This window comes from Rutilus rutilus, assembly GCF_951802725.1.
Source record: "Rutilus rutilus genome assembly, chromosome: 1".
Taxonomy (NCBI): domain Eukaryota; kingdom Metazoa; phylum Chordata; class Actinopteri; order Cypriniformes; family Leuciscidae; genus Rutilus; species Rutilus rutilus.
In genome coordinates, this window is record NC_140209.1 from 36355447 (window position 1) to 36478092 (window position 122646).

The 122646-nt window shown below is 37.7% G+C and overlaps 6 protein-coding genes across 9 annotated transcripts; 2 read left to right on the forward strand and 4 right to left on the reverse strand.

Annotated features, from left to right (window-relative positions):
- Positions 1-1428: 1428 nt before the first annotated feature.
- grifin (galectin-related inter-fiber protein) lies at positions 1429-6243 on the forward strand. The gene is made up of 4 exons (XM_084384666.1): positions 1429-1472; positions 3313-3392; positions 5245-5407; positions 5514-6243. The coding sequence occupies exons 1-4, from the start codon at positions 1461-1463 to the stop codon at positions 5676-5678; spliced, it is 420 nt and encodes a 139-aa protein (XP_084240792.1). The 5' UTR covers positions 1429-1460; the 3' UTR covers positions 5679-6243.
- A 4516-nt stretch (positions 6244-10759) lies between these two features.
- Positions 10760-12065, forward strand: LOC311276810 (QRFP-like peptide receptor; the record flags this gene model as incomplete). The annotated part of the gene is made up of 1 exon (XM_084386738.1): positions 10760-12065. The coding sequence occupies exon 1, from the start codon at positions 10776-10778 to the stop codon at positions 12063-12065; it is 1290 nt and encodes a 429-aa protein (XP_084242864.1). The 5' UTR covers positions 10760-10775.
- Positions 12066-30077: 18012 nt separating this feature from the next.
- Positions 30078-34599, reverse strand: chst12a (carbohydrate (chondroitin 4) sulfotransferase 12a). Of its 4 annotated transcripts, none has more exons than XM_084407820.1 (4): positions 34553-34599; positions 33963-34166; positions 32407-32493; positions 30078-32257 (listed from the first exon to the last, which is right to left on the reverse strand). In XM_084407820.1, the coding sequence occupies exon 4, from the start codon at positions 32201-32203 to the stop codon at positions 31130-31132; it is 1074 nt and encodes a 357-aa protein (XP_084263946.1). In that variant the 5' UTR covers positions 32204-32257; positions 32407-32493; positions 33963-34166; positions 34553-34599; the 3' UTR covers positions 30078-31129. The 4 variants fall into 4 exon arrangements, with proteins under 4 accessions (XP_084263946.1, XP_084263945.1, XP_084263947.1 ...); XM_084407819.1 differs by adding an exon at positions 33518-33623 and having other exon boundaries at positions 30078-32493; XM_084407821.1 differs by lacking the exon at positions 34553-34599 and adding an exon at positions 33518-33623.
- A 1390-nt stretch (positions 34600-35989) lies between these two features.
- Positions 35990-46892, reverse strand: eif3ba (eukaryotic translation initiation factor 3, subunit Ba). Its single transcript, XM_084409620.1, has 20 exons — positions 46752-46892; positions 46388-46664; positions 45813-46005; positions 45427-45546; positions 43722-43779; positions 43461-43589; positions 43176-43333; positions 42732-42863; positions 42567-42633; positions 42433-42479; positions 41663-41873; positions 41503-41575; positions 41294-41416; positions 41121-41199; positions 40895-41033; positions 40235-40360; positions 40066-40143; positions 39856-39964; positions 36527-36639; positions 35990-36447 (listed from the first exon to the last, which is right to left on the reverse strand). The coding sequence occupies exons 2-19, from the start codon at positions 46488-46490 to the stop codon at positions 36539-36541; spliced, it is 2046 nt and encodes a 681-aa protein (XP_084265746.1). The 5' UTR covers positions 46491-46664; positions 46752-46892; the 3' UTR covers positions 35990-36447; positions 36527-36538.
- Positions 46893-50149: 3257 nt separating this feature from the next.
- On the reverse strand, positions 50150-86426 carry gna12a (guanine nucleotide binding protein (G protein) alpha 12a). Its single transcript, XM_084412245.1, has 5 exons — positions 85655-86426; positions 83939-85576; positions 74556-74771; positions 53643-53693; positions 50150-52918 (listed from the first exon to the last, which is right to left on the reverse strand). The coding sequence occupies exons 2-5, from the start codon at positions 84257-84259 to the stop codon at positions 52349-52351; spliced, it is 1158 nt and encodes a 385-aa protein (XP_084268371.1). The 5' UTR covers positions 84260-85576; positions 85655-86426; the 3' UTR covers positions 50150-52348.
- A 5466-nt stretch (positions 86427-91892) lies between these two features.
- On the reverse strand, positions 91893-121366 carry card11 (caspase recruitment domain family, member 11). The gene is made up of 24 exons (XM_084408696.1): positions 121208-121366; positions 107948-108163; positions 105989-106126; positions 105352-105677; positions 105034-105213; positions 104775-104921; positions 102015-102140; positions 101724-101918; positions 101410-101559; positions 101263-101314; positions 101017-101123; positions 100812-100915; positions 100551-100603; positions 100316-100451; positions 99936-100134; positions 99723-99849; positions 99275-99515; positions 99018-99102; positions 96693-96788; positions 96464-96584; positions 95924-96106; positions 94781-94905; positions 93693-93808; positions 91893-93544 (listed from the first exon to the last, which is right to left on the reverse strand). Exons 2-24 carry the CDS (start codon positions 108147-108149, stop codon positions 93340-93342), a joined length of 3414 nt encoding a protein of 1137 aa, XP_084264822.1. The 5' UTR covers positions 108150-108163; positions 121208-121366; the 3' UTR covers positions 91893-93339.
- Positions 121367-122646: the final 1280 nt, after the last annotated feature.

Sequence of the window (122646 nt, forward strand, 5' to 3'; positions counted from 1 at the left end):
CTGTTTAATTACTACACTATTGTATCTAAGTGGGAATGCATCTGTCTGTCTGTCTGGCTGTCTAAGTAAATATTAATAACTTTTTTCACAAGACACACACTTAATTTCTAAATTCCTACAAGCGTAAAGCTGACTTCACCAGAGAGTGTTTAATATGTCACTACAGCACCGGCATTAGAAGCGACACATTTTGTCACAATGCTTTGTGATAGTTCAATGTAGTTGATAGTTCATATTAGCATTCTGTTTAGACCCGCACCCAGTTACAAGCCATTTGTTGTCACTGTGTGTCTGGGCTCGAGTTACCCGAGAGGCACCTCACAGCCTCATATGAGATGTAATCTAGCAGGACGGAGCCCCTGGCGTGCATGGAGATGACAGTACTGTGATCAGAATATGCTGCTGTGTCCTTCTCTTTTATCTCAGAGGTATAGGGGATGCCTGGCCAACTGATGAGAACTGCAGAGGAGCCAGGGGCCATGTATGTAAACACACACACACTGAACTATACAAGTTATATATGATCTGGCTGAGAGTAGACTGTACTTCTGGACATTCTCCAGTCTCCAAAGGCCATAGTAATAAGAGTCCGCTTAGAAGATCTGCCAGAGTTTTTCACTTGCTTTAACATTGCACAAAAACCGTGAAATTTTATTTATGAATCCTAGTATCGTTCTGGCCTAGGCGGTATTGAAATTCAGAGTATTTTGCAGCTGTAAGCAGGGACATACACTCGGCCCTGATGAGCTTTAGTGAGCCATTGTGACTAAAGGCAGACAGGAAATTCCTGAGGGCTGGCAGATTTGATAGGCTATAAAGCCAAACAGACACCCACATGGATAGTTATTTAATCCCCAGGATCAGCAGCCAATCGTCTACCGTTACAAAAAAAAAAAAACACTTGAAAAAAGTCACATGGCACCTTTCGCTCATTGCTGATGTCAACAATTCCTCTGCGCCAGCTCCTACGGGAGTTCCGAACGGCTGAAATACGGTCATCAAAATCACATTATCTTCCCCCGGATAATGTATACACTCCACTGGCTGAAAAACAAATCCCGTGATTCATTTCAATAGTGATGTTTTGTGTTTCATAATGAGCGATGGATCATTAACCACATCATTATTTCCATATACGATATCCATTATATCTGCAATCGTGTTTATGCAACTGGTGAAGTACCTGAAATTCTCAGCCGGTGATTTTGACCTAATGTTATTTATTTCTGGCTGTCTGTCCCGAGCCTCCCATGTGGCCAAAGGCAAATCTATTGTATTGCATTGTATTTCTACACTTATTTTTTTTTCTATGCATGAACCTGCCACAAACAAAAGCTTATTTTGCAGCCTTTATCCTGCTAAGCTCACCCTCACGTGGTGTCCCACTCTCTTTAAATGACCCCTCACCGCCAAAACACATCCAGCTGGAAGCTGATCAATACACTGGCACTGCCGACAAGATGACATTACAGGTAAGCAAAACACCCTCCGCTAACATGCGAACAGAGTCCGCTCAAGTAATGCCAAGATTTTCAAGATTTACTGATGCTAAAATGCACTTAAGAATTTAAACAGAAAGGCGCTGATGTGATTACAGCAGTTTGTGGTCTGGCATTTTAAATTTTAATCACTTAAACCAGGAGCAGGTTTAGATGATAAATATTTGATTTAAAATGCACTTTCTTCTCCAATGAGATGAGAAGGTGACTCCTAACTCTTCTGCATAGCGCATTGCCCGCTCTCTCACTCTCGCTCTCTTTCTCTGCAAGCTAAACTAATGATGCTTTAATTATTTTCCATGTGGCTGCACTCAAAGTAATGGGGACATTAAAATAGGCTCAGTTTCGATCTAAAGAACAATCCATCACTACCTGTAAAATACCAGAAATCAGCTCATTTTCCTTTCTAAAGTCAATGAGAGGCTTTTAAAAATCAATGGCTTTTGGTGCAGCTCCAAATCTGCACTATTAACGCAAAAAGTTCACAGATACTGGTTGCTGCTTGCACGCTCATATATGCTGCATGACATCTCGCGCATATCTTTGCAACCAGTTATCGGAGCCTGACGCTCAGCGTTGATGTGTCGATTTTTGCAATTTCCCTTCGGTTACCCAAACACCCTGTGGCACCAAGCTCTTATGAACGTGGTTCATAATACAGATAACAGAGCATGTGGCACAGCACAGAAGCACATCTAAGTCTCAGATAAAACAGGTGCTGGCCAGTGGAGCTGAATTGATACTGCGGATGCAGGCGGCGTCTCATCTCTCTCCTCTCATGTTTTTCCAGTCATCACTGAGTTTATTCTCCGTCTACCTGATTTCTACCAGCTAGCCCAGTATCTTCATATTGCCCTGTTCATGTGTCATCTAAACTGCTTTGTTTTTGTTTATGCTATGGCTTGATACATTTAGCAATTTGTGAATTGGGATTTTGCTGACCTTACTGAGCAATTACTATTTTGCCTACCACTGCCAAAAAAAATTAAAAATCATTCAGCAGTAACGTGGGATCAGTTACTCAATCAGTTATCTGTGTGAAACACAACTGCTTGTTAGATTATTAATGTCACAGATAGCTTCAGGCCACAGAATATTGCTTTAACATCTTCATTTCTTTCTTAAATGGCAATAGCCGTGCAGTAAAACAGCGATTCCTGAATGGACGCCTGTCGTAATTGCACAATTGTAGCCCCTAGACTAGACCATGATAGGCTTATAAATCTGCTGATATTTGGTCATTCAGACATTATCAGCATCTCCTTCCACTTGGTCCAGTTCCTAAATTTACCAACAGCCTTGTCGATAGACAAAGGCTCAAATTTTATACATTTGGTACATATATATTTCATATGTTTAGAATACTTTGTTAAATATTTACTGTGGATGTAAACTGTTCACTGTAAGTACTGCATGTGTATTCTGCATAAATGTGTTCATTTAAATAGCTGTAAGTGAATTATATTTATCTATATCAGAGGTGTCCAATCCTGTTCCTCGAGGTCCACTGTCCTGCAGAGTTTAGCTCCAACCCCAATTAATCACACATGAACCAGCTAATCAAAGTTTTATAGGCATGCTAGAAACTTCCAGGCAAGTTGGAGCTAAACTGTGGCCCTCCAGGAGCAGGTTTCGACACCCCTGATCTATATATAGTCTTACAGTATACTGGAATTATATCAACCACCCTGCTCTCTAGTTATCAGTATCATCATAAACATCAGCCTTTGAAAAAACCCTAAATGGATTGACCCCCACTCTGTACTACTTAGTGAAATTGATTATGCTTGATATTTTGTATGTTTTTAATCAGTTTGAGGCGTCCTGTCCTAATGGACTATGTCCAGGATGGAGTGTTATCCTGAAAGGAGATACTCCAGCAGAGGCCACCAAGTAAGTCATCAGCCTCTGTAAAGCTCATTGCCAAATGGAAAAGGTGTTGTCTAAAGAAAACTTGTTCTAAAAAAGAAACTTAAGTGTTGTGCTAATGGAAAACCATGGATAATATTTGCTTCTTTTATCGCTCTTAAGAATTGACAATGAGATACAGAAGAGAGAATGCACAGGCCCATTCAAAACTTCTGTGAGATTGAAAATATCAGTTGCAATATTCTTGTTGGTAACACTTTACAATAAGTTTCATAATTTACCTACATTATTTAGCATGAACTAATAATGAACTGCACTTATACAGCATATATTAATCTTTGTTAATGTTAATTTCAACATTTACTAATAATTTATTAAAATCTTGTTAACAATGCACTGTGAACTAACATGAACAAACAATGAACAGCTTTATTTGTATTAACTAACATTAACAAATATTAACAAATACAATAATAAATGTATTGCTCGTTGTTAGAAGCTCTCAAATAACTCATATTAATTAATTACTTATTCATCATTTTGTTTATAAAGTATAACTGCAATGTAAACTATTTCATAATTGAAGAGTAGTACATAATAACTAGATTTAAAAGTTTGTTGACCAACTTTGATGTTGGCTTGAAAAAGCCTAGAAAAAGTGTAGTTTTAACAGCTTTAACCCTTAAACAGGCAAGAGTGGAAAATGATCAGCAAAAAAAAAAAAAAAAAAAAATTTCCTGTGACTTTTTATATCATCCGGACTTAAGTTAAACATATCCAAAGGAATTTTTTTAATATTTGATAGAATTTGGATTTTATGAGTATCTCTGTTGCCCTATTAGGGTATAAAAAAGCCAAAGTCATCAATATTTCTACGATTTATTTGATACAAAAAAAGATTAATATGCAAAATATATAATATTTTAGAAAAATCTAACCAAAGTCTTCAGGATTACTTTATAGGCTATAAAGCCCAAACAGACACCCACATGGATAGTTGTTTAATCCCCAGGATCAGCAGCCAATCGTTTACTGTTACAAAAAACGGTAATTAGTTGTATCAAAAATTTAATTATATGATGGATTAGGGATGGAGCTTAATGCTTTCAGCAGCGTAAAAATACAAGAAATGTGTATGCCTCAACTTTAGGTCACTTAAACATATCATACATGCAGTATATTTTGCATATTACATTTTTTTATATAGCCTATATATATATATATATATATATTTAAATTTCAACTATTCTAAAGTGCTACTTTTATAAAGAACACCGCTTTCTCACATAACGCAGTGAAACAGCCCCCCTGCACGAGAGAAAAATTGATTCTCGAGCCATCGATATTAATCAATTCAGCACCATCGCCACGGACAGCACCGGGTAACGTCGCACATAAGAAGGTATATCTTAAGCAGCTTCCTAAGGTATGGTTCGGGGAACACGCCTAGCAATGGTATACCTTTAGTTAAGTTATACCTTAAGAGTCTCCGTAGCGCGCTAAGAGACAACGTTATTGGGAAACGCAGCCCAGAAAGCCAACATAATAAAAATGTCAATACAATCATAGGAGACACGTGCATGTGGCATTTCATTTATGTGCATTTTTCTTGAGAATGCTGAACAGAACAGATTTATCAATCCAGATGCGCTTCAATTATTATTCCTTTTATAGAGACAACACAAGCGAAAATATAATCTGGGTCAAACTTGATTTTCTTCCACCATTTTGCGTTAAAATTCACTTGTAGGAAAGTGATGGAAAATAACTCAAACACAATTGCCTCATCTTAGCACAAGAAGCTGTCTCAGGTTCAGTATTGGCCAAAATGATTGGTTCATTATAGCGTATGGGTCTTTCTTTCTCTGTCCTCAAGGTTTGAGATCAATTTCCTTTGTGAACACGATGACAGAGTAGCCTTCCATTTCAACCCCCGCTTCACTGAGTCAGATATCATCTGCAATTCCTACATGGCCAACCACTGGGGGAAGGAGGAGAGGTGCAGCAACTTTCCCTTAGGATTAGAGGAGCCTTTCCAGGTGATAAAGCATCATAAGAAATGTTTTATTTTGAGTGATAATTATGAGTTTGAGTTTGATTATGAGTGAGTTATTTAATCATCATCAACTCCCTGTCTCTCAACAGATTGAAATATACTCTGACAATGATAACTTCCATGTTTTCATTGACGAAACCAAGGTGATGCAGTATAAACACCGTGTGGAAGAGCTGAAGACCATCACAAAAGTACAAGTGGTGAACGACGTCAATATCTCCTCTTTAGAGATCACCAAAAAACACTATTTCTGAGGGTGGGCAGTAAGGCCAAGCAGGCGATTCATTTGGAATGAGCCGTTTCTTTGTTTACAGTTGGTTATTGTTTTTTTGCATTTCTGTTTACACACCTTTCATGCATCTTGAGTTCATCTGCCTGTAAAGGTGTGATAATGGTATTGACATACCTTAGCTGAACTAGCCTACATATTCATATGAATCTGTGAATAAATGAGAGGCTTATAAAAGATGTATGAAAGACGTGTCTGGTCAGAGTGTTCTGGGTGACTTCCTGGTTTCATCAGTGTCCAAAAAAAAAAAAAAAAAGATTCTGGAGATCCATCTGGGCCAACTTATGAGAAAATGTCCTAAGAAATCAATACTAAAGATATGCTCACATTTCACTGAATAACAACACAAACATCTATAGTCTTGTTGTCTATTGTCTTTGCACGGAAGCATTTACGAATAGAAATATAAAATGATACATAGTACATACATTACAGTTAGTCAAACTGACATAAAACTCTTCAACCAGTTTTCAAAAAGAAATATTATGGATATGAATGAATATACTGTATGTAGAAACTGTACAAATGACAAATAAATCAAAATATAACTGATTACCTTTAGATTTTTTCTCTCTCTCTTTCAAGCTGCAGTCGCAGTTTTTCCTCTTTGTCGCCATCTCTGTTCGAAATCTGCAATAGCAGTTATTCGCAGAATTATCAACTTTACGTGCGTTGTGCCTCGGCATGGCACAGCGCGGATGAATCCAATGTTTTGAGGAGAATGTGCGGCTGTCAATCACCGCGCTGGTGGTGTGGATATTGTCATTCGCAATCACAGATTCTACTTTTTGGAAGTATGACCAACATAAGAATTTTCACCGGAAAATGTAATCTGAACAAGTAACATATCCACGTGTTCTGACCAATTAAGGGGAAAAAAGTACTGCAGTAAATCGCAACGATTAAATCTAACGATCGCTTATTATATCATGTCATACCGTGCAAATTATACTTTGTTCTCAAATTGTTAATGTTAACAACATCAGCATTGCGTGACTACATTTAATGCACTTCCGATATTTGTCCTTGTTTTCGCATGGGCCATTGCAGTCTCTTCGCGTTTTACAACGGGTGAATCTCCAGTTGTCACTTGTTGTCAACCTTTCTGGATCTGCCATCAAATTGATAAGTTTAATTATATCAAGTGCTGCGAGAAAAGGCTATAAATCTCCACCTCCAACATCCTCACACTCATAGCCTACTAGCCGAGACTCCTTCTTTATGTGTACAGATGTGATGTAATGACGCAAAGACATGCTCGAATTTCCCGCGGAAATCCACCAGTACCACTGGAATTAAATACATTATTACAAGCTTACCATTTTGAATCGAGCTGAGGCAAGCAGATAGTTTTGAACACCGGCTTGTTATGTACTTGCTCAAAAATTTATTTTGGGATCATTTTTAACCTAAAAAAGCTACGGACTGCAGCTTTAACAGAACTTCATATGACAAAATATATGTATTTTTATGCTTTACAGTTACGAATGTAGGATTGGTAATTAATTTGTTTGATCAAAAATACTGTAAAAAACTGTGATATTCTGAAATATTATGTCTAATGTGTAATGTGTGAATATGTATTAAAATTTAATTTATTGCATTCTTCATTCTTCAGTGTCACATGAACCTTCAGAAATCATTCTAATATGATGATTTGCTGCTCAAGAAACATTTCTTATTATGATCAGTTGAATATTTTGGGGAAACTGTAGTAAAAAAAATTTTTATTATTATTTTAGATTATTAAAGTCCAAAAGCATTTAAAGTATTTTGCAGCATTATAAAAGGTATAACATTTAACAATTTTTTTTAATCAGTGATAATGCACTGTGTTCCCATTTTTTGGCAGATACAGAATGTCAAAGGTTGCTGAGAGTGGCAGTCTGCCTTACAGCCACAGGCAGACTTAAAGGTATAGCGGAGGATTTTCCCGAATTTTAGAAAAGAACCGCCCTCTCCACTTTTTGAAAAAATGCACATGCGCAACACTCTACCTGCTCCCGAGAGGGAACGCCTATTAAACGTGTGCACGAGAGAGCATGCACGAGCCTAGTTCTCCTCGTGCACGCTCTGTTTACAAGTTGCTGTTGGCATGCCTCATACAAGCCTACTTTCCTTTACCTGTCGAGTAGAAACTTCGCGACTGAGGCATCAGTGGGAAGCCCAACCTGTGCTTTTAGCGCACGCCAGCATGTGAAATATTCTCCCAAAAACACTCTAGCTCAAAAACATTCATACAAGACAAAATGTCAAATGCCCTTCCGTGTTTTATTTACTTATTATACTGATCGATTGAGTGAGGACTCAAGACATGATCTGCAATGGAGAAGTAGCTTGTTGCGTTTGTGTAATAAATACTATGTGAACACATTGGAATTATCAAAAATGAACACACAAGGTTTTAGAACATTTTAGCGTGATACCTTTTAACAGGTCATAATTACTTTAGACAAATTGAGATGTTTACCGTGTCTGCGCGGTGCGTGACTTGTGCCAGGGCTAGCATCGCTAATCATAGCTTACATTAACTTTACCTGTCGAGTAGAAACTTCGCGACTGAGGCATCAGTGGGAAGCCCAACCTGTGTTTTTAGCGCACGCCAGCATGTGAAATATTCTCCCAAAAACACTCTGGTCTTGTTTCTTTCTTTAGAGGCGACTTTATTCTTGTCATACAATTCGTAGACACTTTTTCTCTTGCGACCCTCAGACGGTGAGAACGGGCGAGCTTCAATGAATGGCTGAAACCGTAGCTCACCACACATATACACCTGAAAGTGCGCATGCGCAGAAAGCGAAAACTACCTAGGGACGAGCATGTAAGACGGCCTTACGTAAACACCAGATCACCAGAATGATTGACAACTAGGAGGACCAATAGTCTTGATGATCCACCCGGAAAAAGAAAATCCTCCGCAATACCGTTAATATAGCTTGTATAAAGAGCTTTAACAAAGTACATCACATAATAAGGGCATCCCATTATATAATGCTGTTTATAACCTGAAAAGCCATTATAAGCTCATAATAGATTGTTTAATGGCAGAAAATATTTATGTAAAGTATACTTTCTTCAATAGATTTTAGCTAAATTTTAAGCTGTGCTGAAAAAAATGTAGGCCTACTTGAAAAAATAGTCCTACGTTCTGAGGCCCACACAGAAGAAAATGAATAGTTGAATAAAGTCGTTATTTTCGTTTTGTTTTTGCGCACAAAAAGTATTCTCGCCGCTTGATAAATTTATGCTGAGCCACTTGAACTATTTCTTTACTAACATTGTTTTTACTAACTTTCTGGGCTGGCAAGTTTCAATAATATAGAAGCCTATGGAGGAGTGAGCCAGCTCTCAGATTTAATCAAAAATATCTTAATTTGTGTTCCGAAGATGACACTTAAAACACTTAACTTATGACACTTAAACACTTAATTTGTGTTCCGAAGATGAACGAAAGTCTAATCGGGTTGGAACAACATGAGGGTGAGTAGCCTAATTACTGACAGAATTTTCATTTTTGGGTTACCTAACCCTTTAAGAACTGTCGTGGGTTGTTTTATGGACATTTTTTTCCACTCATGCTCATTAAGTTTGAACCATGGATCACACAAGTGTTGATCAATACGCACTCTGGACAACGCTATTGACTCCAGCTCCATTGATCAAATTGTTTGGTGTGCTTGTTTGTTTGTTTTTTAAAGCATTTTTGACCCATAGCTATCAGGTAAAGATGATGATTATTATTATTCACTTGAATTACACAGATGGCCATGTGATCTCATGGCGGCACCCATAATGTGGCGCCCTTTTCCGTGTAGAATAAACCAGATTTTTCGTTAAAAACAAATATTTTGTAGTGTCTACAAAATCTCTCATTCGGGTGCACACTATTTAATTGTATTTCTCAAAAGTATTGTTCCTTTCGTTATGTGTACAACTTTTAGGATCTTTAATTACGCAGCCTGTATGTGTGTGCGCGCGCGCGAGGAGAATGAGAAAACTGCTTCCATTACATCAATGACATGCATCGCCTCCGTCAGCAGAGAGTCGTGTGTGTGTGAGCCACATCCGCAGACACTCGTTTCTTCCCTTCAGATGGAGATGATAGTGAAACACACTGAACACACTAACACAGTCCGTCCTCTGACAGCACCTGCTACTGCACACACATCGGTATGTACTTGTATTTCTCTTGATGCGGTTTATTGAATTGTAGATTAAATAATTACTCTAATGCATGACAGAAGTAAATAAGGAGAAAGTGCACATGCGTAAAATATGTCAGTGGGAAATCGCTAATAGGTAGTACTTAAAAACAGCTGGATGTATTATGTTTAAGCAGCTAGTAAAGATAGATTTATTGCTGGTCCAGATCCTTAATTTCCGAGAGTTTGCGTAATTCACCGTTTAATCCTGAATGATTTTGAAGGAAAAAAATCAGCATGCAATGCTAAAAGACAGACTTATTATTGATACTATACCTGTGTTGAGTTTTTTTTTTTTTTTTCGAAGCACAATTACACAATGCTCGTTTTTTCTAGTTTTTTTGTTGTTGTTGTAAATACAGCTCAAAACTGTCTGAAATGAGAATAATTTTGCCAAATTATGTCCTTAAGCAATATCACACAATATCATACACTATTTATTCTGCTTAAGCAGCTGATTTATTGTAACAGCGACTTATTGTTTGCATAATTCACAATTTAATCTTGTATTACAAAAGAGAAGATTGAAAAGAAAATGAAATGAAAATATAATATTAAAAGAGAGAGTTATCTGTGTTATCTATCATTGATCAGGCAGTCGATTTTAAGGCTTACGGTTAAGTCAATGCAATTGCTCGGATTTCTTGTTTTCTTGTAATTTAATTTCCCTCCTAATGTGTGCCATGTTTCCGTAGAGGGCGGTTGGCTAAATGATGGATTTCATTACCTTAGTCGTTTGGGCTGAAGATGAAGATGCCTTAAGCTTTATTACTCGACTCTGGCATGCCTGAAGCAGCCTTTGGATTCCAACTACCGCATATCAAAACATTGCATATCTCCGGAAGGGAAACAAAAGGAATATGAATTTCACCGCAGGTTTGCTGAAAAAGGAGCATATGCTCTTAAACACCTTGCTGTCGTTGAATGTCTCTTTCCACGGTGCCGAGGACTTCATGAGCGATGTTTACCTCCACCAGAGTGGAGAGCTGGAGAGACTGCTTCTGCTGACGATCAAAGAGCCCACCACTATAGCTCTCACGGTGATGTATTCACTATCATTCGTGGTGGGATTCATTGGAAATCTAATGGCCATTCGAATGCTTACCTGCCAGAAGAGTAAGAGACTGCAGAGCATCAGTGCCACCCGGAATTTACTCGTGAACTTGGCAGTGTGTGATCTGATGGTGGTTTGCATCTGCATGCCCATCACCCTCGGCCACACCATTTACACCGCATGGGTGTACGGAGACATCCTGTGCCGGGCCGTTCCCTTCATCCAGGCCGTGTCCGTGTCGGCCAGCGTCCTCAGCCTGACCGTCATCAGCGTCAACCGATACTACAGCGTTCACAGCCCGCTGAATTCCCTCTCGTACTTCACCCAAAAGAAGATCTACATCACCATTGTGTGCGTGTGGGTCTTGTCCTCTGCCATTTGTGCGCCTTTGCTCTTCATGATCAAGCTGGACAAGATCCACTTGATCGACATCGCCGTGCCAATCTGCCGAGAGCTGTGGCCGCAGGCTAGACTCAAGCAGGTCTACAACGTGCTCCTTTTCGTAGCTCTCTACTGCATCCCTGTGACCTTTAACCTCATCATCAGCTTCCTGACGGGCCGGAAGCTCTGGAGGGCTTCTCAAAATTTCGCAGACTTCGATCCGCACAGCCTGGCCATACACGCCTCGCGTCTGAAGATGCGCAAGAAGATCGCCAAGGTGGTGGTCACTTTGGTCCTCCTGTTCGCCGGCTCCTGGCTCCCGCTTTACGTGGCAGACATCCTCATTGACCACGAGGTTCATCCTCCTCACTGGGTTCTGCAGACTCGGCCTTTCGCACAGTGGTTGGGCCTTACTAACTCCAGCCTCAATCCCATCTGTTATTGTTTCTTGGGCGATCTGTACCGTTCTGCCAGAGCAGTCAGGTCCAAGTATCATCAGAGGATGCTTTCTGTCTTTAGATCCTCCAGCTCTTCTAAACTGTCCAGTTTGCTCTCTCTCAAAATGCAGAAAACTGGCCGGCGACAAGGTGCCGTGAGCCAGGTGTCAGTAGAGACTCTTTCTGATTGGTGTTCCAACAACAGCCAGATGGTTTCTCCCCAAAGCCTCTCAGAGAAGATAATGTCTACAAGCAATCTCGAATTATCGAACTTGTAGTAAAGGCGCATGTTACCTGAAAGGACACAGAGCACTTAAAGGGATTGTTCACCCAAAAACATCTTATTTTGTGTTGCACAGAGGAAAGAAAGTCATACAGGTTTCGTAACGACATGAGGGTGAGTAAATAATGACAGAACTTTCATTTTTGGGTGGACTATCTCTTTAAGTATTGTTCATTTGTCTTGCGATACTGTCAAAAAGCATGTGATTCTAATGTAACGTAGCATAGTTCGTGTTCGTAACCACCCTCACGAAAAAGAAGTATACTTCAAGTTAATTTTATGAAGTATACTTAAATAATGTTCAAGTATATTTTTAAGTATACTTTACATAGTAAGTATACTAATATCAATGTGTACTTGTAGTAAACTTGTAAGTGTACTATTTCAATAGCCTACTGCTTGGGACTAAATTGGCCCACTTTTAGTATACAGGTGCAATATCATCAAAAAGTTGATTTATTTCAAGAATTCAACTTAAAGGAGAACTCCGGTCAATTTTAACATTGAGCTCAATCGATTATCGAGTTCACGCGCATAGGTTTAGTACCTATGATCACGCGCGTGAACTCGACAATCGACTACTGTGGACTTCGACCGAAAACAGGATGTAAATACAGGTATGTGCGCTGGCTGAATAAACATCATTTTTATTCATATCTTTCACATCTACTGCAGTCAGATTCACCCGCATTCACTCCGAAGGAATCACTCACATGACCTGTGCACTTGTAATGACACATCAAGGATGTTAAGAGGCTAAAAGCAGGTTTAAAACTTGCCCCATTGAAGTCAACAGGGTGCAAATTTTAAAAAGAGGATAACACGTTGTAGGCAACACCGATTTTTGTCGTTGTTCTCTGTACTGACAGCACTCCAAATGTACAAAAAAATTAGCTCAATGTTAAAATTGACCAGAGTTCTCCTTTAACAGGTGAAACTAATATATTATATAGACTCATTACATGCAAAGTGAGATATTTCTTTATTTGTTATCATTTTGATGATTATGGCTTACAGCTTATGAAACCCACGAAATCAAAATCCCAGAACATTAGAATATTACATGAAATCACACAGTAATTACACAGTGATACCATGGTCATTGAACCAGGTTTTGGTTATTTTGGCAGTGTGGGCAGGTGCAAATCCTGCTGGAAAATTAAGTCAGCATCTCCATAAAGCTTGTCTGCTGAAGGAAGCATGAAGTGCTCTGAAAATGTCCAGGTAGACGGCTGCGTTGAGTGGACAGCACAGTGGACCAACATAAGCTTAACATAAGTGGGTTTCATAAGCATCAAAATTATAACAAATAAAGGCTTGAAATATCTCACTTTGCATGTAATGAGTCTATATAATATATTAGTTTCACCTGTTAAGTTGAATTCTTGAAATAAATCAACTTTTTGATGATATTCTAATTTTAAGACCAGCACCTGTATGTATACATTTAAGTGTACTATAAGCGTAATAGTACTATTTTAATACAAGTAGTATTTTTTTTTAGTTTCTGAAAGTACACTGTAGTGTACTCTCTAGTTTAGTAGTTTATACTTGTAAGTTTTCTTTAAGTGAACTTAATATTATACTTATAGTTTACTATTTATATATTATTTTTGCACTTGCAGTATACTACTATGTTCAAATGTAGATATTATTTTTTTTACACTTGAAAAATACCTTTAACTGTACTTTAATTTGAAAAAAACATTTTATTAGCTTCATGCATCCTTTTTTAATCAACACTTGAATGTCGGCAACATTTTAAACAAAAAAGTTGAGAAAATCAAATAACCCCCTAACCCCCAAAGCTTCACAGTCGTTTTCTCTTCATGGGTTACGCTTTATTTCATTTGGTAACATTAAGCAGTTTTGATTTACACGCTGTTTAATGTTTGATGATCACGTTATTTATTACATTTGAGTGAGCAATCTTCCATCGCTTGTTTCAGCTTCTTCTTCTCCTGTGTTTTGATCCGGAGATTCTGTACTAGAAGATGTGTCATAGCGCCCCTTACCGTATACCAGTGAAAACATGGATAGCTGGAAAATTCAGTCAATGGTGGGGAAAAGTAGAATTAGAGTAAATTCCTATACACTACCAGTGGACTAGCCTACACAAAAATTCAGAATACGCAGAATTAGAAACATATCTGTTTTATATCAATATTCTAATCAATATTTTCAAACAATGTAAGTTTCATAAGACTGTGTATGAAAAAAAAAGTATATTTAATAGGCTACTCGATCAAAAGAGTTAACACAACTACAAGCCTAGTATACTTTGAATACTTAATCAAATCAAAAGATTGAATACAAGTACAGGCCAAATATACTTGGACTTTTCTCTCAGTATAAGTCAAGTACACTTAAGTGTAATTTTAAGTATATTTCTGAGAAGTACATAAAGCATATTTTTGAGAAGAATATAAAATGTAGACTGAAAGTATACTTATTTTTAATTTAAAAGAAGTATACTAATAGAACACTTGAAAACTTATTTTTCGTAAGGGCATCCACAGTTACATTGCATCATCACATTCATGGTGATACATACCATGTACTTCCTGTAAATAAAGAGCACTGTTTTGTATAGACATCACTGATTGTACATAAATTCTGAATTAAGGCCAAGACCAATGTTCGCATGCAAAAATGCAATAAAATAAGTGTGATAAACAATTTAATTTGAATGAACAGCTAGTCGAACATTCACATGCAGTTAATGTGCCAAATTTGTGTTCTAAACTCTTTTGACTCACATTTCGTCCAATTTAATTGCACATTATAGGCATTATAAGAAAAATAACACTAGGCAAGCAGCCAATACAACAATGATCAACACTCATTAAACTTTAGCTACTTGAAAACAAGTATGCATTGCACTGCAGAGACTGTTACATCGAGCTATGACTTGAGCAGACTCTTTTTCTAGGTGACACAGTGAATAGTATTAGGGATGTCCCGATACCACTTTTTCACTTCCGATACCGATACCGATGCCGCAGCTTTGGCTATTTGCCGATACCGATATCAATCCGATATTTTTATTTTATTCTTGAACTAATACTAATAATAATAAAATATAAATGGAAGCACTTTGCTCAATTAGCCACATAAAAACATCTCACTCAAATGGAGAACAAATACTTCTCCAGTATATAGTCCACAACAACAGCTGATAATGAAAGACTGCCACCCTTTATTCAAAAGACCTTGAGATATGTTTGGTAACCTGAATGAATTTAAAATTAATTTGCTATATTTCAGATCAATATATTTGTTTCCTTAAAATTTTAAGTAACTTTAACTTTACTCTCATCTGAATTATAAATAATTTATTTCTGTATAAAATAATACTACTTTTTAAAGAACACATTTGATTTTCTTTTTTATTCAATGTAGAATGTGTAACTTAAAAATAAACAGATTAGTGCTCTGTTTTAGGAAATGAAAACCAATGCAATGATGAATGTCCAAAAGATGAGATCATTTTTGCTTTTAAACAGCGTGTGTGTGTGTGTGTGTGTGTGTGTGTGTGTGTGTGTGTGTGTGTGTGTGTGTGTGTGTGTGTGTGTGTGTGTGTGTGTGTGTGTGTGTGTGTGTGTGTGTGTGTGTGTGTGTGATTTTGGTTGGGTGACAGTTACAGTTTGACAAAAGCACAATGTTGTGTTTTACACAAATATAAGTAGGCTAAACACTTTTTGCAGTTTTAATGATGTCCTGTATGAAAATGACGGAGTATGTTTTTATGTTTCGTTTCCACTGTTCGATCGCGCCCATGCCTCTCTCTCTCTGACACACACACAAACACACACTCCAGCATTGCAATCTTGACATTGTAGCCTGTTCATTTTGCTGCGTTCACACCAAGCGCGAATAGAGCGTCAAATTTGCGTCTATCGCGTCTAGTTCGATGCTTGAACAGTTTGAATCCATTCGCGCGTCCAAAGCGAATAGGACGCGCCGCGCGCGTATAATCATAAAGTGAGTGTTTGAAGGGATATAGACGCGCGTTCAGAGCTAAGGCGGGCTACAGATTAGGTGTCCCTAAAGAACCCGCATATGCGCGTATCTAACAGTAACGTTAGTTCCGTATTACATTAATTAATGTGCACGCGAGATTTATTTATTTTAAAATCCATGCACCGAAGGTACGTTCAGTACGAATACGTACCGTTCCACCCCTAATGGGTATCGGATAGCCTACATTTTTTTCTCCCCTCCGATATCCGATCTAGCATTTTGGGCCAGTATCGGCACGATACCGATGCCGTGGATCGGATCGGGACATCCCTAAATAGTATACAGAAAGGATCCAGATCTGGCGCTCATTCTTTGTAGCCTATATTTGGTGTGGTTTGATAAAAAAAAAAAAAAAAAAAAGCAAATACAAAAATCTGAATGGCTGTATGAGTGAAACTTCCTTTCTTCTCTGTGACAGACAGGTGTCAGAATTGGGAAGTTGTTCTGCGCTGCTTTCTACTTTTGTGTTAGCACCATCTACTGTCAGTCTGTCTGTGTTTTCATTTTTGTTTTACTCTTTGGAAATGTCGGATTTTTACAATTTTCTTCCCAAACATTTTTGTTGGTGTGAACAGGCCTTTACTAAAAAGCAGGACAGATGTATTTTAAATCATGGGTTTTCAAACTGGGGTCCGGGGCCCCACAAAGGCCATTAGGAGCTAAACAGAACATTTGTATGAGAAAAAAAAAAAACATAACCATTTTTTTTCAAAATGCATTAACCTCTCAGTTAACTAAATATATGAATTAAACATGTTTAACACAGTGATTTTAAACACATTCACCAAATTGAATATTCTTACTATTTCTATTACTATTTCATTATTCATTATCACAAAACAAATTTGCATTGTTTTGTGAAATATATATATTTTTCCAAGTGGCCATTACTCTTTCACTATGACCTACAAATATGTTAAAGAATAGTTTAGTATATTTGTGTCATTCTACACAGTTTCCCTTTGCCTCTGTTGCCTTTATCTTGGTTGTAAGGCAAAATAAGCTCATTTATAAAGCTGGGTTTAAAATTATATTTGTGTGATTGTGAAAACTGCTATTGCATTGAAAAGAAAACTGAATTAAAAGCTTATGCATCTAACTGAACTCTAATAGCAGTTAGAAAATTGTGAATTTTCCAGATATTTTAATCACTTGCTTTGGCTTTAGAACAAATACAATATAAAAGCCAATTATTGAATCATGTTTAATATTTTCTCATACAGTGTAAATGGGCATTTACGTATGAATATACACTGTCCTGCCAAAAAGGTTGCTTTTTGGATTTAAATAGGCAAATGCTTAAGAGTTTATGTCATTTGTCATCCTGGAATATGTTGTTTACATGGTTGTTTAAGAAATGAAAAGCTTCACACTCCATCAGTTAGGGTTAGAAGAACTGTTGCCAAACATAACATACTAGAAACATAATAATCACAGCAATAATGATCCAATCACAGACAAACATTTGCCTATTTAAATGTCACCATATTGGGGTCCTTGACTTCAAAATGTTTTGAAAACCCTGTTTTAAATTATGGTGGATAAAAAATGTAGTAAATGTACAGTGTATTACATCGATTTCTCATACTTTCTCTATAAACATATATTCGTGTGCATTTGCATTCATTCAAATTTGTCATTTTCATGGGCGCATAAAGGAAATGGTCAGAGAGAATGTATAGGTCCTAAATGCCTTGTAAAGATGCATAGCAATTTGATTTTAATTAAATGTACTGTGCTTGATTGTGAATAATCATTTGTACTGGCCTTTTTTAACGGAAGCCAACATGAATAGAATCAGAGATGGTTCACTAAGTTAAAATGCCCTCAGATCTTTTGATGGGAACAGGGAACAGACACACACACACACACACAGAAGAAGAGAATACAATGAATTAAACAACCTTCGCCTCTTCATTTCTGTTTCCATGAGACTTTGTGAGATTTACAAAAGCAAAAGATGGACTAAACAGAATTCCTAAAAATCTGAATGACAGTGGGAACACTACAATAACAAAAGAGTTTACATGAAGCCATATAGAGACTTTATATCCTCAATCAAGTAGCCTATAGCTATTCATAGTCATGAATCCCTGTCTCAGCAAGAGCTGCATCTTTGCCCTCCACAGACACTAGCATTGCCCTTCATATTCATGCTAATTCTGATGAGCAACTGTCACATCACTCAATCTGCAGAATAGGGCTTGATTAGCCTATAATACGCAATAATGGTAGTTCACTTTAGTAAGAACGAGCGACTGAGAGCAGATTTTGGAAGCTGATGAATAGTAATTTTGTTATATAATAATATAGATACAGACCGCAGCAGTTATTAACCCGAGCTCAGTGGCACGTCTTTCACAGGAACTGGGTGTTATAGAAAGTATAAGGAGCACTTTTTGGATGGAAAAAAAAACTACAACAACAACCCAGAATCAGTGAATATCTTGAAGATAGTATTATCCCTCTAGTCTAGATGCGCTGACATCAAATACATGTTTTATAATCTGACACATTCTGCATTTATATTTGCATTTCAAATAAAATTGTTGGTTTTAACTCAATTGAATATGACAAAATGCCTAGTTATTTTATTACAACTCAAACATAAAAACGTTGAATTTGCACACCAAATTCAAATTAAATTTTTTTTTTATTTTGTCATTCCATCTGAATATCACCATTTGTGAGATTTAGTCAGCCAAACCAATGGAAAATAGTGATCTATGACATTGAATTATGTTGAATATAAAAGTTTGTTGCGTCCATTTTTAAATGAGGGATTTGTTGACACATCATTGTTTTTAGATTTGTGGAATAACAGTTATAGTTTTTATTTTGAAGAAGAAAAAATACTTAACCTTTTATATTTATGAAATCGAAGAGACTTATTCTATTAAATAAATAGAATAGTTGATTTAGTATATTTTACATTATTGACTGAACCCATAGGGACCATCTTACCCCTCTTTTAATATTTGACATGTCATGCTATAACAACTTTTTTTGTTCTTTTTTTTTTTTTGAAAAAGTTGTTCAATTTCACTCACAATGAATTCTGAATTTTAGATTCTGGGTCACTAATGAAAGAAGAAAATGTGTGACAACATTGATCATGTGACTCTTCGTACAGATGGTCAGATGTTTTCTATTGAAGCTCAAGATTTTCTTTGGAGAATCTCAAATCATTCTGAAGAACATGATCCTCAGGTTTGATCCTCAAGTTTCTTCATTAATTAAAAGACAGACAAATCAAATACTGAGATATTCAGAAATGCCTCACTCAAAATGGATGGATGGATAGATAGATGGATATATGGATAGAGGCATGGCTCAAATGAAACTCAATCAGGCATTTCAAATTAATTATCTGCACCCATTATATCTAAGAACATTAAAGGGTCATTTCTGCTTCAAGTACAAATATATTTACTTGAAAAAAAAAATGCATGCATTGTGTTATTGTATAAATGTTCACAGAGTTGGGAGTAAACCGATGGTTTACTTTAGACAGTCTATTAAGTACCTTTGGAACTACATGTCAATTAGAGTATTAGTAGACTACTAGTAGTCAGCTTAATATCTGCTAACACTTTATTTTGATGCTCCACACTACTGACTATTATGTAACTTTGCAAGTTCATGTCAACTTATCTACTAACCTGAATCCTAACACCTTACCCTGACCCATACTAATACTCTAATGAGAGTTAATTGACAGGTAGTTGCAAAGTTAATTATAGTTAGAATGTCTAAATATAGTTAGAATAGTAGAATGTCTAAATTGGACCATCGAAATAAAGTGAAACCGATTTCTGAAATGTTTTTGAAAGGAGTCTCTAGTGCTCACCAAAGCTGCATTTATTTCTTCCGGACAACTTCGTTAGATATCAAGCCACAAACTCATCAAGATTCATCAAAATGTCATTGTTTTGAAGAAATAAAGTCAAGATCATGTTTGTAGATTGAATGGTGAAAAACCATAATACATTTTTCCAGGATTTTTTGATGAATAGAAAGTTCAAAAGAACAGCATTTATTTGAAATAGACATTTTTGTAACATTATAAATGTTTTTACTGTCAGTTTTGATTAATTTATTGTGTCCTTGATGAATTATAAGTATTCATTTATTTCAAAAAACAAACAAGAAAACATATTGACCTTTTGAAAGACAGTGGCTATTAAAACCAAAGGGTTTCAACCATCCAGTCTCCAGTGCTTTCAACCAACAAATGGGACAAAATGGCACAATTTGAATGCTTTTATCAAAGAAAAAAGCCCTTGGAAAGCTGTCAGTGGTAGTAATATCTCTAAAAGGCCTATACTTCAAACATAAAATGTTTTATGACATAAAAATATTATTCTGATGCTTTCAGATGTACTTCTACAAATGGCAGAAGAGTTTCAAGAATGTACTTTAGGTAAGATACATCAAGTGCTTACAAATGTATGAAACAAAGTGATGTCATGTCATGTCATGTCATCATGAAGGGAAAGACAGAAGAAGAGAGTATAATGGGTGTCTCTATAGTGCCTGCAACAATCAGTTCAATTCAGTGATATACCCAGTGATGGATTCTCTTCCTTCACGGTGCAAAAGTTACTTCTATGACTCATTTTAACCCTGGTGTGGTTCCACTTCCATTAACCCCAGCAAGGTGAGTCAGAGAATAAACACAGATGGTCACATATCTAACTCCATTTGCAACGTTCCCTTTAATACCATTTCCTAAGATAAATCCCAGAGACCTGTCAGCAGAGTAAGAGCACCTGCTACGATCTCATCGGCAGTGGATGAGTGCAGGTTGTTACACTTGTGCTGATCCACCATAATACACTTCCCTACAAGAATTCTCAAGGCCATCTAAGGTAAATATAATGCCATTCCACAGCATAGCCTAAGTCCAAATAACCAACATAGGGCCCATTAGTACACTTGTCGTGTTCCAAGTATGCAATTGCAGGACATGATACTCTATGCAAGTGGTTTAGAAACAAATCCATCAGTGGACAAATATGATACACAGCTAATTCAAATACTCAAGTTTCAAGTTTGATTTTATTTATATAGCACATTTGAAAACAGCAAACATGGCTGACCAAAGTGCTGAACAAAACACAAGATAAACCACACATTCATGACAGAAGCTCACAATGAATTAAATGATACACCATACTTTCTGAAAATGGAGCCCAGAGGAAGTAAATACAGGGAAAAAAGAATGGGTGCGAGAATTGAACTCTGCGGGCACTCCACGGGAGAGTTGAGCAGGCGAGGAAGAGAAATTACCCAGAGAAACTTCTATTCGTTAAATATGATCTAAACTAACTGAGGACAGTTCCCTGGATGCCCACAAAACATTCTAGTTGGGATAAGAGAATTTGATGATGAAAAGCCGAGGTTAGGTTTAACAGAGTCAGTCGCTAACAGTATATCGTTAAAAACCAACCTGATCTCACGGGAAAACGTACAAATTCTACGAGGTGGCTAATTCGTACGAATTCATACGACTTTCATACGACTCATTTTTGCAAAATCGTACATATTTTACGAATTGCCCAATTCGTATGAATTCATACGAATGACCTACCCCTGACCCCGCCCCTAAACCTACCCATCACGTGGGTTTAGACAAATCGTACAAATTCGTACGAGTGAGGTCGTACAAATTCGTACGAGTGAGGTCGTACAAATTCGTACGAATTAGCCAACTTTTTATCATTCGTACGAATTCGTACGAATTGGTCGTGAGATAGCCGACTCGGTGCTGTGCACAGGCTTAAAGCCAGACTGGAAAGTTTCAAAAACTTTATTTGAGCTAAGAAAAGACCGGAGTTGAATGAGAACAGTTTTCTCCAATGCTTTGGTAATAAAAGGAAGTGTTGAGAAAGGTTGAAAATTATTAAAATCCCTATCATCAAGTGAAGGTTTATTGAGAAGAGGTGTAACAGTAGCTTGTTTTAGGTTATAAGGGATAGTCCCTGAGCACAAGCATTTATTCAGAAAAGACACCAAACCTTATTTTATGTGTTAAATTCTGCTCAAAATCCTCCTGTAAATGTGATTTCAAATCCCTCAGTATCATCCCCCAGCAGATTTCATAGCTTTCTGAAAAGCACCAAAACAGTTTCTGAGCATTTCATAGGAGATTTGTAATGACAAATACTCAAGAAGCGGATCTCTAGAGCTCGTTTGCTTTGATCCATTAGTTGTGGCGCATCAACTTATGGCCACAAATTCTCTCATGATGTCAAAGGGAAGACCAGAGGGAATATAAATATAAGGATTGGAGGCTGCAGCATATAAAGATTGCTCTTTCGGTACTTCAGGATGCAGTCAGGTGATAGATGACTTCATCATCAGGATGAAGAGTTCACCTGAATCCACATCTAGAGTGATAAATCACAAGTAATGCCGTTTAAGTGCTATTGTCCTGTTTAAGTGCTATTGTCTCATCTTTATGATGACAGATAACTTAAACCTCTGCACAGTTACCAAGCAGGTTGTCATGTGACACAAATGGACTATGTGTAAAATCCATTTAGAGATCATGAGACCTTTAGGTCTTGACTTTTTTGGGGTCAATAACAAATCACAATGTCAACGATAAAAGGAAAAAATATTTTAAAAGTCTAGTTTGAAACGTGTCTAGGAAATATATATGTAATATTTGTATTCACGTTGGTATAAACTTTCATTCAATTTTCAAGAGAAGATTAAACTGAATGACTAAAAATATCATGTGGCGTAACCATCAAGTAAAAAGTCATATATTTTCCTTACACTTTTGAATAAATGCGAGTGTACACCTCATTATTTTTACAAATGTTTTAAAATATATTTTCCAAGGTAAACATTTTGTTAAAATATATATATGTTTAATAATATATTTAATAATACTAATATATATAAGATTATGCCAAACTTTCCAAAAATGTTCTTTTAGAGTAAATAATTAAATAAAAAATAATAATCATTATGATTCCAGGACATAACATCCAGGATTCAGGACATCCTGATATTTTTTACTTTACACCTCATAAACATATCAAAATTAATTTGATTTCAGAAGTGTGTGTGTGTGTGTGTGTGTGTGTGTGTGTGTGTGTGTGTGTGTGTGTGTGTGTGTGTGTGTGTGTGTGTGTACTCAAGGAATAATTGGCAATGGTCGGTTGAATTATTAGATACTAATTCACACCCGAAATGGTATTATGCATTATTATTTACACCTCGTGTGTGCAGTCGTTTAATTCAATGAACCAGAGTCCGTTATTCCGCTTCTACTACGGTTACAACACCTCATAGACATTGTTCAGATGTTATATTTCAAGACATTTGGCAGGTTTTTGTCCCTAAAATGTTCTTGTATGTAGGAGAGAAAGAGAGAGAGATTAGGCGTGTATGAATTACCTGCCTCTGAGTGTCTCTCAACAGTGTTCGGCAGCAGCGTCTCCACTAATAGCGAAACCTTAAGTTTATCTGCTTCAAGAACAGCGTCATTATTACCTCGCTAGTGAGAAATGTCTTGTAGCTTTTAAGTTTCTAAGCTATTTTACTGATAACAGATTTTGGTTCTTGTGCTGTTGTAGTCTGTAAATACCTTTGAAATAACAAATCATTTGGCAAGGGGATATGGAACTGTAATGCGTTTAATACCTGCCTGGATCTACTTTAATCGTGCATTTCCCTGAAAATAATTGCACACCTTAGGAGAATGTCGGTCAACCAATCAGATTCAAGCATTAGATGGACGGACGGACGGACGGACGGACGATAGATAGATAGATAGATAGACAGACAGACAGATAGATAGATAGATAGACAGATAGACAGATGACCTCTTTGCTGTAGACATGAATTCAGCATTTATTTTAGAAAGCTGTTGTACTGCAGGCCATCAGCCCAGCCTGGCATATTTTCAAAAACATGTTTACAGGACACTTATGTCCTGTGGAGACAGCAAAGTGTCAACAACTTCATCTCTACAATGCTATCACCTCCTCTGCAGAGGGGCAGAAGCTTTGACTTTAGTGACATGGCAGATGTGTGTTATGGCTTACTTTAACCCTCAGTCTGCAGTCATTTCGCCTCAGCTGTGATAGCATTCATTCAAGAGAGGAGAGAGAGGAGGAGTGCTGCATCTAAACATCTGCAATCATCTCCCTGGGTTATTTCCTGGGGACACGCCAGCTGGCCTTTCACAAAAAACAACTTACTAACAGCAAGGTCATTCTAACAGCACTATCACAGGCACCTTGAAGTAAGGAACACCCATAGATTTAGCTGGAAATCTTGCTTGCAATATTTCTCAGAATTAAAATGTATTCTTCTTAATTGACCATCAAATTTATTGGCATATACTTTTTACCTTGGACCGAAACCCCACATACATAAAAATCATATTTGCTGGCCTAATAAGTAATTTGATTACATGGTTGGCCAAATGCATTACTTTGCCACGCATGCGCAAGCTAAAGAAAGCACAAGTGAGCAGATAGAGGGTTGTACGGAAAGCTTTGGGCATGTTTTACGCAAATTACTAGCAGCAGGCACATGGTTCGAGAGAACGAGGGTTAAGATTAACCCCAAAAAATCGTGAAACGTGCCTGCAAGGAGAATAGTTCTTAGAAACACTTTTAAAACTTTTGATCTTTTCCTGCCCTTTAATACCACCTAAAATTAAACTTGCTGACACATTTGCCCTTTCAGCCAATCTAATTCGAATTCGATAAAAGGGTTAACACCACTGATTTCATTGCGAAGGAAAAACGTGATTGACCAGACTTTATGCCCTCGGTCCACGCGACCTATCGGCAGACCATTTTCATTAGCATTTCTCATTAGACTGCTGTTGAAAATGATCACAGTGACATGCACAGATACCACTGGACCAACAAAAGCTGTAAAGAGTGTCTACATTCATTAAAAACATTTATGTCTTGCTCAAAGACAAAAAGGGAGAGGCAGGAAATCAATTGGGAGTTCTGATTCAATTAATAAAGCACAAAATACCTGCATGTCATTTTGAAGTTTAACTAATTAAAAAGGCAATCACTTTGCAAAACCCTTGGCAGGATCTCATCTTCTATTCAACCTGAGAGGTTTGTTTGATATTGGTAGGACTGAAATAGCTCTAACTGGTCTCGGTCTCAGGATCATGGTGTACATTCGCATTTTTGCCATTTAAAATCTCAAATCATTTAATTATTTCCTATTTATTTTACATTTACATTTATTCATTTAGCTGACGCTTTTATCCAAAGCGACTTACAATTGCTATATATGTCAGAGGTCGCACGCCTCTGGAGCAACTAGGGGTTAAGTGTCTTGCTCAGGGACACATTGGTGTCTCACAGTGGATTCGAACCCGGGTCTCTCACACCAAAGGCATGTGTCTTATCCATTGCGCCACACCATATGCATCCTGAATAATTATTCATATTCCCCACAGGCCAACGCTGTTTCATAAATTCAGAAACAGAAATGGCTCTGGAGGCTTAATTAATAGGGTAAATATTGATTTTTAGATTATAAAATACTGAGTTTTTAGGTAACAGGCATTTTAATGTATCTTTTCGGTGTAGCCTGCGGATGAAAATTGTTAAAAGAGTCATGCTGCATTTTGCATTTATCTTTAGGGTCTATGCACTAAGATAAAACGTGGAAACAAATGCAAGCTACCCACCCTAGCTCTGCATACAAATCATCTTATTTTAGTACGCATTCGATTATGATTATAAAATGTGTCTTTGCTGACAGTTACATTAATGTGCCATTCTTAGTCTGCAAGTCCTTACACTACAATTACAAAACACACCAAATATGTGCTTACACCCCTTTGTGATCCTGAGTGGAATTTCTCATTTGTGAAGAGCCACAACTAGACCGATCAGTAGTAGGCTACTATAATTAATAACATCCCTTCCAATTTTCATTAAAGGTTTATGAGCATGCAATAAAAACTGATCATATTTCTGTTGGAATCAAGACTAACAAAAACCTGACTTGTGTTTCTTGTAGCCATGGGGTGACGTAAAGAAAAGAGCTCAGTCCATCTGTGTGGCCCTCATGACCACACTGTTCCACATACTGATGTTTCCCCAGACAGAGGAAGACATATTCTATGCTTCAGTACATTGGTAATACGTACCTACAGCACACACAGACACCTACACACACACAGACACCTACCAAAGTGAGTCCTAACAGCGTTAACTCCCCTTTTTTCTTCATAATAGCTGTATTATCCAACATGAAGACACTACATCGCCAGTTTTAATACCAGAGGTAGTGGTGAATCTTTCAAAAATTGGACACTGCGTTGATAACAAGACCAGTCAATCAGCTTATTACCATTATGCCTATGTAAGTTCCCATATGTCAACGGTCGCCAACATGGCCACCAGGAGGGATAATCAATGGCACGTGACAATAGCTAAAGAGGTGTAGCTTATATAGGCCTATTTAAAACCTTGAACTTGTATGCGGACTTACATTTTCAGGCAATCATTCCTAATAGTCCCACAGCCTGTTTTATTCAAGTAAGGTGATATAAATACTATTAGAGTGTGAGATTTTATCTTGATTCGACAATCCATTCCCGCGACCGGAGACGTGCTGGCTTCTGTGATTACTCCTCCGCGCTCCATAAGGTTGCTGTCGACCATGCAGTGAAATCGTGTACTTCTGTGCCATCTAGTGGTTATGAAGCTGTCAAAACGCCAATACTCTGTAGTAGGAATTTTGATGTATTTTTGTTAGGAATGCACAATCTACCAGCCTACTACATAAATAAATAAATATATATATGGCTGATACTGGATATTTAATTGCATATTTTATATTTACATTACCTCTGCATGCAGTCATCTTACACTCACAGTTAATATTTAAAATCACAAAAAAACACTGTTCAAATTAATTTTGAATGTAATCTTTAGAAAATATCAAAATGAATGTTTCATTCTGTACATTACAATATTGTGATGGCTAAATTCACTTGTAGCATTTAAATTGATAATTATAATATTTAGTATTTTATTTTATTTACATGCACTAAATTTTAACATGTCATTGTAGTAGAGAAATGTGGGATACAACAGACAGTTTATCAATATATACACTTATAGTTTGAATCAATCTGGCTGAACATCAGCAGAGCTCTTTCACTGAATAAACGTGGTTATTGTATTAATGAACAGCACTTCTGTAAAACAAATAAAGGGCAGATAACAGCTTTACAGTGTTTGCACCATGCACTGATCTTTATTGAATCTTTTTTTCTTTTGAAGCATTAAATAATATCATAATAAATAAAAGAGCAGCTATGTACATTGACCAACAGAGAAAAGCAAACCAATCCAAAATGTCAAGAAAACATTATTAGGCTAAGACCTGATTTAATGTAACAAATGTTTCCCTTTTGCACTCATCGTGATCTCCTGAAAAATATTTCATGCAACAAAGAAATTCCTATGACTGAAAAGTACATCAGATAAAAAAAACTAAAAAAAAAAACCTATTTTTCATTAATATTGGCATTAAAACAATCACTAAACAACACTTTTCTTTGTACAATGTGGCACCAACTGTGTATAAAACACAGGTCCTCATTTTAAAACAGAAATCAACAACATTGGCAACTGCACACGCGTTTCAAAAACGTTTCCTCATGTAACAGATCTTGTGATGTATGAAATAAGAACACGTGGAACTGATGAGACAAGTCGCAACAGCACCGCCAGAATTGTGGCTAAAAAGCTGATATTTTCCATGATGCAACACATATTCTAAGCACTACTAAATTTTTTGAAAAAGTAGGAGCTTTGATTGTTTTCACTGCAAGTCAGAGACTCGCTTACAAAAATACTTTGTGTAAACTTTTCTCCAAAGGCACTGCAACCAAATGGGCCCAACAGTGCAGCGATCCAGAACTGTGGCTTCCCCTGAAGGCTGGCTGAACTGGGGCGTCCCGTTGCCTTTGGCCCTTTCACGACAATCATGCTACACTTGTGCTCCACAGTATTAAATCCTACTCCTACTACAATACACGATCTCATCCCATCTCTCACTGCCTTTAAGGTTGGCTTTATACATGTGATCGGATGTGCAAAATGCGGCACGAAAACATGATGACCGAAAGTACAACAAACACTTTCTTAGTAAAGTAAATACTATTACAAATAATCATAATAAACCCTTAAATACTACTTTTGCACATGCCCACGTTCAAATTGCGACTAGTAGAGGAACTATAAACACAACTGACATCTGTGCATCAACTCTCTAAAGCAATTACACAGAATAACTCTTACGAGGTAAGAAATAAATACCCTGTGCCTTCACTTATATTCCTAGCAATATGCAAACAAGGCCTTTATTTTTCCAGAGCAAAAAACGAATATAGTTTGCTACAGTATTCTTGAGTGATGCATATTTATGAAGGACTGCAAGGCACACATGCTAACATCTATAGCATGCTGCAGATCAGACCCTGCTACACACTAGTAGAAGAAAAAGGATCAAAATAATGAAAGGCAAGACTTCCTTGACAAGAACAGGCCATAATCTGAATACGCCAGCTTCTGTTACAAAGAAATGTCTTCTGATGTCAGTTACTCCATTTACTTGCTTCACTGCAGAACACTGGCAATTTTGTACAATAAAAGACTGTGAACTGCTTTAAAATGGTTGAAACAATCCATGTGTGGAAACCATGGAAACAACGGACACATAAATGTGCCATCTTAAAGAAAAGCAAATAAACTGCTGTAAGAGCAGTAGATCCCTTTATGATTGTAAAAAATAAATGTGTAAAATGTTTGCTTGCATTTCAAAATGTTATCTAGCTTTTTTCCAAGGACAAATGTGCCTTCACTTTTCACATTTAATTGTAAAAGGTTACAAAAATATTCTAAAATACTCTAATATGTGCACTTGCTTAATGTACAATACTTTTTAATTTTTTTATTTCTTGTGATATTTTAGTTTGGTGGATGTTTATTAACTAATACATACAACTATACAACTACAAAACTGAGGGACAAATGTCTCTTGCTGGGATTACAACATCCATTCTGATCTACATCCATCCAAACTACAAGAAAAATACTGATGAGGTGACGAGTTTGTTTTTAAACCACTGTTCGGTATATTAAAAAATAACATTGTGCAGGCTTCACTGAGTAGGTAACCATCTAAATGTCTCTCCAAATTGTCGATGAGGTCCATATACAAATGCAAACAGTTACACATTTAGGGGGTTACTGGGAAATGGATTGAGGAAATGTAACCTGTGTGCAAGGAATGTATATTCACTACAGTATTACTTTCAATGCCCATAAGCTTCACAAAGACCTAAAGACTCTTTCACATGACTCGCATCAGCGTCCCCCCACAGCACTGAACCATATAGTGTGAAGCATCAAGCTACAGGGCAAATGCTAAACGCGCAAAGTTTGCTGTTTATCACTGATCTTTTCGAAGTGCAGCCAGTGACACAGTCAGCTATGCTTTTCATGCTTTTTCACCAGTCACAAACCCATTTATTAGTGACTATCGGGAGCTTTGACGTCAAAGGCTAGATCCAGGAAAAATATCCAAATCCCATTTCATTGTTTTTTAAAAAAATAATTAAGAAAAAAAAAACCAGGCACTGGTAAATCATTAAAAAACAATACTATAATACAACGGTAATATAACTATAATATAAAGTGATAAAACAAATTATACAATGAAATATTTGTGAAAACAAATACTTTTGTACAGACATGACATAGAAATAGATACTCTGGCCAAGAAGAAATCATTGGTGGTGGTTGAGGAGATTCCCCCTTCCATGTAAAGCGCTTTGAGTACCTAGAAAAGCGCTATATAAACGTAACAAATTATTATTATTATTATTATCATCATTCTCACAACTTAATTTATTGGCCTTAATTTATGGTCATGATTTAACAAATTGTCCCCTCGTTTTAGTTCAATTGTGTCCATGTTGTACTCTTATTTCCCTTGTTCTAGTTAAATCATGGCCACGTTAAACTAATTCGCTCCCTTTTTTAATTTATTTAACCTGTTAATTGTCACCCCCCTTTTTAGGGAGGATACTGAGCCGATTATTGCAGATGTGAAAGCACTTCAAAAAATGAAACTAAAGCTATAAAAGATTGCTCACTGTAAACCAAATGTACTGAACTAAAAAAAAAAAATGGATAACATAATTTGGACTCTAACCGTGCTAGCAAATCAAAGGCATGATGTGCCAAATCAAGTTGTGTTCCAGATTTTAAGTTGATATCACAAAAATTGAGCCCACTAAAAGGATTTAAATGGCCATTTCCACTGTAATGCAATTTCCGTTTTCAAAATTGTTTCCACTGGATGAATTGAGTGTGCAAGCTTTCGCATGATACATAATTTATGGTGGTAGCAAAGACACGTCTAGCAAGCCACAGTTGTTTGTTTTGCACATTCGTGATAGACCACAAATTATTCATTATCGTTTACTGTGGGTTCTGTCGGCAAATATAACCCCATAAAGCGAAAACAGCTGCGGAGGTGAACACGACAACTCCCATGGATCCACGCTCCGTCACAGCGTCATCGAGCTACGTCGTTGTTATTGTTTTGAATAAGCGACCTCTAGCAGTTGCAAACGTGCATACTCTGCCTTTAACAGGTTAAATCATGGCTAAGATTGGACTAAAACAAGGGAACGAATGTGGCCACATTGAACTAATTTGCACAACGCGGCCACAATATCTTGTTTTTGTTCCCGGCACGTAATGTGCATGGCTGAGTGGAGAAAGATGCTTTTTGAAAGCAGATGGTTCAATTAGAGTATCTACCTGCATGCGACCATGCGAACTAAACAAACATTGATCCTTTGGACGAGAGTCATGTGAAAGAGCCTTTATAAACAGCATAAAGTGAAAAAGCCGCGCATTAGGAACCAGGCATCAGGAGCTCCCATCACCGTGTTTATTGTGCTGTGAAAATATTTTCAGCACCCCAGTAAAGCTGACGATGAACATGTCACTCATGTAACAACTTCTCTGGTTTGGAATATCCAAACAGTTTAAAGTCGGCTTCATAGAGCCTGTACAGCTCTTTTCTGGACTCCAATGGTATGCTGGCGAACCAATCCTGCTCCCAACTGCTGACCGTACGGTTACGATGACTTTGCGGGAACTCGACGACATTGTCTACGCGGAGAATCCGCAACAAATGCTCAGCATCCTCATCCAAGGTCTCCAGCTTCCCCACGAAATCGTAATTTATCTGGCAGGGATGGCACAGACGGTAGATTTGTTTCCAGTGCTCGTTGAAAGGCATCTCTTTCTCAGTGTTAGGATCCAGTAAATACCGAACGAAATTTGAGAAAGACGGTCGAATCCCAGCGGCGAAAGCATCCACGACCGAGGCCGGAGGATCCGAGTAATTGCTGTATCTTTTCAGCATGATAACAGCGAATCTCTTGTAGAAGTCCTCGTTCTCTTGTTCGAATTTGTTGCGATAGGCAGAGATCAGTCGTACAAAAGGATCCCTGACAAACAGAAACTTGGTGTATTTCTTAAGCTTGATTTTCATGAGGTGCCGTGAGAACTTTCCATAGCGCTTCCAGAACTTGTTGAAGGTGAAGTGCAGGCTACTGTTGTGGATGAGCTCCTGAGGAACATCTAGGGGGTCTTGGTAGGGCACGCCGTCCAATAACAGGCTCTCGCTCAACACGATCATAATGCGCTTCCAGTTTGTGCAGGCCACCTTGGGAACGTAACAGTAAATGATTCCATGCCTGTCGTCCACAATGAGGTGATCCAACTCTTTATTGGGTATGTCATCAAAAGTCCTGTTCTTCCCAGGGAAGTCTAAAAAACTTCTGTTACTGCAGACATCTTGGATCAGCTGCTTTCTACTCTCTTGCTTCTGTTTTTTCTCAGGGTCAATTGGCGTCAGATGGATCTTCCATTCTCGTCTCGGGACAAATTTCTCATCCGACTTCTCAGAGGACTGATTGTGAGGGTCTCCAGGGGGCGGTTCTCCTCTCACCTGTTCCGTGGGGTCTGCGGTTCCTTCCAAGAACTGGTTGACAAAAGCATCTATGTCCATCAAGAACGAACTCTCTTTGTCTTCCTCTATTTTCTTTTCAGGGTCACGACGGGCCTGTGGAGAGAGGCGGGACGGATGGGGCCCGGAGATGGTTGTGTGCAGGTAAAAATTAGAGGCTCCCACATCATCCCAGTATATGATTATAAGAAGGATCATGAAGACGGCACACACGATCATAAAAATGCGGAACAGTCTCGATTTACCCATTTTGGTTGATTTTGACTGAGAGAGTGCCATTCTCATCTCAACTCCATTACACAATCCACAGCCCAGACCGCATACATCATACTCTGAAGTAGAGGAAAACAAATCAGAAAAGGGAAGTCAAGAGTGTGCAAACCACTTGGTTCAATGTTTTGCAATATTGCGACTTTCATTATGCAATAGAAAAGTAACATTTCATATTCTCTTTACATGACACAACATTTTAATTTCTTTCTGATTGACTGGTCGTGATTGAGTGTTGTGTGTGATCATCAGTCATTTAGTGTATTAACCATTTATGTACAGTCAGCAAATGTATGATGCATAGTGTTTAAAAAAAAAATCTGGTAGGATTTTTTTTATTGTTTAGTATATTTCAGCCTTAACCGGAAAAAAGTTACTTTTACAAATAATTCATAATATTGACCAGATGCTTGTCAGATCTTTTCTTACTGGATGCTTTAAGATAAACAATTTGATTTTCATATTTTGACACATGATCCTCATGTCCATTTATTCAGACGGCAGGCCAATTTTACTAATTAAATCCTGTCAGGGGTTGTTTGAGCATAATAACTGACTGACTGACTAAACATTATCCCTTACATAACACTGAGGGTGTTTTAGTTCAAACAGATTTATTTAATAAGTAATGTAATGTACTGTATCCTCCGTCAATGGTTTATTTTGGCACACTGGGGTCTCATATCACCCTGAAGGGGTTTACAGGCTTCTACATTCAACATTGATATGATTATTATCTTCCTTGTAGGGAGTGCGGAGACAGAATACGAACACAACTACATAGGAAACAGCAGTAATTAATGTTTTGTTGGAACAGAACCATTAAATTCCTCTGTAACATTTGTCGTGTGTGACAAAACATGAGGCTGATAACGCACAGTTATTGGCTCGTTTAGTGAATGGCGTCACAGCACAACACAAAATGATGTCGGCTACAAACAAATGTGCGTGCATAGTAGCTAGCGAGGCGTAATAATAATCACTCAAAAATGTTTACGAGCTACACATGTGGATTTTTAACATTTAAAATTTCGATGTATGAATTTCTTATTTAAATTCAGGCCAATTATTATTCGGAAAACTCACAGTTGAACAGCTATACATTTTCCATGCCCTCGCGTTCATTTCAAAGGCAAAGGCGACCCCTCACATTCAGCTGGACACAATGCAGCTCTTTGACACCCATCTCTCACTGTGGGAGGAAGCGGCAAACATTCGAGCTTATCCGTGAAAACTCCTCCTAAGATATTCATGTATACATACTTTCTACTAAGCAGCTGATTCCGGTTAAATTGGATGATACTGTGTCGATTGTTTTCTAAACTGACAACATGAAGATATGAATTCAAATCTAGAGCAAGTGCCTACACCACTTTTTTCCATAGGAAGTCATGAAGCTACTCATGCCTGGGGTTTTGTACATCGGCTGTGATTCGAGCACACGGAATTAAATGAGTACTATGTTTAGAATGATATGGTCGAAATTAATGTGTAACGTGTCGAAATGTGGCTGTAACGATAACGGTCTCACCTCATAACAGGAGTGTATATTTCTCGGCAGGCAGGCAGGCAGGCAGACGGCGTCAGCTGAGGAGGGATGTGCAGCGCGCGGGTTGTTGACACAGCAGCGCTTCTGTGCTCCGTACAAGATATCGCGAGATTTCTGACTGTGAACCTATGCTGTGAACGCAAGGTTCTTCTGCTGATACAGTTTTGTCAGCACAGCACTCTTTCGCTTTTGATATTTTATAGAGAAAAGACCACATAATGAAAGGTGTCAGAGAATGACGAGTATCACCTACAATACAATAATTTCTGGCAAAATGCAACAGTTGGAACGCTACCACAATAAAACTTTGGTGTTAAATTCTTATTAACATTTGCAACAATATGTTAATCATAGCAACATGGGACCACATAAAATCAAACGTGAAAACATTTAAAAGCCCAAGAAAGTGCCTTGAAACGTGTAGCATTATTCAATGGTTGCGTCCGAAATCACATAGGTAGGCTACTTATTTAAAAAAAAAAAATTACTTCACAACGGTGAAATTGATTGTGTGTTGTGTATGAATGTAATCTGGACTAGAATCGCCATGTTGTCATTATCATGTGACCTACCAGTCAGAGTTGCCTCGCTTCACTGCCATTCATAAATCCTCTCCCGTGGCCTCATGGGATAGTAAAGTGTCCATCATATGCACACTTCAGAATCTCGCCGGAAGAAGTAACAGTTAGGTTATCCAGGTATTTTTTTATTTTTTTTTACTCGTTAATGAATACTGTGAATTCGGACATACTTATGTGTCACATAATGTTTGTTTTTCGCCTAATTTATAGTAGGGAAGTATGCCATTCTGGATGCAGTCAATGTGATGAGTTTTAGCGTAATTTCCACTGAAACAGGGCAGGGCATACCGAATAGCTCCTCCCATTTTTGAAATATAGCCAATAGCTCAGCCAGAGTCGTTGAGCTCGGTAAAGCCGCAGTTTCCTCCCAATCTCTAGACATTTCCTCTCCATATCGCTTTAAAATATAGTATTCTGTGCAGAATTCAAATGGGGTCCAATACATTTTGTGATCCGCTCTGTGCTATCGTGTCTCTGGACCGGAGCAGTCTGTGTTTGTGCGACAGTAACGTAAAACCAGACTTAATTCGCCCCAATGGAAAGTATAATTTACACTGTCCGAATTGTTCCCTATCCACCATATAGTGCACTATGTGCCATTCACCATGTAGATAGTAAATGTGTGAACAAAATGACAGATTTTAGCCTCAGCTTCAGCATCTATTTATAGTGTAGAGGGGAGGACTTTATAGAGAGCATTTGATTGGACAGAAAATCTGGAGAAGCTGAATTGCAGAGTGATATCACAATTATTGATCCATATTGGCAGAAGTGAGGGACTGTAAGTTTTGAACGCTTTTATCTTCTAAATGTGAATTTTGTCATTGTTTAGGAGCATACTAGCTTATAGATAACAGTAAGGCCAACATATTCATACTAAAAGCCAAAAAAAAACCTTCAACTTTGATTTCATGGGGACTTATTTACTCACCCTCAAGTTGTTCCAAATCTATATGATTTATTTTCTATTGAACACAAAATATATTTGGAATAATATGGGAGTTGATGGACCCCACTGGCTTAAATACCACTTAATACTAATATAATAAATATTTTTCTAGTTATGCCTTCTCTAAAATATTTTATTAGGCAGAAACAGCTTTTTGTTATACATTTATACAGTATATATATTAGTAAGTGTATGCATGTATCTTTCCTCACAAAATATAAATTCAATTAAATGTTGAATTAAATTAAATGGGGGGGGGGGTACACACACTAAGGTTGAAAGACAACCTGAATGTCACATTATACAAATTTGATCATTATTTACTCCAACATTTCCTAAAATCCCAGATATTGTTTCTGCACAAAAACCTATTATTGTCTAAAATACACTATCAACTGAAGTTTAGTAAGGTAGAACTAGCAAAAGTTTCATCATGTGTTTTTGCTTCAAATTCAACAATAGAGAAAAACAACAAAGACTTAAATTTCAGTTCAACTTTATTCCCTTGTTGCACATTTAATATCAGGTAATCTGAATGGAGGAGGATATAGACCACTGTAGTGCCATTTTTGCACACTAGAGTACAAGTTTGCCTTTTGGAAAATCTTAGGAAACAAAAAGTCTTCCTTCGGTGAGCTGATGTAAAAACAGTTTATGGCATTTTGTGCCATGGTGACACCCTTTGATGAGGTAGACCAACCAAAGGCAGGAACAAGAACACGTTAGGATCAGATCCACCAAAAGCAGGCCTGGATGATGTTGGCAGGGCAGCTTCTCCCACAGCTGGATGATTTTGTTAAAAAGCAGCAGTCAACAGTGGCACCAAATTCTCCTTCTGCAGCGACCAGTATTAAAAGGCACTTGACTGATGATAACAAGGAATACTCTTATATGGGGATCCCTCAATTTGCCACTCTCCTCCACTAAAAAACGGATACTGAAAATAAGAAAACAATATAATTACGACTGTGCCAAGGTATTACAAAGACCATGCCAGAGTAATATTGCTGCAGTACCTGCTGTTGGAATTACAGATCTCCAATGGGAATAATTTCTTCATTGATGAAAAACTCAATGGTCTCTTCCTCATAATCATCGATGTTGCTGTCTAGCTCATCAGTGTCCACACCTAGAAAAGATTAGAAAATCCAGTGATGACTAGAATATAGTGTTTAACCCAAACTCAACCTCTAGGTAGGACTGTCACAATAATTACATGTTGACAATAATTATTCTGTTGACAATTAAATGTCATAACCATCACAGACTGAGTCTTGTTTCTGTCATATATTTTGGGTTCCTTGCCACTTGCTGTTTCCATTCACCTATTTTTATGCACATTTTGGGATATTGCATAAAATAAAAATGCTGGATGGAAGCGCATATATTCAAAAAATGTGCTTAAACTTAAGCTCAACTGAGGCGGTTCAATTTGTTATCTGATAAGACGACGTGCACATAAACTACAATGGAAACACATTTACAAAACAAATCCCTCTATGCACAACAAAAAAAAAACTGCCTCAACAGAGGATGTGATTGGATAACTGGACTAAACCACGAAGAAATATTATTGCACAGCATCTCAAATGTTGGTTTGATCATCCTGAAATGCCTGAGCTAGAGTCATCAGAATGATTTAGTTAATTCCCTCACAGAAGTGGCCAAACACCAGCATCCAAATGCAAGAGAACATGACAGGGTTTTTTGTATTTCATCTGCATGCTCTGACTTGCGTAGTCATTTATAATGGTGCACTGACACCAGGGCTGAACGATTTTGGAAAATAATTGCGCTTTTTTTTTTTACCAATATTGCGATTTAATATGCAGTAATTTAAGCTCTTTATCTTCTGTATAATTCAACAAAGACAATCAATAAATCTTTGTATAGTAGGGGTGGGAATCTTTAGTCACCTCATGATTCGAGCCGATTCTGGGAATCATGATCCAATTCCAGAACGATTCTTGATCTACATTTTTTTCTTATTAATGAATCTTATTAAAGGGTCATAAAACCCTAAACTAAATTTTCTGAGATTTTAACAGAGGTATGTGTGTTGAACACCATTGAAGACAATGTTAGCATCTGTTAGATTTAAAAGTAGGGGGAAAAAGGTTAAATTTGAGTTTTTTTCCACTATTTTCATCTTCTGGGTTTAAAATCTTCATCGTGTGCACGTCACAGTCTGTGAGGTGACAGAGCGCTGTAGTACTTTGATGACTCATTGGAGTCTCATAATTATTCATGACACCAGGTGGATCTTTCCAATGACAGACATGTCAAACTGTGATATCGCGTAGTAGATGAGAGAGGCAATCATGGGACGCAATTTTTCGTGTTGCAAAAGTTTCAGTACGTTGCATATCTTTCTCTGGCTGCCGGCGGTTGGTTGGCCATCAACCACGGACACATCTAAACTGTGTGTGTAGAAAGCATTTTCCAGTTCTCGAAGCAAGAGAGCTTTCTCGAAGCAACCTCCATCTTTATTATGGAGGTTCAGGGGGCGCGTAGATCTAGGCTATGTACGAAACGTTTATTTTTATTTTTTTAAGCGGAAAATTTATTATTTTCAAATATATGCATTTAAAGTGTGTATATAAACAAATATATATTTTATAATGACATTATAATTATACATGTACATTAATATGTTTTAAAAACAATTACAGTAGGCTAATATATGTAGCAGGGCATTCAGTTACTTTTGAAAGGCCAAAAATAAGGTGTCAGTGTATTTCATTAGACTTTAACTTTGCCAGCTATAAAAAAAAACCTAGCATTTCCTCATGTTTTTCCACTGATTTTTAGTGACAGTTGATATGCACGGGCCACTGGCGATGACAGTTACACCCCCCCCTGCCGTGTCGTGCCACACCCACTCTCCTCCCTTCTTCTCACAGCCATCCACGCCCAATTAAGTTGCATTTTTCAAAAAGATTGTGAGCTAGACTTGAGCTGAAAGAGGGGGGGCTTCATGACCCTTTAATAGAACTTAAAGAAAAAAATGACACTTTAATAATTAAATTAACAATTGCATGTAAATAATTGTAAATAGCCTATTTAAACTAGGTCTAACAAAACATAAAAAGCTAGTAAATAAAGAGGGAAAATAAAACATATTATAAGCAATAAACAAAGAGTGCTAGAGTATACCTGAACGTTTTCCTCTCAAGAGCAGTGAATGATATTTGTCTTTCTCGTCTTTACTGTTTTATTATTACCGATGATGAAGACATCATAGACTGCGGTAGAACCGATAAGCTGCATTCACACTAAAGTGCAGATCTCTTTTAAAATACAAGATGTGGTTTGTCCTGTCTGTTTGATCCCTTAAAGGGATAGTTCACCCAAAAATTAAAATTAGCCCATGATTTACTCACCCTGAAGCCATCCTAGGTGTATAACATTCTTCTTTCAGACGAATACAATTGGAGTTATATAAAACATTTCCTGGCTCTTCCAAGCCTTAAATTGGGAGTCAATGGGTATATGATTTTGGAAGCCCATCAAACCCTATCCATCCGAGATAAAAGTGCTAGAAACGGCTCTGCAGGGGTTAATAAAGGCCTTCTGAAGTGAAGCGATGCGTTCGTGTAAGAAAAATATCCATATTTAAAACTTTATCAACTAAAATAACTAGCTTCCGGCAGACGGCGGCACGCAAGTCGACCTACGCCAAAAAGAGTAACACTTGGCTGGGCAACCGCGTTCGTCATTACGTTGTGCGTCAAGTTCAAGTGTTACTCTTTTGGCGTAGGTCAACTTGCGTACGGCCGTCTGCCGGAAGCTAGTTACTTTAGTCAAAGTTTTAAATTTCGGATATTTTTCTTACACGATCGCTTCAATTGCGCGCATCAGCATTTGAAACTGAAAGCAGCCTTCTGTCAGTGAGTTTAACATTTTTAATATATAAGCCCACTGCATTCCAAACAACATAAATTATGCTTTCATTGAACATTTGTAAGGAAAATACCGGTGGGCGAGAACGCACACTGCAAGCATAACATCCGGCCGGTTCTCAGCGCATATACTGTGCAAAGAAGACTGCGAATGTCACTAATTCACTTCAGTTCAGCCTTTCCAAACTTTATGAAAGATTGTTTTACAGAAGGTTCCAGAGGTGTGTGTGAGGAATTGGAAGATAGCAGAAAACTGTTTTAAAAACTAAGTTCAGAATCATTGGAAAGAGAATCTTTTATCTTTAGCTTGTGCGCGTCTAAACAATCGAATATACACATACATTTTTTTTTAAAAAAAGTTATCCCTGTTAGCCCTGGCTCGACAGTGGAAAAGCGGCTAATAAAACTCAATGATGGACAGAGCTGTTCTCTGCATTAGTTACCTCCTCTAAGTTCAAGGCGGAGAGGTCTCTGCTCTTGGTAAATGTCCGCGGCTCTCTCACGGTATTTGCGATACTCATCCATCATGGCACGTCTCTTGTCCACCAGTTCCTGTAAAGCACAAGTCACTCATCTAAATTTGAGCACTGAACTTTGATCCACATGTAAATACTGTATGCATCCTAGAAAAAAATATAACATCAATCTCATACCTTTGATGCTTTAGACTGACTGAGACGATCTTTCTGCTCAAAGATCTTGGAGTACTTCTTCAAGTCCTTCTTAATGAGCTGTGGGTTTCAAAAGGCGAGGTGGGATTAGACTTCACACTGAAGGGAGTTGAGAGTAATGAAAGTGACCCTGCATCTGACCCCATCTCACCTTTATTTCCTCTTGACTCAGGAGAGAGGGAGGACGGGGCCTCCACAGCAGCTGGCAGAAGCGTTCCTTGTTGGTCTTCTGCAGAAGACGGCCCTGGAATGTCCACAGCCAGAAGGCGTTGTCCACCTAAATCAAAAACATTTTATACAAAAACCACCTGAGATGCATTCCCAATCCAATCCAAACACATTAAACAAAAATAATAAATATGTAAAAAATACATTTAAAAAAATCAATCTTTGGTACAAGAGTTTATATATACACTACCATTCAGTAAATTGTCGGTAAAATTTAAAAGAAAAATTAGTCTCTTACAGTCACCAAGGTTGCATTTATTTGATCAAATACAGTAAAAACAGAATTACTGTGAAATATTAGGATTAAAATAACTTTCCTATTTGAATATATTTTAAACTGTAATTTATTCCTGAGAGAAAAGCTGAATTTTCAGCAGTCATTACTCCAGTTTTCAGTGTCATATGATCTTTCAGAAATCAGTCTAATATACCGATCGATTTGCCGCTCAAAAAAACATTTATTATTAATGTTTAAACAGTTGTGCTGATTAATTGTTTTGTGGCCATTTTTTCAGTATTATTCGATTCGTTCTGACCGCTACTGTTATTTTAGCTATTTTTGTATTTAAATCAGTTAAATCACCTTGTGACTCCACCAGGAGACAGACGTCACAACATATCTTCCAGTGGGGTCCCATTCCACGTCTGAGGCCATGTAATGCTCTGCGATGTTCATCATGGTGCAGTCTGACGTGTCCACAAAAGCAAGAGCTCCATTCATGCTACAGGACGAAACGTGTAAAATTATACAAATGAACCACTCTAAAAATAAACGCATAGAAAAACCACACATTTGATTGAGTACAGACCTCCTCAACCCAGCCAAGACCAAAAACTGCCCCTGTGGACTCCAGAAGATGCTGTTTGCCTGTTGCTTGTCAAACATTTCTGAAACAATACATTTTGGGGTTAATATTTAGATCACGCACATATCTTAAAAACTACTTGTCAAGAGAAATGCGTTTACAATGTGAACACTCACTTATTAAGTCAATTTTGCCATTGTTCTTCACATGGTAGAAAGATACACTGATTCTGGGAGATTCACCATGTAGCACAGCAAACTTGCTGCCATTTGGTTCCCAAGCAAAAGCAATGATGCCCTCTGTAAGATGGGTAGAGAAATCAGAACCAAGAGTAGGGGTAAAAGACAGTGAGAAAGAAGAAACAGCAACATTATCTTTTCTTTACCTTTCATCTCCACCACATCCACAGGTACCTGCTTCTCTCTCATTCGGAAGATCTCAAAGTTGGTGACAACGCCCTGAAGTACAAAACGAATTGAGCAAATCCACGAAAAGGAAATGTTTAAGCTAAACCTGGTAGTATAAATTCAATACAGCTCTTATACCTGCGTTCCTTTGGGTGTTCGGTCAACCTTCACGCAGAGATAGTCTCCATTTTTCTGCCAGTGAAGTTTGCAATCCACAACATTAAACAAGTTGCGAACTCTGATCTCGTTCCTTGATGGAAGCTGCATGAGTGTCACCCTTGCTGGGATGTCCTTATCCTCAGGAACCCAGAATGCAATGATGTTATCACCAGGTGACCAGGAGAAATCCCTATGGACATTGCATTCATTTTACATTAAAATATATCTTTTAAAAAACACTCATCAAACAGATAAATAATTCAGTGTAATGAATAGTGATAGATTTGGCGCAAGCCATTTAAAATAATAAAACTTTTAAAGTTTAGGGATATTACTTCTTTTTTTTAAAGAAATTAATACTCTTATTCAGCAAGGATTCACGAAATTGATTAAAAGTGTCAGTAAAGATGTTTATAATACTACAAAAAAAATCTATTTAAAAAATGAAGTTTGTTTTTACTTTCTATTCATCAAAGAATCATTTCAACATTCAACATCAACATTTATAATATGAAATGTTTGTTGAGCAGCAAATCATCATATTAGAATGATTTATGAAGAATCACGTGACACTTAACACTGAAGTAATTGCTGTTTTTGCAATATTACTGTTTTGACTATTTTGATCAAATAATTGCAGACTTCGTGAGCTTACGAGATTCTTTCAAAAGCATTGAAAATTCTTACTTTCAACTCCAAACTTTTGACCGACAGTGTATTTATGTTCTCAATAGTTTTATTTTACTCACTTGATTCCATTTATCTTCAAACTCTTCTTGTCCAGAAGACCCATCGACTACAAAAGGAGAAAAGCTGATTTGTTAATTACACAAATAAAACCTGAGGATTTTCCAACCTTGCATCTCTGACACAAGATACTTACAGGAGTCTCATAGATGCTCAGTGTGTCCTGCGTCATTCGGGCAAAGAACTTCCCATCTGGACTCCACCTGAGCAGAACAAGTTTTAGATTAAGTAATAATATTCCAATTCGACTGTAATCGAATTAGTAACACGTGCCATGAAATTTAACTCAAACCACACTTACTTGAAAATTGGCCAGTGGGCAGAGCTTTCACAGTGAAAGCCTCTTTTCTTCTGTCCTGTGAGAACATCCCAGATTATAATCGCCTGCGGGTCATCTTTAGTGTCCATAAGAGGGCTGAACGTGACAACATATCTGCAAACACGAATTACATTAAAAATGTGTTTAACAGCATGAAAAAGAAAAGAATGTACCATGCATTGCTCAATAAAACATTGAAAAATGTTATGCTAGCTTAAAGACGCATTTAAACAAATGAATTAGTGATTGAACGACTCAACTGCCATTATTTGGCTACTCAGATTATCGCCATAAATTGAATCATGCAAGTGCGTTTTTAAATAGAGTAAGATCCGAAATCTCTATAAAATAAATATAGTAATAATAATCATCACCATCATCATTATATAACATAAGAGCCCATTTCAACACGGGAACATGGCATACCTCTCACAGGGAGAGAAATCAATGAGCTGGACCCCCTGATGACTGAACCTCTGGATCTGCTTGAACTTCTCACCACCCCACAGAGCGATGCCTCTCTGATGGAATGTGGCCAGGTAGGTGCCTTTTGGAGACCAGCGCACGTATGTCTCGGTCCAGCGCTACAAGCAAAATGTACAAAAAGATACTGAATACAGTATACATGGCCACATGGTTATATTTTAAAGATGAACGGGTGAACGCTCCTACAAAAAAAAAAAAAAAAAAAAGTTGCAACTTTTAACCCACCGCTCTCTCCTCCACTTCAATAGGCTCCTTGACATCATTAGCAAAAATGCCTGTTCTTTCACCAGAGTCATAGATTACGCTGTACTGATCACGACAGTCAGAATCCTCCAACCAGTGACGCAGATTTCCCTGAGACCAAAACACCAAATGTTAATCAAGAAGCATATCAGATTTAAAAGCATACAGGATAGCCAGGTCTGGAAGCATATCAGAAGTCTGGATTACACACAATCAGAAAAGTTCTTAAGAATAACTACTCACAAAATCTTTAAAGGGCTGCTTCTCAGGAGCTTCCCACTCATCACAGATTGACATGTACCTACAGAAACGAGAAATTTTAGATTAGTGTTTGTCAATATTTTGCATTCGCTGAAATTTGTTTTCTTTGGCCGATAAGTGTCAGAAGCAGGGCTTCTATCAGGAATTGGTGCTCCTCATTTGGGAGTCACACTTGTTCTCTTCGCGGTCAAAAGTGACCGGACACCTGAAAATGAAACTTCCTCCCTTCCCCAGTAAAATCAATGTAATATATTAAGTTCAATAATATTTTTTCTTTTGTATTTTGAGAGAATTTGATGGCACTTAATATTTATGCAATAATTATGGTCCATTTTTGCCATTGAAAATACATTTTTTCTTAATAATTTTTCAATTAATGCAATATTTCAGATTAATATAGAGACTAGGCCTTTTCAATCTAATTTTAAGGTGGATTAGCACAATCTGTTGAGAGAAAATAAAAGAAAACATGTCATTTGATGGTGTTACCACTAGATGCCTGTATAGCTCCCTATGGAGTGGCTTTTGAAACCTCTAGAGGTTTCTGGACAAAATTACTTTTAAGATGTGGATTTGAATGTATTTTTTAGAAGTTCTCAAATACTACTTTTTGTCAAGGTTTATAATAAAAAATAAAAAAAAATTTTTTATTATTATAGTGAAACCTGAATACAAATAAAGCATTTCATTACAAGTAACATTAAAATTCAATAAAAATTTTACAAAATAAACAGGAATGCTTCATCACAGCTTAATCCACCTGGATCTGATCTCATTTCAACCTCTTATTTCACTCTTGACTCATTTTTGCTGTATGGTAATAGCCCTACCAGTTCATTTGTGTACATAATTGTGTGTTGGTGTGTGTGGGTCTGTTTTGCACTTTTGATGTTTTAGAGAGTAACCCCTTCCTTGCTGTCCACTTTTGTACTGCATTGAAATCGCTGAATTATTGATTTTATTTTACATATTTGTTCTATTACAGTTCATTGGTGTGTGTGTGTGAGTGGGTGTGTCTGTTTTGCACTCCTGAGGTTTCAGAGTTTAACCCCTTCCTTGCTGTCCACTTTTGTACTGCATTGAAATCGCTGAATTATTGATTTTATTTTACATATTTGTTCTATTACAGTTCATTAGTGTGTGTGTGTGTGTGTGTGTGAGTGGGTGTGTCTGTTTTGCACTCCTGAGGTTTCAGAGTTTCACCCCTTCATTGATGTGCACTTCAACATTGTGGCCGATTGGTAGATTGTACTCAGAATTCTCAGTGTTCTCCGAATTTTTGTCGATTTCCCATTAATTTCCTATGGTCATCATTCTTCACCGAAGACCACAACTGAGACTATTTTTTTTATGACCACTTAACCTGGTTGAATCATCGTTGCGTTACAGGTTTGCATGTATACTGGGATGACAGGTTATATAATAAGCTGTTTTTTGTGAGTTATCTTATTGGTGTGCATGTAAATGTGCTGTTTATTATATGGGCGCACTGCAGTTTTGTTGTCTGCCGCTTTAAATGCTTGAATTTTAACGAGCAGGATGGATTCTGATTGGCTGTCAATGATTCATTGCTCATAAGCTGGAGAAAAAAAATCTTTTTGAAATTGTCTCCAACAGTGTCGTTCTTCTGTGCCGTTTGAGCTCTGCAACAAATCTCACAATATCAGCACAATTAAGGACAACATACTTATCAAAGTCTGTGAACAGATTGACACGGAAAGTGTGCTGCTTGTCCAGCTTGTAGCCATCGGCGTTCTTGACTGCTTCAAGAGCGTGACTTGGTGCAGAATACTCCAGGAAAATGTACCTGTGAAGATGAAGCGCATTGAAAATTAGAATTCAACGACTGACACAATCCCACCATGCTTTACCATATCAAGAATCATATTAGTCAGTATAAGCATAATAGGTTACAAAAGTACAGTATCCATCCATTTCGTTTATATAAACATATCCATTTTAAAACAGTAGGCCAAGCAGCAATAGACATATAGTATTCACCAAATGACAACGATATCATGGAGCGTTCCTACTTCCCATAGCACACCCATGCAAACCAATAGTTAAAGTTACCCCTTAGTCTTTCCGTCTGCGTCTGGATAGAATTCATTGGTGATTTTGCCGAACTTTGAGAAGATCTTGTGGATGACGTTCCTGAGTTTCTCCAGGCGTTCTGGTCCGACCTGAGGAACATTATCAACCACAATGACCGAGTCGATGCCGTCAGCCTCCAGAGGTTTATCCTTCAGAACATCCTCCAGCAGCTCTGCATACAGATAAATAAAGACCCCGTCAACATCTTAAACACACTGTATGGGTAAACAGACGTTAGCAGCACTACAATACACCTTCTGAAATCAGGCGCAAACAGCTGCTGACTCAATGCTGTGACACGCGCGTCTATTTCCCTAAAGCTGCTACGATGCTTTTGTCCTGCTCGCGCACATGCTGGACGTTAATAAGAGCGCTTTAACCCGAATAAAACGCGTTTATTCTTAAACAGGGCAGTGGTGCAGCATCAAATGTTGCTAAACAGTTAATCCGAAGGGTGTTCGTGTTAGTTCCGGGCCGACATTTTCAGCTTTAGGGTTTAGTGTGCGACTCGTAGGCTGTTAGCAGGCGGGCTAAATAGCGTAGGCCTCTCTTACCCTGATCACTGATGTCATCCACGAAATCCTCCGGATCGCTGAACGAAGGCTCTTCTCCGTCGTCATACTCCATTTCGGCCTCCATATTCTCCGTATCTCGCATTTAGAGATCGATTCCTGTCAGTCCGGGCTGGTGAGAAGTCGGTGGTAAATTTTTACTGCAGTAATCCAGAGATTTTTTCTCACTCGGCCATGTGCAAAGCAACCGGCGCCAACCACTGCGAGCGAGAGAAGGACCGTACCATGTGTGCGGAGAGCGGGTGAAGCCTCTTGGTGACTGTTTAGTATTCATGTACAACACAGATTTAGGAGGAAGATAACATTTCGAATTTATAACAGTAGTATGTGTCCTTATAATTCATACCTTCTGTTCAAATGTGCTAAATGTGTCGTTTTACTGTGAAATGTGGAATGCTTGACCCCTTTTTTGACAAACGTGGTATTTCCCTGTGCTTATCTCTCTGAACTTCCTGTTCATGTGACATGTACCTCCCGTCCGAATGGCGTGCTTCACTACTGTAGTATGCAATTGCAAAAGCTGTATGTCAAACTGAGACTTAATTTGCAAGCCCTGGTAATAGGATGTGCAGAGAGATAAGCAAAGGGAAAGACCACGTTTGGCATAAGGGGTCAATCAGTAAACATTTCATAGTAAAACGACACATTTAGCACATTTGAACAGCAGGTAAAAATTATGAGGACATATACTGCTGTACTGCAAGGGTGCATAAAAGGTTTGCTTGATGCATGTTACATTTCATAGTAAAATATACACATATACACGGTAAAGCCTAGTAATGATCTACAAATGAAACCCTTTAATCTTCGAGGAAACATTACAAGAGAGTAATTTTTCAAATACATCCTCAGGGCATGACAGCAATATACAATTTATGTCTACATGATTTCGTTCATTACCAAAACCTTAAGAAGCTATTTTATTTGGATGTTTTCCAGCTGATTACACTGATTGAAAATGACCTGTGGCAGTCCTAGAAGAAACACACCACACGGAAACTATTAAACACAATAGGGGATTGTTACGTAGTGAATAAGCACCGTGGAGTATAAAGATATGCTACTCTTTTCATCCAGTAAATGAACTGTGGACCTAAACCACAATTCAACATCTAATGAATTGTATTCACATCTGTGTGAACTAAGCTACTGTTCCATATAGGTATATTTTGGGGTGTAAAGACACACTTGTTTAAAAATTTCTGATACATAAATACTTTTTGGTAGAAGGAGGACAGAGCAAACTAACCTCCTCAAAAGGCCCTAATTAAGAACCTAATTTATTTTCGACAATGTTGGTTGTTAAAAGCTATTAATTCACAGTAAGGACCTGAACCAAATAAATCAACTACTTGTAACACTTCCTCTTTATACTGTTTTATAAAATGTTTTTGAAATTGTAATATGTAATTTATGCCTGTGATGCAAAGCTGTATTTTCAGCATCATTACTCCAGTCTTCAGTGTCACATGATCCTTCAGAAATCATTCTAATATGATGATTTGAAACATTTATCATTATTATCAATGTTGAAAACAGTTGTGCTGCTTAATATTTTAGTGGAAACCGTGATACATTATTTTACTTTACACGCCGTGAAAGATTCTTTGATGAATATAAAGCTTGAAAGAACAGAACAGTAGGCCTAATTATTTTAAATATAATTATTTTCTTACATTATAAATGTCTTTACTTTCATTTACCTTTATGATTTATTTAATGCATCCTTGCTAAATAAAAGTATTAATTTCTTTATAAATAAATTAAAATGATCAAATGAAAGGCCAACTATTCTTTTCTAAGTTGGACATAATGTTACATTTTTATAGAAACAAAAAGGAATTAAACATAAGCATCATTGTATTTTTAAATTCCCTCGTAATATTGAATATCATGTTCTAACCTAAAGAGATTTATAGTACAAGGTGGGGTCGTTTAAAAAAAAAACACTTCTTTACTCATAACCAATAGGGGGCGCTCTTGTTACAAGGTGTTTGAAGTTCATTATGGTTTTCTTTGGTTGGTGAGAGATTTCCCAGTCATACAAGAGTCAGATGGTTTGTTCTGTCTGTACAAACTCTGGCCATCTGCACACTGATTCGTGTCCTTCCAGCAAAGTTTTTGCAGTTGCGATTAGATTACTAACAGTAAAATTCCCGTAGGCTCATCTTTTCCAGCTAATGTCAGGGCTGACATTTTCTCTCACTCCTTTCTGGGAAAATCACTTTTGGATGTGTATTTGAAAGCCCATGATTAAAATAAAGGGCAGACTGAAACGTTGTTAAATAGTCTGGCAATGACTGCTGCCCTTATTTACTATTACTAAATATCAGCATTCAATTTTGAAGTGCAATGAAAGGCAGCCTGGAGGAAATGTGAGTATAACACAAGTCATGAGTTTTACCTCACGCAAATAAGCCATGGTGGGGCCAGAAAAGGCACTTTGTGTGCTTAGACATTATCTTCTTCCTTGAGCAGGGGATTTTTCAAGGGTTACATGGGGAATATTTGTTTAGATGCGTCTTACCATAATAGGGCCTCTTTGTTCATAGTCAAACATTAGATCCCTCACAGGAAAGGAAAAGTTCTCAGCAACTCTTATATGACAATAAAGCCTAAAATAGCTGGATACAAAGACGGGTGGCGTTTTGAAAAAGATGCATCTAAGCTTCAAGTTAGAATGGTACTTACTGAGCACAGGCTGGGATAACACTTCCTCTGGTACTTAACTCTTGCATAACTTTTGTTTATTTGTCTCTGTTTGAACTTGCTCCCAAAGCAGTGTGCAGGAAATGCACAGTGTGGTTTTTCATATATGGGAAAATGGCAGATTTAAACTTTACACACAACTAAGACATCAGAAAGCTAATAGTAATAGGATGCAGAAACAATAAATGACCCCCCAAATAATCTGCTAACATACGAAGGCTATTGGCCTATATCAGTGGTTCTCAAACAATGGTGACCTAAAAATGAATAAGCAATGCAAAATGCAAATAAAGAATGCATCTATTCTTATGATCGGACATAAGATATTTTAAAAAGGGTGTTGTTGATGTCAAAAGTTGATTGTATGATCAAACTATGGTATTTGGAAGTCACATGCATGGTAGAAGCCTACCTATGACTGATTTGAACTTCTACATACTATAAAAAAAAATGTATTTATACAGAAAAAAAATACTAATGCAACAGTACAAACCTTTTAATTGCTTAACAGTAAATTAACTTACCACATAACAGCTGTAAATTTTAACTTTAAAATAATGTATGTTTTTGTAAGTACAACTACCATATAAATTTACGATGAAATACAATAAAAGAACATTCTCAGACATTATGTTCATATTAGTAATGTACATTTTTTTGTTACATTTTATGTTATTTAGTTAATGTTTATTGCATTATTTTTTTGCATCAGATAGTTTGTGTGTGTGTGTGACTCTGGCCACGTCTAGCCTATATATGAGTGTTGGCCATGTTTTAAGGACAAGACTTGAAAAAATATGATTGGTATATTAATAATCTATCACTTAATAAAATATAGCCTACAGTTATAAGTTGTAAGATATACAGGCACTAATATGCCTTCCTGTAATACCTGAAACATTTACACTGAATTTTTATGCTGAACTTCAGGCAACCACAGCTGGCTATTTTTTTTTTTTAAACAAAAATATAACAGGATATTTGTTACAGTGCATATTGAGTTATACAATGTGCAGTAAAGAACAAGGCAAAAAGCATAACTCAACATTTTTATTGTATTTATACAGTTCTTATATACAAAACACACATAATGCAGTTAATCTGGAATTTCACACTTTTTACAACCACTGGATACGTAAAACATTAGGGAAGCAGAATATGAAAGTGGAAAAAAGTACAGTAAAACTCTGAAAGGAGTTTTGAAGTGGACATCATGTTAACAGTGACACTCATGACATCCTAAGTGGGACAAAACACCAGAGCAGCAAATGTAATGTAAATACTGTAGTTAAATCATCTTCAGCAGATTAAAATCGCAACTGGAAATAGTTTCTCTGTTTATTATTCTCCAAATATAATTTATATCGAATTTCAGTACACGCCATATGCTTATCTTGATTACGAGTCTAATAGCCTCTGTACTTGTGTTTCTTTTCCGCTATTTAGCTTTTAAACTCTCCCAATGGATTTATGGTCTTAAAAGAGGAAAGAACGATGAACACAGCCTTGAATTAAAGAATCTATTCCGCTTCTTTATGTGCACAAGAGCCAGAGATCTTCCAGTAAATGCACATGTTTTGCTCCCACTGGGAAGAGCTGTCAGGGACAAAGGTTCAGGGTGTGTCCAATTTCTCAAATCAAATCCCTTCCTGCCAACATTCAGTAAGCCAACATGGCACTGCAGTGATTACAAGGAAGGACAGAATTTAAATGCCTTTAGGGCACAGAGAAACATTGTCATTGTTGCTTTGTAATAGAAATGAGCCACAGTGTCCACTGCAGTACATAAAACAGAAAGCATTCAAGAAAAGAGCTTGATGCTCTTTTTGAAACTCTTGAAAACTATTTGATAACATAACTAAATTCTGACAAGCAGACACCTGCACTGAAATTGAAACCGCTCGCCCTCCGAGGAAACTGTGAGTCAGCGACTACCTCTGATGACAAAAACAGATGTCTGGAAAACAGATCAGATTGTGCCACCACCAACAACAATCCCTCCTCAGCATTAGCAGAAGTCTCAGGGAAGTCGCTTCACACCCTGTTCATGGAGTAGATCAAAAGAATAGACTGCAACATGGGTGCAACAAATCGGGGGCTCGTCCGGGGTCGCAACCTGGGACTCTTGCAGCCACATCAGCTAAAACCAAAAGCACACAGCTGTTCACAGCTGCCATTCAACAAGACCTGGAGAATAAAGCTCAGTCCCTGGAGAATAAAGCTCAGTCCCTGGCTGAAATCAAGGAACAACTAAGATCTGATGGTATAACTGAACAGCATCAGGTTGACTCCCTCTATAATGCTCCTTGTAGAGTCATGAACTACACAGGTTATATAAATTTACACAGAGGCTTAACATCATATGAATACTCATAAAGTACATATGCTGTGCAATAATGACATTTAAAGAATACCATTAATGCATTATTCATCTTAAGTTAGTGGTGTTAGGCATAACCAGTGATTTGACCCTACTCTAAATCTCAAAGCTTGTAGCTTACCGTGAAGAGACAAACAAAAGCAGACACAGTTAACATGTACAAAAGCTGCTATTCACTCTATGTACAAAAACCCTGCTTAGTTGTTAATGAGAACTTTGCATGTCATCTATAAACTCACGAGTATAGATAAAGCAAAATGTGATTTAAATGTTAGATTACGTCAAAAATAAACCTGTCAAATGACATGAAATTAACCACTTGTACCAAGCAGGATGTTCAGTGCAGGTTTGCCATTTATTTTTAGGATGTTATTTGGGAGATGAGCCAGTATAAAGTTATTGTGCATTATTTGAGTTTATCCTTAAGAAAGGAGGTGAAAATACTCTAAAATCCCCTCAAATGTTCTTGGCTTTTCCACCATCTAAGGTGTCTTCAAACTTCCTGTTTCACAGGAAGAAATTAAAACGAGTGATGACAGAGAGATTCATAAAAAAAATTTGTATTTTAGATTAGATTAGATTCAACTTTATTGTCATTACACAAGTACAGGTACAAGGCAACGAAATGCAGTTTAGGTCTAACCAGAAGTTAGACCTAAATGTCATGTATGAATGTCATGTCTCTCATATAAAGCTCTGCATAATGGAGTACTTGATCAGCTAACACAAGATGCAAAGTACATTTTGCACCATGACTTTTTTCCTGCGCCAGAAGTCCAGATGGCACTTCCTCCTGCGATAGGATGGAAATTGGACTCAAACAATGGCAAAAACAGATCAAACAACTGTAAATGTCACTGCAACATTATGTCCTTAAGGTTCTCCTGAAGAATTGTATCTTTGACGGCATGAAAGACAAAGCGAATGTTCTCAGTGTCAATGGCAGTGGTGAAGTGGTGGAAAAGTGGCTTGCTGCGGTTGCGACGTTTGCGGTTGAAGCACTGCACTAGATAGGCCTGCACGTCCTCCAGTCGGTGAGGGTCTCCCCGGAAGTCGGAAAAGTGCTTGCAAATGCTGACTTTGCGTACCTTCTCCACCAGAAGGTCCATCTTGTTGAGGAAGAGGATTATGGACACATTGGAAAAGAGCTTGTTGTTGACTATGGTCTCAAAGATGTTCATGGACTCCACCAGGCGGTTAGTGCGCCGGTCTTCCATCAGCACCTGGTCATACTCGCTGGAGGACACCATGAAGAGGATGGAGGTGATGCCATCAAAGCACTGAAACCATTTCTGTCTCTGAGAGCGCTGGCCACCCACATCTACCATCTTGAAAGGGATCTTCTTAATAATAAAATCATGCTCCACAATTCCCTTGGTGGCCTTCCTGGCCAATAGGATGTCCTGTCGGCTTGGTAGATAATTCTGTAAGAACAGGTTGAGTAAATAAAGTCAACAATAAATATATATATATATATATATTTTTTTTTGCACACATTTTTTACAATTTGCTTTAGCTAAATTGATCTGAAATATTTTTATTAAGAAGGATTATTACTGACACAGGTCTATTAGAGTTTCATATTCTACCAGGATCTTCTTTTCTCACTTATGCAACTTAAAACAGAAAAACTATACTTTTTGCAAACTTAACCATTCTGATTTTTGTGTAACTATGTGTTAAAATAAAAATAAAAATAAATCAAAAGCAAAAATAAGAGTGGTTTCCAGGCAATCTTTTGTCACAAATACACAATCCTTAATGAAAATTTCCACAAGGGCAGACAAAATGATATTTGAAGCAGTTTTCAAAAGGCCCGCATCCCACACAAACTATAACATGCATCTGTTTTGTCTTTGGCCTTGGTTTCCATGCTCACAAAAAACACTTCCAGGCCTTTTTTTTTAATCACTCATCTGAGACACACTATGTGTTCTTGGCAACCTTGGCCAATATCAATCTCAAAGAGACCATTTTACTTTCATTTTCACTGTCTCCAGTCTTCAATGCCCCCACCTCTGCTGGGAAACATTGCATAAGTGCAATAGTGCATACCACTATTTTGACTGACTATCCTGGTTTATATTGCATGGTCATATACCATGAAGAACTGGCACTATTTAATAATGCTGCGTTATCATGACTCACCAGTTGGCCAATCCGATCCAAGTTGTCCAGGAAATATTTCACTGATTCACTCTGTAAAAAAAATACCACAAAAAGATAAGTGTTTCACTCTGTACACAGAACAACAGCATTTCAGCTTATTCCCATTTATACAAAGTAAAAAGCTAAATAAAATAATTACATAAATTACATCAGTCCGGCATCAACTAATACAGTCACTATAATTAATTAAAGGATTCATACCTCGAGGTACCATTAAAAAATTTGAGGCCGGTAATACTTATTTTTTGCAAGAAATGAATACTTTTATTCAGCAATGATGAATTATATTGATCAAAAGTGACAGTAAGGACTTTTTTTTCTTTTTAAATGGAGGAGCTCCGGAAAGATAAAATAACAAGTGACAACAGTAGAAGACGAGAGAGGACCAGGCTTGGGACATTTACGGTAATGCTTTATTATCTTTATATGTGACAGTCGGCCGTGGGGTGGTTGCCGCTTACTTTAGTTTTGTTTTTGCTTATATTGTGATTAAAGTTCACATTTATCGTTTGGCTCCTTAACCTGAACATGACCTGTGTTGCATACCACAGCATAAGAGACTCTTTCAAAAACATTTTAAAAGCAGGACAATAAAAGTTGATATAAAACACATTTTGAGTTCGTCTTCTCTTATTTTTATTTATTTTTACCATTTTATTAAAACAAATAGGGCAACACAATCCCAAAAGCAGTTCTAATTCAGGAATGGAAAGTCTAAAAGTAACAGGATGTTCCTATCTTTGTCTGAGAACTATTCGGGACGCTCATACCACACAGTGCCCGTCAGCAGAATTTCAGTTAGCTCTAAAACGTAGCTTTTACACATAATGCCTATAATCTCCTGTTACTTCATTAAGTGCTGTAGGGAGATGAATAATCATTCTCATGTATTGCTCCCTTGGAACAACATTTGGTTAAGTGCACATTTACACATTTTACAGTCGTGACTGCATTACATTAAGGGTGGTTTACATTACAGAACGTTGGCTGTAATAAATGGATCCTATCATTTCCAAATATTACAAATGAACAGGCACAAGAATGACAGGAGGCTTTTTATCTTGAACTCAGCTCAGACTTTCACTCCTATACTACAGGAGAATCAGGCCAGAGGTCAGAGCCCAATCCATAAATAAAGCTGACTGATGAGATGTCTGAAGCTCAGGGTGATCTGAGTCAGTACAGGATTTTTCACACTGGTCTCTTCTTCCAAGAATCAATTATATCTGCTGACTTCATAAGCCACAATCTACTGATAACTGCATTTATTGCCCAATATCTGGAGACTTTTCTCAGCAAAAAAACATGTTCTGTCTTAATGGAATGGACTCCCTAGAATGAAGAAATAGAGAGATGAACTAAATTGCTGTGTTGAGCATTACTTCCTGACAAAGTTGTTTTCACGCAGGCTTTTGGATGGCAGACACTGCGGCCTTGGCGTTTCAGTGAACATTGTCTGGAAAAGCAAATTGTGTCCTCTAGTTTGTGTGTGTCTCACAAAGGCCCCTAGCCTGGCCCATGTTCCCAACAGGAAACAGCTGTGTGTGAAAACAGGGGATTAGTAGAACAGCGCTGGCCCTCTATAACAGACTGAAGCCCAACACCCAAACCCTGCACGCAGACACACACACACATACACACGTTGGGTTTCCATGTTTTATGGGGATTTCCATAGATACAATGATTTTTATACTGTACAAACTGTATATTCTGTCCCCCAAGACCAACCCTACCCATCACAGAAAACTTTCTGCATTTTTACATTTTCAAAAAACAAAAACATAATTTATTATGATTTATAAGCTGTTTTCGGATATAGCCATCTTTGTGGGGACATTTTGTCCCCATAACGTAGGATATACCTGAACCACACACACTCACACACAAATACACGGCACACTATCATCAGGGCTTAATGTAACACAGGAGGGAAATCACGTAGATATCTGATAGCAGCGCCTGTGGAATTTATCAGTCTCTTATCTTTCCTTAGAATACGCACACACAATAAAAAATCCTCTACTGCACTAAAAAAGTATAGGCTATATAAATAATTATGTCTAAACATATTAGACATATTAGATTTTTTTATTTATATATTTAAAATATTGTTACTAAATTGTTAAGCAATGTTTTAAAAAAGGAAAAGTCCAAAAGCAGTCTGAAATGAAACCTAAATTAAAAAAAATGTGTTATCTGAAATAATTGACACAACATAATTGAAATAAGGGAACTAAAATATAGTCGTGACTCCAAACCTAAAATTAAACTGACACAGAATCCATTTAATTTTAGATACACAGGATATTATAACATTTTTAACCTTTACAACCTATCTGAAAATTAACCTTGCTATCAATAACACAAGACTGCACTAAAAACAGTGTTAAACACTGTTAAATGACATTAGCTAATGCATTCATCTCGGCTGGCCAAAAATAATACAAGTATAAAATAAATAATGTGAAAAAACTAAAAATAAACACTTAAAAAACAGTCAGAATGAAAACTAACAAAACTAAATTACTTTTCTAGAATAATCGTAATGTTATTGACAAAACTTTGAAAGTACCATTATATATATTGATAAATTCCTCCCTATGCGGTGTAGTCAGAAGCTGCAGCAGAGCAGAGCTAAAGCACAGGGCTGTCGACTGACCCTTATGTGAGCTCTCTGATTGGTCCCTGCTCTGCACAATAGTATATGCTGCAGGTCATTGGCCAATAAAGCTTGAGGTCTCCCCCTTCCCTCGATCTGAGCTCAACGCACACATGACGGCCTGTTGAGAGTGTGGGAAAGATCTACGCTGAGGCCTTGCAGGCCACAGCCACTACTATAGCACAATGTAGGAAAGTGTGCCCATGGGTATTTGTGCAGTGAGTAAGGGGAAGCATGATTGAGCACGGCCATGTTCAGAGGTCTTAACCCCTCCCTTCCCAGTGGTGATCTCAGTCGCTACAATTCTGCCCTAGTCTTCTTCAAATAAACAGCAGATCTGCAGAAATGAGATCCAATTAAAGGCATCCCTCATGACCCTAAACTCAAATACAGACCCTAATCGCAAAGAAACTAAGGGAAATGCCTTAAAGGAAAACAAATCTTTGAAAATTTTGAGAGGAACATGACATAAAACTAGCCCTGATAAATCTTTATTTAGTCTCCGTTTCGACCAAATGGCATGAGAGTCGTCTTGGGAGAGAGCTTATGTGAACAAAGCTGAGCGTAAGGGATGAATGCTTTCCTAGAGCTTCAGCGAGTTCATCAGGGCTTCTTTTCACCTCACACTTTGTTATATCTGACAGAAAAACCTTCCTAGGCAGTGAGTGGCGATCCTGTTAAAGTGATGTTTAACTGCCAGATCCAGCAGCTGTGCTTTGTTGGTGGATAACCGTTCCACAGTGACTGCGAACAGACATATCACCAAATGTTTTCATTTTTCTCTCTGTAGGAAACGTATTGTGCCTAGAACAGTGAAATACAGCTGTGCTGAGATTGTTTGGCTGGCTGAAAGGAATAGATTACAATAATAGTTTTACAATAATTGCTCGTCCTCATGTCATTCCAAACCTGTATGGCTTTCTATTTTTACACTGAAAACAAAGAAATTTGGAAGAAGGTAAAAAATGAATGGGTCCAAATGGCAAAAATGAATGCTAACGCAAATGAGATTTCAGCATTTAAAAAGATTTTCAGCAAATTATGAATTAAATTTCATTCTGTTCATCCCAAAATTGAACATGTATAGCTTCAGAGGACTCTCAATACAAAATATTATCATTTTGGGAGCTTGAAAACCCGTGCCCACATTCATTCTACTGTTTGGAAAAGAGGAGCTTAGACATTCTGCAAAATATCTCCTCCACGGAAGAAAGAAAGAGTAAATGATGATGGAAATGTCAAAAATGTCAGGTAACACTTTACAATAAGGCTCCATTAGTTAACAAAGGGAAATATATTTCTAAAGCATTTATTAATCTTAGTTAATGTTAATTTGAACATTTACTTATGGAAGCTTGTAAGAATAAAAAATAAAAAAGGTAATTGCGACTTTTTATCCGCAATTAAAATTGTTTTGTTTTTTCCCCTCAGAATTGGACTTTATAACTTGTTAATAAATAAAGTTAGAATTGCGAGAACTCGTAATTCTTGACTTTATATTACGCAATTCTGACTTTATAACCCACAATTGCCAGTTTATATCACACAATTGTGAGGAAAAAAGTCAGAATTGTGAGATTTTGTTATTTTTGTTCAGTGGCAGAAACAAGTTTCCATATTTATTCATGAATTATTAAAATCAAAAGTTGTATCTGTTAATATTACTGGTTACACTTTAATTTTTCGATGGTCCACTCCACTTTAGATAGAACTATAAGTAACTGCAACTACATGTCAACCAACTCTCATTAGAGTATTAGCAGACTTAGGGTTAGGGTTCAGGCTAGTAGAATAAGTTGACATGTAGTTGCAAAGTAACTTTAGTTAGTAGAATGTCTGTTGTGGAGCATCAAAATAAAGTGTTAGCAGATATTAAGCAGACAGTCTACTAATACTCTGGTAGTTGCAAAATGTCTAAAGTGCACTATTAAAATAAAGTGTTACCATATCATTTAATGGACCTGAGCTAAGTTATATTTCAAATAACATTAACAAAGAATAATAAATGCTGTAACAAATGTGTTGCCCATTGTTAGTTAATGTTGGTGAATGCATTAACTAATGGGACCTTATTGTAAACTGTTACCGAATTTCAAGACCATTAAACTTCCAGATTCATTTCTGTTACAAAATATCCCTCTTCTGTAGTGACGATGTCTGCCCTCGCCTCCGTAAATATCAGACTATGTAAATAATCCTCACACAAAACAAACAGAGTTTGATTTCCCGGTCCTTGGAGTGGGATTGCCTGTTTGGTTTGGATGCGAGAAGAGAACTCATATTAATCCCCCACATGGAGCTCCTTCACCTCCAGAACTTCACAGAACCTCGGGCTGCTCCCACACTGTTGATCTAGCTGTAACCGTACACCTTGCCTTTTATCTTTGCGGATAGACTCGTATTAAGATTTTTGAGTTTGGAGGAGACCAGAAGAAGGAAAATGGATGAGTGTCAGGGAACTCTGAAAATAATTCGGAGACTTGCATTATGCCAGAGGTATGTTAGCAATAACATGAGCTGTGCTCCTAGAAACAAAAGACTATGTACACTACCGTTCAAAAGTTCAGGGTTAGTAAGAAAGTAATGACTTTATTCAACAAGGATGCGTTAAACTGATCAAAAGTGACAGTATAATAAGACATTTATAATGTTACAAAATATTTCTATTTCAAATAAATGCTGATCTTTTGAACTTTCTGTTCATTAAAGAATCCTGAAATAAAGTGTATCACAGTTTCAGCAAAATATTAAGCAGCACATCTGTTTTCAACATATTAAGAAATGTTTCTTGAGCATTAAATCAGCATATTAGAATGATTTATGAATGATCATGTGACACTGAAGACTTGATATAATAGTTATTTTAAATTGTAATAATATTTCACAATATTACAGTTTTTACTGTATTTCTGATCAAATAAATGCAACCTTGGTAAGGATAAGGGACTTCAGTTCTTTCGATAAAACAATCGATATATATACACGTGTGTGTGTGTGTGTGTGTGTGTGTGTGTGTGTGTGTGTGTGTGTGTGTGTGTGTGTGTGTGTGACACATTGCTGCTCGCTCAATACAGAAAACGGCCAAAATGTCAAACACATGGGCAGACAACCTGAGAAATCTGTCCACAGGTTTCTGACATCTCACATTAGTGGCAGTGGATGGCAACTACTGCTGAAAAATACCATGACAGAAATGTCACTTCCAAGCAGAAGATCTGCACACCCTGTCAATCTATTGCATTGCTCCGGTTCAAAGCAGTAATAGAAGAACAGGAGACGCCTGTCCTGTTGAATCACAAGATAATGTGGTGTAAGCTAGGGCCACAACTAAAAACTGTTGATTAATCTGCCAATTACATCTTTGATTTTAAAAAAACAAACAAGTGATGTGCAAATCACTGGGTATTCTACATATATTGTGCTTATACTGTAAATGTCAAGACATTTATTGTGCTTATACTGTAAATGTCAAGACATTTATTGTGCTTATACTGTAAATGTCAAGAATTATTTACTACAATGCCACTAGTCACTGTCCTTATAAAAAATATAATTACACGATTTTATGATTATAAATAGATTTATTTTAAACATTACATTTAATGTCACACAACCAATTTTAATCAAAAGGACAAAATTATTGCTTCATACTTGTCAGATAATGAATCAATTTACAACATTTAAAGAGAATATAAATTAAGTTATGCACAAAAAAAAAAAAGAAGTGTTTAATATAAAGTGCTTATGCTTTGGACGACATTGGTCATGTTTTTCTGCTATTTTTTTTTCTCCATAGAAATGTGGTTTTCACAAGTGTAAAGTGACGTCAATGGGGACAAGTCTCAAGCATCCAACTATTCAATAGAGAACATTTATTATAGATTCGTATTGATTTTATCGGTTAGTTGTTGCAGCTCTAGTGTCATCATTTCCTCAGCTCAATTTAAGTGAACTGTGGCTGTGACCTCAGCAGCAGACACAGTCTGTCAAGTCCCCTGTAATGTGAGAATGTGTAAAAAGCGTGAGACTAAGAGCCGTGCCGCTGTGTTTGTTCCTCCTTCGGCACTCTATGGCTCTGTGGGCATTTCCCACTTTTCTCTCCTGTGTCTCACCTCAATCAGTTCAGCTCCTATCTTATCCATTCGCCTAATGGCGGCCCCTCAGGGAGACTGACCCTAGACAGGCCTGGAAACAAACCACTGACGGGTGGAATAAAAACAGTGAGGGAGATAAAATAGTCAAGAAAAACAGTGTGGGTGTATGATGTTTTCAACAACAGCCAAACATCCAAGGACACGGCTGCCTGTAAAGTCCGCTTTTCCTCTTCCAGTACTGAGCTCCCCTTGGGTCTGTTTTCAAAAAGAACAGCCCACTCGCCATCTGTTTCACAGGGGCTCAAAACTTAATATCTATTGCTAATCCTCACACTTTTCTCATGGACATGAAAGTGGTTTTAAATTGTGTCCCGGGCTTTACTGAACATGCAGATGGAGCAATATGAATTTGTTCAATGTCTCTCTGAGCACATCATTCCCAGAGGACCTTTCAGAAAGCAATTGTGATTTTGGAAATGAAAGTTTTGTGTGTGTGTGTGTGTGTGTGTGTGTGAGTGAGTGAGTGAGTGTGTGTGTGTATAATGCACACATTATATGTATAATGTACACCCCAGTTCAAAAGTTTGGGGTTGGTACGATTTTATTAATGTTTGCTCACTAAGGCTGCATTTATTGAATAAAAATACTGATAGTAATATAGTATCTGTTAAATATCTGTATCTGTAAATATCTGTTTTCTATTAATACATTTTAAAATGTGATTTATTCTTGTTATGGTAATGCTGAATTTTTAGCATCAGACTTCAGTGTCACATGATCCTTCAGAAATCATTCTAATATGCTGATTTGATGCTCAAAAAACATTTCTTATTATTATCAAAGTTGAAAACAGGGGAGCTTCGATAAGGCCACATAAAAGTAACAAAAAAGTGACCCACATGACTATTTTTGAAGTTTTTGAAGTCATACAATAGCATTGTGTGAGAAACAGATCAACAATTATGTTGTTATTCACTGATAATCTTATAAACTAAAAACCGTTGTGAACGAATCCCTTAGACAGTGAGATGAACTTGAAAAACTATTTATGAACAAACCATTCAGACTGACTAACAGATAATTCGATTCATTGAAAAGATTAGACTCAAAAATATGTCCTTTTACAGATTGTAAAAATGTCCAGTCTTACCTCAAATCTACAGTACATAACTCAAAAAGTTTCCTTTAGCGTTCCAGAACAAAGAAAGTCGTTTAATATTATGAGTAAATGATGACAGAATTTTAATTTTGTTGGGTAAAATATCCCCTTAAAAGCCTCTTTGACAAAACCAAATAATTATTATAATAAAAAAATGCAAATTTTTGTTACTATCCTAATTTATTGTATTTGGACAAAAAGACTAAGCTTTTGAATAAAAGTAAATAAGATCTTTTTTTAAAAGACAAAAAAATTATTCCAAAAAAGGAATAATCGTGGAAAGAATTTTTTTAGGAATTATCACATTATGATATTTTAAACTTATGAATGGGAGTTTAGACTAGAAACCACCTGCAGACACATGCACAACCCTTTCATTTCCATTATAAGGAGTGAAATAACCTTGATAGGCCACTTAGGTGTATAATCTCCAGCCTAGGAATGTCAAGGCAATGGAAGTGTTTGTCATGGTCATATCAAACCTCAGCAATGCCTGTGGAGTACTTTGACTAAGTTGTACTATAATGGCCTAGATATGGCAGACAGACAGATAGGACACTGGAGGAGCAGGCCAAAATGAGCGTGCATTTATCGCTCCTGACAGTCTGTCTACAGATAGCACATGACAGATGACAGGGCAGTCGAAGAAATATGGCTGAATGCACCAGTGACACCTCTCAGAGTCAAAAGCCTTTCTGCGCTGTCACTTCTATTATGCCTCTTGAGAAATGAGGGGTTATAGTGATGTTGCGAGGACATGACGGCAAGAAAAGAGGGAAGAAAGGGGATGTAGGAATGATAGGAATCTGGGAACATTGATTTCAGTGCTGTTTGAGACGTTGGATTGCAGGTTAACAGACTAAATGAACAGTTTGTGTCTCTGTGTTTCTTAATTTTAAGTCATTTTAGATGAGAGGGGCAAATTCAAAAATGTTTAGCAGCACAAACAGTGATCTTGGTCCCCTGAGAACTATAGTTCACCTAGGGACATTTTCCTGGTTGCATTCACACCGCCTTTAGGAACTCTGAAGTGACATAAAGGGTCCGATGTACTTCAGGTGAAATCTAATGTGACGTCATTTCGAACAAAATCAAGCCAAAACTGGGCGTTCGAAACAGCTTGCCAATGCTAAATTTATGGATAGTTTGCTACAGCTGGTAAACACTTTTGTACTACCACTGGTCTGTGGCGATTATGCAATAGGTAGATATGTGCAGAGCGCCTTCTTTGACGTGTAAATCTTTTCCGGTTAATTTCTCCTGTTCAGTCCGTTGAGGTCAGACATCCGCGAGTGAAAACACGAACACATTGGAGAGCTGCTTTATAATAGAAATAGTTGTACTTCTGATGAAACAAGTCACTGACACTGTTTGATTGATTTTAAAGGAACCGTATGTAAGATTGTGGCCAAACCTGGTACTGCAATCACTTTCAAATTACTGTAGAGCGGTGTATCCCCTGATTAATTGAAATACATTTCTTACATACGGTTCCTTTAAGCAATCCATTGTATAAAGTGCTATAAATAAACGTGACGTAACTTTACTAGAGTGCCGAATTGCAGAGCTCATGCAAACATATCCACGATGCTTTTCTTATGCTTTATTTTATTTTTTTTTATCTAAATTTTGTTGTCTGTTCATTTTGTTATTGAGAGGAAAGCGCACAGCACCTATTTACAAATTCATCTAACCATAGCTCTCAGCAGTGTGGGTGGCGTCTGGATGTTCGGTAACAGCATATCGCTGCTCATGTCTTTTGAACTTCGTTTCACCCACTAAGCGAAGAACGAAAAAGTACGTTGCCGTGAGTATATCGGGCCCTAAAGCCGGCCAACAGCGACATCATTTAAGCGCGGCATTCAATAATGCAACAACTGGAGCTGTGTTTGTGTGGTGTGTCGTGGGTTTCGTGATAACGGAGATGGAATGTAGACGTATAAGTTATGCGATTGATGGAGCAAAAAAAGGAGGGCTAAGAGACGAAATCTCCTACGACAGCTTGCAGTGCTAAACATCATCAAGGTTGAGAAAAGAACACAACGTCGCAGACAAATGCGGCAAGTAAATGCCGTTAACATTATCTTTTTATATATTTATGTGCTAAATGTTAGTTTGTATTATGCAAGCTGTGTGTTTACTCGATGGATTTTTAAAAATGGGGCTTGCAGGTGTTTCGTATGGCATGCGTCCCAGACAGCAACAATGTGTCAGCTCAGATCCGGCCCACATCCGGTACGCATGGAATCCACATGTACCAGATTTGGCCCGGATCTGGGCCGACACTATGTTGCTGTCTGGGGTTCCTATTCCTGGGGTCACTGGTAGTTCCTATTGTGCTGGGTTAGACAACTCTGAAGTAGGAACTAATTTAGTTCCTCCAAAAGGCGTTCCTATAACAAAAATCGTTCTTAGTTCCTGCAAACATGCCAAAAAGCGGGTACTTCCGCCAATAGTTACAGGAACTATGAAAACCCCTAAAGTGAAGCCATTTCATCTTAGATGCAGAGGAGATTATGGGCCTGAAAACAAAAGTCTGATTGGGTGAATGTATCAGAATGTACAAAATGTATCAAGAACACATTTCATAACAAAATTAAAAATAATAAAACTATAAATAATAAAACAATATTACAGGAATGAGAATGAGAATTTTTACATTGTCACAGTGCAAAAAAATAGGATTATTTTCCTTTATGCAAAATATAATTAATTACTTTTCCCTTTGGTTTGAGGGTGAAATAGTACCCACACGTTTCATTTTTAAGATTCCTTCTGCAAGAAAACACAATTCTGTTTGTCTCAGAAGAACAGAGGTGAGATGCATCAAAGATGCATTGTTGTAAATTTCCACCAAAAATTCAATATGTTACATAACAGATATCCAAATACAGTTAAATATACATGTCTATTTTCATCTCATTTCCAGATGCCCTAAACGGAGGGGAAGTATTCTAATTGCTTTAAAGCTATTTGTATAGATTAGCTATGTGAAACAATTCAGTGGATGAACACAAACAATTGAGGTTTGTAAGTAGCAATAATGTAATGAAGCCATTAGTAGCAAAGCTATTTATCTAATGTCTACATCTCCCTCATTATGTGCTTTTTCTTGCTCTCTGTAAATAAAAAAAATAAAAATAAAAACTGAGGAATTAATAAAATGTTTTCTGGAAATGATCTCAGCAAATCTCTTGGCCAAAACCCACAAAACATCTGGTCAGTATGCCTTCATCAATCTTGCCACTAGCGATTAACTGCAGTAATTAACCGTAACCCTCTCTGAACCATGAATGACATTGTGTCTGTGTTTCCTCCATGTATTCATACATTTCAAACCAGACTCTGCGATGAATGTCCCAGTACAGTGTCTATATCCCAGCTGTGTGAATAAGTCTGGCTGTGTTCCGGGGTGGAGAGTGTTACCCGTTGACCGGGAGTCAACTGAGCAACAATAAGGAATTATTTACCCTGGCCACAGCCAAAGGAGTGGTGGGACTCAGCGAGAAAACTTCTCCCACAGCTCAGCACTTATATTATTGCTTATTGCACACACTCTTAGGTGGATTTGCTTTAATTACAGAGTGTGTAAAAACCAGGCAACTATTGACTAAGCATACTCGGCTCCAGCGGCCACAAACGCTCAGCAGTAATCGCAGCCACATCCGCTGGAGGAGAAGCCAGATTGATTCAACAAGAAGAGAGGATTGACAAAAGCACAAAGTCTTGAGAGGTGCCGATACAAATTGAGATGTCACAAGTCAAAAATGGAAGATATCTATGAAACATACAACTGTACTGATTCAAAAGGATTTAAAGGAATAGTAAATGAAAATTATGTCATCATTTACTCAGCTGAATGGTCCTTCCAAACTAATTTTTGCCAAGGACACACAAGCATCCTTCCTAAAGTATAAAGGCAACTTTTATGTACACTGTAAAATCCAACAGTGATTCTAACTACCACTTTTTAGTTAACTTTACTTAATGTCTTAACTTAATTGTAAAAATCTAGTAATCTGTACTATTCACATGCTATGCTTTGTTTACTAAGAAAACCCAAGTTAAGTTTAATTGATTGGTTTGAGTGTGGTGTTTCACTCATTTCCTCCACTTCTGCAGTTATTTTTCTCTGTTTGCATTCACTCATTTCCCAAAGTCTTCTTGAATGTTGAAATTTTAATACAACTGAAAAATTTGAGAGAACATCACATAAGCTGACTTCATAAATTGATGCTGATTTTCCTAAAATGTTTTTAGTCACCATTATGGCGATTAGTGATCCCTTTGGTTGGGCACTTGGAACTTCATTTATACTATTGTAATTCTCTTCCCATTGATGCAGCGATTGCAAAAAGAAATCAGTTATTTGGTTTCAAAGGAAGAGAAGTAATATGTAATATATATATGAATGAATGAATGACGTATAATATAACTATATTTCATGTCAATTAATGATCTTTCATAATTTTGTTGCTAACACTTATGTCCTAAACACTTTGTGAAACTTTTAATTGGGTTTATATAATCCTTCTATATATTTGTGACAATCTTGCAATTGATCATACTTGAGTCACACAGACTTCAACATTCCGCCTGCAAAACACAACAATGGTAACAATTATATTTTATTTAAAGTAAATTATCAAGTACTCTCTACAGTTCTTTTTTAGTACACTAAAAAGAACTCTTGTGTAAGTGTACTATCCTTACTAAGCATTTGTCAGTACCACATACTATTCCTATTTCACTTTACTTGTTTTTTTTTTAAGGCAATCGGTTTGCATGCTTTTTTTAAGAAAGTTCAACTAATTCGATTTTACAGTGTATAAAATCCTATTTAGAATGTGTGAAAAAAAATAATTCACATTTCATTGGGAAAATATTTTCTTTGTATAATGCTGACAGTGAACTTTTTTTATACTCACTATTAAGGCTTGTTCACACCAAGACGAATGTTCGGTGCAAAAAACTAATTCAGTGCGTTAAAATTTGTACAGAATTTAACAGCCGTTAATGTCTGTTCAGGCCGACATGAACATTTGCATGCCATCAATGCAATGGATTTATTTATGGAGAAATGTTCTAATTTCTTTTCTATCGCACTGTAAATAAAACTGGCCAACCAGTAAGATTTGCGCTTTTGGTCACATGCCTTGAGCTGCAGCTGTTACATAAAACTACAACTTGATGGCACTAACAAACATTATTTTCAGCGACAAATAGCGACAGACCTAGCTAGCTGTATAGACCTGAAAAAAAGATGGTCAATCCATTTTTATTTGTTTCATTCTTAAAAAGTGAGTATAAATATTGTTCCAAAGCAGTTTTACAGACAATACTGCCTCCATAGGAAGTACAGAAAACGTAAAAAATATATTTTTTTACAAAATGAAATGTATGTAATTGTCAATAATATCAAAATGGGCACACGTGTTTAAATGTATTGTGTTAAACATTTTAATTACTGTCTATATTTAATACATTCAATTTGAAAGTACTAAAAATGCATTTTGTAGACAGAATAAATAAATAAATTCACAATTCAATTCAATAAAACAATATCATACTTCAAATAAGAAGTTGAATCAGAAGTTTAAAGTATTTAAACAGTATTTCAGTTGATCTTATTAAGGTTGATTTTTTACTTATTTTGCCTTGAGTAAATAACGGTTAAAAAAAATTCCACTGAAACAATACATAATCATATTTAGATTAAACAAGAGAGTTACATTTCAACTAAGTTTAATAGTGTAAAATATTTAGTAGTGTGTAAGTTAGTGCCCCTTTACATCACAATTGACCTATGGCTAAGCCACGCCCCCAAACGCGATGAGCCAATCACAGTGCGCATAGCTAACCCAATACACTCGGACATTCTCTGCTTCCACGTCCATTGAAATGCATTGCAGTTAGTCAGTTTTCATTCGTTTTTATATGTTTTTTCTTGTCATTTTTGCTTTTAAACAGCGTGTGTGTGTGTGTGTGTGTGCGTGTGTGTGATTTTGGTTGGGTGACAGTTGTAGGTTACAGTTTGACAAGAGTTTACAGTTTGACAAAAGCACAATGTTGTGTTTTACACAAATAAGTAGGCTAAACACTTTGCAGTTTTAATGATGTCCTGTATGAACAAAATGGAGTATGTTTTTATGTTTCCACTGTTCGATCGCGCCCGCGCCTCTCTCTCTCTGACACACACACACACATTCCAGCATTGCAATCTTGACATCGCAGCCTGTTCATTATGCTGCGTTCACACCAAACGCGAATAGAGCGTCAAATTCGCGCGTATCGCGTCTAGTTCGACGCTTGAACATTTTTAATCCATTCGCGCGTCCAAAGCGAATAGGACGCGTGTATAAAGCGAGCGTTTGAAGCGAAATAGCACCAAACTATAACGTTTACACTGTGAACTGTACATTTTTGTCTGGAGCTGAAGCTTATCGACCTTCTCAACAATAAAATTATTAATATAACCCTCCAATGCATAGTTAAGGCCCCTTTGGTAACTTCGAGATGATACATAATCTTTCTGTCTCCAAAAATCATCAATTGCCTCCTGTGAAATGTCTCTTACTGTGACAGCTGCCATAGCGCCTGTTATCGAATGTTGACTGTTTGTCCGAGTGAGTGGAGGGGGCGTGGCTTAGCCATAGGTCAATTAGGCTACGTTGTAACTTACGCACAACTGATGTAACTTGGTTTAGAGGAGCACACAAGGAGAAGTTTAGAATAATGTTAAAGCTGCACTTTTCCACCCTATTTCAACTCATTTCCATTTGCATATTTTCAAATAAGTCAAGTAAAGTCAAGTATATTTGTATAGCGCTTTTCACAATACAGATTGTATCAAAGCAGCTTCACAGTATTAAATTAAAATAATACAACAAGGTTTGTTCCTAGTGGAATTTATTGATTGATAAAATCAAATTAAATATCCCCAAAATATCCCCAACTGAGCAAGCCAAAGGCAACAGTGGCAAGGAACCGAAAAACTCCATCAAGTGACCTAATGGGACCCAAATAAGCACTTTAAGATGCTCATCTGTAAAATATACCTTAAATTATCCACAGAAAAAGGAAATGGGTTTCAAAATGGAAATCAAAATGGGTTTGGAACTGCACGTGGGCGAGTTAATTTATTTGTTATTATGAGTAAATCCTCCTTTAACAAATCTGCAAAAAAAAAATAAAAAAAATAAACATATTTAAGTACTAGTACTAGCTTTTGACAGAAATAGCCATGCATTTTTTATTTATTTTTATTTTTATTGTGTTTGTGTTGTGCTGATCTAGGCTGAGTGTGTTATTGGGGAGGTGGACCGGTCTCTGGAGATCTACTCTGCAGCTGCTCAGGAATGTGAGCTGTTCTGCTTATCTCCAACTCTTCTGAGGACGGCTTATGTTCTGCTATAAGCCATCGCTCCTAGCTCGCTCAGTAAACAAATACGCCCTTCCTCTGTATGGATTCACTTTATATATTTTGGATTGGCCCTCTAAGACCATCAAACAATTCAAATGGTCCCCACATTTACAGAGTGGAAAAAGAAAAATAGAGCAAGGCAGGCCCAGACCTGGTGAGACCGCCAGGAGGCATCGTAAACAACTAAAGATCATCCTTAAAATTGTTGTTTCTGGGTAACAATGTGCACAGCACGGTCGCTCGGTCTGCTGCCAGGAATCTCATTAAAACATCTCATACAGGAAAAAGTTGGGTACCCATCTTATTTTCAGCCGTGAGGAATTTAAGACACATCCCAGCAACATCAATCTCCCTGAGGAATGTTGAATGCCGCCCAGCTCTTGGGAAGCGGCAGGGATATCTTTCTTGGGGCTCGACCTGAAATGTTCTTATGTGGGGCGGATGTGTGAAACCTGAAAAATGTCTTCATTTCTGCTCTTTGTGTACATGAGATAACAAGCTCACTAATGGAATGGTATAACGATGTTCTGTGTGGTTATATGTGCTGAAGCTCGCATGACAAGCCCCACTGTTCTCTGTGTAAATGACACAGCCCTCCCTCTCTTGCACAAACAGACATCATTACTCCTCCTGCAGATTCTTTCGCTGGCAAAATCCCAGCAAGCTTCCCTTCGTGGTTGAGGTGGATTTTCACGGATGAAATATGGCTAGGCCTTGACTTAACAAACTGACATTTAAGAAACATAGATCTTGTCCTCTGACAAAGCTCTCACATATGTGCTACAAAATGCATTGGAATCCATTCATCTGATCCCGACCATCACGGGGCAAAAAAAAAAAGATCAATTAAATGTCTACTTCATGTCCTTAGGGTGAACAACAACAAGTAAACAGAATATAAGATGATCATACAATGTCAAGAACATATCTAGGTTATATTTCTATGTAAGCCTGTAAAAGGTAAAAAAAAAAAAAAAAGATAGGCTCATTGTGAAATAAAGTTGACAAAAAAGTAATGTGACATACTTTATAAAGTCACAATTATGAGAAATCAGAACCATAATGAGATTTCTATATTATGTATATTTAGATCTCACAATATAAACTTATTGCAAGTGCGACTTTATTTTAAATATATAAATAAATATAAATTCGCAATTACGAGATTTTTGTTACAGAAACTGGCTTCTGTGTATTTCATTTCCAACTCAACTTTCTTTTTATAATTCATTGTGTAGTGTACTGTAATGAAAATAATGTCACAATGCAAATAAGTCTTAAAGGGATAGTTCACCCAAAAATGAAATGTACCCCATGATTTATTCACCCTCAAGCCATATGACATTCTTCTTTCAGACGAATACAATCGGAGGTATATTAAAAAAATGTCCTGGCTAATAAAATGGCAGTGAATGAGAGCCCAAAAAAGTGCATCCATCCATTATAAAAGCTCCCACACGGCTCCAGGGGGTTAATAAAGGCCTTCTGAAGCAAAGTTATGCATTTGTGTAAGAAAAATATACAATCAACTAAAATAACTAGCTTCCGACAGATGGCCATTCACTGCTATTATAAATCTTGGATTAGCCAGGACATTTTTTAATATAACTCAGATTGAATTCGTCTGAAAGAAGAATGCCCTATACACCTAGGTTGGCTTGAGGGTGAGTAAATCATGGGCTAATTTAAATTTTTGGGTGAACTATCCCTTTAATGGCTCTATTTTCTTTATGCAAAATATAATGTCCTTTTTTTCTGTTTATATTGAGAAGAAATATGATCCAAAATACAAACCACGATCTCTGGGAGAATCACCCAATTGTGGATGCACAGCCTCAGCCAATACTAGTAACATTGTGATTACACAATTTTTGTTTTCGGTTTCAAACCAAATACTGTCATTTGAAATGAATTAAGCTTTCCTATAAATCTTACAAATATTCAGGAAGTTTTATGAAGATTATTCAACAGCGTCTCACTTTACTTGATATCCAAGCGACCCACCCTTTTTTGTGCGTATGTGAAGATTATGGTGAGTTTGCCAGGAAGGAATTTATGATGGCCCTGACTCAACAGCTGTGAAGCTGCATTGCTCATACAGATCTGCTGGTCTGGGCCGTGAGATCTAGTGTGGTTTCTTGGAGGGGCAGTGGCATCAGCCTTCAACAAAGCAGCAATACAGACTTCCTGTCCATGAACTCTCCGCAGCCTTCAAGCAAAGCAACGTTTGTGTTCAATCACAGTATGACCAGAGCCGCCTTCCCGCTAATGGCGAGTCTTGGGATTTTGGCAGCCTTACTGACAATGGATACAATCCATTTTCTTTGTTTTTTGTATGTTAATGTGCAAGTCTCACACACATTAAAGCCAGTTTTCCTTCAAAATTTTCCTCATATAAATGCTAGTAGAAGGAAATTACATCTCAGCACAAATCCCTTCACTCAACCATTAAATTCAAATCACAAAAATGTATCAAGATCCATTCGGCCAAGTCAATACAATCCCTCACATCTGATGGTCATACAGGGAATTCTGACATTAATTTAGGGTTGCATACTGACAAAAAGTCTTATGCTTGTTTCTCATAGTCAATGCCAATACTTTTTCCCTAAAGAGATCCTCTAATAGTCTACAACCGAGGGATGAAGGACCGCCCTCGCACCACCACAATCCTCCCAAGAGCTAAAGGAACGGAGTAGAGACTGGTGAGATCCGGGCCAAGATTCTCACAAAGAGATGCATGAACTCCACAAGTATGTCAAATCTGATGATCATGTTCTCCGGCATGATTTGAGATGATCCAAAGAACATCAGACCAAAGTCCCAAATTTACTTAAATTACTGAAATATTCCTTAATTTCCTATCATAACATTTCTTTGGTATTAAATGTTCAAAATCCAGAATCTACATGGTGTAATTCAGATTCAGTCTCTGAATTTTGAAGTATACTACACTATACTACTGTGTACTGTTTGGAGATGGTTTGTGGGATCTAGAGAGAGAGTTTCTGGTCTCAAATTTTGTCCTCTACTCAATGTTTCATAGGACTGGTAGAAAAGAGACTTTCTGTAAAGGGAAAAAAGAGAAGCATTCCCACAGGCGCACTTTTGTTTTGGGCAGAAACTAAAACTTGTAGGACAGGGTTAATGCTCGGTCTCTGGTCAAAAGGGAACAGGAGTTGCTCAGTCGGACAGGCTGAGCCCTGTAATGTCCTCCCACTCACAGGATTCTGAATGAACTCACAAACAAACAGGCCTTCACAGTACATAGAGAACAAAAGAGACTGAGGGAGGCAGGGGCACCAAACCTTTGGCCCAGTCGGCCAGTTCAGCGTAACCCTTATAGGGTCAAAAGACTCATGTCACAGACCGAATTGGAAAAACAGCTGGGTCAAACTCCACAGTCGTCACACATGTTTCATTAAGGCAAACATATGCAAATAATGGCTTTAAAATGACAGAAGCGCACTTAAAAAGCTTACCCAGCTAGATGTTGAATGTTAAGAGATTCTTAGCTCTTCTCACTTAATTATCACTTTGATGGACTGGGTTTCAAATTCTCAGTCAAGGTCTATATTATCTTTCATTAAAGTGCTGTGTTGTTAGTTCTCGGCCCTTCTTTTTATTCTGTTCTCACAATGGGAAAAAGACAACAGACATCACTTGAGATCTGTTCACTTTATTCAATTAAATAAATGGGGAAAAAACAGCACTCTTCTTCATCTGCTTCCATAAAACTTTAATATAATACATCATTTTCTTTTCTTCTAATCCATATTAGCATACTATAGTATAAATCGTCATTCTGGGCGTCAACAGTTCAAAATTATATGTTAATTAATTGACGAAAATCCATTCGACCACTAATTAAACCAAAGCATTACTCTAAAAAGTTTTCACATTTTTCTAGTCACAATTAAATTTGGACAAAATCACTGTGACTTTAATTGGGAGGTATATCAAATTTGAATACACAATAAATAGTCCAACTTGAGTAATATATTAAATAGTAAATAGTATTTTTTTGATGAACACGTCCTTAATCAGGACCATCTGTGTTTCATCACAGTAGCAAAGGCTGATGATGTAAACCCACTTGTAAAGAAGAAAGAAAAAGACAAGGGGTTTTGGGGGCAGAGCTCTTCAGATGAGCTAATCACATCAGAGCCAAAGACAGAAATATGGTTTAGCAGATTACAGCCTCTGTTCTCAACCTTTGAAATGAGTATGATCGTAGCCACTTCATCAAAATAATCAATGAGATGCTTCAGAGTGACACTCCTAATTTCAGAGAAAAAGCAGATTTTATGAAAAACCTGAGCAGTGAGAAGTCAAACCATCTCATGCATGAAGGGAAATTTGTGCCATTTCCTCATAGGTTTCCTCACTGTCTATCCTGTCCTCCATCCTGCACCACTGACCTAGATCTTCAGGACTCTCAACAAAGTTTAAAAATTCATAAAGATCCAGAGGTGCTGTGACAGAGACGTGTATGTGACTCGCATCGCTCCAGTGCGCAGTCAGAGCGATTAAAGTTTGAGAGACTCCTGTGCACAGCTTCTGAACTCATTAAAGTCCTGTGGCAACGTACACGCTGAGATGAGATGCACATAAATAAGTCAAGCTTCCTCTGCTTTTCTGCACTCAGCAGGTTTAATTAAGGTCTCCCAGTGTCTAGCTTTAATAGCTAGGCCAACGATTTACATCTAAATGACACTGAAATATTACTGTATTTCCCGTAACCTCTAGACTATCAAATGGTAGAGCTTGTGGTTTGGATTCCCAGGGAACACACATACAAGTAAAATGTATTGAATAGTCAGGAAATATATTATTTAACATAACATATTTATTTATTTTTATATGAATATACACCGCTGTTCGAAAGTTTGGGGTTGGTAAGATTTTTTTATGTTTTGAAAAGAAATGTCTTATGATTTATTTGATTGATTATATTAAATTAATATTAACAGTAATATGAAATATTACAACAATTGAAAATAACTTTTTATTTTTATTTTAATACATTTAAAATGGAATTCATTCTTGTGGTGGAGAATCTGGATTTTCAGCATCATTACTCACATGATCCTTTAGAAATCATTCTAAAATGGTGGTTTACTGCTCAAGAAATATTTATTTTTATTTTCAATGTTGAAAACATTTGTGCCGCTTATTATTTTTGTGGAAACCATGATGCATTTTTTCAGGATACTTTGATGAATAGAAAGTAAAAAAACAAAAAAAAAACAACAGTATTTATTTGAAATAGAAATCATTTAATTTATAAATGGGTGTACTGTCACAAAATAAATAATATCACTATATTTGAAAGGTTAGTCACGACTGAAGCTCCACTGTAGCAGGCTATCCATGAGCAATCACCACTGTGCCCTTGAGCAATGCACTTAACCCAAGTGAATACAGGTAAATACATCAGTTGTTTTATGAGAACACTCGTCGGCAACTACCCAAAGAACCGTGTGGCGCTTCCTGTGAAGTGTAAGAGTATCCAGATGGCACAGGTTGTCAGGAAATGCATTATGATTACACTCACCAGCTGAAACTCACTCCGTCGGCCGTAGGCTTGCTGGATGCCACTGTCATTCCAGAGCGCCTGCAGGGCCGGGACGTATAGCTGAAAGGTACAGGGTTCGACGGGCATGCCTGCTTTGTTCTCAAAGGACATCACAAACATGCCATGCTTCTCGTTCTCTGAGTTCTGCCAGGAAACGCCAAGTTTGTCTCGGGCATCCACCAGTACCCGCATCCCCTTTGAAAAAAAATAAAAAGACAAAGAGAAGGAGAGAGAGATGAATGCCATGTTTTTATGTCAAGGCTGCATAACAACAGCAGGGTGTGTCCTCTGGAGCTGGAAGCAGGAAGCTGGATGTAGCAATTCTTCTGGAGACAAAATAAAGATATGAGCAATGTCTTCACGTTACCTACAGCACACTTTAAACATGCTAAAATCCTGCCTCTGTAAATCTCCCAAGCACAGTTTCAAACTAGTTACCAACTTATGTTTAAGTTAAAAGGCTTTGGAAAAATACAATCATGAGCCCATACCACTGCAATTCAGTATTCAGCAACATGGCATGCCTGCCCTGATGATCAGCAGTGTGAACTACACCAATGTGAGTTCAGCCAATCATATTAGAGGCATTTTACCGATATTGGCCTGAACAGACAAATCGCATGCGACAATCATACAGAATTTTTGTGCCGAACATTTATGTTGGTGTGGACAGGATTTTATTTTAAACAAAAGTGTCAGAGAGAGAGAGAAGAACATTTAGTAAAACTACTACTGTTGGTGCAAGAAACGGTTTTGCCTAGCATTATATTTTGTACCTCAGGATAATAATTAAATAAAAAAAATCTAAAAGATGTCAAATAAAATAAAGTCAATAATATGGTCCCTTTAAATACGCACCACTGTCAGTTAAAACATTGCCAAATCTGAAGGGTGTTTGAAATGCATTTGGGCGAAGATTGCTGCTGTTAAGTCATGACATGTATTTCCAAAAGACAAGATTTGTGCCTATGCCTGAAACACTCCACTCTGAAGCCAAAAACGAAAACATCTCCAGAAAGCCCTGTTAAGGACAGCAAATGCACTGAAACTAAACTTCCGCGATGAGCCTCTTCACTTCCAAGCATAACACTGAATACACAAAACCCTGAACTGAGACTCTTTGGCAGTAACCAGGAGGGCTGGGCTCTGTGGACGAGCAGAAATATCATGAGACGCTTTGTAAATGTAACATAAGGCCATTGACTTTTCACAATAATAACTGCAGTTCTATCAACCGAGGCAAAATCCTGCTTTGCAGCACATTTCACCCTCCTTTTGTTTCACTGGAATAACATCCTGATGTTCAGGGTCCCAGAAGGGGGTCCTAGGCCTCTCTTTCTGCTCTACAGGGCCACGTATGAATCATCGACACTAGCACTCAAAAGTGCCCTGGGCAAATGTATGCTACAGTAATTAGAGCGCCCAGCCAGATTTTGCCTCCAAAGAAGATAAAGGGTCCCTCAGGCACAGGTGCTTTATGGGATTTGACCCTGTGACCCGGACAAGTCCGTTTAATGCCATTCCAGAACGACAGGTCATTGGGTTAGGTGTAAACGCAACAGAGACTCTTAGTCTGTCCGCATGTACAAGTGATCTGCATATCAGCACGAGACGCATGCATTGCAAAACCAATCACACAGCAGGACAGCGACAGGAAATGAATGTGGTACAGTCCTGTTAGTCTGGCTGACTCCATCAAATCCATCAGATTCCCCCACCTCCCAAATCCCAAGATTTCCCAAGCCATCAAACAGTTCACAAATGTAAACAGTTGTTCATGCTTAAGGCCTCCCTGCTGGTTAGGCTTAATGATCTTAATAGTGTGCTTTGGTTCAGGGTTGTCAGGGTACTTTCCTAGGGGCCAAACTCACTCATACGTCTGCCTTTATTTGTCTCAAAGAGGCAGTCCCCAAAACCCTTCCAACCATCTCTGACCTTTCACCCACTTCTGGCCAACACTATCTGGGAAGCGTAGACGTATCTTCCTGCCCTCATTGGCTTGATCCGTTGACACAGTCAGTGCAAGAGGAGAAAGAGAGCGGTGAGGCGGCTTTATCACAGCGGAGAGGTCAGTTGCAGGGCTTCCAATCTCTTCCTGAGCTGTGGCAAAGTCCCAAAAATATCTCTGAAAACCACCAAAACCTCACCTCGCCGTGAGTATGTCTCCTATGTTTCTTGAATGCCTCCTAAAAACAAGCCCTTAGTGTTTGTTTTGAATGGCATCTTCCGAAGCGACTTGTTTTTTAAGTCTTCAACAAAAAGCCACAGACTTTTCCATGTCTAAAACAGACAACTCATTATAATCTCCTTGTTGTTTGTTAAAAAAGGAGGGGATTTCCTGAATCTTCAGTCAACAAAGAGTAAAAATTCAATTCAGGGATATTGGTTTCTGTCGAGAGACACAGCTGACAGCGAATCCCAACCATCGGCCCTCATCTGACACGCATTAGACGGGCCCTGCGTGTCAGGCGTAGTAATTACTCCAGTGGTGGTCATGGCAGCGCTGTGATTTTGCAGCGTAAGCAGATGTGGGGAGCAATCCAGGCAGCCGCTCATGGGTTCCCCACCGGTGAGCAACCACAGCTAAATCAGCAACAACTCTTTAGCCATAAACAAGCCGCCTGTGAAGGAGCCTCCCAAGACTCTAGTCACAGAGGAACTCTCAGATTTATCACACAGGAAGATGGGCCTGATATATGCTTGCTCCCTGTGTCACCCTTCAGCTACTTCCTGTATCCTCCCCCACAAACTTCTTGCAAACAGGACGCATGAATTCATTCAAACCTTTCGGTGTGGCACAACTTATTGATAATTTGCACCTCCGTACGCGCTCTCCTTGGGATGATGGAGCAAAAACACATTCTGGGCAGTTACTGAATACCGCAACTATTTTCTCAAGGATGTAGTAAACAGAGGAAATGCTTCAATGCCAGTGGTTTCCCATTGCACAAGAGACCTTAGCAATAGGGAAATTGACTCTCGGAGGATCAAATGATAAGTGAGGGGTACGAGGGGCCAAACAGAGGTGAGATCTTATCGTGTCCCGACATGTCATGTCAGTCTCAGGTCAGACTTTAAATCACTCTCACAAAGAGTTAACAGTAATGAATAGATAGTTCGCTACTGATCTAGGAAGTAATAAATTCCCAGACATAAATTACACAACCTACTCAAAGTGCGTTAACAACAACAAGGCAGGAAAGGAAAGACTGACTGTGGTGTATCAAATCATTTATATGGACATTAAAGACCGTACTCACAACACATTTAGCTTTTGTAATGCATATTTGTAAATCAAATGACATTCAGTGGGAAATATTATGGGATGGGATTTGATTTGATTTTCCCATCTAGTTTTGGATCGGATCATAACTAAATCGGTAACATGAACAATGAAAAATACTTCGACAGCATTTATTCATCTTTTTTTATTTATTTTTAGATCAAAAGTATCTGTTAACATTACTTAATGCACTGTCAACTAACATGGACAACAGCGTTTTTACTACATAACATTAACAAAGGTTAATAAATGCTGTAAAAAAAAAAAAAACACTGCTCGTTGTTAGTCAATGCATTAACTAATGTTAACAAATTAAATCTTATAGTAAAGTGTTACCCCCCTTTTTTTCCAATAATGTGCACTGACAAATCATGTATAATATGCCCTGGGACGATGATAAAGGATTTATTTTAAATTTGATTTTAACTTACAAGGTTGTCTTTAAAAAAAACATTGATCGTAAAAACATTTTACATTCTTTCCAGATCACCTCTACAGACGAATGGTGCTGTAATACTCAAAAGGCATTGATAGAAGGATCTGGAAGGAGTTGAGAGGACTATGTCCTGGACTTTTGCCACTGTAAAGTGGCTGAAATGAAGATAATGTTATCTTCAAAATAACCAATAATTTGATCAGCAGCACATACGCTGAGATTCGCTCACGCAACTGTTAACCTCTCTAATTGTGTGTTCATGTTTTTTTCCACCACTGAGGAAAAGTCTGGACTGGGGTTCCTCCAAATTGGTATCAGTGAAACAAACATAACCAACACTGTCATCATCCTAAAGCCTACAGAGGGATGGGCTGAACAACAGGGTGATGACAAATGGTCAGAGGGGAGATGATGGCACGACTGAATCGCCATTGTTTGCGGTATTCGCTGTCTGCACTGAGGAGAGGCATTTCCTCTGGCTCTGTGGACTGTGCGATACCAAGAGCCCATAGAGACCACCATTGTGGAGTTATTCCAATCTGACCTTGACTTCATCGCTAACAAACAAGGTCTCCAGTCCAGCTCGGCATCCAATTCACACATCTTTTGGGCTGTGAAATAACGTATTATCACATGCTTTACTTTTACTGGCCACTTGTTCTACAAGAAAGGTTTTGCCCCAGTAATGGGAAACTGTTTTAGACCTAAACTAAATGAAATTCCTGCATGAATTGTTCACAAAACCTCTGAATTAATAAAAAAAAAAAACGTATCATATTTCTGACTCACCATTAGAAACTCAATAAAATCAAACGTTTTAGGCTTTTAGTCAAACTGTGTCATCTCTATGCTAGTGTAATCCAAAAAAAATGACTTTTAGCAGTCATGTCATCAAAACACACATTGTGTGGGAAACGGCTAAAATTGCACCACAAGGGCATATTAGGGTTTTTGTTGCTGTAACCTTGATTCAGCCAAAAAATATTTTGACTTGAATAAAAGCAGTTTTATATTCTCATAAAATTATTCACATTTTACGAGAGTAGAAAAGTCCCCACTACAACCATAAGGTTAACGACACAGAGTAATGATATTGTTGGAATCACTAATGGAATGATTTTTTCCAGCTGATGAATGATAAAAACCTTGACTGCCACCTGACTTTAGAGAGTTAGTGCATTTTAGAGTGCCATTGCCGTGGCAGGTTTATAATACTGTTACTGTCCGTTGGTGTGAATGCTAATTACCGTTCTTGGTGTTAAAGAGTCTTTAGTGTAAATAGGCCTCTGTTTTTCTTCCTAGACCCTGATAATCTAAGCTTTTCAAATCTACACTTTCAAGGTGTTTCATAAAGCTTTTTGACATCTACAGTTAATGAAACCAAGTGTGGCGACTGGTGACAAGAATCCATGGTGAACCATTTAGAAACACAAGACTTTGGGCACATTCTTCATGCCCATTTGCTCTTTTCACTTGACTGAAAGGGCAGTGAGTGGACCATGTAATCAGTGCCAACACATACACTTAGGCCGCTTAGTGCAACTAGTCATAAAACTCACTTCAAGTTCTCATATACAAATAGATGCTCCAAAACACAGACCTCAACATTTTGCCTCTGAAGCTAATTAAAAAGATCTGAACTACTAGTTACTTTGTGGTGAAGGGGTCTTATTAACAATAAACTGATGACATCATCTGCACAAAGAAAGCTCAGTTCTGCAGCTTTGCTCCAGGTCCTCTGTGGGGTTAGAAGAGGATCTGATCGCAATCAGTCCCAGTCGAACAAAGTCAATCTTTTAGCTCTGTCTCAGTCGTGTCATTGTACGAAATATTCTCCTGGAGTCTAAACAAAAGCTTACATAAGAACATTTCACTGGCTTTGGGAAGGATGCATGATGTGATGCCTGACAGTTTGGCTAAGTTTTTGGTGGACAAGAAGAATCATGGAGATGGAACATGTGGACCTCCGCACTGACGTTCTGAGAAACATATCCCTTTCCATATAAAGCAAAACTCTCGCACTGAGCCAAACCTCTGATCTGGCAGCACTGCTTTTGGCCAAACTGTGGGTAAGATAACAACACCAAGGATAGGAATATTTATCATTTCAGTTTCCCACTTAATAAATGATCACCACAGTTTCCCAGAATACAGACATATTTGTGTTCAGTAGAGCTGGTTTGAAAAAAAAACTAAAATGTAATGACTCTAAAAATGTCATGTGGTGTAGCCATCACTTAAAACATAACTTTTCTTTAAACCTTGAATACATGTAAGCGTACAAATCTTAAAGGAGAACTCCGGTCAATTTTAACATTGAGCTCATTTTTTTGTACATTTGGAGTGCTGTCAGTACAGAGAACAACGACAAAAATCGGTGTTGCCTACATGTTGCCGTGTTATCCTCTTTTTAAAATTTGCACCCTGTTGACTTCAATGGGGCAAGTTTTAAACCTGCTTTTAGTCATTACAAGTGCACAGGTCATGTGAGTGATTCCTTCGGAGTGAACGCGGCTGAATCTGACTGCAGTAGATGTGAAAGAAATATATAAAAAATGATGTTTATTCAGCCAGCGCACATACCTGTATTTACATCCTGTTTTCGGTCGAAGTCCACAGTAATCGATTGTCGAGTTCACGCGCATAAGTTTAGTACCTATGATCACGCACGTGAACTCGACAATCGACTACTGTGGACTTCGACCGAAAACAGGATGTAAATACAGGTATGTGCGCTGGCTGAATAAACATCATTTTTTATATATTTCTTTCACATCTACTGCAGTCAGATTCACCCGCGTTCACTCCGAAGGAATCACTCACATGACCTGTGCACTTGTAATGACACATCAAGGATGTTAAGAGGCTAAAAGCAGGTTTAAAACTTGCCCCATTGAAGTCAACAGGGTGCAAATTTTAAAACGAGGATAACACGGTGTAGGCAACACCGATTTTTGTCGTTGTTCTCTGTACTGACAGCACTCCAAATGTACAAAAAAATTAGCTCAATGTTAAAATTGACCGGAGTTCTCCTTTAATGTTTACTTTCAAAATATGCCATTTATTTGTGTTTTTCATTTGTGTGGACCATGTTTGCTTTACTTGTGACAAAAATGCATGTGGCGGCAGGAAACAAGCAGGTTTGGGTAAGTAAACTTGGTAAAAAGCAAGCAAACTTGGCTTTGGTAACCTTAGAATAACTTAATCTGACTCAACAGTGATGATTAATGTAGTTGCATTTAATAAAATAATTTACAAACTTTTTCAAGGTAAAAGGTGTTATCTTTTTACAATATCATGAATTGTTAATTCATATTTTATCATTGCGTTTTGGGGAGTTGCACCACATGACATTTTACAACCTGAACTAACCCGGCCTTGTCAAAAAAGCTAAAACGGTCTGATATTTTGACTTACTGACCTCAACATACAGTCATGAAGGTCTGCAGGGGTCCTCCTCACTATGATATCATTTCCTGTTTTGCATTACTGCATGTTTCTGCATGTTGTATAAACAGCATTTTTTATGTATTATTAATAAATTATTAGATAAGGCAAGAATGAGCATCAAGACATTGATCATATAATTTCAGCTCATCTAACTTAAAATCAAAGCAACAAAAACGACGACAGTGAAAAGACAATGCACAATACACCGATTTTTTTTTAACAAAGGACATGCTGTTATAAATAAACGCCACAGAAAAATTCAGACTCCGTCAACTGCTTGTTAAGCACGTAGACGTATTGAACAACATGAAAGAGTGTTAGATCTTCTCTATCTCTATTGTAACATGGAGAGCATGTCTTGTGCTATCAGCAGCTCATCATAAGTCTTTACTGTGATCACATCAGATGTATCACATCAGTAAACTTCCTAAACCTAATGTGAAACTAAGTAAGAGATTAAGAGAGGAAGACACAAGAGCAGAAAGTACACAGATAGGGGAAAATAACAGAAGTCTTCTTTATCATATTGAGACATCCAAAGACACGTGAGCTCAGAAAGCACATGAGCTGATCACAATGATAAGTCAGACACAGTCTCTCCGTTCATAGCGGAGTGAGGGATGAACCTAGACAAAACAAAGTGACTCAATGTACTGCTTAATTTTAAGGACAGCTAAACTTAGTCTTCTGGTAATTCTGGAGAACATTTGCCAGCCTGCAAATGTTAAGGTGCTGATTTGTGATTACTGGTTTGTAAAAAAAAACATATAAAAAAGTTGTTTCTACCAGAAAGGCCAAACACTGTTCCTCATGATCCTCGCCAACTCCAACAAGCCCCAGGCCCATGCCTTCTCACACACACATTCTGGGACGCATTTTCACTCTTTTCCCGTTAACTCTGAGCTGTGAGTCAAGCCACTGTTATTGAACACAGGCATCTTAAACAGCTTATAGGGAAATGACCCAAGAACGATCCCCATGGATTTTGCTTTGAGGTAGAGCAGATGCCCAAAACAACCATCACATGATTAACAGCAAAATGAATTAGTCAGATACATAATCATTTTTTTCCACATGGCCATGGGTGTCCAAACGCCTCAGTCTAATTAAACTGATCTGGACATCTAGATTTAGTCTGATCTGATATGGGCCTATATGAAGAAAGAATTGGTTTGATAGCAACTCATGTGACTGCATGTTTGACAGCATAAGAAGGATCGTGTACATGTGATGGGAGTTCATGTGAGCACTTGCTGGTGACTGAAGCACAGAGACTGAGTGAGGAAGTATTAGTTATGCTGAATGCAAAATTGCATTTATTTGTGTTTCTCATTTGTGAGGAGCATGTTTTGTGACAAAAGAGCCTGTCTCAGCAGAAAACAGGCAAGATTGGAAAAGAAACTTGTCCTTAGTGACCTTAGAATAACTAAATAATCTGGCACATCATTTTAAGACCCTTTGAATTTTGATGCTATAAAACAGTATTATTTTATTAAGATTATTGATGCAGTAGTTGCATTTAATTAAATCTATCTATTGATTTAGTCATTTCCACTGTAACTTCAAGTTTAAGTAAATTATAAATATTGATTAAATAATTTACAAAACTAAATGTGTTTTTTTTTCATGTAGCCTATATTAGCACTGTCAAATCGATTAATTGGGATTAATCACATCTAACATAAAAGTTTGTTTATATAATATATGTGTATATATTATATATGTAGAGTATATATGTTATATATATATATATATATATATATATATATGTGTGTGTGTGTGTGTGTGTGTGTGTGTATGTAGGCCTATGTATGTATGTATGTATGTATGTATGTATGTAGACTATGTAGCCTATACATATAATCGCAATTAATCGATTTGACAGCACTATAATTTACAAACTAAAAAGTAATTTATATTTATATCAGTAATATTTAAAACAACCTATCTATCTATCAATCACTAACTTGAACAATTAATTAATCTTTTATCTATCCTAGTAGTCAAGTCCGCTTTTAAAGTTAATTCAAGTTGTTTGTATGAATTAACTGTTTTTTTATCATCCCATTTAGTGTATGACATACAAAAATGTAAAATGCAGCAAATCCACAATATTATTGACAAACAAAACAGACAATTATGACGTCAGAAACAGCAAAAACTCAAGCAAACTGTCATGCATGAGACCGTTACCTTGATGACATTCTCAAAGATCGTGTCCCTGAAGTCGAGTAGCGCTTTCTGGTCAAACTCTTTTCCGTGGATGATCCTCATTTGTTTGAGGAATGTGGATTTGCCGCTTTCTCCGGCGCCTAGCAGCAGGATCTTCACCAGACGCCGCACCGAGCGCCTCTCGCGCGCGAGCATGGCATCTATCTCGCGACTGCGCCGCTTCGCCTCGCGCTCCGGGTTCACATCGCGCTCGCGGGCTCGTTCTTTCCCGGTACTCCTGTCGTCGTGAGCGGCCTCAGCGGGCAGCAGACACCGGCTCAGGGTGCGTACCACGCCAGCCATCCTTTACAACTTCGACACGGTTAGTGACCACCTGATGTATTCATTAAAGTGCCCGAGAACTTCACTTTATGTTTTGTACAAAATCTACATGGAATAGACTCAGCTGGCGCCGGCAAATATCTATCTGCGAATATTCAGCGGTTAAAACAAGCAATAAACGGAAAAAGCTGAAACACAATAAGCATTTTCCTCCATTATAAAGACATTTGTGAAGAAAAACCCGTTGACACTGAAGAAGTTCTTCCCCAGCAGAGCGACCACTGCTGTCCGTTGAAACTATGACAAAAGGCAGCTGCCTACTAACAAATCCGTTGGTGGTGGTAACGAACAAGCATCAAGCGGTAAATGTTGTCAGGAAATGTTATTTAGCTGAAACACGTATTCCTTTATAATCTGATAGCGACGTAAGTAAGTCCCAAAAGTTCATACTGGAGGAGCGCGAGCGACTTTCTGATGTTCCCTCTCAGTTCTGGGAAGTTTCTTTGCTGGACCGATCTGATGCCCCTCCTGCTGTGTAGTGCGTGGCCGGTAGGGGGCGCCAGCGAAATGGCCGTTTGAATCCCTGAGGGGGATTCCAGAGCCAGAAATGCCATACAGTGGCCCCAAGTCTGTGTCTGTGGCAGTGCTTACTAAAACTTGAAACTTAGAAAACAGCGTATAAAAAAATGATACACTCTGATGATACACTCTGTAACTTACCAAGCAACTGGATCAGTGACTAATAAGGATGTCTGAGATGTAAATGGAGCAATCTTCATTTTGGTGTCATAATTTTTTTCCCTACATGTTAGGGGTCTACAGTGTCCAGTGGCGTAACATTTAAGGGCAAACGTCATAAAAAAAAAAAAACCCTAATGAGTTGGTTCTTTTAAAGACCCCCTGTGGTGAAAATCAAGTTTTTAGCATCTTCATGGATACTATCGCTATAAGGCTATTTTCACAGGAATTTTTTTTTTTTTTTTTTTTTTTTATATGTCATTTTGGTGATCAAAGATGAGTTTTAAGGGATAAAATTATTGACTACAGGTGGACTTTAATGAATGGTTAAAAAGGACAAGATCTGATTTGAAATAGTCTTAAACATTGCCATGTATATTTACAGAATTAGCAGCGAGGGTTTCTTAATATGTAAGCGAAATGGACACTAAATTATGTTTTATTAACAAGGTTCGGGAGGAGCAGGTGCAGATAATTAACCCAGTTAGCACAAGTGGAGATCAATCAGTAATCAACTCAGGACAAGATAAATAACAGCAGAACCCGCCTCTGTCCCTTGACAGTTTATCAGCATCCCACCTCCACCCCATCTCCTCACTTCTAGTTCCATCTCCTCACTTCTAGTTCCATCTCCTCACTTCTAGTTCCATCTCCTCACTTCTAGTTCCATCTCCTCACTTCTAGTTCCATCTAGTCTTACCAACGGGGGCAGTACTCTGGGTTCGGGCAGAAATCCCGACCTCGGAGCCCTCCACCCGGACAACACGCCAAATACGCATAACCTTTACCGTAATAATTATGTGAACTCATGAAATAAACCGAAACAAAGCGAATCGTAAAGCGAATCAAGAGCTTGAATCGAATCAGGAGACCCAGCCCTTGTCACATGACAACAAAGTGGCTTTTTGATTGACAAACGTTTTTATCATAGAAAAATGTTATGCAGAGCTTTCAGCCTTTTAATGATATACTGAAGACTCAATCCATTTTTTAAAGTCAGTTTAATGTAACTTAAGTTGAAATAACTTAAACATCCAAGTTGATTGTACTTAAAAGTTTAAGGCAGCAACTTTTTTGAGTGTATTTTTCTTACATATAATTTTAAATGATGTCCAATCTCATTAGTCATATTCATAGTAATATTCTGCATTAATATGTTGCAGAGCTGCAATGTTGATATGGTATGACCAACTGAATGCCACTTTATCTCACACTTATTTAATCATGCCTGACAAATATTTGATATATATTTGCATGGGTTGTTATAGGGACCAAAAAGGCTCATAAAAAAATAACTGTTCATTCAGCAGAGGGCAGTGTTAACCTGCGCATACATTCATACATTTCCTTTTAGTCATGTTTTGCTAGTGCATGTGCATCATTGTTGTTGTTGTTGTTGTTGTTGTTTTGTAAAATGAGCTCTGTCTGTTAGATTCATACGTGTCAAGCCAAAAGAAAAGAAAAGAAAAGTCCCCTTTATTTATATAGCGCTTTACAATAGGCCTACATTTTGTTTCAAAGCAGCTTTACAGTGATAACTGGAAAATGATGCATTTCGGCTGTTGATTCAGTTCTGTTGTAAAGTTCATTACAGTTATTAAATTAGTTCATTTCAGCTATAAAGCAATTCTGCAAAAAAATGATGTCATTGTCAGTCAGATCAATAATATTGTTGAAAAGAAAAGAAAAGTTAGCTTCATCCGCAGGTTAAAAAAACATGAGCTCATTTATTAAAACATCTTGAATGGAAATCAGTCATCATTAGTATGGCTTTGTTGTCTAATAAGACACTGTCATTATGTGATTACACATACTGTCAACAATATAAAATAATATTTAATATTTCAGTGTTTGCCCATGCAGCACAGCATGGGCGAGGCTAGCCCCTTTTTAGGGGTGCTTCAGCACCCCTAAAACTTATAGTAAGAAATGTTGTTATTCTAAAAATATATATATTTTTTTTTATTAATAAAATATTTTTTATTTTTGTCTTTGACAAGGTTAAATAATGTCCTTCTTCTTCAGTCGGCAGAAGCGCCAAGCAGAGCGCAGGTCAGAAACAGAGGCGCGCGCGCGCGCGTGTGTGTGTGTGTGTGTGTGTTTGTTCATCTGAGCCTCATTGGTCTTTCAGTGTCAGAATATTTGAGAAGACCAATCAAATCAAAGTAGGCGGGCTTTATATTCACAGAAGCTGCTGAGCGCGAATTTTACATGGAATTTTAGCAGCACGACTGACGCTTCAGTTTACGGTCAAGTGCGAGTTAAGATGATGTAAGTAACGTTAGCTAAACTAAACATTTTATATTTGACAGTTTTTTAGGTCATAAATGTTAAACGAATGACAAAAATAATTAGAAAACTAATAAACTTTTGTCTAATTTAAATAAACACCTGCCTGCACATGGTTTTAAAGCTTTTGTCATCCATTTTTTTTTGGCCTTCAAAACATCTTAAAATGCACATATGTAGATCAGAGAAATCTAAATTTTCTCGGGGGAGCATGCCCCCGAACCCCCCTAAATACCTCGCATTTGGTACCTCAGTGATTATAAAATATAGTTAATAATGCGCATTAGACCATAAACTAACTTTTTGGGGGGCTGAGCTCCCCTAAAATGAAAATCCTAGAATCGCCCCTGCAGCACAGTATCACAAACACATTTTTCTTATTAAAACCACAGGTGCAGTAAAGTAGAGCGGGCTAATTTAGTCCCACTGACCACCTACATATGAAAATCAGGGCTTCCGAAATTAACATATAAATAGTGACAATTTTTTCGTTCCTCCTCCAAGTAGATTATTCAATGCCATTCACAGCACTGGAAAAAAACACTCTCTGATTACTGTGGTTCCGATGCAGAGTTCTTAAACCTATTTGTCGAGTTGATGTGCACAAGGAAAACATTTAATGGAAAAGCTTTCAAGTTGATTTTCAAGCAGGAGGTTAATTGGACTGAGTTTTTGGAAGGAAAGTGAAATCAACATGCACACAAAATGCAGCTGAAGAGAGATGGTCCTCACTGCAGAACATGAAATCCAGGGGGAGGAGTCGGATCCAGATCCAACTCCTCCCACCTTACATATACCTAAACCTACCCATCTCCACCCCCTGATCCCTAAACCCACCCCTAAACCTATCCATCTCCACCCCCTGATCCCTAAACCCACCCCTAAACCTACCAATCTCCAGCCCTTAATCCCTAAACCCACCCCTAAACATATCCATCTCCACCCCTTAATCCCTAAACCCACCCTTAAACCTATCCATCTCCACCCCTTAATCCCTAAACCCACCCCTAAACCTATCCATCTCCACCCCCTGATCCCTAAACCCACCCCTAAACCTATCCATCTCCACCCCTTAATCCCTAAACCCACCCTAAACCTATCCATCTCCACCCCCTGATCCCTAAATCCACCCCTAAACCTATCCATCTCCACCCCTTAATCCCTAAACCCACCCTTAAACCTATCCATCTCCACCCCCTGATCCCTAAACCCACCCCTAAACCTATCCATCTCCACCCCTTAATCCCTAAACCCACCCTTAAACCTATCCATCTCCACCCCTTAATCCCTAAACCCACCCCTAAACCTATCCATCTCCACCCCCTGATCCCTAAACCCACCCCTAAACCTACCAATCTCCACCCCTTAATCCCTAAACCCACCCCTAAACCTACCAATCTCCACCCCTTATATCTGGATCCAACTCCGCCCCCTGGATCTCGTGTACTGCATTGAGGTGCTACTGGCTGAAGAGGCTTTCAGAAAGCAGCACGGCCATGATTACACATTTTCATCACCAAATCAGAAAGCAACAGAAATACAAGTATCCATTCTTCTCTTTGGAGTAAATTGCACACGATAGCATTCTTGGAGAGTGTTGAGGCGAGCTAAGGCTGAAATAACCATCACCGCCATCCATGTTTCACACTATATGCTTCCAAGCGAAGGCGGCAATGCAGCACCAAGTGCTATTACTTTGGGTGCTCATATAGTTCATTCATGGGATACAGCAAGAGTTTTATTTAATTCACCATGTAAGATGCATTGGAGCTTTTTAAATGTTAATGTTCTAATGTACTCAAATCAGACAACAATTATTATGGCATTAATAATTGAATGTAAACTGTTGGTAAGTCACTGAATTGAAACATAGCCTTAAATGTAGATTTCATTTCTCTCTTTTTTTCTTTTCTTTTTTTTGGTGTAGCGGTCAAAGTTATCGTCTTATGGTAAGTCTTTTGCATATTCCGGCGAATGAGCATGTGTTGTCAATGTCAGCAAAAAAAAAAAAAAAAAAAAAAACATTCGTGTATGCATTTTACATAAGAAATCAGAACAGCATAGACTCTTTAAAAAATATAGTCTTTTAAAAATCTATGTTAATAAGCAGACTCGTTTTAAAGGGACAAGTCACGCAAAAAATGAAATATTTGTCTTTTTTTACTCCCCTTTATGTTGTTCCAAACCTGTGCATCAAAAGGAGAATTTTTGAGGCATGTTTACGAAGCTCTTTTTTCTCAAGCAAGTACACAGTAATGCAAAAGTCCTATTTGTATGGTGTGTTTTTTTTGCTTTGGCCCCGTTCACTATGAACTATTGTTATGTTAAAAATGAATGATTACAGAATGTTCATTTTTGGGTGATCTAATCCTTTAACCTTGTTTTCTAACGGTTATTTAAGACTATTCCTTAAGAACATTTAGAACAAAACCTCCTTGAGCGGATACAATAATGTTTTCAGGCACAAATGCTTGGAAAACACATTTAGCAAGGGAATCAGAAAGTAAAACAGTCAGAAAACAGATTCAAAGCTTATTTTGTCCAGTCTAATTAAGTGAGATAAGAATTCACTAAACCCAGCAGGCATCTGGTATCAGAGGACTATAGAGGGAAAAGTCTAATTAAATAAACAGCAAATAATTAAATTTATGCTACTCTTTGATTCCAGCATATTGGCTCTCATACATGGAAAAGTGTATGTGTCATTAATAGAGGTTCGTACTTGATGGCCACGATGTTTTTAGCCTGAGGAAGGGTTGCTGGAAGAAAAACAACCAAGGCCATGTTTATCAGGGGGAGGGAGAAAGAAATAATGACTAAATAAAATAGCAAGTGTATTTTTCACAAGCAGATACCAAATAAACATAAACATAAAAGAGCAGCATATGCAAACATTAAAGTCTGCATGAAACGGAAGTTGCGATAGTCTTTTCTTCCCTATTGTAAAATCTTTTCTTCCCTAGCCTGTTCCCTATTGTGACGTATTGTGAGTGAAACGGCTTCTTGAACAAGAAAAAAAAAAGATGGTTTTGTCCGTGGAAATTGATTGGATGGTTGTGGTTTGATATTGGTCGATCTCATGTGAGTGACAGATTATTGTCCCGCCCTCGCGTCAGTAAACACGTCATCAGAGAAGAGAAGAGACGCAAGTTATTTTGATCAAAGATTATGAGGGCACATTTTTAAAATAAATTAAACATTTATGTGCACGGAAAAATCATTCATAATAAATACTGCAATATTCCATAAAGAAACAAGAATTGTTCATTTCGATTTCATGGTGATTCTAAAGCTTTCCTCTCCTAATCAAAAGCAATGATCTTGTAAATGTGTTTTTGTTAACATTCACACATAAAAACATATTTAACAATGCGGAAAACATATTTATCTGTGCTTTGGTGAGCAGCTAGAAGAGGAGCTAAACGCCTTGTGCTTCTCAGAAGAAAGGATGAGTGAGATCTGATCGCGTATACGGTTGTGGGTGAAATAGGGAGATACAGATGGCCTGAGACACAAAGGTTCTGATGTCTGTGACAGACACACTCCTTCATGGAGTCTATTATGACATTTCAGCGCCGGTGCTTCTCGCAGATTTGATTGATGGATGCAGGGACCACTGCATTCAACAGATTTGCAAGCCATCTGCCACAGCAAATCGACACGCTCGAGACGTACGCAACACTTCCTGTAGCGATCTTCTGTGTAAGAAAGGCACAAACAAAAACCGCTGGAAGTGTGGCAGTGAAAAGCTCAATATAGACTGGATTTTCATGTTGTGGGTTTTGAATATATTATGATGAAGGATACAAATCAGTTCGTGCACAATCTCTAAAGTAAATGGGCCACACACGTTTGTTTGCCCAAGACATAATGTGTTTGCATTGATGTGCAAATTATATTTCAATATCTCTACTTCCCCTTGGCCTTTTACATATGCGTTAATCCTAAACAAGAACCTGTCGCATTCAAAAGGAAGCAAACGCAGAGCGTTTCATTCTGAACAACACGAGATGCCCAGTCTTTTCAGGTGGTAAACATCTAATGCGATGTGTTGCGTTCTCCTCGTTTTAGTGAGCAGCGACAGATCCGAGAGCCTCTTCAATGGTGTTTACAATCACAGTGGAAAGTTGGTTTACCGTCAGAGTTGTTGTCTGCGAGTGACGCTTACTCTGAGAGGAACCACCACCAACACCACATAAAGCAACAAGAAGTCTGCTTGTCAGGGCCCAACTGAAATTTCCACTGCGCTGCTTGTGACACACTCTCTCCAGGATTTTTCCTCTTTTCAAGCCCTTTTACTGTTTTTCACTTCTCATTTCAACAGCACAAATGTGTCACTTTCTGAAGCACATGTGCGTGAAGAGTGAGTTTTAACCCCTTCCCCATCACCACCAATTTTGGCAAGTGCTGCAAACATGAAATGCCCAAAATAAAAAGGTTACTGCTCATAAGTAATTCTGAATAGAAACATAACACACATACATTTAGAAAGCCAACACTTTAGAGTTTATAGTTCAAGACTCAAAATTAACCAGACTGTTATTAATATTGAGATATATAAGCTCAAACATATTTTGAACTAAAATAATCTGGGATCACCAGTGATCCCTGACTGGTAAGGAAATGCTGCTTCTCAAATCCTTTTATTACATAAAACACACCATGCAATGTTGCGTCAGCTGCAAAGTACATTCCTGTGTCCGTTTATAAAACAATATGTACAAATATCATAAAAATCAAGGCTTTAGAATAGGATATTACACACACACACACACACACACACACAAAAAAAAGTTTCTTAATATCTTCAACATAATAGTGACAAATTTGTGTTGTTTTTTCCACAATTGATACCCCTCGAAACAAGGATGTACACCCCTGGATAAGATGCCATATACAAACATTAACTAAAAAAACATCCTGTCATTTAGATAGTCGCTGCCGTTTCATTTTATTAAACAGGTGATAAGGCTGGCATCAATCTCAACAATAAATATATATATAAAATTATATACACATCCGTATGCTGTGTTTAAAATCACAAGGGTCTGAATAAGGGTAGTTGACATCAATCGTTCAATATTTGTTTTTTTATAATTATTACACTTGAAGTTTCAAGGCGTGAATGACAATCAACACCTAAAATATAAATTTCCCCTTATACATTCACATTAACCTAAAATGTAAAAATCCTATTATTTGTAAGCTACCCGTAAATCATGGTGTGTATAAATGGCAAACAGTAAATCATCTGTAAAGACGGTACATGGATAAGAATATTTGGATAAGGCTTACATCAGAAACAGCTTTCATTATGATAACATCTAGAGAACATGAGAGAGCCCACTTTAGGACGTCAATGACAGCTTAAACAGACTCCAAAATAATGCCAACATTAAAAAATTAAAAAATAAATCCACAAAGTTGAGCTCAGCATGTAAATACATATAATGCCATTGAACTACAGTATGCTTAAAACCTTGGCAAGTATTTAGGTAGCAGCTGAAATGGGCACTGAGAAAAGCCACAAGTGTGTTATCTGTATAAAGACTAACTTAGACAACACATTACAACATGGGCTTGTATTAAAATAAATATAGAAGTGCCAAACGAACTATATTAACGTATGTAATGTGCCTTTAAAGATTAAAACTACATACTCTATACTGCAACAATAATTGCATCTGACTGAATTTACAGTTATGCACAAATCGGCCAGAATAAAACTGAAGCAAAATGCAGTTGGCAGCACTATATTGAGCATTACAGGTGAATGCTGGGAAGGATAATGTTTTATTGACAACAGCTTCGCTTCAGGAGAATAATAGATACGAATCTCAGGGGTGAGAACATTTCCACTGCTTACTATGTGAACCTCAGGTGCAACACATAGAGCCGTTCCTCCACCGTGCGTTTTCTTTTTTTTTTGACAGCAGAGAGAAACACACCCCATCAAGCTGTGGCCTTTGACAGAGTCACTTCCTGTTCACAAGCCTGCGCCGCATGCACACGTTTCCCCCAATGTGCAAACAGACAAGAGTTTTGGAGCGCAGAAACTTGCTTCCGTGATCAGGTTACAGCAGGTCCTGCTCCACCCAGACCGTCTTCTTCTGCTCCTCAAAAATCTTGTCCTTGATGATCTTGACAAGATCCTCCACCCCGCCCCATGAGTCAGGCTCCATGCTCGCGTACAAGCACGGCAGCGTCTCCAGCTCCTTCTCCTTGGAGCGACACATCTTCAAGAACTCCTCCTCAGAGTCCACCTTCAGAGGGAGCCGTCTGCTCGAAGAAAACATCACAAACTATTACTAAACGGTCTAAGGATCGTTCGCCCATGAATAATGAACCTTCAAACTGGAGCTGAATAATCAATATGACATGCATTCACAGAGTGCAATGAGTCTGAAGACCTCGAAAGACTGCTTGCCTTAATTTTTTGATGTTCCTTTCACAGATTTTGATGAAGATCACGATGGGGTAGATCTCTCTCCTCAACAGGTCTTTCACACAGCTCAGATCAGCTTCCAGAAGACAGTGCTTATTCTAAGAAGCAAAGGACTGATTTAATAGAATGCATCTTCTTTTTTAAACTATACACTTTCATTTTGTTGTATTCATGCGTTAGCAATTAAAGCCGCACTTAATAAACTACATTGTAAATATTCGTGTATAATTTAAACCAGAAAAGAGAATTGAGAACTGAGAACTCATCCAGCAAGGTGTCGGTTCTCGTTTTTTGTCCTGTTTTTGGCACACCTCTCGAACAAGATTTGCAGTGGAAAATTAGACTCATCTCCTGACACATTAGCAAGTGAAAAACAATATGCTGCCTCTCATCTAACCACCTGATAAAACCCCAACAAGCAGATTGCATCTGCAGCCATCAGGAGCAGTCTGTCTCCTACATACTACTGCCGATTCCCCTCTCAGTCACATTAAACACAGTGAGACTTTTTGAGTTTCCATGTTTACCATATGTGAAAGGCTTTTACATAAAGGCAAAGATCGACGCACACATATAGAGCACACGTTAAATCTGTTTATCAAACAGTATAAAGCGATCATATCTTGGATTAAAGCGCTCAATTCATATGGATTTGTTTTATGACGCCTTTTTGTATCTTTGAAATTTTGGCTACCTGAACTTTCAGTGGAGGGACATAAAAAATATCCTAATTTGTGTTTCTTATGGATTTGGAATGAGAGACATGAGGGTCAGTAAAGGATGACTGAATTTTCGTTTTTTGGGGTGAACGTGTGAAACTGCTGGCCTTAACTAGTATTTAAGAAGTTGGGCCAGGGCTAGGTGTAGTGTGAAAATCCCATTGGTGTCTTTAGGAAAGGGTTAAGCACTCACCAAGAGGAAGCTCTTCTAAATGATACTGTTTGGCAAAACAGCAAGCACACACTTACTGACAAGCTTCTTGAGTAAGCAGAAGATGTGACCGCACATAAAAGCAAAAACATAATTTAGCTATTATTAAATTATTCTGAAAAGAACATTTATTACTGTACCTTAAAGGCAACCGCTTCGATATTTTCTGGGGTGATGCATTCATATGTGCCTGTCTGCTTTTCCTTGGAATAAATGATGGGCTCTATCTTCTGTTTCATGAGGAATTCATCTTTTGTCAAAATGTCTGGAAAGAAGATGAATTTATAGTTCTTGTAAGCAGGTGTGTCAAGGAAAACATTGCTTGCAGGGATGACAATCGCAAGGATGTGGTATTGATTCGATTATTCTTGAGTAGTTCCAGTTCGTTAAATGTTATATTTATGATTATCTTGGTACTTTTGAAGAAGCACCATTATAATTAAACTCTGTTGTGGACACTTAAGTCTCACGTTTCAATTAAACAAAGAGTCTTTTCAATTGATTCATTAAAAGACCAGGTAATGAGATTCATTTCTTTCATGAATCTGACTATGGCACCTCGTTTTCTCTCTCTTCGCATTCAGATTCTCACAATCTCTGAAGCTGAAACTATTTATTTTGCCATGCCGCTGCAGAGTCAGTTTAGCACCAAAAAAAACAGTTTATGAATGCAGATTTCCTTGAACCATTAATTAATTGAATGTCACATGGGGTTTCTTTATTTTACTCGTTTAATTTATTAGATTTTTTTTACTTTATTTTAACTTGCATAAATTATTTTAATATACAAGTCTCAAAGCAGGCTGTTCACCTTCAGATTAATGAATGATTCAGTTATGTAAAAAAGAAAAAGAACAATAAACAAAAAAATGCATATAGTCCTGAATATTGGTTATTAGGCACTTACGCATAAACACCAGTCAATCTCTATGCCCTGCCCTACTGAAAACCCACTCTACATTAATAACTGATAAAGTTCATTTCTAACTGTAACAGCTGGATTTATCAGATATATTCACGAAGGTTTATTACATACATTAAAAATGCTATGCAAATACTTGTGCTAAACAAGGACTGAGTGGGTTGCTGCCTGTGACATAATAGTTGAAGTCATGGAACAAATTAAAATAAGGATCCATTTATTAAGATAAATATATCATATATATATATGACCCATAGTTAGCAACCACTGTTTCTATATACAGAACAATATCTCTATCATCATCACCACAGTGTGCTGCTATAATTTGAAAGATAATTTTAGCTCTTCCAGCTATTTTTACCTGGTTTGCAGATATTGAACTCCATAGCCCCTCCAAGATTAAGGAACTTCTGGACGATGGTCTTGGCTAGGATGTTGGGGGTGAAAAGGATGGGTCTTTTGCGCTGGCAGTTGTGTGGGGTCACTAGACTGTAAGGGATCAGATTCAAGCTCTTGTTTAAGTCGCTCTCTGGGTCAGATGTGTCTGAAAGAATGGAAAAAACACTGCTAAATGTCAAATGTGAATCAGCATAAACACTAGAATTGGACATGAGTGGACTGTGAATAAGCATTTTGTTCCCGTCCCTTTAAACCAATACATTTTCCAGGCACTCAAATTTTTTGGGGGGGAGATTGCACTCAAAAAGGGCAATTACGCTAGCTGATAAAACAATTTAGAGCATAACATTTCTGTTTCAAATTGCATTTCCATTAATTTTTCAGTCCTGGAAATCAAGCTTTAAAAATTCCCTAATATTTAGTATGAAAACCCATCTATATATGGCATCCACTGCAAAGATTGCTGAAATAAACAAGTAAAGACAAGGCTGGGCAGTCTTACCCTCAGGCCTCAGGGTTTCAAAACCTGGTCTGGAAACGGATGATGGATTTCCTCCATTGACAATGCGGACACGCTCACTGCTGTTCATCCTCTTGTACTTGTTATCCACCCTGCTGACAAACTGACACCAGGGATCGCTTTTAATCTCAGCAAGACTCCACTCTTTTCCTATCTGCAGATAAGACCTCAGCCCTATGGCAGTGTGAGCAAACTCAAGAGGACCTGTTACCTGTAATAACTGAAAGATGAAGACACTGGCTCTGGACAGACGTGGACTAGACTTGGGGTCTACAGAAGGTGTGGGTTCCTCAGGTTGTAGAGTGTTCTGTGAGCACAAACGGAAGAGAGAGAATTCATTAGAATGGAAGACATGGAAAGTGAGATTTACCAGTAGAATTTTTTTAAACTAAGCTGAAAAACGTCTCATTCCAAATCCATTATAGGTAAAACATCACGACTATCAATAATGTGACATATTACCATACACACATCAACACCTACAATGTATTGAGCGACATTGAGCGATGTATTGATCAACAACAGTGCGAACTACTGTAATATGGAGGTTAGCCAATCATAACAGAGGTGCAGTAGCAAAAACAGTTTGTTTAATTCTGATTTTTTTACTTTTGGTCCAAGAAGCATTGACTGACATTATAAATAGTTTTAAAACCAAGTTTTACACCAAGGACAATAACAAGATAACTAATATAGCTGCAAGCAGCAATTAAGGGACCAAGCACAAAGAGGGCCCAATAAGTCATGCAAGCATGGCTGGGCATCAGAGCAACTGCAACAATGAGTAATTAAAGGCATCATGTTTGACAAAATGCCTGAAAAATCATAAAGTGTCTATCACTTTCGACTAATAGATGGCGCTGTGACCAAATTGATGTGGTGTGGTCAGAGTAACGTGACAATAACATGCAGAGTTTGGTGTCACTATGCCAAAGCATTGCTGAGATACAGCCTCAGAATCATTTTGGCATCATGCCTCAAATTTGTTGCTGAGGTATAAACAGCTATCGACACGAAATCCATAACTATTTGTCGTCACAGTCTGAAGATGGTCTAGGAGGAGTTCGAAAAAGTAGGTTTTTAAAGTTATCAAAATGGCGGACAGGAAGATCGGCCAAAAATGGCAAAATTGGTATCTATGTTCTCAGCATGACCAAATGAATTATTAAGACCAGTGTCATTACAATAGGCTAATTTATTCAAATTGTTCAATAATTTCATTTCTACTTTTGACCACAAGTTGGCGCTGCCCAGAGACGTTTTGAGTACTGTCAGTGCATGGTGCCGAAGACAACAACCGAGTTGCATAACGATACGCCAATGCGTTCGTAAAATGTATCATTTTACAACAAAATTCAATTCAAATTAAAAATGGTCGATATGGGAAAACTGGTGATTTTTTTGGCCAATCCGTTTCGAAGTTTTAAGAAAAAAAAAATATAATTTCATATCTCCTGACCTAAAATGGACTGAATAAAGCTCTCTACGAACTGGGCATGTGATGCCGCGCTGACTGACATGTATGCACATGAATCACTGTCATACGCACAAGCAGAGCAATATTGTAAATTACTGCATGATAATACATTTTTAACTAGCAGAATAATAATAATAATGTATCACGATACACATAATCTCACTTTTAGTTATCTTTTAACTATCATAGTATTTCAAAAAGGGCAAAAACATGAACTTTAACTATTGGCTTTACTTTTCCAAGTCAGCTGTCACTTTAGCACGAGGCCAGAAGCATATATAGCATTAGCTCCTAAGCCTGAGCAAACTCGATCACGTCGAGCTAGGAGGCGTGGTTTCAACAACCAGGCACCTCAGCTCCACCCACGTCCCGCCTCTTTGCCCATTTTCTGTTATCCGGGAGTGACGCGCTACCAAGATGGCGACGGCTGGCTCCATCTACTTAAGGCTTCAAAAAACGCTCTTCAGAAACCTACGGGTGACGTCACGGACACTATGTCCATATTTTTTTTACAGTCTATGGTGCCAACGCAGTACGCAACTTCGGTGCTTGGCCCCTAATAAAAGTTTTAATAATCGTTCTGATTCTGTGAGAATGCCGCAATCCACATCTATAACATTATTGACAGAAGAACAATATCGCTGATAAAAACATTGATAGTCAACAGAATCCACCACGTTACCGTGCGATGTTGTGGATGCTGCTAATATTGTTATAGTTTTCTTTATAGCTATCATTCTTGGGGTGAACGGGCCTACAGTTGACCAGTACACAAAAGATGATGTTTTGTCGTTAGATGGACAAAAAGAGTCAAAATATCTTTATGTTCCATGAAGAAAGTCAGTCATATAGGTTTAAAATGACATGAGGGTAAGTAAATGATGACAGAATTTTCATTTATTAGGAGAACTATCCCTTCAAAATGATAAAAAGCTACAAAAAGTGTTGAATATGGTCCCTTTAATTGGCATTCAAGTTGTGTCCCGTAAGTTCTGACTCGTCTACAAATGTAAAAGCCGAAAGTGGGCACATTTCTCCAACAATGCAGAAGGAACTGACCCGGAGCCCTCTCAGAGTTTCGACTTCCTCTCGACCTCCTCGACACATCAGCTTCTGAATCTTCACCAAGAGGAGCTGCTGGGCTCTGGGGAGGAGGTGACAGCTAAGTTTGCTTCACAGCTTCTCGTCACAGTCAACAGATATAAAAATGCACACCCACACACTCACCCACACACTGACAAACAATCTGCAGCAGACAACAGACAAATGTTCACACTCGATTTGAAACCGACACGATTTGAAATCAGTGTCCTTACCTGGAGTAGCTCGGTATGGTGCCTCTCTCCAGGTCCTTGTCGGTGAAAGCGTCCACACGGGCGCACAGCCACTCGCATTTGCCCTGGTGCATGGTGTCCAGAACATGGAGGACATCGTCACATCGTACGTTCAGTGAGCAGCTGTCCGACTGGCCGTAGATATTCAGATTGAGACGTATGTAGAAGGAGTCTCCAGACACCACTGTGCCATCTTCAATATCCTTCAGCAGCCGTCTGTAGCCTGGAAACAAGAAAGCGGGCTCAAAACAGGCCATTTTGTGGTCTAATAAATAACATCTGAGAACAGGAGCCATTGAGGTGCTGAGAATTGAATGCAACCCAACACCACACTGAATAAGATGGTGTGTGTGATGGACTCAGAGTAGACTTTTACACCACCCTCGCACTGATACCTTGAAACTCTTTCCTTTTAAGAGTCTGGACTCACCATCATGGTTTGACTTGTAATGGAGATGCACCTGTCCGGTGCATCTCTGCAGGGTCCAGTGAGCTTCCTCCTTGGTACAGGTGTCCAAAGCCACACTCTGGGCTTCTCCACGGATACTGCCCTCCAGCTTGGGGAAAAACAAAACCACCACTACTACAGGGTTTTTTTTTTTTTTTTTTTTGGTTGTGGAACAAATGCAGGAGTTCAACTCACCATTAAAAGATGGTGTCCGACTTTAACTCCGGCCTGTTCTGCATCAGAGCCAGACTGGACAAAGGACACAAAGATGCCACTATCATTTCCACCAATCATAGTGATTTCTGACAGTAGGTTTTCACCAGAGAGAAAAAGGCTCTGCACCGGCCGCAATGAGTTTCGCTGAGGGCCTGAGGTCAATGAAGGACGAAATGGTCTAAAAAAAAAAAAATAGACACATGCACAGATCAAAGAGAAGTTATAATACTGATTTATACTTTTGTAAAGTGAGGACGAACTGAGATGACGGAGACATAAAGATTTTTTTTTCTCAAAGTCACCAAAAAGGAATTCACAGCAGTGTTCAAAGAATGGTTATAAATAACAACAAAAAAAACCTCTCCAAAGAGAATTTCCTAAAGATGTTATTGACTTGCTCCAAATCATACGAGTCCATTGTCTCCGATTGGTGGGAAGACGAAGATGAATGGATGGATGAAGGCCCGTAGGAGGACATGTCTAAGTCGTGGTCATCTACAGCAAAAGAAAAATACAGTTTTACAAAGACGAGTCACTTAAGTGTATGATTCAGACGGTGAGTGGGCAGAATAAATCATTTATGCATGTTCATACCCATGTCGGCATTGTCTCCACTGTCAGTATCTGCGGTTTCTGAACAGGGAAGACTGAAAGACAGATTCAGCACAGTAAATCTTACTCTATAATACCAACCAACAACAATTCAATATGACTTTACTATTGTTACTGCGTTAACTATGGTATTTTTTTGTGGAAATGCAGTCTAAATAATCGACAAAAGAAGTAACAATATAGCCACAGCTAGTTTTAAAGATATACAGCTACACAAGTTTTATGTGTGTATGTTACACTTACCACCTGTGTTGAGAGTTTGGGTTCTCCTTGATCCTCCTGACAATGGATTGAGGGCCTGGAGGCTCTGGCGCAGTGGACAAGATGCTGTCGTTACGGGGACGCAGCTAAAAATAAAAATAAAAATAAAAAAAGCACATAAACAACAGTTGCCTTCAAAATAAAGCTACTTGGAGAGATAAACAAATGAGATGAAAATGAGTCATACATTTTTACAGAAGGTCTCTGCAGGAGAAATCATTACGCTGGCACTGGTAAGACCCGTGTTGTCAGAAGCTGCATGTTCTGATAGATCTCCATTGGTGAAAGGCACGGCTACATAATAAGAGATGAAATTAAAAGAAGCCAAGCTCATTCTTGTTGCAAACATTTGGTGAACGTTATCATGCTTTAACCACATATTAACTGCAAGTTTGCATACAGCACCATCAGAGCTCTTTAATAAACATTTTACCTTGGAATTGAGGACTTCTGGGTCCAGCTGCTGGAGATTTTGGCCTGTTAATCTAATAAATGAGAATGACAAATGTTGAAATGCAGAAATAATAGCTTATACCCATATAATAATTACAAAGACATTCAATGAGAAGTTTCTACTCACTCTGCCCTTGAGGTTACATCTGCGTTGGAGCTTAAACTCGTGATCATCAACAGTTTCTTCTCCAGAGTCCTCTGAAGGACCTCCTGTATTTGCATCAGGTTGCCCAAAGTGCTGAGCTATAATTAGTGGAGTAATGTCTCGTGGCAGACTCTGAGGGGGAAATATCATGAAAGAAATCAGAAGAAATATTCAGCGGCTTGGAATAAAGCATATATCTAATGCATCAACAACTGATATTGTGACATCAAAGACATGAAAGGGGAGTTTCAAAATAGAAAAAACACAACTTGTCAATCGGACAGATAATGTCTCACCTGATCCAAACCATTTTCCTTGGCCAACCGTCTCAGTTTGCACTCCAGGTTGACTATCTTGGCTTCTTTGCGTACAATTTCAATTTGAAGTTCATCGCTCTTCTCTTCCAGCTCGCGTATTTGCTTGCGGTACTTGTCTTTGTCAATGAGGCATTGAGACACGAGGTGTTGAGCATCATCTCTTGACTTGAAAGCCTGTGAGACGAAGAAAGCAATACTATATCGGTAGCTCTTAAGTAACAGGAAGTGAACTGATTTAAAGCCATCGCTAGGAACCCATTAGTACTCAACCTGGTCCCGCTCACGTTCCACCTCTTCCAGCTGCACCATGACTGTGTTCATGCGGTTCTTGTACATTTCGCAGTCCTTCACCAACGTGGAGCACTTCAATTCAAGGTCCTCCTTCTCTTCCAGGTACTGTGCATTAATAGATTAAACATTTCTCATTTAAACCCATCAGTAGAATAAAGAGCACAGTGGCATCATTCAACACTGCATCACATGAACCTGAGAGGAAACCTTCTAAACTGTAAAAAAAGATTTATAAGCAACAGTTTGTAGCACATTATTAATACCTAACCCTCAGAACAACATTTCACACTTCACAATGGTGTTATGCAGCTCAAACCCTGCTGACTGCTTCATCATTTACAGAGAAAAAGCTCTGCTACGGCATACATTTACATTTTGCTGCAGCAGAAATTTCAGTATAGCACAGCAATCCTTTCAGACTAGGACTACTTTCCATGTCAATAAACAAACAGACACCAAAGATCTATTTGGGAATGTGGAAGATATTGTTTGGCTTTGACAAGCATTCTGCATGTATTAAACATGGTTGCAGAGTTAAGAGAGATGCTGGTGAGACTAACTAAAATACTTTTTTTTTGGGCCGAAAGTAGGCCTTCAGCATTATAAAATACATTTTATGCAAGAATTGGAACATTTGAAAAGCTCAAAAAAAGGTCTGACTGTGATAAGTCGTCACTGCCACCACCCCTCCCCCCCTTCCTGCCTTACCCTGAATTCTGACACTTTTCACACGTCACTTCAGATGCACTTCTAATTAGAGCTGCAGCACATTGCAGAAGGGGCCACTTAGAGCAGCCAGTCCTCATCAGCCTCTGTCACTTCTCGTTCATGTGTGACAAGAAAAAAACAACCTTTGCCTACACTTCATTATTTCCAGCCGTCAACTAAAAACTCTCATGCTGAGTCCATATTAAACACACTTAATGCCCCATGATGCCAATGTAATATCACATTTGGCATGTTCATTATGACATTTAAACATTCAGGATGTGACCAAAAAGTGACCAATATGACCCCACTCTGAAGCTCTCTTCCAAAAGTGAGCTGCCTATCCAGACCGCATTTTAAGGCATCACATACAGTCTAATGACAAAGACTGATCTAAACAGTAGGCAGCAAAGTTGTGCTGTTATATGACATGACTAATTTTGGCAAAAAAAGTACTGCATTACTTGCAGATAAGGTAATCCCAGAATGCAGTGCAACTAGCACACCTATGTTGGACAGGCTACTTGTACTGTATTCATGAAAACTACTTTTCAAAAGTTTGGGGTCGGTAAGATGTTTTTGAAAAGTCTCTTATGCTCATCAAGACTTTTATTTGATCAGAAAACAGTATTATGAAATATTTTTAAAATGTAAAATAACTTTTATATATAAATATATTTAAAAATGTAATTTATTCACCATTTAGCTGAATTTTCTGCATGATTACTCCAGTGTCACATGACCCTTCAGAAATCATTCTAATATGATGATTTGATGCTCAAGAAACATTTCCTATTATCAGTGCCATCGCAGGTGGGGTTCGAAGCCCTGTGCGAACTTGAAATGCGAGGCCCTGCTCTTTGATGTGGATGCTCAATTGCGCATGATTAACAGTCACACGGACGTAGCTGTTTTAGTTCCATTGCACGCATAATCTCGCTGCAATACATTTTTATCAAGTAGAAAAATACCGCATAATCATGCACATAGTCTCAGCTATGACTTTTTGCTATTTATTTCAGAGGGAAAAAAAAGCAACTGTGCAACAACGAGTGGCTTTACATAAAGTAAAATACATACATAGATCCGCCTACTTAACCAACGTGTACCTTAATGGTCTAGTGGTAGAACTTTCGCCAAGCGAGCCAGAGGTTCTGGGTTCTAATCCGCACTCGTATAGTTTTTTTTTTTTTCTCGTTTATTTTATTATATATATTTTTTTAATCAAAACCGATTATGTTCATTAGTGGTTGTATATCAAGCAGGGACACGTTTGTGTGCATTATGTTTTGTGATTTCAACAGAACGAATAGAGTATCCGCAACGGATTGAAGCGCGCGTCCGAGTGAAGACAGTGCAGTGTGTGCGCGAGCCACACGAGGCAACACTGTATCAACTGATCGCAGCGGCAACGAGCACTTTGATCCCTTGATTTAAAAAACACATTTCACCGCTAGATTGTCTCTCATTTAAAAAACGAACGAAATGAATGCTCTGCCAGTCAACTGGAGATGTTTTATTTATTTGTAGAATTGGTACATTCGGCACGAAACAGAGATGTTTTACAAGTGGTGGGGACAAAATATATATACAGGATTGCGAGGCCCCCTAGTGGCGCGAGGCCCTGTGCGGTTGCACAGTTCGCACAGTCTATGCGACGGCCCTGCTTATTATCAACAATATCGAAAACAGCTGTGTTGCTTCATATTTTTGTGGAAATTGTGATGCATTTTTGTTCCAGGAGTCTTTGATGAACAGAAGATCAAAAGAACAGCCTTTATTAGAAATGTAAAATCTTTTGTAACATTATCTTTACTGTCACTTTTGATTCATTTCAGGTATCCTTGTTAAATAAAAGTTATAATTTCTTTTTTTTTACGTTTTTCCTAGCGAGGCCTTTTTTAAAAAGCATCCATTATTTGTATCTAATTAAAAATAGGCTATTTTACCCAACATGTATATTTGCAATGCATTGTTTGGGAAGGAGCTTGAAGCTGAAATGATTATTCAAGGCAAAAGGCTAGTCCTGACCTTGTCCCGAAGCTCCTCGGCCTGTCGGACCTCTTCGTGCAGGTTATAGAGTCTGTTGACTAACTCCTGACGATCCTCCAGAGCCTCCTGCCGGTCATGCTCCAGGATATCCAAGATGGCCTTGTCTGAATCAGGCAGAGGACCGGGCTATGCACGAAAAGAAACAAAACAACTGTGAAAACTCTAACTCTGAATAACCTTTCCCAACTGTTTGCTTTTCACTGTCTTCTATTTACTATGATGCAGAAAGGGTCTTCACCTGTATGATGGACTGCAGCTCCTGGAGTTTGATCTTCAAGACCTCATTCTCCCGCTCCAGCTCAAATATCTGCTCTTTCCGAGGGCGGTTCTCAATGTCATTCTTTAATTTCAGAGATTGCCTTCTCTCCATTTTGCACTCCTCATCCAACTTGTTCAACTTGTGCTTTAGTTGGTCAATCTGGAGGAAATGGAGAGACAGCAGCCAACATTTGTATCCCACATAGTCAAATAATTCATGTAAATATGAGTGACCCATCACTTTTAGTAGTAAATCTAGGAGATAGAGACAATGCAATGCTTTCAGAAGCCCTCTGACCTCAAGCTGAAGGTCTCGGCTCCTCATCACGGCCATATTCTTCTCCTCGCTGAGCTGAGCATACCGCATGGCCAGCTGATAGTTGTCATCCTTCACCTTTATAAGTTCATCATTATAGTTATTGCGCTCTTCTTTCATCTTATTGTAGCGCTCCTGGAAAGTCAGCAACTCCCGGTTGGCCAGCCGTAGCTTCTTGGAATCATCCTCTAGTGTGCGACATTTGGTCAAGATATCCACTCGCTGCACGTCTTTAGCCTTGGACTGCTGCTGTAGTTTTATGACTTCATTCATTAGGAACTGGATGAGTCCTTCCTGGCCCTCTTCCACTACAGGCAAACAACCAAATACAGTCAAAGAAACACAACTGCACAAAAAAGTACCATGTTATTATTGAGATGTAATGTAAATACCACGGTGTATGAGTATGGTAATCATTTATCACCAAAGTACCCTCTGATACCACTAGTGCACCATAGTACCACCACAGTACTGGTTTATTAGGCTACTGCACAAATCTGAAGGACGATTTAAGGCAGATGCTCATCCCAGAGGGGAAGCAGGTGGAAGGCAACAGACATTTTAAGGCATGGTCGTAGGTCATTTATATGGGTGGCATTTTAATTTAAAAGCGTCTCACCGACTATAGTGGAACATCTGCGAGTGGGCTCCTTCCCTGTGACCAGTTTGTAGAGGTCAGGGTAGTACAACTCCAGACTCTCTAGAAAAACCACATAGCCTCGCTCTCCCTTCGTGTGCAGGATATCCAACAACCGACCTGAGACAAAAACCACTGCAGCATTACACTTGTTGAACTGAGCAAAGTACAATGTGGTTTTTCTAACAGATGTAACCTTTAAAAAATACTTATCTGTTAATTGGATCAGGTTGAATCATTTATATCAAACAGCAGCAGCGGTAATATTTTTACTTTAAATTTAGTCATTTTATGTTATATCATTGTCATTTTTTATGTTGTTCTTCAATAAAACAGCATCTTAGTTTAGTTATTTAGCTGACAAGACAAAACATTTAAGCAAATATTGATAAATTGTATATAATACTTTTAAGTCAGAATAAAATGGAAATTCACCCCATCTATTCTCTGAGTGCTTAAAGGATTAGTTCACCCCAAAATGTGATGAACTACGTCATCACGTTGAAAGGTCACGCCGGCGCCAGCAATACTATTTGAACTACTATTCATATCCATCAGAATGTTATTCATATACTATTCATATTCATATATTCAGCTCAATCCGAACTATTGAAGGTAAAAAAAGTCTATAAATTATATATATTTTTTGAAAATGACCTATCGTTTCGCTAGATAACAACCTGTTCTTCCGCTGTGATTGCGTACAGCCCGTTTAAACACTTCAAAGACTTTTGAAACTGCATTGATTTGGACTTAAAAACGACAGTAACCAATGAAGTCCATTGTTAGAAGAAAAATCCTGAAATGTTTTCCTCAAAAAACATAATTTCTCTCCCACTGAGGAAAGAAAGACATGGATATCTTGGATGGCATTGGGGTGAGTAAATTATTAGGAAATTTTCATTTTGGGGTGAACTAATCCTTTAAAGAGTTAGTGGACCCAAAAATGTAAATTCTGTCATAATTTACTCCAAGATTTTCGTTCATCTTCAAAACACAAATCAAGATATTTTAAAGAAACTTGTTGAAGCAACAAAGTTGTAGTTCTGTAGGCTGTCAATGAAGGGACAGATATCTCTCAGATTTCATAAAAAATATCTTCATTTGTGTCTTACAGGTTTGGACAGACATAAGGGTGAGTCATTAATGACAAATCTTAGGAACTGATTGTGATCTGCAGAGAAAAAGCTCCGCCCAAACACTATTCTGATTGGCTGTGATTTGCAATTTATTTATTAGTTTCTTTTAGAAATGTCGCATCTGGTCTGGACAGACATTTTGCTGAAGCTGGACTTATACTTTGTAGTTTTGTTGCACTGTAGCAGCAATGTCCAGACTTGTCTTTGATAAAAGCGATGCATTGTATTTTAACTCACTAGAGAAAGTCATGGCACAAAAAGTACTTGAAAGATCTTCTGTATTACATGCCAAACTGCTAGTCCCAGAGGGAAAAGAGAATCATTAGGGGGCTGTGAAAATCCCAGCCGTGGTAAACAAGCATTTTGATGTGCTGCTTTGTGACAAACAAACAGTGCAGACTTTAGCAAGCTGTTCGGCGAAATCCTTGTCATCCGTTCTGCCTCTGGCCGTTCCGAAGTTGAAAAATGATACGAAGGTTCAGGAAGGAGTCGTTGGGAAAGAAAAACTACAGCAGCAGCTCACAGGATTAAAAGCGTCCATTCATCATCAAATTACACCACTGGAAAAAACACAGTGAAAGATGGGGTGACCGAGTAACTGATTGATGATGTGATTTGCATGTAAATGTTTTCGGCATGGAATTTGCATTTCCATATTCCACAGTGTTTAGTATTGTCTGTCACTGGCATCTATGAATGTTGATGTCTCCTCAATCCAACTTAGAGAGTGAAACCAACCTTGGATGGATCCGTATCACATCATCAACAGTGCTTAAACACACACAAGAACACTGAATAATACCTGCTCGGTTGACTTTGGACTCTAGCAGACGTGAGTTGAGCACCTCGTCTTCGTCTTGCTCGTCGATGACCTTGCATTGCCGCAGATATGAGGTTAGCTTGTTGGGGTTGATGAAACGGCATAAGATGTACCGGTTCTTCTCTGCATTCTCCCACAAGGTCTCCCCATAGTCTAGCAAGTTCATTAAGCTTCCGTTCTCCATTCCTGCAGAGGCCCCTATGAGACAATAAGGGAGAATAAAGTTCCAGACGCTATTTCGACACTCCTTTCACACCCACAGCATTGACAGCATATAAGATCAAAAATAAAAAGCATGTTATTGCATGCACAAAGATAGATGTGGGCTGGATGATTAATTGAAATACAACCAAAATCACAATAGGGCTTTTTGAATAAACACAGCACTGTGTTCTTTTACAAGCCTTAAAGGGTCATGAAACCCCCCTCTTTCAGCTCAAGTCTAGTTCACAATCTTTTTGAGGCGTGGTGGCTGTGAAAAGAAGATAGGGGATGGGGTATGGGTGGGGTACCACATATACGTGTGGTACCACATATACGTGTGGTATGGGACGGCAGAGGAGAGGCGAGGGGGGGGGGGGGGGGACTGTCATCGCCAGTGGCCCATGCATATCTACTGTCACTAAAAATCAGTGGTAAAACGTGTGGAAATGCTAGATATAGATATAGATATAGCTGACAAAGTTAAAGTCTAATGAAATACACTGACACCTTATTTTTGTCCTTTCAAAAGTAACTGAATGCCCTGCTACATATATTAGCCTACTACAGTAATCATAATTCTATTTAAAACATATAAATGTACATGCATATGTATAATTATGTCATTATAAAATATATATTTGTTTATATACACACTATAAATGCATATATTTGAAAATATTACATTTTCCGCTTAGCCTAGATCTACGCGCCCCCTAAACCCACATAATAAAGATGGACAGTGACATAGACATTTGCACAAATTAAGCATACATTAAGCATACGTTCCATACAATTTTAATAACGATCGAGTGATTATTTAACAAAAGGCAAAAACGGTCAGGGTTACATTTTAGACACACACACACACCCCTCTGAAGCGATAGAAAAGTCCTCGGGACCGCATCACTCGCAAGACGAAACCTGCATTCATTGGTGTACAAGGCCGAAGTCCACTATTCTCCAGTTGAATGGTTGCTACACACACAAAGTTTAGATGTGTCCGTGGTTGATGGCCAACCAACCGCCCACAGCCAGAGTCTAGCCCTGGCAGCATCGCGGGGAAGATGCACTGGAACTTTTGCACCACGAAAACAAACGCGCGTCCCATCATTGCTCTCTCATCTACGCGATATCACAGTTTGACATGTTGTCCGTCATTGTAAAGTTCCACGTGGTGTAATGAATAATTAAGAGAAAGTGTCTTCTCATTGGATAAGAAAACTCAGTCATGAATAATTATGAGACACCTGTGACGCTGTGACGTGCACACGGGGAAGATAAAAATAGCGGAAAAAAAACTAAAATTTAACTATTTTCCCCCTACTATTAAATCTAACAGATGCTAGCATTGTCTTCAATGGTGTTCAACACACATACCTCTGTTAAAATCTCAGAAAATTTGGTTTAGGGTTTCATGACCCTTTAAGGGCTACCTGCAGTTTTCCACCAAAATATAAGTTTGATGGTTTAACGTTTGAAATTGAAGAACACATACATAAATATTAGCAATGTAAATGTACAATTACACTGTATAATAAAATATTACAATAGTAATTATATTTTGTTGAATGTTTGTATATAATAATAATAATAACAACAACAACAATTATTATTAGAATTATAACTTTATAATAAGATCTCAATTAACATTAGTTAATGTATTAACTAACATGAACTAACAATGAGCAATACATTTGTTACAGAATTTATTAATCTTTGTTAAATCTTATTTAATAAAAATCCAGCTGTTCATTGTTTGTTCATGTTAGTTCACAGTGCATTAACTAATGTTAACAAATACAACATTTGATTTGAATAATGTATTCGCAAATGTTAATATAAATATAAACTAAGATTAATAAATGCTGTACAATTATTGTTAACTTTGTTCATGTTAACTAAAATATGAACTAATGAAACATTATTGTTAAGATTATTATTATAAGCATCATCATCATCATTATTTTATTGTTTATATATAATCCTTTTTTCTTTTCTTTTTTTGGCCAAATTGTGCAGCCCTACAAACAAACATATACATTTTTAAATTGCAATTTTTATCATTTTATTTAGTAGTTTTTTCCCCAAATCATACAGGCTTTAAATATAATCTTTTTTGTATACGTTTTATTTCCTTTTCTGCTTATGTCTCTGACCGTGCAGCCAATAATCTTAAATCAGGGTAGATGCCATAATTAATTTAACACTAATGAAAATAAGGCTGTGATGGATAGATGTACAGTTTTACAGATCACACATGGTTTGAAACGTACAATTTTAGAGCATTTTTAGCTATACTGAAAATAGGACATTTTGTCAGAGGTTTTGTCAGCTGAACTGGCATGTTGTTAAACCACAGTACAATCCTCCTGTTTCACTCACATTAGAGATTTTAAATCCGCAAACAGGGTTTCATGTAGATTTATTTGCTTAATGGTTAATTATAGTTTATTTAAATACAACTTCTTGTTACAAGAGAGTAATACGATATGTTATTAAAGGGATAGTTCACCCAAAAATGAAAATTCTGTCATCATTTACTCACCCTCAAGTTGTTCCAAACCTGTATGAGTTTCTTTGTTCTGCTGAACACAAAGGAAGATATTTGGAAGAATGTTTGTAATCAACAGATCTCGGAAAAAAAATATACTATGGTAGTCAATGGGGACCGAGATCTGTTTGGTTACAAACATTCTTCCAAATATCTTCCTTTGTGTTCAGCAGAACAAAGAAACTCATACAGGTTTGGAACAACTTGAGGGTGAGTAAATGATGACAGAATTTTCATTTTTGGGTGAACTATCCCTTTAAACTGTCCCTGACACTTGCAACTGTATACATTTTCAGTTACAATGATTATTGTTTCCACAATTGTGAAGTTACTTTAACACTACTACCTTTAATAGCCATTTATTGTCTTTAAATATCTCCAGCATAAAATCAACAAATGAAACAATTAATGCAGCTGTAGTGGGTATCCATATCCTGTGGTGGTGGGCACGCTTTTGTCAGTGCCACCACACACACTGCCTCATTTCAGAGAGGTGTGACAAACCATATCTTTTCTTTTAAAACCTTGTGGACAGTGGCTGTAAAGATGTCACAGCACACCGCTGATGTGAAAGAGTTTGTCTTCACTACTGCGGAACTGAGCTGATTGTCTTCTGAATAGCTGATGGCTGCAGCTCAAACAGACACTCACATACACGTGTGAATCAACGGTGTAGCTGTTCGGCACTGCGGCACAGTGATTAACGGTCGAATGTTATGAGTGCCGAGAGCAGGCCTGCAGATGGCTGATAAAATGCTGATAAAGGCTATACATAATACATTATGAACACTCAAAAACACTTAATTTAAAGGTATTAAATCAAATTTTAATAAAGCTTTCAAAGTGAGGAGGTGCAAGTACCGAACGCTTGCTGCTAATTTCATACTAGATTAATAAATTAAGGGGTTTATTAATGTAATGAACAGCTTTGAGATCGTTGCTCTATGTGTATAGGTATAGGGCACAATAAAAAGCATAGATATTTTGAGAAATGCCTCAATATATATGTGGATATTTTTGGGTGAACTATCCCTTTAAACATATAGACCAACAATTAGAAAAACAGTCCAGAGGAAACACAGAACGCATCCTGTGTCAACAGCTCTCGGACAGTCTGACACACGATTGCAAAATGGAGAGCAACCATCTAATTTGTCATGCTCATGACAACCTAATTTGTTTTATAACAATGTAAATAACATAGCGAATAAAGAAATTGACCTATTTTAATGCTGCTGAATCTAGTCTCTGGAGCTTGAAGCTGATTGGTCGGTTGTTAATGAACATTCAACATTCAGTGCAGTCTTTTATGCTCACCAAGAAGAAGTGCTGATTTGATGCTCAAGAAACATATTTTCAATGTTGAAAAATAGTTGTGCTGCTTCATATTTTTGTGGAAACTGTGATTTTTTTCACAGCATTGGTTTGAAATGGAAGTATTCCGTAACATTATGAAAGCATTACTTGTCACTTTTGATCAAATGAATGCATCTGAACCCTTTTGCTGTACACCGAATCTTTTAAGATGTTTAAGAGTGTACACGAGTCACCCTCATGACACGGTTCATTGTCCAATGGCAAAAAAAGCTTAAATTTCAGCCAATTCCTCAGACATTCATCATGTCACAGTTCCATTCTCTGGAAGAAACCGAATCACAATGAAACTGATAAAAGAGACTTTCTCTAGTGAGAATACTTTGATGTCTCACCTACTTTAAAGAGACAATACAAGGTGTACGTGTCTTTTTCTGGCCTCTGAGTCAATTTAGTCCTACCAAAAAAATATATAGTTCCCAGCATGCTCTTGATAACCTTTCATATTTTCCCTGATTTTCTGTGGGGCGTAAATGTAAATTAACAAGCAGCAATATGTTAATTCAAGACTCTGCATGACAAATTTCTTGTTGCAGGTGAAGGTGCAGCCGGACCACTTCAGTGGCATAATACAGCATTGTTTTCCAGCGCTCCATGGGCCTTTGCAAATGAAATCAAACCATTACTACTGATATGCCCACACACGCTTTTGCATATTTCTGTGAATCCATTATACCAAACATCCCTATATCTGCCCTTTCGCTTTTGCACCCCTAGGCTCAGGAACAACTGCATATGTGAGCGCAAATTAACCGTAATGGCCTCACTTCCCCATCCCTAGCAGCCAGGAGACGTTTGACATTTGAGTGGGTGTGTGACACAGGAGGATGGTTACTGGTTAAGGGAAGGAAGAACTGCAGATTTCAGCCAGCGTTTGCAATTTTCAAGTGCAATATGCAGTCAATCCGATGTCGGAGGAATGAAGAACTTATGTCGTCATACAACTAATATTAGGCATCAGCATTGTCTCATGTTGTTTAAAAGACAGTTTCTCATATTTGGAAATCAGACAAATGAGTGGGAGACTGTGTCAACGTTGAGCACTAGGTCGTGTGTGCACTCTCCCACGCCGAAAACGCCCACCTTTTGCGAGAGAGGGCCTTTAACGGCGCTCTTCCTTAGGAAACGATGGGTTTCTCCCCACACATCTTAACGCGCTGATTAAGAGATACGGCATTATAGTGTCATTCATCACATTGGCTTTGTGTTCATGTCAGGACGTGACTCAGCCGAGTTAAAAATGAAGCATCACGTACTACAGCGGTTCACCCCAACAGACACACAAACACACACACAGTCCACCCCCACCCCCACCCCTACCCCTGTCTTTTATACCTTGACCAGATTTCCTCTCGACTTATTTTGGAGCGAGTGAGTAAGAGAGCGCTCTTCACTTCCTCATTTCATTAGCAGGTGTTTAGCGGGGCCTCTTAAAAGGAGAAATGTTGGGAACACATTTAAAGTTGCACAGCAGAAGTGATACTCATTTTATAGTATATTTAAATACAAATGATCAGGAGATCAACTTCCACTTACCAGTGTAAGTTAATATATCTGTGTCTGCGTCATTGTCTAAGTGGCATGAGACTAGTCATTTATAGAGTGTAAAGACTGAATTTTTGTTGTTGTTGCTCAAAACGTAGTTTGCAATATGAGGAAAGAGTGAATTTGGACACAGCTCTTTGTATTAAAAAACTACCTGAAATGTGATCTGACCACTGAGACTGAGACGCATTGAATCAAAATTCTGATTAAATCGGGTTTCGCACTTATTCGGTAAAATAGTAATCTTGTGAAATATTAAGATTAAAATAACTGTTTTCTATTTTCATTTATTCCTGTGATGTCAAAGCTGAGTTTTCAGCATCATTACTCCAGTCTTCAGTGTCACATGATCCTTCAGAAATCAGTCTAATATGATGATTTGATGCTCAAGAAAAATGTATTATTATTATCAATGTTGAAAATGGTAACTTGTGTTGCTTAATGTTTTTGTGGAAACTTGGACTTTTTTTGTTCAGGATTATTCGATGAACAAAGAGTTCAAAAGAACAGATTTATTTTTAGAAATAGAAATATATAGTAACATTAGAAATGCCTTTACTGTCACTTTTGATCAGTTTAATGTGTTATATCTGAATAAAAGTATTCATTCTTTCAAATCAAATCTAACTGATCCCAATTTTATAACGGTAGTATACGGCAGATTTAGAAGTGTTTTACTAACTACTAATCAGGAACGAGTCAGACGCAAATCTAATCAAACTAACAAGTCAAAGACCTACAATTTTGTGTTGTTTAACAGAGCATTATTTACACTGTTTCAAGTTCACCGAGCAATCAAGAAAAATCTACAGGTTGTTACCCTGCGGGACCCTGCTTGAGTGATTTTCATGTTGAAGAGCAGTGTAAAACCAAGCTAGCGGAAGCCCCTACCACGTGCTCCTGAGTCTCCATCCGATTTTAGCACAAAAAAACCCACAAACCAAAGCGCCTCAGCCAATGGGCTGCAGCCCTGCTCCACCAAGCTACCAGTTCGGGGGAACTGCACTAAACTGTTTTGTGTGAAAGTGAAAGAGTCCTGATGTGGGCCTGCTCTCTTACAATGACTGAAATTGTACACTCTAAACACAAGGATCAAGAGTAAATTCTGACCTAATTAAGACTGCGCTGATGAGAAATCTAAATATAGCACATTTGTGAGATAAAAACTGATATACGTCACGTATTATTACATAAACATAACAGGAACGGTTTACTCAAAAATGAAAATCATTTCAATCATCCTCGTATCGCTCCAAACCCGTATGACTTTCTTTCTGTTTGAACACCAAAGGACTTCAAGAGGTACGGGTGTTTGACAAAACAATCAATGCACCGTAGACGTGTCCACGCGACACATAGGCAATATTCCAAGCCTTCTGAAGTCATGCAATGGCTTTCTGTGAAGAAGTGGGCAAGAAAGAAAAATCCGGCTGAAGCTCTCAAATCTCACTCAGTCACACAAATGCCATGTTGGGTTTGTACACAAAGTTTGATATCATTGACGTGACGCACCGTATTTGAACCGCATACGAGCAAGGCTGAGATCTGAGAACCATGGAGCAGGAGATGCTCAGCAAATAAATCTGGGTTTTTTTGGTATGACTTCAGAAAACTTGCAATACTGCATACGGTAAGTTTTTTTTAGCCGTTTTTGAAGTTCTGCTACTAGTCGGTGTGCAATGTGTCTTGTATTGTGATCCACAGAGGAAAGTTACAGATACAACAACATGGCAATTTTCACATTTGGTTGAACTATCACTTTAAGGTTGTGAACTTTAACCCTGGAGACCCAGACCACTAATAGGTTTGAACAATTTGTTTCTCATGAAAATTACTTTTATTCAGCGAGAATGCATTAAATGAACCGATAGAGAGTAAAGACATTTATAATGTTACAAAAGATTCCCATTTCAAATAAATGCTGGTCTTTTGAACTTTGTTCATAAAAAAAAAAAAAAGATTATCATGGTTTCCTCACAAATATTAAGCAGCAAATCTATTCACAACATTAATGATTATATTAAGAGATGATTTGATGCTCAAGAAACATTATATTAGACTGATTTCTGAAGGATCATGTGACACTGAAGACTGGAATAAAGATGCTGGAAATTCAGATTTGCATCACAGGAATAAAATACATTTTAAAATGTATTCAAACAGACAACAGTTATTTTCAATTGTAATATATTAATATTAGTTTTTACTGTATTTTTGAACAAATAAATGTGACCTTTTGATGGTGGTGTATATCCATAAGTTATTCTTTTTTTAATTTTAATTCTCATACTTTTGTGTTATTTTAAATGTTTGATGACAGTGTAATATTATTCTAACATGGTATTATTATAACACTATGTTATTTACAGCACTACCTTCCATGAGGTGTGTCATTTATGTGCAACTAACATCACCAAACAGAACTGAACAAACACTGACTGGTTTCAAACAAGTTTTCTAAATACTAACCACAAACTGGCCAGACAAATAAGACAATCCCACAACTCTTTTTTTTCATTGTCAAAATACGGACTGTTTAATTAATACATACATAAGCCAATAAATAAACAAGTGAATGATTAAGACAGTCCTCAAAGCTTGCTTCCTGAAATTTTGGTGATAGTGTGCTATTGACAGGCATGCAAATAGCACCCTCAGATCACAAACCACATTTCAAATTAAACTTGATGACAAACTGCACAGATGCAACCGAGACATTGAAAATGCTACATTCCCAGATCGATAACAGAAATATGCAGTTGCTTCAAATGAACCATAAGAAATCCATTGTTTTGGGTTTAAGAGTGAATCTGCACATTCCAGCTGTAATGCAATTGCTCGAAATTGGATCCAGCAAACACTAACAATTCAACCTTTGTGAGGGACGATGCCATGCACATGAACCCAAGAGCCGATCTGATGACATTCACAATACAGGAGCTTTCTTCTCTCCCTCAGTCAGGTGCGGCGTGTATGTTGACATGGCATGCTTTTCAAGTGGATTTGTGGAGTTCAACAAATCTGTGCTTGCACAATTCTATTTAGGATTCTGAGCGAAACACCAAGATGCTCATATTGTTCAGACGTTACAGCATCTCTGCTTGCACTTCACTATTAAATGAGCTTAAAGGAGAACTCCGGTCAATTTTAACATTGAGCTAATTTTTTTGTACATTTGGAGTGCTGTCAGTACAGAGAACAACGACAAAAATCGGTGTTGCCTACAACGTGTTATCCTCGTTTTAAAATTTGCACCCTGTTGACTTCAATGGGGCAAGTTTTAAACCTGCTTTTAGCCTCTTAACATCCTTGATGTGTCATTACAAGTGCACAGGTCATGTGAGTGATTCCTTCGGAGTGAACGCGGGTGAATCTGACTGCAGTAGATGTGAAAGAAATATATAAAAAATGATGTTTATTCAGCCAGCGCACATACCTGTATTTACATCCTGTTTTCGGTCGAAGTCCACAGTAGTCGATTGTCGAGTTCACGCGCGTGATCATAGGTACTAAACTTATGCGCGTGAACTCGACAATCGATTACTGTGGACTTCGACCGAAAACAGGATGTAAATACAGGTATGTGCGCTGGCTGAATAAACATCATTTTTTATATATTTCTTTCACATCTACTGCAGTCAGATTCACCCGCGTTCACTCAGAAGGAATCACTCACATGACCTGTGCACTTGTAATGACACATCAAGGATGTTAAGAGGCTAAAAGCAGGTTTAAAACTTGCCCCATTGAAGTCAACAGGGTGCAAATTTTAAAAAGAGGATAACACGGTGTAGGCAACACTGATTTTTGTCGTTGTTCTCTGTACTGACAGCACTCCAAATGTACAAAAAAATGAGCTCAATGTTAAAATTGACCGGAGTTCTCCTTTAACATTTTCAGATTTCAAGCGGTTTCATGACATTACAAATTTTGTAGCACATATGTGACCATGGACCACAAAACCAGTCACGGGTATATCTGTGGCAATAGCCAACAATACATTGTATGGGTCAAAATTATCCATTTTTCTTTTATGCCAAAAATCATTAGGATATTAAGTAAAGATCATGTTCCATGAAGACATTTTGTAAATTTCCTACCGTAAATATATAAAACATTTATTTTTGTGAGTGAATGCATCACAACCGTGAACATAAATGAACAACTTTAAAGGAGATTTTCTCAATGTTTCGATTTTTTTGCACCCTCAGATTCCAGATTTACAATAGTTGTATCTCGAGCAAATATTGTCCTATCCTAACAAACCATACATCAGTGGAAAACTTATTTATTCAGCTTTCAGGTGATACATACATCTCAATTATGTATGGTTAGGTTATGTGGTCCAGGGTCACATATGTGTTAATTATGTCCAGATGCATAATTATGCATCTGGACATAATTATGCATAAATAATGCATTTGATGCATACATATTTTGACCAGGAAATCACTACATGACATGCTGCATCACTATATTTTAAGGTTTGAAAATAATTTGAATGCCTTTGTGGTGAAACACTCTTTGTTCTACCAGAATTATGTATTTCATTAAGACAACAGAAGGTCTGTGAGTTTTGCCTCATCATTTCTTCATAAAATAGCACTTTTTTAAAGACCCACATTCGTAATTCATATTGCGCGCTAAAAAAAATGTGTCAGTGGTACGTTAAAAGCATTGTCATCATTATGCCACAGATTGGTATTGAGTATTTTTTTAGTATGTTGGTCAAATTGGACTGTATAGAAAATGTTTGTATGTCACGCCACATATCTGTAACACCACAGTATATAGGACAAGATACAAACAGAACTGTGTATTTAACTAGTGTCTTGATTCAATTAGATGTTGTATCTCTGCTTGATGTAAAAATACTGTACATAATACATCACATACACAAACATCATCATGCCTGACTTTGAAGGTGCCTTAAATATCCTATTGTGTACTTGAGGAACTTCAAAATATATCTGAAGCCTGTTCCTAATGATAAGGTTATTGAAGGAACTAGTATGGACAGACTGTGCAGTTCCTGCAAGGGACTTTACATTTTATAAGTTCTGAATATTTGACCCATGAAATGCATTTTGGAAAGGAGTGGCATATTACTTTTGATAACCCTTTACAATAAGGTTTCATTAGTAAACATTAGTTAACTATGTTAGTTAACATGAACTAATAATTAACTGCACTTCTACAGCATTTATTAATCTTTGTTCATGTTCATTTCAACATTTACTAATAGAGTACTAAAGATCAAAAGTTGTATTTGTCAACATTAGTTAATGCACTGTGAAGTAACACGAACAAACAATGAACAACTGGATTTATATTAACTAACGTTAACAAAGATGAACAAACACAGTAACAAATGTATTGCTCATGGCGTGAACAGTTGGATCAACTTAAAAAAATTACTTCAATTGGTAACACCTAAAGAAATTAAGTTTTCTCAACTTAAATTATCACGTTTTATCGTGAAAAACGTGATAATTTAAGTTGAGAAAACTTAATTTCTTGTTAATTAATACACTAACTAATGTTAACAATGAGACCTTATTGTAAAGTGTTAAACACTCAATTTGAACAAATTATACTGTTAAATCAACAGTACTGGAGATGTAAATAATACATGCTAATAGGCACTGCTAGAACACATTTAATATTTGTTATTTCAGTTGTTTGGAGTGTTTCTTTATGCTAGCTGTACATCAACACTCACCACTGAAAAAGTGATTTGACATATTTGAGATATAGCATTTTTACCCTCAAATACATATTTATTAGCACTCAATAATATTTTCTCTGTGAGCCCTAATATGTATTTTTCTTTTATAAATTGTCTCATTTTATCTGGAACTTAGACAATCTTCGATCAAAACGAAAATGAAAAATAAGCTAAACTATTTCAGATGATCCTGTTCATGTGTTTGATGTCAACGATTTCATACATTCATTAAATACTTAGTAGCCAATGATTGGTGCAATCTTTTTCTCAAGGATTTTTCTTGTCCCCAACCAGTTATCATTATTACTATTCACTTGTGTAAATAATCAACCATCATATCATTATATTCATGATATGTCATCAAGTCTATAATTAAAACATGTTATGAAATAAATATGCCATGAATCATTAAATCACTCTCACATAGATTCAGCATTCAAAAATGCATTCACTCATAAATATGTCAAATCCAAAATAGTGATTATATTCATAAGGCATTACTGTTTGCTGTTCTTTAGAGTTGCATTCTTTAGTCACTGATTTATTAGATTGGATGAGAAGTTAACATGTTCTTGCAGAACATCACGAAACTTGCTATAGGACAAAGGAAGGGCGGACACATCAAGCATGCTGAGGCATCCTACAACAATTATTACACTATTCCTGTAGAGCAAGCTGTATTTTAAAGGAAAAGCTTTCCTAGTTGAATTAGAACTCTCCTAAAGTCTTTATCAAAGAAAGCATGCCATGACATGTGGCTCAATTTGTTAAGCAAATATGAGGTCGTTATAGCGCATCTGTTGAACATACATAGTGGAACCTCCCATTCATGAACGATCACATCATGACATCTTCACACTATACACATCTCACGAGCAGGGCCGAGGGGGACACAGACAGACAGACAGACAGTGTGACTCATTATGGCAACAGCAGCTATTTACATTAGTTGCATCAGTGATTGTGAAATGAAGGATTTTGTCTCAATGCACAGAAAATAATCATAATCTGATTAGAGACAGCAACAATGCACCAAATCCCATGAAAACTTTAAAAACTCAACAGTAACAGCAACAAGTTGATATATGGAGCATGCAAAAGAGAGGCAAGTAGAGGTTGACAGTAGATTGATGTTTATGTGCAGTACATAAATAACAGAATAACCATGCACAACAACACAAATTGTCATTGGATTAATGGTGCCAGATTAATGTGGCAATGCATGATGATCCTTTCACTCCCTGACTTTTCAATGAGTGCACACAGCATGCACACTTGTTAGATTCCATCACTCATTTAATAATGGCATCTGAATTTTAGTTTATAGTCCATGTCGGAACTGCAAGATTAAACTCATTTACATCCTATTAGCTGGTTATTAGGTTATTATGAGGGAGGATGAGTGACTAATAAATGGAGAGAACGATAGATTTTATGAGTAAGATAGCAACCCAAATATAGCTTTTATATTTCTGCAAAGAAGATAATCTAATCACACTATTTCATCTGTCGCATCACTTTAACATGCTTCGTTTAAGCGCGCGACACTGGAAAGGACTTTCCTAACCTAAATTCTACACTAAAGTCAAGTAATGTACACATATAGTTCAAGAAGTCCAAAAACCACACAAGCATATCCGTTGTTTTGTTAATATTTTGTAGAGAAGAAAAAAAAAAATCAACCTGATACGCATTAGTTTCCTGCGTACTCGTACTGTCGGACGCCGAGGTGCGTCGAAAAGTTTGTGATTAAGTTCGGCTCTGAAATGTTTACTTAACTAAACAGTTACATTCATCATCGTGTTCCTCTTTAAATCGACAGCGGGCTCAAGTGATTTACCTGTTGTAGATCGCTCCTCGGGGTTTAATTCGACAGATCCATTCTAGTTACTTGAAGACGCCAGACTTTCAAACAGCTCAACTCTGTCGCAACAACTCACACGACAAGCTGCATGAATTCACCTGCAGCCTGACAGTAAACTGTCATTCAAAGCGCAGTGGGCGGGGCTAATGGAGCTAATCACTATATTAACTTGCAGCTGCAGTGATCGACGTTTTATGTGTCCGTCGTTCTTAACTTTCTGACCATTAAAGGGCTCTCATTGTCTAGCTCTCCTTGTTAAAAATAAGTAAATAAATATCTTGGTAACACTTTACAATAAGGTTTCATTAGTTAACATTAGTTAAATACATTAACATGAACTGCACTTCTACAGCATTGATTAATCTACTTTGTTAATGTTAATCTAAACATTTACTAATACATTATTAAAATCAAAAGTTTCATTAGTTAACATTAGTTAACTACATTAACATGAACTGCACTTCTACAGCATTGATTAATCTTCTTTGTTAATGTTAATCTAAACATTTACTAATACATTATTAAAATCAAAAGTTGTATTTGTTACCATTAGTTAATGCACTGTGAACTAACACGAACAAACAAGCTGGATTTTAACTAACGTTAAGATGAACAAATAACTAATGTGTTGCTCATGGTTAGTTCATGTTAGTTAATACATTAACTTATGTTAACAAATGAATCCTTATTGTAAATTTAGGTATATGTGCACTTTAGGTGAGAAATATAAATATTAAATTAGATTTACTCCATATGTAATACTGCAGAATAGAAACAACAACGAGCATTAGCTAATTTCTCAGTTCTACTTAATTGTAGTTTTGTTTGCTTACTTCACTTCATGTGGCTTACCTGTTAACATGTAGACATTTCTTATTCATATTCCATCTAAGATTTTGTAATCCATTGGTGCGACATTGTTTTGTACTGGATGAATAGCCTGCTGATTTGCCTATGTCTAACACTAAACAAAAGGCTATGATGTGATAGTTAGCATGATACGAATCTCAATTATTCGAACAATCATTTTAATAAGTCATTGACACAATTCTAAAAGCCTCCTATCAGTGGTTCATCTTAAATCCCAAGAACACAAAATCTGTCTAATGATCCGTCTCATCTAAAGCATCTAAATATCAGATTTGGAAGATGAACAAAGTGCCCTAACTACCGTTGGAGTGCCATGATTTTGTTGAGATACAGCTTTCAAACAGATTTAGGAATATATGCGTGAAGTCTTTATTTATGTGCTCATGTGTTGTCTCACAGGGGGGAAATGTTCTCCACTCCAGCGTCTGACAGATAGTTTCATCATGGTTCAGAACATGCAAATGCAACCCCAAAACATTTGTTTATGGCAACAGTTACACAAATGTCACACCTTGCTTCCAGAGGGACAGTTTCATTCGTATTTT

Coding starts and splice junctions, on each gene's coding strand:
- card11 (XM_084408696.1), bottom strand. CDS start 108,149: ATGGAGAACGGAAGCTTAATGAACTTGCTAGACTATGGGGAGACCTTG. Junction 106,127..107,947: donor GTCCAAAGTCAACCGAGCAG/GTATTATTCAGT, acceptor TTTTTGTCTCAG/GTCGGTTGTTGGATATCCTG. Junction 100,604..100,811: donor CCAAACTCTCAACACAGGTG/GTAAGTGTAACA, acceptor TCTGTCTTTCAG/TCTTCCCTGTTCAGAAACCG.
- chst12a (XM_084407819.1), bottom strand. CDS start 32,446: ATGAGAATGGCACTCTCTCAGTCAAAATCAACCAAAATGGGTAAATCG.
- grifin (XM_084384666.1), top strand. Junction 3,393..5,244: donor ACTCCAGCAGAGGCCACCAA/GTAAGTCATCAG, acceptor TCTGTCCTCAAG/GTTTGAGATCAATTTCCTTT. Junction 5,408..5,513: donor GATTAGAGGAGCCTTTCCAG/GTGATAAAGCAT, acceptor GTCTCTCAACAG/ATTGAAATATACTCTGACAA.
- gna12a (XM_084412245.1), bottom strand. CDS start 84,259: ATGGCTGGCGTGGTACGCACCCTGAGCCGGTGTCTGCTGCCCGCTGAG. Junction 74,772..83,938: donor TCTTTGAGAATGTCATCAAG/GTAACGGTCTCA, acceptor TTTTTTTCAAAG/GGGATGCGGGTACTGGTGGA. Junction 52,919..53,642: donor TGGATCGGATTGGCCAACTG/GTGAGTCATGAT, acceptor CTGTTCTTACAG/AATTATCTACCAAGCCGACA.
- eif3ba (XM_084409620.1), bottom strand. CDS start 46,490: ATGCGAGATACGGAGAATATGGAGGCCGAAATGGAGTATGACGACGGA. Junction 41,200..41,293: donor TGGCAAAATTGACTTAATAA/GTGAGTGTTCAC, acceptor GTATTGTTTCAG/AAATGTTTGACAAGCAACAG. Junction 40,144..40,234: donor TGAGTCAAGAGGAAATAAAG/GTGAGATGGGGT, acceptor TGAAACCCACAG/CTCATTAAGAAGGACTTGAA.